At 46.7% G+C, this 144179-nt stretch overlaps 1 protein-coding gene and 6 pseudogenes across 1 annotated transcript; 6 read left to right on the top strand and 1 right to left on the bottom strand.

The window, feature by feature from the left end:
• Positions 1–27455: 27455 nt before the first annotated feature.
• PSMD2 (proteasome 26S subunit ubiquitin receptor, non-ATPase 2) lies at positions 27456–74671 on the bottom strand. The gene is made up of 21 exons (XM_069726948.1): positions 74483–74671; positions 67014–67070; positions 66683–66847; positions 65541–65662; positions 64045–64269; positions 63531–63689; positions 57872–58016; positions 57709–57769; positions 54941–55087; positions 54736–54842; positions 42200–42327; positions 40345–40432; positions 40027–40189; positions 39824–39925; positions 34772–34905; positions 31425–31508; positions 29029–29197; positions 28851–28945; positions 28526–28652; positions 28332–28450; positions 27456–27735 (listed from the first exon to the last, which is right to left on the bottom strand). The coding sequence occupies exons 1-21, from the start codon at positions 74588–74590 to the stop codon at positions 27553–27555; spliced, it is 2688 nt and encodes an 895-aa protein (XP_069583049.1). The 5' UTR covers positions 74591–74671; the 3' UTR covers positions 27456–27552.
• A 33605-nt stretch (positions 74672–108276) lies between these two features.
• Positions 108277–108454, top strand: LOC138640260 (U2 spliceosomal RNA; annotated as a pseudogene).
• Positions 108455–116193: 7739 nt separating this feature from the next.
• On the top strand, positions 116194–116402 carry LOC138640168 (U2 spliceosomal RNA; annotated as a pseudogene).
• A 2756-nt stretch (positions 116403–119158) lies between these two features.
• Positions 119159–119370, top strand: LOC138640202 (U2 spliceosomal RNA; annotated as a pseudogene).
• Positions 119371–120839: 1469 nt separating this feature from the next.
• On the top strand, positions 120840–121048 carry LOC138640179 (U2 spliceosomal RNA; annotated as a pseudogene).
• A 2291-nt stretch (positions 121049–123339) lies between these two features.
• On the top strand, positions 123340–123551 carry LOC138640144 (U2 spliceosomal RNA; annotated as a pseudogene).
• Positions 123552–139711: 16160 nt separating this feature from the next.
• LOC138640156 (U2 spliceosomal RNA) lies at positions 139712–139920 on the top strand (annotated as a pseudogene).
• Positions 139921–144179: the final 4259 nt, after the last annotated feature.

Below are 144179 nucleotides of genomic sequence, written 5' to 3' on the forward strand. Positions count from 1 at the left end.
GGATGTGTTATTACGTGGGCAGTGTTATATACTAAGTGGGCTGTGTTATATACTGCATGGGCTGTGTTATATACTACGTGGGCAGTGTTATATACTGCGTGGGCTGTGTTATATACTACCTGGGCAGTGTTATATACTGCCTGGGCAGTGTTAAATACTACGTGGGCAGTGTTATATACTACCTGTGCTGTGCTATATACTGCATGGGCAGTGTTATATACTACGTGGGCTGTGTTACATACTACGTGGGCTGTGTTATATACTGCGTGGGCAGTGTTATATACTACATGGGCAGTGTTATATACTGCGTGGGCTGTTATATACTGCATGGGCTGTGCTATATACTGCGTGGGCAGTGTTATATACTGCGTGGGCTGTGTTATATACTACGTGGGCAGTGTTATATACTACGTGGGCAGTGTTATATACTGCGTGGGCTGTGTTATATACTACGTGGGCTGTTATATATTACATGGGCTGTGTTATATACTACACGGCTGTGCTATATACTAAGTGGCCGCTATATACTACGTGGCTGTCTGTGTTATGTGGGCTGTTATATACTACGTGGCTCCTATATACTACATGGCTGTTATAGACTACATGGCTGCTAGATTTTACGTGGGCTGTGTTATATACTACATGGCTGTGCTATATACTACGTGGCTGTCTGTGTTACGTGGGCTGTGCTATATACTATGTGGCTGCTATATACATACATACATACATATTCTAGAATACCCGATGCTTTAGAATCGGGCCACCATCTAGTATATCCATAATTGTTCAAATCCCTCCTTGCACGTTGCACCTTTGCTATTTACACTTGGAAATGTGACCAATTATTGTTATGGCAATTTCTTCCTTTGCACAATGCACTTTGTAGGATACACAATATATTGTATTTGATTTTTATATATTTGATTTTTATACATTTATTCACATTATCCATTCCGTCCATATCACATATTACTGTAAACAGTGGTGACACAGTAAAGCACAACCATCTTATTTAGCCCAATAAAATCATTTTTATTAAACAATTGAAGACGTACACCATAAAAATAAAACAAAAACAAAAAACCAGGTATCTCAAATGTGAGGGACCAATGAACTACTCCGTTCATAAAACACAAAGCATATATTAATAGACAATAAGCTTAAACTTCCTCAGCTGGACTCCGGGATATGATAACCTTCTCAAGTATCATGTGGTATAAGCCAAAATCCACACTACCAATGGGGTATTACCCGCCCATGTCCGCTATATATAAAATATTATAGCCGCCGCTGTCATATTTACCTCCAATAACCAAGGTGTTTTATTCCTAATAGGATAAGTTACATAGTTTTGTTGCCCAGCGGCAGAAATAAAGCAAAATACTTACTGCTAAGTGTATGAAGGAGTGTCCGGTCCCTCTACCCCGACGCACGTTTCGTCCACACTTCTTCAGACGCCCCCTGAGACCTTAGATCATTAGCAGAACGGAGAGCACAGGTAGGGTAATCGACAGAAATGAGGGAGGAGATGTAGGGCAGTGAAGGACTGTAAAGAGCTTTGTGGGTCAGAATGATGAAGTTCATATTGTACTCTGTAGTGCAGTGTTACCCAAAATCCAGTCCTCAAGAGCCATTAATGTCATGTTTTCAGGATTTCACTACTATTGCACAGGTGATGTAATTATTCCCTGTCCAGGAGATGCCATTATCAACTGTGCAATACTAAAGAAATCCTGAAAACATGACCTGTTGGTGGTTCTCGAGGATCGAAGTTGGGAAACACTGCTGTAGTGGATTGGCAACCAGTGCAATTACTGACACAGGATAGAGGAATCAGTGTAGCAGCTGGACATAAATTTGATCCTGGCTGCTGCATCATTCATGATAGTTTAGAAAGGAAAGGGTTAAGGGTGAGGCTATGCTCATACAATGCGTTTTCCTCTGCTGGCAAAAAAACGCTCTCTTGGCAGTGAAGGAAATGCTTACAAAAAGCAGGTTTTGCTGCATTTTTTATTGTCTCCTGTGCATGGTGATAAAGTTTAGTGGCCCAAAAAACATGATGCAACTTCCTTACGTTTTTGCACCAAAAACACAGCAAAATCTGATACCTGCATTTTTTGCTGAGTTTTTGCAATTACTCGTTGCTTTCGATGGGTGAAAAAAAAATGCTGTAAAAACACTGAAGGAAGTGACATGCTACAGTTTTCAAAAAGGCAGCAGTTTTCCAATTCAGTCAGGAAAAAAAAACAAGTGTGTGCATGAGCTTTCTGAAATCTCATCGCTTTTGCTGGTACTGTAAAACACAGCTTAAAATTTGCATATAAAAGCAGCAAAACCGCAAGTTGTGAATATAGCTGAAGAACCGTAAGAATTTTTTGCTGTATAAAATGTAAGAAAAGAACAGATTTTTTTAGATCCTTTTGACGTCCAGATGACATGAGCAAGAGAGATTGGCTATAAAAGTTGAAGGAAAGATTATAATCAATAATTTCCCCAGAAAGCAGGTGTTATTAGGAGTTATGGTACAACCACCAAAAGAAATGGCAATTTCGGGTTTAGGTAGCTTAGTAAATAAGGCAAACACATGAGGTTCATTTTTGGACAGGCTCAGTTAGGCCGGTTTCACACGTCAGTGGCTCCGGTACGTGAGGTGACAGTTTCCTCACGTACCGGAGACACTGACTCACGTAGACACATTAAAATCAATGTGTCTCTGCACATGTCAGCGTGTTTTCATGGACCGTGTGTCCGTTTGGAAAACACGGAGACATGTCAGTGTTCGTGGGAGCGCACGGATCACACGGACCCATTAAAGTCAATGGGTCCGTGTAAAACACGTACCGCACACGGATGTTGTCCGTTTGCAGTCCGTGTGCCGTGCAGAAGACAGCGCTACTATAAGCGCTGCCCCCCCACGTGTGGTGCTGAAGCCCCATTCATCCCTTCTTCCCAGCAGCGTTTGCTGGAAATAAGAAATGAATAATCTTTTTTTATTTATTTTTGTTTTTAAAATAAAGTTGCTGGTAATCTGCCCCCTCCCACCCCCTGTGCACCCCCCCCTGGCATTAAAATACTTACCCAGCTCCCTCGGCGCTTACATCCTCTCAGCGTCGCTGCTTGTCCTGTATGAGCGGTCACGTGGTGCCGAACATTACAGTGATGACTATGCGGCTCCACCTCCCATAGGGGTGGAGCCGCATATTCATTACTGTAATAAGGAGTGATAGTAACCATTAGATTTAGCGGTTAGTAGATAAAGACTAATAAGGGAAATCTCTACAGTGTAAAGAGCGGAAACTGAATTGTAAATGGTTAAGAAGAGAGTGATCTAACAGGGGAGGGACCAAGAGTTCAAGGGGTTTAGTGATAAAGAGGAGGTTAGTGACAGGTCTGTAGTTAGCAGAGCAGCTCTGGTGAGGTTATTTTTTATTTATAGTAAATGGTTTATAGCAACATTTTTGAATGAGGAAACATACCAGAAGAAAGACAGTGGTTACTATTTTAGTTAGATGGATAGTGACAGCCGGGGAGCGTGATTGGAGGAGGTGAGAGGGAATAGAGTCACTGGTGCAGTTAGTAGGACAAGAAGAAGCGAGGAACATAGTAACATCTTCTTCCATGACCAGTTCAAAGACAGCAAGTGTATCTAAAGTGCGAGAGGGAATAGGATCCATGCTATTTGCGGATTGGGAAATAATTGATCTGTTAGATATGTTCTATTTTTTTCTTTGAAATAAATGGCCAGATTGTCAGCACTGAGGTTGGTGATGGGTGCCTGCAATTTGGGAATGAGGAGGGAGTAAAAAGTATGTCGTTTTGGATCGTTGGAAAATTAGGTTAGAATGGTGATAAATAAGACATGTTTCTGGTCCAGCAGGATGAACTGTGACAGGTTTCCTTAGTGATCTTTTCCGCCAGTAAGGTTTTACAATTCCTGCCTTGGGGACGTTGACGTTTTCTACAAGTCATCGTGAACAAAAAACATCACTCTTAAATTTATTGTAAAGTGGTTGTCCGGTCTAAAATGATAAGTCTGCAGTGACTGTGTAAAGAAAACTCCGTGAGCACTACAAGAGGTGCTAAGGTAGGTCCCCAAGCCGTACAGTAATATAAAAAATAAATTATATATATCTATATATACTAGATGGTGGCCCGATTCTAACGCATCGGGTATTCTAGAATATGTATGTCCACATAGTATATTGCACAGCCCACGTAGTATATTGCCCAGCCACGTAGTATATTGCCCAGCCACATAGTATATTGCCCAGCCATGTAGCATATTGCCCAGCCACGTAGTATATTGCCCAGCCACGTAGTATATTGCCCAGCTATGTATATTGCACAGCAACGTAGTATACAGCACAGACAGAGTATATTGCCCAGCCACGCAGTATATTGCCCAGCTACGTAGTATATCGCCCAGTCACGTAGTATACGGCACAGAGCCACGTAGTATATTGCCCACCCACATAGTATATTGGCCAGTCACGTAGTATAATGGCCAGTCACGTAGTATATTGCCCAGCCACGTAGTATATTGTCCAGACACGTATGTAACAGGTTAAAAAAAAGTTAAAATAAAAAATAAACATTTACTCACCTTCCGAGGGAGCTTTTGTAGTCCTGTCGCCAGTGTGTGGTGCAGGCGGCAGCTTCCGGTCCCAGGGTTGGATGAGCGCAGGACCTGTGATGACGTCGCGGTCACATGACCGTGATGTCATTCATGGAAGGTCCTTCTTGCATACCATCCTCGGCCCCGGAACCTGCCGCTTGCACTGCCGAGGAGAGGACGCGACGGCGGAGGGTGAGAATAACCTTTTTTTTTTTTATTATTATTATTTGTAACATTAGACATTTTTACTATTGATGCCGCATACGCATCATCAATAGTAAAAAGTTGGTCACACAGGGTTAATAGCTGCGTTAATGGAGTGCGTTACACCGCGGTTCATTAACGCTGGCATTAACCCTGTGTGAGGGCTGACTGGAGGGGAGTACGGAACGGGCACTGACTGCGGGAAGGAAAGAGCGGCCATTTTTCCGCCTGACTGTGCCGGTCGCTGATCGGTCGTGGCTGTTTTGCCGCAACCAATCAGCGACTTGGATTTCCATGACAGACAGAGACCGCGACCAATGAATATCCATGACAGACAGACAGACGGAAGTGACCCTTAGACAATTATATAGTAGAGAGATTTTATATATATATATATATATATATATATATATATATATATATATATACATATATATACACACACACACACACATACACACACTAGAAATAGGCCCGATGCTATTGCATTGGGAGTGCGGTGAAATAAACATCTGTGTATCCTTAGTGGTGCCAACAGGAGCAGTGGACATGTGTCACACCATTTGCGCTTTCCAACATACCGCTCATTGGCTCAGCCGGTGGGGGATTTGAATCCCGCGCTGCTCATTGACTCAGCCGCGTGGCTTTGGAGCAGCGCGGGATTCAAATCCCCCGCCGGCTGAGCCAATGAGCGGTGCTGCGCGGGATTTGAATCCCCCCGCCAAAGCCAGGGGCGGCTCAGCGGGGGATATGAATATCAGCTGCCATATCGGAATACCCATAACTTGGGTGTTCCAATATGGCGGTCGGCGTAGTTCCGAAGCGAGCAGCCGGGAGATGAGCGGCTAGTGCCGTTCATCTCTCGGCTGCGTCGCCGCAGACCTCCCTGCGGCAGGAGATGAGCTGCGGCTACCGTCAGGAAAGCGATGCCATTTTTGTCACTTCAGGCCGCGGTGGATTGTGGGATAGCGACACAATCGCTGGAAGTTGTGACAGAGCCGATTGGCAAATATATATATATATACATATATTAGGGGGCGCATTGGTAGTTATGGATAGATGTCAATATATGTCAGAAGTATGTAGACAGCTAAGTGATAATTCCATATACCTCAAACTACAAAAGGATCCCTCCAGTGACATAGGCCATCGCATTTTCCAAAAGTACTCCAGCACTATATCCAAAAACCTGTGAGTTTCTGACTAATAATAATCCAATTATCCCTGTATTTTACACGTTACCAAAAGTACATAAGAATCAATCTTATCATCTATTTCGATCTACCTAGAGAAAATATTCATACCGTTTATCCAGACGACTAAGTCATTTCTCTTGGATACTGGAGCTTTCATTAAAGGGAATATGTCACCCCAAAAATGGCCTATAAACTAAGGCCACTGGCATCAGGGGCTTATCTAGAGCATTCTGTAACGCTGTAGATAAGCCCCCGATGTATCCTGAAAGATAAGAAAAACAGGTTATATTATACTCATGCAGGGGCGGTCCCGCTGCGGTGGGCATCGCGGTCCGGGGCCTCTCATCTTCATACGAAGTCGTCCTCTTATTGTCTTCTTGCCACAGCCCCTGCACAGGCATATTGTCTGTCATGTTGAGGGCAGAGCAAAGTACTGCAGTGCGCAGGTGCCGGGAAAGGTCAGAGAGGCCCAGCGCCTGCGCACTGCAGTACTTTCCTCTGCTCTCAACAGGGCAGACAAAGTACGCATGCACAGGAGCCGCGGCAAGAAAACGACGTGATCGTATGAAGATGGGAGGCGCCGGACCCAGACCGTGATGTCCATCGGACCGCCCCTGGGTGCGTATAATATAACCTGTTTTTCTTATCTTTCAGGACATATCGGGGGCTTATTTACAGCACTACAGAAAGCTGTAGATAAGCCCCTGATGCCGGTAGCCATTTTTGGTGTTACAGATTCCCTTTAAAATCATTAAAGAGCTGGGTAAAATCATTAAAGAGCTGGGTAGAATCCCAAGGGAAGCAATTCTGGTATCCTTCGATGTGAAAGACCTTTACACGTCAATTCCGCATCGAGAAGGTACAAGATCTGCTCATTGCCTACTCACGGCCTCGGGGATGGACAGGGACCAAATTAATCTGTGTATGGACCTTCTCACTCTGATACTTACATCTAACTTTTTCTTGTTCCAGGATGACTTTTACCTTCAAACACGTGGCACCACCATGGGCTCCAATGTAGCGCCCCCATATGCAAATTCATATATGGCCGATTTTGAAGAAAGCATCATCTATAAGAGTTCTCTATATCAGAACAACGCTATACTCTGGAAACGGTATATCGACAATATTTTTTGCATATGAGGTGGCTCAGTGGAGTCCCTACTAACCTTCTTTGATTTTCTCACTTCAACATGGCCCGGTATTACATTCACAATATCTCACGACCCTAATCAGATGAATTTCTTGGATACTCTGGTCATCAAAAATGAAGAGGGCACCATATCTATGGAGCTGTACACTAAAACCACTGACCGTAATAGCCTCTTACATTTCAATAGCTTACACCCACCATCAAATGATCCATTCCCAAATCCCAATATCAGCGAGTAAGAGGAACAGTATCAGATGAGGGTCTTCGGGAACGACGTCTGAATTAGATGTCTACTAAATTTCTAGAGAGGGGCTATCCATCATCACCACTTAAGGAATCCAGGACATCCATAACCACAACCAGAATGGAGAACAGGGCCACCAAACGGCTCCTATTTGTGCAGCGTGAGGGCTCTGTGCTGGGGGGCGGCGGCGTATCTTTGTTCAGCATTGAGGCTTCGCTGGCATCTCCTCAAAGCCCCAGCAGCTCCATTGCTGCGATGTGGTGGCCTCGGGGAAAATGGCCACTGGGGGCGGCGCATGCTCAGATTCAGATGTCGTCTCCCGAGATCTCGGAGCAAGATCTGAATCTGAGCATGCGCCGCCCCCAGCGGCCATTTTCCCGGAGGCCCTGGCAGCTCCATTGCTGCAATGCGGTGGCTTTGAGGAAATGCCGGCAGAGCCCCAACGTTGCACAAAGATACGCCGCCGCCCCACAGAACAGAGCCCCACGCTGCACAAATAGGAGCCGCCTCCCCCAGCACAGAGAGCATCGCTGCCACAATGAAGTAATAGGGGGATACTCCACTTACACCTTCCCTGTAAGACACCCCCTCTCTTCATCATCGGGACCACTCCCCACCACCCACCATATGCACATTGGTCTGCACCCGCCTCAAAAGACGACCCCCGACTTTTAAGATGATTTTCAGGGGTTAAAAGGTCGTCTTATACACTGGAAAATACGGTATGTCTTGCTAAGTTATTATAGGACCTGCATTTTACGTGAAAACTATACTATAATGACCAATATTTTTGTATATACTTTTGTTGTTTCGTTTTTGAATGTCACTTACTATTTGTAGTCACTGATGATGGTCAAACATGACCGAAACGTTTCTTAAGCGTACTACAATAAATCATCACACCACTAAGTTGAGTGCAAGGTTTTATTATATTGCAGTCACTGTGTGACCGCAGACTTATGAATCCCCCAGCACACGAATTGTGTGCTGCGAGGATTCGCCGATTTCTGAGGCGTGCCAGGTGGTGCTGTATGTAATATGCATACTCCCGGCCACAGGCCGTCTAGTGAGCACAGCCTTGCTCCATACACTTGTATTGTGCATGGCCACACTCACTGGATCACTGCATCACTAGACGGGGAGCAGCCTTGGTCAATAAAAGTGTATGGAGCAAAGTCACACCCACTAGTCGGGTTCTGGCCGGGAGTATGTATATCGCATAAATATCTGCAGGTCCCAGCTCGGAAACTAGCAAATCCTCGCAGAGGATTACTCACTTTGCATTAGTTTACCCCCAAATCCTCCAAGGTTTGTATAGACCCAGATGAATTTCCTTCTTACAGGGATTTCCACATCACATTTCAGGTAAGCTGTAATATTCTTTATTAGATCCCTCTATGAGGATGGTCTAATGTGAAAAATAACCTTGAATGCTAAATACCAGGTAAATGCAATTTTAACTAACTAATTTTTGGATTGAAGGAAAAGTTTAGATAAAAAGTAGCCTCACCATTTTATGGAAGAGCCTGTTCATAAGCATTGTGCGCGTCAATCCAGACTGCTAAACAATAGTGACGAGCGAAAGTGCTGGGATAAGATGTCATCCGATCATGCTAGGGTGCCAACGGTGTCTTTGGCGTGCTTCAATAATATGTCTGAGTCCCTGCGGTTGTATGCTTTGTGGCTGTTAGACAATCCCCACATGTGTTGTAGCTATCCAACAGCCGCAAATCATGTAGCCGCGCGGGGACTAACATAATATATGAACAGGTAGAGGAGATGCTGAAACTCAAGGTGATACAAAAATCCCAGAGTGCCTGGGCCTTGCCTGTGGTTCTTGTCCCAAAAAAGGACCGTACTACCCGGTTCTGTGTAGACTACAGGAAAATGTACTGACTACATGTGAGGTCCAACCCAATGCCGAGGATAGATGAGCCATTAGAGCAGCTAGCTAAAGCATCATACCTTACCATCATGGACCCGAGTAGGGGATACCCCTGACCAGAGAAGCTCAGGAGAGGTCTTCCTTTATAACGCCATTCGGGCTGTTTGACTTTCTGGTGATGCCCTTTGGTATGAAGAATGCCCCTGCGACCTTCCAGAAGTTGGTCAATCACTTATTGGAAGGATGTGATGGTTTTGCCGTCGCTTATCTTGATGATATAGCCATCTTTAGTGATTCTTGGGAGCAACACCTCGTTCATCTTTCTCAGGTGTTGCAGAAGCTTAAAACTGCAGGTCTTACTGCTAAGCCAGGGAAGTGTCAGGTAGCCATGCGGGAAGTACAATACCTAGGACACAGGGTGGGGGGAGGACTGCTAAAACCTGAGCCAGGGAAGGTAGAAGCCATTACAGCCTGGGCCACCCCACGAACCAAGAAGCAGGTACTGTCTTTCCTGGGTACGGCAGGCTACTATAGGAGGTTTGTACCAAACTACAGTGCTCTGGCCAAACCGTTAACTGATCTGACCAGGAAGAGACTTCCTAAAATTGTCTCCTGGAGTCCTCAGTGTGAGGAATCATTTTCTGCCCTAAAGTCGGCGTTGGTTAGTTCACCCGTCCTGCAGCTTTCACTCGCCGGTTTGTAGTGCAGACAGATGCTAGCACCTATGGGCTAGGTGCAGTTCTCAGCCAGGTGAACCAACAAGGAGAGGAACACCCAATTCTGTACCTAAGCAGGAAACTCCTGCCCAGAGAAGTGGCTTATGCCACCATTGAAAAAGAAGGTTTGGCAATTGTGTGGGCTCAGCAGAAGCTGCAATCATACCTCTATGGGCGCAACTTCACCATGATCACAGATCATAACCCACTGAGTTGGCTCAACAGAGTAGTTGGGGACAATGGGAAATTGCTTAGATGGAGTTTGATACTTCAGCAATATGATTTCACAATTCAGCACAAGAAGGGAGTTGATCATGGCAATGCAGATGGCCTGTCTCCCCAAGATGGGGCAGAACCAGATATGTGCTTGGGAGATGACCTGTAAGTTAACCCCCATGCACGTTCATAAGGAGGGAGGTGTGGTAAAATATGTGTGTGTGTGTGTATATGTATATATATATATATATATGTGTGTGTAGGGCCATATGTCTAGGGTTATATGTGTGACTAGTGATAATGTAACATCTGTCCTGAAGGCAAGTCACACCTAGGTGTTAATAGGTTACTTCCTTGGGACTAGTCGAAATTCTGTCTCCATATCCCACCAGAAGGTCTGGCTAAGGCCAAGGACAATAGGATTTTTGGTTGCTTACCGTAAAATCTGTTTCTTGAAGCCTCCATTGGGGGACACAGGAACCATGGGTGTATGCTGCTGCCACTAGGAGGCTGACACTATGCAAATAAAAAAGTTAGCTCCTCCTCTGCAGTGTACACCCCACCGACTGGCATTATACTCTTCAGTTAGTGAGAAAGCAGTAGGAGAAAAGAACAAGGTTGAAAAACCATAACCACAAACTTGAGAACTGTAAACGTGAGAACAGTCATAGAACAGATAACAACAGAAACATTGGGAGGGAGCTGTGTCCCCCAATGGAGGCTTCAAGAAACAGATTTTACGGTAAGCAACCAAAAATCCTGTTTTCTTTATCACCTCTCATTGGGGGACACAGGAACCATGGGACATCCCAAAGCAGTCCCTAGGGCGGGAAAAACAGACTTCCATCAGGTCAGAGGACTCACCACTGCCGCCTGCAGGATCCTTCTGCCTAGGCCGGCGTCCACCGAAGCGTAGGTATGGACCCTGTAAAATTTGGCAAGCGTGTGGATGGAAGACCAAGTTGCCGCTTTGCAAAGCTGTAGGGCGGAAGCCCTGTGGTGCACCGCCCAGGAGGCGCCGACTGCCCGGGTAGAGTGAGCCTTAATCCCTAGGAGGGGGCACTCTGTTCTTGACCCCGTAAGCCTCCAAAATTGCCATTCTGATCCAGTGAGCAATAGTCGCTTTAGAAGCCGGTTGGCCTCTGCGCGTGCCATCAGGAATGACGAAAAAAGAATCCGTCTTCCGCAAAGTGGACGTTCTGTCCAGATAGATCCTCACTGCCCTGACGAGGTCCAGCTTGTTCAACGATCGCTCCAGAGGATGAGTCGGAGCTGGACAAAAGGAAGGTAGAACGATGTCCTCGTTGAGGTGGAAGGTGGAAACCACCTTAGGAAGAAAAGAAGGTGGGGGCCGGAAGACCACCTTGTCCTGGTGAATGACCAAAAACGGAGAATGGCAAGACAGGGCCGCCAACTCGGACACGCGGCGAATAGACGTGATGGCCACAAGAAAGGTCACCTTCCAAGATAAAACTGATAGAGGAATCTCCCTAAGAGGTTCAAAGGGGGAAACCCTCAGAACGTCCAGTACCAGGTTTAAGTCCCATGCGTCCACAGGGGCCCTGTACGGCGGGACAGCGTGGGCTACTCCTTGAAAGGTCTTAACCTGTGGCCGAGAGGCCAAGTTCTTCTGAAAGAGGATGGCAAGTGCAGAAACCTGGCCCTTTAGGGAGCTAAGAGCCGGCCAGAATCCAGTCCTGCCTGAAGGAAGGCCAAAAGAGAAGGCAGGGAAAAAACCATAGGCGGAACGCGGTTAGATTCGCACCAACGGAAGCCTTCCAGGTACGGTAGTAGATCCTGGAAGACGAAGGCTTCCGAGCCTGAATCATGGTGTGAATCACCCGGTCCGAAAGGCCGGATGCTCTTAGAACCGCGGTCTCAACAGCCACGCCGTTAAACTGAGCGACCGAGAATTCGGGTGGCAGATCGGACCCTGGGACAGCAGATCGGGCCTGTCTGGAAGGCGCCAGGGAGCGTCTGCGAGAAGGTTGACGAGCTCCGTGAACCAAGCTCTCCTGGGCCAATCCGGGGCGATCAGGATGACCGGCACCCCTTCCGCTTTGATCTTCAACAGTTTGGGAAGTAATGGAAGGGGTGGGAACAGGTAGGGCAGCTCGAACTGTGACCAAGGAATGGCCAGAGCATCGACGCCCACTGCGAGAGGATCGCGGGACCTGGAGACGAACTGCGGAACCTTCCTGTTGATTCGAGACGCCGTGAGATCCACGTCCGGAGTCCCCATCGAAGACAAATCTGATCGAAGACCTCCGGATGCAAGGACCATTCCCCTGCCGTGAGGCCCTCGCGGCTGAGGAAGTCGGCGGCCCAGTTGTCCACGCCGGGGATATGCACCGCGGATATCACCGAAACCGTTGCCTCTGCCCAAAGGAGGATCTTGGATACCTCGGCAAGGGCCAAGGAGCTCCGGGTCCCCCCCTGATGGTTGACATATGCCACAGCCGTGGCGTTGTCCGTCTGGATCCGGACTGGAAGGCCCCTGAGGATCCTTTCCCAGTGGCGGAGGGACACAAAGATGGCCCGAATTTCGAGGACATTGATTGGCAGAGATGCCTCCTGCGACGACCAACGGCCCTGAACCATCAGGTGGCGTAAAACCGCACCCCAGCCGATCAGGCTGGCGTCCGTTGTCACCACCTGCCAGTGAACTGGAAGGAAGGACCTGCCCTGGGAGATGAGAGGTGACGTCAGCCACCAGTTGAGGGACCGCTTGACCCGAGAAGAGAGTCTGATCGGCCGATCCAGGGAGAAGACAGACCTGTCCCACTGAGACAGAATGGCTTGCTGAAGGGGTGGCGAATGAAATTGGGCGAAGGGAATCGCTTCCAATGTAGCTACCATCCTCCCCAGAACCTTCATGGCCGAACGGAGGGAGGGAGGCCGAGGACCCTGGAGCAAGCGTATGTCCCGACAAAGAGTGGATCTCTTGTCTTTGGGAAGGAGGACTCTGGTCTGACGAGTGTCGAAAAGCATGCCCAGAAAGATGATGCGCTGAGAAGGAATAAGGCAGGACTTCTTCCGGTTGACCAGCCACCCGAAACGGGCTAAGGTGTCGAGAACAATGGACAGGCTTTCGTGAGCCTGAGCAAAGGACGGAGCCTTGATGAGGATGTCGTCGAGGTATGGAAATAGGACCAAGCCTCTGACTCTCAAGATGGCCATCAGCGCCGCCATGATCTTCGTGAACACCCTTGGCGCGGTTGCGAGACCGAACGGCAGGGCGACGAACTGAAAATGATCTTGTTGCACTGCAAAGCGCAGGAAACGGTGATGTCCGGGAAATATCGGGACATGGAGGTAGGCGTCCTGGATATCTATTGAGCATAGAAATTCCTGAGCCTCCATGGAAGCAATTACTGAACGAAGGGATTCCATCCTGAAGTGTCTCAGGCAAACTCTCCTGTTCAGCAATTTGAGGTCCAGAATGGGTCGAACCTTGCCGTCTTTTTTCGGTACCACAAAAAGGTTCGAGTAGAAACCCGTGAACCGTTCCTTTTCTGGGACGGGAACGATTACCCCAGATTTGAGCAGAGAAGCGATGGCTGCGAAGTAGCCCGGAACTAGAGCGGGATCTCTTGGGGGACGGGATTGGAAGAAACGATCCCGGGGTCGGGAAGCGAACTCTATCTTGTATCCCGAGGATACAACTTCCCTGACCCAAGCGTCCTCTACTGCGGAAATCCAGACGTCCCTGAAAAGAAGAAGACGGCCGCCCAATCTGGGAGTTGGGCTGGAGTCCTGCCGAGAGTCATGCGGAGGTGGATCTTCCAGTCCTGGGCCTGGAGGATCTACCCTGGGAGTAGCGAGGACGCCAGGACGGAGTGGGCCTAAAGGACACCGCCTTCTTCTCTTGACGTGCCTGTGGCCTCTGTTGCTGCTGGGAAAAGGAGTTTGACGCAGCGAAGCGACGAAAAGAGCAAAACTGCCGTCTAGGAGGAGGGCGACGAGGCTTAGCCTGGGGGAGAAGAGAACTTGTACCCCTGGTGGCGTCCTTAATGATTTGGTCCAGCTGGGAACCAAAGAGACGAGAGCCCTGGAAGGGCAGACTAGTGAGGGACTTTTTGGAAGACAAGTCCGCCTGCCAGGCCTTGAGCCAGCCGTCCGGCGGATGGCAACGGCATTGCTGGAAGCCTGAGCCGCACAAGACGCGACATCCAGGGAGGCGGAGACCAGGTAATCGCCAGCGTGGGAAACCTGGTTGGCAAGTTCCGCTAATTGCGCGGGAGGCGCCCTGTCCAGAATACCTCGCCGTAGATCCTTGGCCCATTTTGAGATGGATTTTGAGGCCCAAGTGGAAGCAAAGGCTGGACATAGAGCCGCTGAAGCCGCTTCAAAAGCCGATTTCGCAAAGGATTCTATAACTCTATCGTTAGAATCTTTCAGAGATGCTCCGCCGGACAGTGGAAGCACCGTGTTGGTGGACAGCCTGGAAACAGGGGGATCCACAGAGGGAGAGACCGTCCAATTGGCGGTAAGCTCTGGAGAAAAAGGATATAAAACCCAAAGGTGTTTTCCCCTCTGAAAACGTCTGGTCAGATTCTCTCTCTCTCTCTGGACAAGATTTCCTCGAATTCAGGATGAGGAGCGAAAAATTTAGAAGGTGGTTTGGCCCGTCTAAACGAAACCGCCTGATCTGCAGGTTCCGTAGAGGGATCCTTGATGCCACAGGTTTGGTTTATTGACCCAATGAGATTCTGGACCGTCTCCCTCATTGTGGCGATTTGGTTAGGATCCAGCTCCGAAATATCCTCCGAGGGCGCATCAGATAATGCCTCACCTGACTCAGGGGAGGAGGATCGGGACCGCAGGGGAGGGCCGTGTGGCGAGATGGAGCATGAAGAGGACTCAGACCAACGTTCTTGTCTGGACCTTTTGTGGCTTATCAAGGAGGGCTCGGGCGGCAGTTCCTGCGACCCGCTGGCCACTTCAGGGGTCTGCAGGGGTAACCGATCCAGCGCGGACACCAGGGTTTGAGACACCCGTGTTAAATCGGCCACGGATTGTGACAGAGAGGAGGCCCAGCCTGGGATGGGGGTATCACTCTCGGGCGGAGCAGCCGGGGGATCCTGGGCGGTGGGAATAATCGGGTTGCTGCAGGACTGACACAGCAGAGAGGACTGACCTGAGGGAAGTTTGCTGTTACAGGACGAACATGCAAAGTACTTGACTAAGGCAGAAGAAGTAGGGGGACGAGAGCGGCCCCCTTTAGAGGTAGACATTTTGAGAGGTCCCTGAAGAAAATGCCAGAGGGTTAGGGGACAGTGGGGCAGAGGGGGGTGTCAGTCTGCAGTGCAGCTACTCACGGACCCGGTCCTGGAAGATGTCCCACTTGTAGATGGAGTGCCCTGAGGAGCAGTATTCTGCGCAGATCGTGCTATGCCCACAGAAGATGCGAAGGTGCGGGCGCGCTGCGAGAGCTGGTGCTGCTGCAGCTACAAAGCGGTGCGCACACCAGAAGAGTGTCCCTGGAAGAAGGGGAGGTGTACCGGAATAGTGCGCCGCAAGAGATACAGGCGGCGCAGCAGCCTACCAGGCTAGGACCGGAAGTAGGCCCCGACCGAAGCCGGAGCCTAAATTAGGAGCCGGCGGCCGAGGAGAGGCCGCGGCGCCGGAAAGGTGCGCCAAAATAGTGCGCCGCAAAAGATACAGGCGGCGCAGCAGCCTAAGACAGTGCCGCTTTAAGAGTGTTGCAGTGAAAACCCCCTGCGGCGCCAGAACAGTGCGCCGCAGGAAGCGGTGTGCCCCATGAAATACCGCGGCGCAGAGCAGTGCGCCGCAGATAGCGGAACTTGAAGGTCTGTGGCCGAAGGTAAATCCGGGTCGTGCTGCGGGATCCGTGCAAGCGACGACCAGGTATATGGGAGCCCCTAGTAAGACCCCCTGAAATATCTGGGATGGTATGGGAAATACTTACCTCAAACATCCCACGCCGGTACTAACCTTAAAGGGGATGAAACGTCCGGGGAGCTGATGGACGTCATCGTCTCCGCAACCGACAGGCTCTGGTGGGCGAGTGGGTGGGTGACGGAGCCAGGACCGGACTTCTAAGCACGCTTGTGTGCTAAGGCTCTTGGTCCTGGAGAAGGATCTATGAGGATACGGGGTGGCAGTACACGCCGTACTCATAGTCCGTATTTTGGGATTACAGGTGTGACTGTTCACCCTGTATCCCTCCGGAAACCTGAAAGAAAAAACGACGCACATTGAGGTAGATAAGGGTCTAATGAAAGACCCGTGTCCACCTCCTACTGACACTAAGCTAAACTGAAGAGTATAATGCCAGTCGGTGGGGTGTACACTGCAGAGGAGGAGCTAACTTTTTTATTTGCATAGTGTCAGCCTCCTAGTGGCAGCAGCATACACCCATGTGTCCCCCAATGAGAGGCGATAAAGAAAAAGGAACACTTGACACCTCTGAGGTCTTGGAGGGGAGATGCTAAATTGCGGCCTGAGGTAATCTATCCCTGCGAACCTTTCCACAAGAGAAAATAATATATTAATAATAAAAATCTTTATTTTTATATAGCGCTAACATATTCCGCAGCGCTTTACATTTTGCACACATTAACATCACTGTCCCCGATGGGGCTCACAATCTAAATTCCCTATCAGTATGTCTTTGGAATGTGGGAGGAAACCGGAGTGCCCGGAGGAAACCCACGCAAACACGGAGAGAACATACAAACGCTTTGCAGATGTTGTCCTTGGTGGGGTTTGAACCCAGGACTCCAGCGCTGCAAGGCTGCAGTGCTAACCACTGTGCCACCATGCCGCAGTGGTTCATTTGGGGCGTGGCCGTGGCCTAATCAAACAGGCAGCAGTTATGATATTGGCCTGAGGGGCCGGTCTAGAAACCTGACCTCAGACCAAAGTTATAAATTTAGGTTGCAGACAGAGAATTGTGTTCACATGTGAGGGCAGCCTGAGAGACTGATGTGTTCCACCAACTCCATTCACCCCCCCCCTCAGGAAGCAGAAAGCAAACTACCAGTTAGATGATTTCTGTAAGTTTTCTCCTGTTTATTTCGACACTGTTTTGCATAAGTTGTATGTCTTTTTATTATCATATTTTTATACCTTTTTCTTATTGTAATCATTGAACTTTTTGCTATTAAAGTATAAAACTTTAACAAGTTGAACCTTGAATGTTCTAAAAGAATCCATAGCCTAAAGGTGTGTGAGCCTTATGAGTGATAGACATATTTTTATTAGTATTATTATTAGTCCGGGACTCATCGCCCGTGTATTCGATGAGTGGTGGCAGCGCGTATGAGCGGGTGTGTGGCCTGGGTCAGCGTGTGATTTATGCTCCCATTACAGCATAGGACATAGGTTGAATGCTGGACTGAGAGTGGGGAGATAGATTAACCCTTGCAGGCACAACCCCAAGTCACGTGTGAGAGCAGGCACGTGACGAATAAGTGACACCACGGAGTAGGGTAGCGTGACACTCGGATAACACCTTTTTATGAGCACGTTCGCTCATCACTAATGCCCAGCAGTGTGAAAAAACCGTGCAAAACAGAAGGATGAATTGACACATCCATGTTTAAAAAAAAAAAATCTTCAAGCTTTATTCAACTAGATTAAAATCCTCATGAAAATGGTAGACAAACACGGACACGTTTCGGGTGTTACTGCCCTTAGTTATAGGAGTGTAAGGCTAAGTTTCAACAGGGCGTATTGCTTGAGCTTTTGCTGCGGATTGGACGCTGCGGCGGCCCTGTGTATCTGGACATGCGGGGCGTCTTTACCGACCACAGCATGTCTATCTTGCTCCGTCTCCGCAAGATAAATAACCCGGTTTTTTAATAAGATGTGGTGATTCCGCATGTGTTCAATGAACACATCTGGAATCACCGTGCCTACAACAGGAGGCAGCGCTTTGGGCGGAGAAGGGTATCCGCTGCGTCCAAAGCACTGGGTTTACTGAACGTGGAAACATACCTTAACAGTGCCTAACTGTGATGAGGGAACAGCCGCCATCTTTGGACGGGCATACTAAAACAGATTGGCGTGACTCCATTTTGTCTCCTGGTCACAGGAGCGCTCCTGGCCCCCACCTTTTCTAATGAATAAAGTTCCTATTAGTATGCTAACGGGCTGAGCTCAGTGTAAACTGTAGACGGCATTTCAAAGCTCACTGAGGAAACCACGCCAGCAGGGGGGCTTGGAAATGCTTGGGGCGTAATTAAAACACGCATGCCAAGTGGCCACTGGATACACATCTATTATGGCAGCCCAGCCGAACCGTCTCCAACATGGAATTGTGAATTATGGACGCATCGTCCGAGGTACAGGCTCATAAAAAATATTCTCCTTACCCTAAAGAAATTGTGCATCCAACAGTGCGACCCCCGTGGCGGTGGGAGGTCTGAAACCTGAGATATAGAGATCAGCCTCCCACAGGGACCGAATGGGTCCAGGTTTGATCCCAGTACGACCGGCAGAACAAACCACAGGCGCTGGTACTGCCCGTGTGCTGATCCGATCATCCTGAGGGAGGTTATCCCATTTATTAGAAATTGGAATAAATCTTGCAGGGAGGCAGAGGGGGTGGAGATTGCTAAGCCCACCCAGCTGCAGGCAGGGGGGCTCAGCCAGGTATAAGAAGAAGCTGAGGTCACTGGGAGGCCCTCACTCCACAGAAGAAGACGATGATGATTTCTTAAGGAACAGGGTATGCCAGCCAGAGGGGGGAGCAAGCACAGGCTTTCTGGGGGCTGCCCGGCAACTAAGTTTTTGGACCTGCGGAATGCTATGCCCCCCCGGCTTCCACAAGCGACCTTCACCCTGGTAAATTGACCCCCAGCTTTATACTTTTAAGCCTTGTATTATTATTGTTATATTGTACTCTGACTGTAACTCTTGATATATTGTGATTGTATATTTCTTGTAATTATCTAGTGCGCCCTTAAGGCAATTAAATCATAAATTAATTTTGGGCTGATCCTTTTACTCTGATTGCGAATCCTAGAATACCCAGTGTGGGTAACAGGGCAGTCTCCCCGGCGGCCATTTGTCTCTAGGTGCAGTTCCTTTACTGACCTGAGAGACCAAGGGGGCGCCGGAGAGCTAGGCCTGTGTAGTGACGTCACGGATTGGTGACGTGGGAGGAAGGGGTAATCCTTCACAGTGGTGGCAGCGTACGTGGGATCAGAGTAATAGTGTGCGTGGGACCCCTACTCCCAGACACTAAAGACTACCAGTGGTAACTTTCACTGCTGGGGTCTTAAGGTCAGCCCAGCACTAGACGGTCAGAGTGTAGATATAATAAGTTGTGTGCAAGGTCAGGGTTACAGCTGTGTCAGTAACCAGAGGTTGCAAAGATGGCGGAGGGCACCAGGAGTGCAGTGAGGGCGCAGGCCAGTGCTATGGCCTATGAGGAGGTGGTGGTGGACGGTACTGTTCCAGGCGAGGGGGAGCTCAGCCCAGACTCCCCAAGGAGCCAGCCACCCGTGCTTAGTCCGGCAAGGGACTACCCACCACCTACCCGCCCCGGCCTGTCCACATCAGCGGCCCTTGTTGCAACGGCAGTGGCACGTCTCGAGGCGGGTAATAAAGACGCCTATATGAGACTCATGGCAGCTGCAGAGAAAGCAGCGGAGGCTGAGCGTGCAGAATGCCGTGAAGCAGAGGAGCGGGAGAGGGCAGAACGCCGCGAGGCAGCGGAGCGGGCAGAGAGCTGCTGAGCGGGCAGCGGAGCGCCAGCACCGACTGGAGATGGCTCAACGCGGGCTCCTGCTGGACGCCCCAGCACCACCAGAGTCCAGGGCTTCCAAAGTCCGGGCCGAGGACTTCCCTCTGCTTGAGAAGGCTGGAGACCTGGATTCCTTCTTGCTGGCCTTTGAAAGGACCTGCCTTCAACACCATCTGGCCCCGGATCAGTGGGCAAGATACCTGTCCCCCCGTTTGAGGGGTAAGTCCCTGGAGGTTTTGGGGGACTTGCCTGCCGGGGCGGAGCAGGACTACAGCAGCATCAAGCGGGCCCTGATCCAACACTACAACCTCACCCCAGAGTCTTACCGCAGGAAGTTCCGGAGCCTGCAGCGGGGCCCAAAGGACACCTGGACCGACCACATGCGGGCATTGAGAGCTGCAGAGCACTGGACCTCGGGTCTAGCGCTCACCACCCGCCAGGAGGTCCAGGAACTGTTCGTCACGGAGCAGTTCTTGTGGAACTGCCCAGAGGACCTCCAGCAGTTCCTCCGTGACCGGAAACCGAAGGGGGCTTCTGCTACAGCCGCCCTGGCAGACGAGTATGCCAATAACAGGGCACCTGAGCCGAAGAAGCCTGCCAGCAGCACCTGGAGAGGGGGTAAGCCCAATCCTGCCCCTGTTCCCCCAGCCCCCAGAGTGCAAGGGGTGTACCCCCCTGATGCCCTCTCCAGGCCAGACGCAGAACCCAGACGTTGTCATCACTGCAACCAGCTGGGACACTTCAAGGCTGCATGTCCCCAGCGTCTTAAGCCCCCATCCCTGTCCCCGGAACCGTCCACTGTTTTATGTGTGGGAGGGGGTGGTGGGAGGTCCCTGGACAATTACCAACCCGTCACTATCGGCCGCTCAGCGGTCATGGGACTGCGGGACACAGGCGTTGAACGAACCCTAGTAAGTCCTGAGGTGGTGTCCCCTCCAGACTTGGTGCCAGGAAGAACCCTGTCCTTCTCCGGAATTGGAGGCGTGGAACCGGCGCTGCCTGTCGCAAAGGTGTTTTTGGACTGGGGTGCCGGGAGGGGAATGCGGGAGGTGGGAGTAACGTCAAATATTCCTGCTAATGTATTACTTGGGACCGATTTGGGGCGGCTAGTGTCTCAGTATGTGGCCACTGAACCCCCAAGTTCGGCTCCCCAAGAATGTCATGACTCTACTGTGAATGTTGATGTGTTGAATGTGCCTCCAACAGTGGGGGAGGGAGTGGAACCTGAGGGTACTCCATACACTGACACCACACACACAGGGAGGACAGGTGAGGAGACTGTAGGGGAGAGCTCAGAGGCGGAGGGAGGGGCTGCTATGGGCAGTGTAGGGCCCCTAAGTGAATCCAGCCTGCTGAGTCTAGGGCCCCTGCAGGAAGAGGAACAGGCCATGGGGAGAGGAGGCGTCCCGGGAGAGGAGCCACCAGGTAAGACCCCAGGGCAGGAGTTCCCCACACCCGGGAGGTCAGGAGGGCAGGGAAGTCTGCCTGACCCGGCGACTTGGTCAGGAGTCGGGGGGAAGCAGGCGCTACCCGTGGGCACAGCGGTCGTGGCCGCTGTCACCAGGAGTGGGAGCGCCGGAGCCCAAGGAGCCTTGCAGAGGTCCGACGGCTTCCCCCTCTCTGACCAAGTGGCTGCCGAGTCAGACAGCAGCCAGATCCCGGGGAGCGGACGGTGGATGTGGCAGTGTCGTCCATTCTCGCCACATCGAGTCAGGGATTTCAGGCAGCGTTGGAAGCTGACACTAGCCTGAAAGCTCTTAAGGAGCAGGCGGCACAGCCTCCCGGGGAGTCAGACCGCGAGCGGGTGGTCGGGGACCAGGGACGGCTGTACCGTGTAACGGTCCAGCAGGGTTCACCGGAGGCGTGGCCCAGGGACCGACAGTTAGAGGCAGCCTCTGAGAGAGAGAGAGAAGGAGGAGGGGGCAGAGACAGCCTCAGAGAGAGAGGGGAGGGGGCAGACACAGCCTCAGAGAGAGGAGGGGGCAGACACAGCCTCAGAGAGAGAGGAGGGGGCAGAGACAGCCTCAGAGAGAGAAGGCGGAGGAGGCAGAGACAGCCTCAGAGAAAGAAGGAGGGGGCAGACAGCCTCAGAGAAAGAAGGAGGAGGGGGCAGAGACAGCCTCCGAGAAAGAAGGAGGGGGCAGAGACAGCCTCCGAGAAAGAAGGAGGAGGGGGCAGAGACAGCCTCAGAGAGAGAGAGGAGGGGGCGGAGACAGCCTCAGAGAGAGAGAGAGGAGGAGGCCGAGACAGCCTCAGAGAGAGACAGAGGAGGCCGAAACAGCCTCAGAGAGAGGAGGAGGCCGAGACAGCCTCAGAGAGAGACAGAGGAGGAGGCCGAGACAGCCTCAGAGAGGAGGCCGGGACAGCCTCAGAGAGAGAGAGGAGGGGGCAGAGACAGCCTCAGAGAAAGGAGGAGGGGGCAGAGACAGCCTCAGAGAGAGAGGAGGGGGCGGAGACAGCCTCAGAGAGAGACAGAGGAGGAGGCGGAGACAGCCTCAGAGAGAGACAGAGGAGGAGGCCGAGACAGCCTCAGAGAGAGAGAGGATGCCGAGACAGCCTCAGAGAGAGACAGGGGAGGAGACAGTCAGCCTCAGAGAGAGAGAGAGAGGAGGGACAGAGTCAGCCTCAGAGAGGAGGGGGCAGGGACAGCTTCAGAGAGAGAAGGAGGAGGGGGCAGAGACAGCCTCAGAGAGAGAGGAGGGACAGAGTCCGCCTCAGAGAGGAGGAGGCAGAGACAGGCTCAGGGAGAGAGAGAGGCAGAGACCATAGTAATGCTGATGGGTTGTCCCGGCCAGGAGAAGGTGTGGAAGGGCGCATGGGGGAACACAGGAATGTGATGCCCCTTAGCGCCCTCTAAAGCAGGGAGGTGTGATGAGGGAACAGCCGCCATCTTTGGACGGGCATACTAAAACAGATTGGCGTGACTCCATTTTGTCTCCTGGTCACAGGAGCGCTCCTGGCCCCCACCTTTTCTAATGAATAAAGTTCCTATTAGTATGCTAACGGGCTGAGCTCAGTGTAAACTGTAGACGGCATTTCAAAGCTCACTGAGGAAACCACGCCAGCAGGGGGTTTGGAAATGCTTGGGGCTTAATTAAAACACGCATGCCAAGTGGCCACTGGATACACATCTATTATGGCAGCCCAGCCGAACCGTCTCCAACATGGAATTGTGAATTATAGACGCATCGTCCGAGGTACAGGCTCATAAAAAATATTCTCCTTACCCTAAAGAAATTGTGCATCCAACAGTGCGACCCCCGTGGCGGTGGGAGGTCTGAAACCCGAGATATAGAGATCAGCCTCCCACAGGGACCGAATGGGTCCAGGTTTGATCCCAATACGACCGGCAGAACAAACCACAGGCGCTGGTACTGCCCGTGTGCTGATCCGATCATCCTGAGGGAGGTTATCCCATTTATTAGAAATTGGAATAAATCTTGCAGGGAGGCAGAGGGGGTGGAGATTGCTAAGCCCACCCAGCTGCAGGCAGGGGGGCTCAGCCAGGTATAAGAAGAAGCTGAGGTCACTGGGAGGCCCTCACTCCACAGAAGAAGACGATGATGATTTCTTAAGGAACAGGGTATGCCAGCCAGAGGGGGGAGCAATCACAGGCTTTCTGGGGGCTGCCCGGCAACTAAGTTTTTGGACCTGCGGAATGCTATGCCCCCCCGGCTTCCACAAGCGACCTTCACCCTGGTAAATTGACCCCCAGCTTTATACTTTTAAGCCTTGTATTATTATTGTTATATTGTACTCTGACTAACTCTTGATATATTGTGATTGTATATTTCTTGTAATTATCTAGTGCGCCCTTAAGGCAATTAAATCATAAATTAATTTTGGGCTGATCCTTTTACTCTGATTGCGAATCCTAGAATACCCAGTGTGGGTAACAGGGCAGTCTCCCCGGCGGCCATTTGTCTCTAGGTGCAGTTCCTTTACTGACCTGAGAGACCAAGGGGGCGCCGGAGAGCTGGGCCTGTGTAGTGACGTCACGGATTGGTGACGTGGGAGGAAGGGGTAATCCTTCACACTAACATAATGTCCCATCACAAACTACCAATCACATACGTCATGATTAAAGTGAATACAATGAAGGAGAAATAAAGATCAATGATGAAAATCACACACTAACAAATGCATTATTTAACAGCATCATTTACAATTGAATGTATAAATAAGCAAAACAACGAAATCTAATCAATGGAATAAAGCTTGAAGATTTTTTTTTTTTTTTTTTACACATGGATTTGTCAATCCATCCTTTTTTCTGCATTAATTGTATGTTTGATTTAGGCTGAGTATACACAGAGATTCTGTCCACAACAAAGTGTAATGCAAGTGACAAGAAATTCACCCAAAAAAACACTTCTTCAGACATCGCTTGTCACAGTCGCTCTACCCCAGGGATCACAACGACTCCATTCACTTGTATTACACTGCAAAGGTGAAGCACACGGCAATTTTTGGCCACGTGACCCATGTCAGAGTGAAATAACAGTGTAGAACGCCTTCAGACAGGCCCACCGTGTAACTAGGGCCGCAGTATTACCGCCAGTGCATAACTGGCCCAATTAACCATACCATGCGTCCTCTGAACCTGGAAGCCCCAGAATGTCACCCATTGACACTTTACTATGGGCTTCTCTCGGCACAAGTATATTTCAAAATCTGTAATATCCCACTCACTCAAGTTATGGGGCTCCTTAAAATACTCCTCTTCCCTTATCTATCCTTTACTTCCACTAGCACCTCTATGCAGAATTACCCAATCCCTCCAGGCACTGAATCCCCTCTAGCAGTCTGTGCATGGATCACAGCGGGTGTCTCTCAACTTCATCCCTTATTTAATTTCTTAAAGAAAAATTCCATCACCTCTCCAAAGAAGTGTTTGGATACGAGCAGCTCAAATGTTTTATCATCTCTCTGTTGAAGAATACAACTGCACCATACTCCTTTACCACATTTGAATAGAGAAGTCACACAAACCCTCACACCATCTCACTCCTCTATACTCACCTAAACCACACCATCCATAGGTATTACCTTACCGGGAGTCTGATATTGGCTTCACACTGATGGACACTAGACTCACATTTGGTCTTCTACTACAAGAGTCTTACTTAATACTCTGATTCTGGAAACAAACTATAAAGTAATGAGACTATTAAACTCCAGCCTGAGTAGCCAAAGCCATACTCAACTACTCCTCTGTGTTTCAGAGGCTGCCAATCTGTAGGCAACATGTATCATATAAGATGGCTTTGCCCCAAAGTATGTAGGTTCTGGATTACTGTGTACCATCTCATACTCTCAGTCACACAGTCTATAACCTAGAGAAAAAAACATTTGGGAGCCTTTATTAAAGCAAATCATCAACAAAACACCCTCTATACTATAATTTATTTCATTTTCCTTGCAAATAAAAATATTACTTCAGCTTGGAGAAAACCAGGACTTGAGACTTGATGGAAGCTATGAAATGGATCTTCAGGTATATGACTAATGACAAACTTTCAGCTATATTATCTGACAAGGTAGGTAAATTCGAGAAAATCTGGTCACCCTGGGCAGAATAAAGGAACCATACATACCCCCTTCGCCACACCAACTCTGCGCTTACAGACCTCTATAGATTCTGTTTTTCCTTACACATCTTTTAAAGTAGGCCTTGACTCCCCTCTGCTACACTCTTTATTGTCTCTTCTCCATTTTTATAATCACGACCGTGTATTTTGTTCATTTTGAGAAATCAGGCTTTTTAGCGGCAACATATACATGTATCATTTTTTTTTTTCTTTTACATGTAAAATAGTGGGGTCTTTTAAGGGTAAGCGGCCTGAAAATTGGTCATTAACTTTTAACCACTTCAGGCTCAGACAGTCGTAATTAGTTAAAAGTTGTTTTAAAAAACAAACAAACATATGCACAGCAAGTTGTTTTGCCATTGCTCTGCATATGTTAATTTTTTTATTTAGGTGGAATCTGCCTAAAAAAAACCCCATCATATGCACATACCGTAAGCGGGTTTCCCAGCATTAAGCTAATGAAGGAATAATGAAAGAATAGGCCATCAAATTCACCTATGTGGCTTTCTAAACCTTGAAACCTCTCCTGATCAGCTGTTTAAACTTAGATGGGAAAACAAGCACTACTGCTAAAAATACCACATGCAGGTCAGTAGTACGATATAACATTAAAGGGGTTGCAATGCTAACACGAACACACCATAACAGCAGGGGTGCCGAGGTTCCAACTGAAGCCGATCTGAAATTGAACGCCTATTTTAAAGGGACTGTCAGCAGACTGATGTAGGCAAAGAAGATGAATCCAACTTAGATCACTGGGTGCAGCCGTTCTTACACAATCAGAGCTTTTCGATTTAGCGATGAAGCAGTGCTGAAGAAGCTAAGCCCACCCACATAACCGCTAACCCCGCCCACACCAGGCTATCACTGTACATAGACATTGAGGTGCCTATCAGAGGAGGGGCTCACACCCAGCTAGTCACAGCAATGATAAACTACTGGTGCTAAAACAATCAATGTAAGTAAGCAAACAAAACCAGAGCTTGATAAGAAAGGCATCTATTTTTACCCCTACAGCAAATTATCTTCAGATTACATAGCAAAAACCTGCTGACAGATTCACTTTAACAATAGGTCATCATTAGTTACGCAAATTTATTCAAATTTGGTTGCCGAATCTGAATTTGCCATATTGGTACCCTATCTGTGCCGAATTTATGTTTGATGATCGGTTCCGGACATATTCGGTAATTTCTACTCCCATTGACTAATGACATTCGGCTGTGTTCGACAAATATTGCAAAAAAAGTAAATGAATTTTAAACTAACTATATTTGTTGGTAGGAGTCAAGCATGGGGACGTGATAAGGGTTCAGAACTATCTAAATACAATCCAATGTAGCATTCTATTTCTGGGTCTGAGGAAACTGCTAGCACAGCTTTAGATTCCACTGTACAATTAAACAACAACAAAAAAAAAAAATCATGAACTTTGTCTCACGACCCATAGACAAGGAATTCATTTTATTTTCTTTATCTGTAAATGAGTAACAGTTAGTATTAGGGGCCCAAACAGTTACTTCCTGTTTACATTAAAAAAAAGTCCCTTGTGCAATTGTTTTATAGAATATTTTGCTTCTTTCACTTGTCCTGTTTATAGAAGGAATAAAATAGAAGACACATATACATTATATTCAGTGGATTTGAAGGAGTGAATTTGCAAATCCAATAAACTCATTTAAAATAAAAAATATTATGAAAATACTAGAATGTTGACCAAATTGATCCAGCAATGCTGATTGCGCATTTGCAGAAACACTCCCTTCTATATTAGCCATGCCCAATGACCAGCAGTTTAGTAACCAAATGGATTTGCTTTTGTGCAATGAAAACCTAAAATTCCGTGAGTGTATTACATCAAAGCCTGTTGATCTGAAGATACAATATGCCGCTGGGAGGCATTATTAATCCAGAATGTGGGTTGTGAAATTATTTAATAAGATTTAGTAACAAAAAGAAAACACAACTAGTCCCACGACCCCACAACATTCCCTCCCGCCACGGTTTTCAAGCACTACATATCATAATTAGGGTTCTTTCGAAGGATGACAAATCCTTCAAGAATGGGCGTTACGGGCAGATACTCTTCTGTGGCCAGCTCTGCCCGCTCACCATGTGCCAACAACACAGGCGTTGTGTGTGTCTGGAATCCTGTGATTGTCTTGGGCTTGCCAGCCTGGCCAACAACATCCACAGCCTGAAGAAGGAAAAAAAGAGAAGACATTTGTATATAACCTAGAAGACCCAATTGTTGTCTGGAATAAAGAATTTATGACACAACTACCTAGCAAAATCCTAGGGCATAAAACAGGTATCTGATTTGTATAATTTCCGCAGTAAGCAAAGTGGTTTGTGAAGTTGGCTCAGAATGGGCCATCATTTGTGTGTGGTGTACGTCCATCAGGTGAGCTGCTAGCCTGCATGGTACACTACACACTGGTAAATAATAGAGATGAGCAAAAAGATATAAAACTACTATGGCACGTCATCAAGCTCAATCCTGGGCAGCAGCCAGATCAAGGCTGTGCTCACTTCTGCACTGCCAATCATCTGCCCGGGTATCCTTGGCACTTCAGTCACTTACTAGGCCTTGTAAGTGGCCTCTGCCACAGAGAACATGGAGGCTGGACCAGGGTACTGGTAAAAATATAGAAGTCTTATTTGTGTGCCACTTCAATACTAAAAGGCCAGCACCTACTGATTGCTAGCTGTGAGTACGGCTGTTTACCCGTATTTCACATTTTACACCTATTCACCTCCAGACTTTGGTTCCGGTATTTCTCTTTTTCTTACCTGTCCAACTCTGACAGAGACTGGAAGAGGCCGTAACTCCTCATCAAACGTCACCAACATTCGTGGCTGCATTGCAGCTACTAAACCATACAGTATATAATGCGACTTGCCCAACACAACTGTAGAAAAAGAACAGTAGGTAAAGGCCCACGTAGCAGGCAAAATCACACATAAATCAATAAACAGCTACTTACTGTTTCTAACATCCAAGAAGGACACAAGCACGGTTAATAAACCAGCCACTGCCACTTGACTCATGAGCTGCCGATCACTATGGTAGGGGCAAAGTGTGAGTGTCCCTTTCCCCAAATGAGTGAGTCCCTAGAAAGTACAGGAGCATTTACAGACAACACTGAAAACCAGCATCTCAGCCCATCACACAGTTTGACTAATCACATTTTTGCTATGTTCCCCCATAAGAGGTTAACCAGAGGCTGAAAGAGCTTGTAATAATGGAAATTCAAACATTAGTTCTGGTTTTAAAAAGGACTCAAACAGAGCTGTGCAACTATTATCTACCTGTGCCAGTCGCACCATGAACAGATTGTTGGGATCCTTGGCGTGATACTGGGCTAGCTGCCTCAGCATAGCAGCAAGGCGAGCATTGTTTGTGCCTATAGGAAAGAGGAAATAAGTCAACTTCTCTAGAGACCAAACAAATATACAGATCAAAAAGAAAACACTATACAATGCTTACCACTGCCCACCATGCCCATGGCAAAGATTGAATTGTAGGACACTTCAGGATCTGCATCATGGGAGAACTTGCTTAATGTGTCCAAGATATTCAACCTTGGATTGGAGACGGAGATGAGGGCCAAAGCCAGGGGGACCGCTCTGCGGAGCGTGGGCTCCCCATACCTGAGCTGCAGAAAGCAATTATAAAAAACAATTATAAAAAGTAAAAGGACTGATTGCAGTTAATAAAAGTAACCGAGAACTGCTCCTAATGGTCCCCGTCAACAATCGGTAGTGGCTGGTCGAACAATGGTTAGGGTGAAAGCCATCATTTCTGACACCCCCAACCACAGGTGCACTGCACTGTGTTCTCTCAGAGAGCTGCTGCAAGCCTCCTCCTCTGGTGGCTTGTCTCCTGGAGAACAAAATGACATGCTAGATCCTTATCTCCCCCAATATCTCTTGAAGAGAGTCCGAAGGTCCCAGATATTGGCAGGTTTGGCTGTCTAATGTGTGTGGGGGCCTGTACACCAAAGTTCTGTTTAAAGCCTATTTCATGTACATAATATCACCCCTTTGCAGGAGCACTGCATTTCTATGCTAGAGTCCATATGGTTATGCCCAAAAACTCCATGATCTAACAATTATTCGTAGATAAAATTGTGTAACTTCTCATTATAATCCAAAATTAAAAGGGCTTGTCAGCTAAAAATATTTTGATGAAATCAAGATCAGATCGGTCGGGGGCCAACACCCAGGACCTGCACCGATCAGCTGTTACGAGCAAAATGTAGATACATGGAACGGCAGCAGCCGATTTGAATAAAAACTGTTCTGCAGTACAATGAATCTCTATTCAAAGCTATGCTTTGTAGCTCTGATTTAAGTATGTATATCCAGCAGGGCTTGCAATAGTTGATTGGTGGGAGTGCCAGTTGATGGACATGCACTGATCTCACATTCTGACTGGACAACCCCTTAAAATGCTCATTGTAGCCCTGGAGTGGTGCTTCTAATCATAGGTCCCTGCACTTAGTCTCATTTTTAGCAGCTGCTGTCTTCAGCTCTTCCCAGTGCCCCTTCGGTCTTGCGCACCCATCTTCTGACCACAATTGCTGACTGACCAGAAGTCAGAGGTAACGGTCACAAGCTCTAAATGCAAGTCTATGAGACTCCTAGAACGAGGGCCTCAGACTTGCAATGAAAAGTGACATCTGGCTTGCTCCAGCAAACACTGGGGCAATCAGCAGGTCACAAACTGCTGGAGATTGACAGGAACTACACAGATTAAAAGATGAAGACGGCGACAGGTAAGTGCAGGGACCTTAGATTAGAAGCACCACTCCAGCACTGCAATTAAAAACAAACAGAAAAAAGCTGGAATGGTGCTTTAAACAGTCCCCCTCACAACCAATATCTGATCAAAAATCAATCGTAAAGAAAGTATGTAATCTCTGAACCCTCGCAACGCTACAGTAATCAATAAATAGATTAAAAGATCCAGAGTAAGTATCTGTCATTTGGATGGTTTTACTTAATGGCGATGACACAGAGGACAGAGTCCCTTTATGAGCATGTGTTTAGGTTTCCAAACATGCAGTGCATGGCCTGTTTGCAGGATTAGAGTCAGAGAACACAACTTAAACGGACTCTGTCCTCACATAACGACTTTTCAAAGCAGGTACAGGCACTCGGTGCATCATGGAGTGGACAAACATTTAGGGGCACCCTCCCACCTGCTCTTTTTCCCTTCTATCTCCACCCTTCTCTGGCCCTATGAAGCCAAACCTTTCAATCAAAGAAAAGGGAGGATGAAAAAGAGAGGGAACAATCAGTTAGAAAGCTGCGCGTAAATGTTTGGCCCGCCATGATGATAATTCTGTGCTGACAGAGTCCCTTTAACTTGTACACTCTGACTATAAACCTGAAAACAGGCCATGTGCCGCATGTAGAGGAAACCTAAGCACACGCTGATAACGGAGATGACAAAGAGGACACTCTATAGCAAGCAGCCCGTTCACAAACTTACAGTGGGAAACCGTGAGTAAGTGAAAATATTAAAATGACACATTCAGAAACAAGGTCTTTCGGAGGTGACAGTCCTTTTAATCAGCGAGCCACATGAAAAGAATTAAAAAAAAAGTCCATTAAAGTTTCAAATGCTTTAAACTAGGTTTGCTCTCCAACACTGGTTGTGCTATGGAGGCACCATTAATTTCAACAATCTTAGCAACTGCAAAGACATCTCATCTAACAAGATGACTCTTGGCCATTCACTGGTACAGCCGATTATCTATATAGATATAGAATACTGGGATGGGAACAGTAATCAAATACATACTGTCCACACTGAAAAAAAATGTTGAAACACAGTTTCCCAATAGGAGAGAATTAAAGCAAAATCATATTTCTTACCAAATGGCCAAAAGTGCGAAGGGCCATCTCTGATCCTATTTCTTCACCCATTGCAATGAGAGCAATGCCAAGGACGGCCACACCCTGTTAGGAGAGAAAATGCAGGTCTGATGTTCAGGTTACAAAATCGGCTAAAATAGAAGCTGAAATGGATCCATCCCATTGGATAGTTCTAGCGGTTTGGCTGCAACTATGTATAGACCATTGCCTTTGCAGACTTTTTTTCACATTTTTATTTCTACCAAGAACCGTTCCGGTCCAATGGGTGTCGCCATCCGGTGCTTCCTATCTTCATACGATGACGTCCTCTTCTTGTCTTCACGCTCCGGCGTACTCTGTCTGCCCTGTTGAGGGCAGAGCAAAGTACTGCAGTGCGCAGGCGCCGGGCCTCTCTGACCTTTCCCAGCGCCTGCGAACTGCAGTAGTTTGCTCTGCCCTCAACAGCGCAGACAAAGTACGCCTGAGAAGGAACGTGAAGACAAGAAGAGGACGTCATCATAAGAAGATTGGAGGCCCTGGACCGGACCGCGACACCCATCGGATCGGACCGCAGCGGGACCACCCCTGGGTGAGTAATCTAACCTCTTTTTCCTCATCTTTCAGGATACATTGGGGGCTTATCTACAGCATTCCAGAAAGCTGTAGAGAAGACCCTGATGCCGGTGGGCTTAGCGCACCTTCGATTTTGGGGGTCACAGGTTCCCTTTAAAGCCCCCGTCACACAAAGCGAGATCGCTAGCGAGATCGCTGCTGAGTCACAAGTTTTGTGACGCAACAGCGACCTCAGTAGCGATCTCGCTTTGTGTGACACATAGCAGCGACCAGGCCCCTGCTGTGAGATCGCTGGTCGTGTCGGAATGGCCTGGACCTTTTTTTGGTCATTGAGGTCCCGCTGGGTAGCACACATCGCTGTGTTTGACACCTTACCAACGACCTCATTGACAGGACGTCCCTCATTGAGGTATGAATTGTCATGAAATAGCTGCCGTGTGACATCGTTGTACAGGTCGCTACAGGTCACCGCATCGCTGCTGCGTCGTTGGGGAGATCTCACTGTTTGACATCTCACCAGCGACCACATAGCGACGCAGCAACGATCCCTGACAGGTCGTATCGTTGTCGGGATCGCTTTAGCATCGCTAAGTGTGACGGGGCCTTAACACAATGACATTACAGTGCATACACAAACACAGGTTTAGTGGGGGGAAATAAGTTCATGGGAGAACTTCTTTAAGTAGTAAAAAAAAAAAAAAGACCTTCAGAAGTATCCATTTATTTAAAAAAAAAAAACATTTTAAAAATATTGGTTTGTAACACCATATTCCAAGACTCATGATGTTTTTATTTTTCAATCAGAACTTTATACGGGATTGGTTTTTGTTTGTTTTTTTGCTTGGCGAGCTGACAGTTTTATTGATAACAATTCGAGTAATATATGATTTTATTGCATGTTAAGAAGGTGTGGTAACTAGTGATGAGCGAACATGCTGGAATAAGGTGTTATCCAAGCATGTTCATGTGCTAATACAGTATCTTAAGCGTGCTCGAATAATATGTTTGAGCCCTCGCACCTGAATATCTCACGACTGTTCAACAGCCACAACACATGCAGGGATAGCTTGTTGTCAGGCAATCTCTGCCTGTGTTGCGACTGTCGAACAGCCGGGAGACAAGCACATTCACTTATCACTAGTGGCAAAACACTGCAATTCTGGTGTTTAATCTTCTTTATTTTTATTGGGGGAAAAAGCGGGCAGTGATTTGAATTTCCCTTTTTAATATTTCATTATTTTTTAACTACTACTTTATTTTTTTGTCTCCTTAAGGGACTTGAATCGCTTATACCATGTACTGCAATAGAATAGCATTGCAGTATATAATGCATATCAGACTCCTCTGAAGCTCAGCCTGCACCAAGATGGCAGTGGCAGGGACCTTCAGCAAGCCCCTGGCCGGCATTAGTAATCCATCAATGCCCCGCAATTGTGTAGTGGGGGGCAACACAATTTAACTGCCGCTGTCAGAGACTGCAGAATCTAAGCGATTAACAGTAGTGATTAAAGCTCAGCTTCTGCCGTAGCTGTTCGAGGCATAGCCATCATCTACCTTTTGTGTAGGCAGCTCAGCTCCGCAGCCCCCTGCACACGCAGACACCAGCACTGACATACAGTTATGTCAATTTGCAATAATGTTGTTTGGTAGAACAAATCCAAAATCACTTGGACTGTACAAAAGGTCTAAAGGCCAGTTCACCTGGACCAACCAGTGACCTCTAATGGAGCAAATGTTTACCGATCAGTGGTCGTTAAATAGCCCATCTACACAGGCAGACCATGGTAAACTGTGTGCACTGAATGATTGGTAAGAAATTGTTTTTAGTGTGCATAGGCTGCCACTGTTTACACAGGATGATTCCCTTCAGAGGACAATGATCTCATGTGTTGCACAAAATACCATTAGAACCAATGAACGAGCTTTCACGAGTTTACACTGCAACAATATAGTGACAAGAGTGTTCCTTGGAATGCTTGTTCACGATAACTTGTAGGTGTAAGTGCAGCTGAAATCTTGCAAACATTTATGCCCAGCCCTAAAGGCCCCGTCACACATAGCAAGATCGCTAGCGAGATCGCTGCTGAGTCACAAGTTTTGTGACGCAACAGCGATCTCAGTAGCGATCTCGCTATGTGTGACACGTACCAGCGATCAGGCCCCTGCTGTGAGATCGCTGGTCGTGTCGGAATGGCCTGGGCCATTTTTTGATCGTTGAGGTCCCGCTGACATCGCTGAATCGGCGTGTGTGACGCCGATTCAGCGATGTCTTCGCTGGTAACCAGGGTAAACATCGGGTTACTAAGCGCAGGGCCCTGGTTACCATCGTTAAAGTAAAAAAAACAAACGCTACATACTTACCTACCGCTGTCTGTCCTCGGCGCTCTGCTTCTCTGCTCTGGCTGTGAGCACAGCGGCCGGAAAGCAGAGCGGTGACGTCACCGCTGTGCTCTGCTTTCCGGCTGCCCGCCGCTCACAGCCAGAGCAGAGAAGCCCAGCGCCGGGGACAGACAGCGGTAGGTAAGTATGTAGCGTTTGTTTTTTTACTTTAACGATGGTAACCAGGGTACCCTGGTTACCGGGGACCTCGGGATCGTTGGTCGCTGGAGAGCTGTCTGTGTGACAGCTCTCCAGCGACCAAACAGCGACGCTGCAGCGATCCGGATCGTTGTCGGTATCGCTGCAGCGTCGCTAAAGTGTGACGGTACCTTAAGACTATATGGCCAGATCATTAGGGCAATTAGCTGAACAATAATGGCTGTGTAAGTATGCCTCAGACCAGATTTTAGCCACACCTGGTGTGATCCCATGTCAGCAGCACTCTCCTTTTTTTCCTTTTTGTCTTTCTTCTCCTCTTCTTTCTCCTTCGAGTCATAGTGTTCACTGCAAATATGAAGAAGCTGCTGCACCTTCAGCACATTTCCAGAGCCTAGTAAAGAAATGTTGCAGTGGTTACTGCTGTAGTAAGACAACCAAAAACACCAATTCTTCCTACAATTAACTTAAAGTCCCATTTCAGCAGTTTCTTTTTGGTTTCTTGAATTTTCTCCATCCATTAGCTATCAGAATGCATACATTATAGTACTTAGCAGTTGCTGTCTTCTGCTTTTTTCAGTGCTCCTCTGGTCCTTTTCTTCATCATCAGACTGCAGCTTTGACTGACTGGCTCATCACAGCCGACCATTCATTGCTCTCAATATAAGTCTATGAGAGCCTGTTTCGGAGTCTCAGATTTGCAATGAGAAAGTGACTTCCTGTCACACAGACGACGTGGTAGTGAGCCTAGTAGTCACAGCTGCAAATACATAATCCAGGAGAGCACAGGAGCAGCACTGGAAACTGCAGAAACTTATCAGTAAGTATTTTCATATGCATTATTCATCTATAATAAATAGCCTAGTATATCATTTTTTTTACCTATATAGGTTAACAATTCACTGCCGAGAAATCTCTTAACCCCTTATCGACATCAGGAGTAATAGTACACCGATGTCCGTATCCCTCCCTTTGATGTGGGCTCCTGTGGTGAGCCCACATCTTTCCGGGGACATGTCAGCTGTTTTGAACAGCTGACATGTGCCCGCAATAGCCGCGGGTGGAATCGCGATCCACCCGTGGCTATTAACCAGTTAAATGCCGCTGTCAATCTGACAGCGGCATTTAAAATCGCTATTCCGGCCATTGGGCCAGAAATACGCACACCGGTGACCCGGGTCACCGGTGTGTTGGCATGACAACCTGAAGTCTCCTGGAGACCTCTATGGTTATCAGTGCCGGCTTACTGTGAGCGCCACTCAGTGGTCGGCGCTCATGGTAAGTCAGAAAATCTGCTATATAGAGGCGATTTGAACATCGCCTCTATGTAGCAGAGCCGATCGGGCTATGGCAGTTTCTAGTCTCCTATAGAGACTATTGAAGCATGCCAAAAGTAAAAATGTTTTTAAAAATATAAAAAAAATTAAAAAAATATAAAGGTTCAAATCACACCCTTTCGCCCCATTCAAAATAAAACAAAAATGAAAATCAAACATACACATTTGGTATCGCAGCGTTCAGAATCGCCTGATTTATAAAAAAAAAAAATAAAAAAAAGGATAAACCTGCTCACTAAACAGTGTGGCGAGAAAATAAGTCAAATGCCAAAAATAATTTTTTTTGGGTCGCCACAACAATAATGGGCGATCAAAAGATCGTATCTGCATTTTGCGAACCTAGCAAAAAAGCCAAACAAAAAACAAGTGGGGATTGCACTTTTTTTTGCAATTTCACCGTACTTGGAATCCCCCCCGCCCCCCCGTTTTCTAGTACATGATATGGTAAAACCCAATGGTGTCGTTCAAAAGAAAAACTCGTCCCACAAGAAACAAGCCCTCACATGGCCATATTGACAGAAAAATAAAAAAAGTTATGGCTCTGGGAAGAAGGGGAGCGAAAAAAACGAAAACCAAAAAAAAGCTCCAGGGGTTAAAATATTGTTATAATGGCGCCGGCTGTGTTTTTTTTTTTTTTAATACACAGCTCCAAATTCACAACGTCACAGACTGAAAGGAGAACACGTTGGTTATCTGCAGCTGTCACCAGAGGAAATAATGATGTACGGTATACAATGAATGGAATAACCACATAGCTAATGGTGACAGTCAACACATTATACTGGGATGCACAACCTGCGGTTCACAATGCCAAACTGTGTGGCTCCTGGCCATCTTTGGCACCCCTACATTGGGGATTCCTCTCACTTCAATACTTCAGAGAGGAAAAGATGGTTGTGCATGAGTATAGCTCTCCATTATAGTTTGTTAAAGGGGTGAACTCTTTACTACTAATGGGTATACCTTTGCTCATATATGACCCTATACGTTTCAAGAGACATCTTCAACTTTAAAGTGATTGTCCACAACTTTTATATCTATACCCTCAGGATAGATCAAGATCAGATCCATCGTAATCTGACACCCGGCACCCCCACTGATAAACTGTCCTCATGGCTGGCGGTGCCCAGCTGATAGCTGCAGAGCTGCACAGCACAGCTCTGTCAGCTGTATAGTGGGTACAGCACATCTGTCCCTATTCGACTGAAGAGGAGTGGAAGTATAGTACATGGATGCAGCCACTATGAAGTTGATGGAACTCTGCTGTTACGCTCCGCATCCAACAACACCCGATCAGCGCTGACACTGGGAATAGTTGTTCGGTGGGGGGTGCTGAGTGTTGCACCCCCACTGATGGGGAATTAATACAAAAATAGAGGACAACCCCTTTAAATACTGACACATGTTGAGGTTATTGAAAACCACAACTAGAACAATTCTTCCCTCAAATTTGACAACCCCTCACAGGAAGGCTCTCATAGCACTGTGAACACATCCATAGTTTAACATTGGTTCTTTGAAACCAAATTCATACAGCCAGTGAGTGAATGAAAAGTCCATAAGGACTAACAGTGTCTGGCTTCAAAAGCATTAATAATTTGTTCACAGTAACCTCATAGCATGCAGGGCCATGGAGTTGGTAAGCCAAACCTCAGACTCCTCAATTTCCCAGACTGACTCCCAAGCACTGCTGCACTACAGAGCATGTACATAAAGTACAGCACAGACTCATCTCAACTACAACTCCACAGCACTGCCTCACTACTGAGCATGTACATAAAGTACAGCACAGATTCATCTCAACTACAACTCCACAGCACTGCCTCACTACTGAGCATGTACATAAAGTACAGTACAGACTCATCTCAACTACAACTCCACAGCACTGCCTCACTACTGAGCATGTACATAAAGAACAGCACAGATTCATCTCAACTACAACTCCACAGCACTGCCTCACTACTGAGCATGTACATAAAGTACAGCACAGATTCATCTCAACTACAACTCCACAGCACTGCCTCACTACTGAGCATGTACATAAAGTACAGTACAGACTCATCTCAACTACAACTCCACAGCACTGCCTCACTACTGAGCATGTACATAAAGTACAGCACAGACTCATCTCAACTACAACTCCACAGCACTGCCTCACTACAGAGCATGTACATAAAGTACAGCACAGACTCATCTCAACTACAACTCCACAGCACTGCCTCACTACTGAGCATGTACATAAAGTACAGCACAGACTCATCTCAACTACAACTCCACAGCACTGCCTCACTACTGAGCATGTACATAAAGTACAGCACAGACTCATCTCAACTACAACTCCACAGCACTGCCTCACTACTGAGCATGTACATAAAGAACAGCACAGATTCATCTCAACTACAACTCCCCAGCACTGCCTCACTACTGAGCATGTACAAAAAGTACAGCACAGACTCATCTCAACTACAACTCCATAGCACTGCCTCACTACTGAGCATGTACATAAAGTGCAGCAGATTCATCTCAACTACAACTCCACAGCACTGCCTCACTACTGAGCATGTACATAAGGTGCAGCACAGATTCATCTCAACTACAACTCCACAGCACTGCCTCACTACTGAGCACGTACAAAAAGTACAGCACAGATTCATCTCAGCTACAACTCCCCAGCACTGCCTCACTACTGAGCATGTACATAAAGTGCAGCACAGATTCATCTCAACTACAACTCCATAGCACTGCCTCACTACTGATCATGTACATAAGGTGCAGCACAGATTCATCTCAACTACAACTCCACAGCACTGCCTCACTACTGAGCATGTACATAAAGTACAACACAGATTCATCTCAACTACAACTCCCCAGCACTGCCTCACTACTGAGCATGTACATAAAGAACAGCACAGATTCATCTCAACTACAACTCCCCAGCACTGCCTCACTACTGAGCATGTACAAAAAGTACAGCACAGACTCATCTCAACTACAACTCCATAGCACTGCCTCACTACTGAGCATGTACAAAAAGTACAGCACAGACTCATCTCAACTACAACTCCATAGCACTGCCTCACTACTGAGCATGTACATAAAGTGCAGCAGATTCATCTCAACTACAACTCCACAGCACTGCCTCACTACTGAGCACGTACAAAAAGTACAGCACAGATTCATCTCAGCTACAACTCCCCAGCACTGCCTCACTACTGAGCATGTACATAAAGTGCAGCACAGATTCATCTCAACTACAACTCCATAGCACTGCCTCACTACTGATCATGTACATAAGGTGCAGCACAGATTCATCTCAACTACAACTCCACAGCACTGCCTCACTACTGAGCATGTACATAAAGTGCAGCACAGATTCATCTCAACTAGAAGCAGAGATCCTGAGATCAGGGACAGGACATTAAGAGGACATTTCATAACTTTCCCAAATTATTATGAAAACATTTACAGCACATCATGCATTGTACTATGGTACCCAATGTATTATATATTTTAGGAGTTGGTCCATGATAGCAGGAAGAGTTTTTATCGGTCCACATTTATCTCTAGTAGTACCACTTAGTAGTAGAGTAATCGTCGCAGTAATAGTAGAGCGAGTCAGCCTCATTTATCAAAAATGTCTCAGGAAGATGGTCTTTGCTGCCCAGAGCCACCAGTCAAAGCTTAGCTTTTATTTCGTACACTGCTGAGAAAACCTGAAAGCGGCATTGATTGCTACAGGTAAGAAGGAAAAATCATATACCATCTAAAAATCCATACACTGGATATCTGAAGAGAGTGAAACAAAACCAACCAAAGTTGAAGGGGCACAGCACTCAGCTAAGAGTTTCTGTTCCATTGTTTTATTGATTGTTGGGAGTCTCAGTAGCTGGATTCCCCGCCAATATAACTTACGACTTGTCACTGATTTTATAAAGGTAACCTTCACAGCCCAGAAAAGTTACTCTTTGAACCTACCTGCATACGCACAGATATCCACAAGAGTATTGGCAAAGCTGCGGAATGGCTCAGAAACAACTTCCAAAGCAGCGAGAATTGCCTCGATGGCTTCACCTTTTCCTAAAGGAGAAACAAGAGAATGCGCTCAGAAACAGGTCACAGTCACCCCAACCAACATTCCTAGCTTTACAAATATGACCATAAATAAAATTATTGCTCACCTAGATGGTTCAGTCCCAAGCCAAGCGGAAGCCAGCGAGCAAACGTGTCCTTCAGTTCCTGCTCAGATTTCTCCATAATAGTCTGAAGGATTGTGGATGTCACATCCCCATTACATGATCCCACAGCAATCATGCCACAAGCCAGAGCGGTTACTCCAACCACCTATAACCGATCGAAATATGACAAAATTGTCTTGATACAGAATGAAAGAACTATGTCCATAACAAGACCAGAAAAATAAATCAACTTCGACCTCGGAGAATGCGAAGATGTCATTATCTGTGAGGACAGGGGTGTCTCGTCACACAATGTCTTACCTCCATACTGGACTTTGAATCCCCCATCACTGGAAGTAGAAGTGTCAGAACATCCTCACGATTGGAGCCAGCGTATGCCAGTCCTAACCTGAAAGTAAGGAACAAGAATTTTTAAATGGATAAAATATGCTTATATAAAATGCATGCGATTTCCACATCCTAATATTCCATGTAACTACTGCTCAAGAGCGGTTCTAGAGAAGGTCACACTTTCTGATGATTACATAAAAAGTACACGTCTGATCTCCATGTCACATAATACTTAATAATGGGATCACATAGTTCTGGGCTCTAATCTACACCACAGGGCTCTGATAACTTCTTTCCTTAACACAAGGGCTTTACACAGAAGTGTCTGGCAACACACTAAAGGTACCGTCACACTAGACGATATCGCTAGCGATCCGTGACGTTGCAGCGTCCTCGCTAGCGATATCGTCCAGTGTGACAGGCAGCAGCGATCAGGCCCCTGCTGGGAGATCGCTGGTCGGGGAAGAAAGTCCAGAACTTTATTTCGTCGCTGGACTCCCCGTAGACATCGCTGAATCGGCGTGTGTGACACCGATTCAGCGATGTCTTCACTGGTAACCAGGGTAAACATCGGGTAACTAAGCGCAGGGCCGCGGTTAGTAACCCGATGTTTACCCTGGTTACCATCCTAAAAGTAAAAAAACAAACAGTACATACTTACCTACAGCCGTCTGTCCTCCAGCGCTGTGCTCTGCTCTCCTCCTGTACTGGCTGTGAGCGTCGGTCAAGCCGGAAAGCAGAGCGGTGACGTCACCGCTCTGCTTTCTGGCTGCCCGGAGCTCACAGCCAGACCAGAGAAGCAGAGCGCCGAGGACAGACAGCGGTAGGTAAGTATGTAGCGTTTGTTTTTTTACTTTTTAGGATGGTAACCAGGGTAAACATCGGGTTACTAAGCGCGGCCCTGCGCTTAGAAACCCGATGTTTACCCTGGTTACCGGGGACCTCGGGATCGTTGGTCGCTGGAGAGCGGTCTGTGTGACAGCTCTCCAGCGACCAAACAGCGACGCTGCAGCGATCCGGATCGTTGTCGGTATCGCTGCAGCGTCGCTATGTGTGACAGTACCTTTACATGATCAGCCATAGGCTAATCCTATAGACCAGAGGTGTCAAACTGCATTCCTCGAGGGCCGCAAACAGGTCATGTTTTCAGGATTTCCTTGTACTACACAGGTGATAATTTAATCACCTGCACAGAATGATTCCAGCACCTTGTGCAATACAAGGAAAGCCTGAAAACATGACCTGTTTGCGGCCCTCGAGGAATGCAGTTTGACACCTCTGCTATAGACCATCCAGATAACACACAGGAGGCCACTGCTCTGCCTTCTGACCCTTAGGGTATGTGTCCACGTTCAGGATTGCATCAGGATTTGGTCAGGATTTTCCATCAGTTTTTGTAAGCCAAAACCAGGAGTGGAACAATTAGCGGAAAAGTATAATAGAAACATATGCACCACTTCTGTATTTATCACCCACTCCTGGTTTTGGCTTACAAAAACTGATGGAAAATCCGGACCAAATCCTGATGCAATCCTGAACGTGGACACATACCATTACGCCCACTGTACCCGCTTCAACGACATACACATTGGGCATCTGGACAACCTTTCATGCTTATGTTTAGGCAAGTCCTGCAATCAACAAGGAACAAACTCTGGAACCACGTTATTTTAGGATTCCCAGAGGTAGAACACAAGTTTCTAGCCTGGCTGGTTAACCCATCTTATTCCCAATAACTCACTTAAGCCTTCTACAAGACACAACACACACAATTCCACTAAAACTCAATCAGTTGCTAATACATAATACATGCTGTGTCACTCACCCAAAAATGGCACCAAGACGCATGGTGTTGCTATTATGGAGGACATAGTCTGAGAGAAGGGCCAAAGCTGGATCACATTCATTTCTCACCCCAGAGTTCACAATGCCACAGGCCAAGAGCGCTCCAGACTGCAGGGACGGAAAATGCCTCATGTCAGACACTAAATACAACATTGTAGGGAAAATGGATTAAATGGAGTCTGCCAGCCTAACAGTATAAACCAAGCACAGTGTTCCAATCGCAGCGGATTTGATAAATCTGCAGGGCAAAAACACTGCGTTTTTGCTGCAGATTTATCGCGGATTTACCACGGTTTTTCTGCGAATTTCACTGCGGTTTTCTATAGGAGCAGCTGTAAAACCGCTGCGGAATCCGCAGAAAGAAGTGACATGCTGCGGAATGTAAACCGCTGCGTTTCCGCGGGTTTTTTTTTGCAGCATGTGTACAGCGTTTTTTGTTTCCCATAGGTTTACATTGTAATGTAAACTCATGGGAAACTGCTGCGGACCCGCAGCTGCGGAAACGCTGCGGATCCGCAGCGTTTTCTGCATCGTGTGCACATACCCTAACACCGAAAGTGCCCCGATGTCCTACATTTAAGGGAAAAAAAAATGCATATTTCACTTCCTGGCTCAGCAACGCTCTGACCCTTGTGGTCCACTACTGGTCACGGCATAAACAAGCTGCGCTGGTCCAGGAGATAGTTACATTTTTTATATATTTATGCCGCAATCTGGGCAATTAATAAAGGGTTGTCCAGTAAGAAGTCTAATGCACCAAATCCATCAAACAGCGGGTGCCTGTGACAAATTTGGTACATCTTCAGTTGAACTTCTCCAGACTTTAACTTCATTTAAGCCTTTTATGTGCTTCTAAGCCGCCAAGGCAGCACAGGTCATCAGCATGGGATTAGCTAAAACCACCTTCCCACTGGGAGTATAAGGCTACTTTCACATTTGCGTTTTTCAGCTTCCGTCACAATCCGTCGTTTTTTGAGAATGCAGGATCCTGCAAAAAAATTGCAGGATCCTGCATTTTCCCATAGACTTGTATTAGCGACGGATTGTGACATATGGCCATCCGTCACGTCCGTCGTGCACTGGATGCGTCGTGTTTTGGCGGACCGTCGGCACGAAAAAACGTTCAAGGGAACGTTTTTTCATACGTCGGGTCCGCCATTTCCTACCGCGCTTGCGCGGCCGGAACTCCGCCCCCTCCTCCCCAAGACTTTACAATGGGCAGCGGATGCGTTGAAAAACTGCATCCGCTGCCCACGTTGTGTCAAGTTTTCACAACGTACGCCGGTACGTCGCAAGTGTGAAAGTAGCCTACAGTGGGGATCCACCATCAAAAACGGACAGGAAGCTGAAAATAAGAACGTATACTATATTCACCTCTTCAAATATCTGGTGTTCCCACGCCACATGCTCCCAGTGCCACTGCCTTCTGCTTATGCAACCTACCATGAAGTGCAATCTTTGCCACTTAAAAAGATACTGTCAGCAGGTTTTTGCTATATAATCTGAAGACAGCATGAGATAGAGGTTGAAACACAGAATTTAGGATGTCACTTGTTGTTTACTAACTGTGAAGGATTTATCACTAAGATTAACATTGCTGGACTAGTCCCGCAGCCAACCACCTCACTGTCTATGGACTTTGTACACAGAGAGCCTGGTGTGGGTGGGGTTAGCTGTGGTGTGGGCGGGGGTTCCCTGAAAAATGCACACAGGAAAATTCCCCACAGGAAAATTCCCCACACGGAAAATGGCCAATTAAAGCATCACAAAAGTTTCAGATCTATGATATTTCAGGTGCAAGGTGAGGATGTTCACATAATATGTGATCAACTTGTGATTTACAGTTGACCTAGTGCAAAACTGCAAAAATGATGATCTGTGGTTTGCAGCAGTCTGTCATTATCAGCAATAGATAGATCTAGTCTGCTCTCATCTCTCACTGATTCTGCCTTACTCCTCCCACCAGCCCAAAACAGCAGCACAGGCAGAACCAGCAGCAGTGTGATCCAGAGGAGCCATCACTGCTATCAGTGCTCGCAAAAGTATCACTGCTGCTGGCAGAGATAGTTGGTCCTGGAAGCCCAGAAGGCACAGCAGAAAGGTGAGATTCTGTCACTTGTACCACTTTGTGTTCTTGCTGAGAATGTATGATATGCTTTTGCAGTGGAGTCCGATGGGCCCCAGTGTGAAATTTGGCCCTTCCCCCCCCACACACACACGTTGGTCAGATGTATGGCCCCCTGTAGTGTTCTAAATTCTATAAAGATGTATGAATTGCCTCCCCCTTCATTATGTAGTAATGTCCCCCATACTGGTATATATGCCCATCATCCTGGTGAATATGTCTGCATCCTGGTATATATGTCCTAATGCTGGTATATATGGTCCCCATCCTAGTATGAATGGTCCACATGATCTCCATCCTGGTATTTATGCCCCCTTTCTGGTATATATGTCCCTATCCTGGTTTACATGGTCCCCAATCCTAGTGTATGTGTCCCCGTTCTGACCCTAATGCATAATTCAAAACAATAACATTCTACTCACCTTTCCTCTGCTCCCACGTCGCCCAGTGTCTTTTGTAGCCACCGCACAGCCCAGCAGCTGACATCGGAGTGTGCGCCATTTCATGCACTGCTCCCTGTGGCTGCACCTCTGATGTCAGCTCACAGCTAACGTGCCGGCAGCATGTATCGCAGTGCAGGGACCCCACGGGTCTCTGCAACATGATGCATGTCATCTGGATCTGCATCTTCAGTGAGGACGCAGATACAGCAGAAGCAGGCACCTGTACCCCGTTGCCTGGTTGTGGACTTGATGCCTGCGACCACAGTCATTACACATCTGTGTTTTTTTGTATTGGTGAACCAATAGTCTTATCTATCCCCATATTTGTTAATTTATTTTCAATAAAAGTGTATTTTGAGTTCATCTAAAGTATTCTATTTCTTCTTGTAGTGCTAACAATGGAGTTTTCAAAAAGCCAGAGAAACAACAAGGTTATGATTTACTTGGGGTTTGAATATCTTGAATTTCGTACTATCAACGCAGTGGTGACTTGGAGATGCCGACTGTACCGCTCTTCAAAGTGCCATTCAATTCTCAAAACAAAAGATGGCAACGTAGTTCAAGAACCAACAGAACATTGTCATGACTCCTGCCCTCAAAAAGCAGAAGCAAACGTTGCCAGAAGCAAAATGAAAGACATGAGAGCAGAAAGTGCTACTCCTCGCAACGTGATGGGAAAGGTGTTATCTGCATTGAGCAATGATGTATTGGCCCATATGCCAAAACAATCATCTCTTGCGAGAAGCCTGGTCTATCATAGAACAGATGATAATTTGCCTAACCCAAAAACTATACATTTTTGCATTCCTGAAAAGTATAGTCAACTGATACTTCATGATTCAGGAAAAGAAGATCGAAACAGAATTCTGGTTTTAGGAGATAAAGATCTTATGCTTGAACTGAACAAAGATACAATCTATGGAGATGGCACCTTTGATAAAGTGCCCAATATGTTTTACCAACTGTACACTTGGCATGCCAAGGTGGGTAACTCATATCCGCCATGTTTGTACATTTTACTACAAAGAAAGGACATGAACACGTATAAGAGAATGTTTGAAATAATGAAGCTATTGATTCCAAATCTGGCACCTCAAAAGGTTTTAGTGGATTTTGAGAAGGCTTGTATGACTGCAGTAAGGATTGCCTTTCCACATGCTGGTGTTAAAGGGTGTTATTTTCACCTTTGTCAGAGTCTCATTAGAAAAATAAAAAATGTTGGATTGAAAACAGAATATGAATCTAATATTAACATAAAAATGACACTGAAGTCTCTTGCTGCATTAGTCTTTGTGCCAATTGAAGGTGTGAGATGTGTTTTTGATAAGCTTGCTGCCACATTCCCAGATGAAGAATGCTATAATGAGGTGCTCACATACTTTTTTTCTACATATATTGAGGGTGCAGCTGGTAGAGATCCTCAGTTTCCTATAAGAATATGGAATCATCATGATGCAGCCCTGGAACAGTCACCAAAAACCACTAAAGGTACCGTCACACTAAGCGACGCTGCAGCGATACCGACAACGATGTCGATCGCTGCAGCGTCGCTGTTTGGTCGCTGGAGAGCTGTCACACAGACAGCTCTCCAGCGACCAACGATCCCGAGGTCCCCGGTAACCAGGGTAAACATCGGGTTACTAAGCGCAGGGCCGCGCTTAGTAACCTGATGTTTACCCTGGTTACCAGCGTAAACGTTAAAAAAACAAATACTACATACTTACCTTCAGCTGTCTGTCCTCCGGCGCTCTGCTTTCCTCTGCACGGTCAGCGCCGGTCAGCCGGAAAGCAGAGCGGTGACGTCACCGCTGTGCTTTCCGGCTGGCTGGCGCTGACACAGGATGCAGGAGGAGTGCAGAGAAGCATAGAGCCGGGGACAGACAGCTGAAGGTAAGTATGTAGTGTTTGTTTTTTTAACGTTTACGCTGGTAACCAGGGTAAACATCGGGTTACTAAGCGCGGTCCTGCGCTTAGTAACCCGATGTTTACCCTGGTTACCAGTGAAGACATCGCTGGATCGGCGTCACACACGCCGATCCAGCGATGTCAGCGGGAAGTCCAGCGACGAAATAAAGTTCTGGACTTTCCTCAGCGACCAACGATCTCCCAGCAGGGGCCTGATCGTTGGTCGCTGTCACACAACGATTTCCTTAACGATATCGTTGCTACGTCACAAAAACACCAAGGTTACTTACTGGTAGCCGGTTTTTCCGGAGCCCATGACAGCACACCTGAGAGAGGGATCATCATCCGCCCAGTCGGGACAGGAAACCTACCGAAACAAAAGGGCGGTACCTCTCCCTCGCTTCAGTTGGTTTTCAGAGCATGAGAGGCCTCCTTGGTTAGTACACATGGTAATCCATCACCACATTATAATAATAACAAAAAAACACCCAACTAAAAGTGCGCACCAAAGGGTGACAAAAGAAGGGAGGGAATATACAGGTGCTGTCATGGGCTCCGGAAAAACCAGCTACCAGTAAGTAACCTTGGTGTTTTCCCGTCTCCCATGACAGCACACCTGAGAGATTTTTGGAGAAAGGAACACCTTAGGGAGGGACCACCGCTTGCAGCACCCTTGTACCAAAGGTAAGGTCAGTTGAGGAGGATAGATCTAGCCGGTAGTGTCTAAAGAAGGTAGACGGTGAGGACCAGGTAGCGGCCTTACAGATTTGATCAATCGATACCTCTGCTTTTTCTGCCCAGGAAGTAGCCACGGCTCTGGTGGAGTGAGCCTTGATGCCTTCAGGGATCGGGGCACCATGAGAAGCATAGGATAAGGAAATGGCCTCCCTAATCCACCTAGCAATAGTACCCTTGGATACCCCATATCCCTTCCTGCTACCCAGGAAAGCTATAAATAGTGATTGATCCTTCCTCCACTGACTAGTCAGAGATATATACTGTAAAATAGCTCTTCTTACGTCAAGCGTATGAAATTTTTCTTCCCCTGGGTTCTTAGGATTATTACAGAAAGAGGGCAACACAATTTCTTGACTCCTATGGAATTTAAGAACTACTTTCGGCAGATATGCCGGATCCGGTCTGAGCACTACTCTGTCATCAAATATCTGTGTGTAAGGAGGGGAGATGGACAGGGTTTGCAAGTCACTCACCCTACGGGCTGATGTCAACGCTACCAGAAGTACTGTCTTAAGTGTAAGTATTTTTATTGATGACTCCTGCAAGGGTTCAAACGGAACACTAGTCAGAGCTTCTAACACCAGATTTAAATCCCATGGAGGAACCCTCTGAATTACCACTGGTCTAGACCTACTACACGATTTAATAAAGCGGGACACCCATCTATTGGAGGCCAGATTACAGTTATACAAGGCTCCTAATGCCGACACTTGTACCTTGAGCGTATTAGTTGCTAATCCCAACTGCAACCCCGCCTGTAAAAATTCTAAAATAGTACCCACAGGAGCTTTGTCCCTCAAAGGTTGCCCTGAAAAATCTAGAAACTTTTTCCATGTCCTGCCATATATCCTTGATGTAACTGGTTTTCTACTTTTCAACAAGGTGGAGACAAGCCCTGGTGAAAACCCCTGCCTACTCAGTAATGCCCTCTCAAATTCCAGGCTGCAAGATGGAAGCCCTTCACTTGAGAGTGGCATATTGGACCCTGAGTAAGCAGGTCCGGAATTTCTGGCAGGATCCATGGATCAGTCACTGACATTTGTCTCAGGAGGGAGAACCAAGGTCTTTTTGGCCAGAATGGAGCAATCAAAATTACTCTCGCCTGCTCCATTCTGATTTTTCTCACTACCGTCGGAATCATCGCTATTAGTGGAAACACATATGCGAGACTGAAATTCCATTGTATGTGGAGGGCATCTACTGCAAAGGGTTTTTCTCTTGGGTCTAGTGAACAGAAGTTCTCTACCTTCCTGTTGTTTAGGGTGGCAAACAAATCTATCACAGGTAGGCCCCAAGCCTGCACTATCTGTTGAAACACTCGGGGATTCAAAGACCACTCTCCTTGTTTCAGTGTTTTGCGACTTAGGAAGTCTGCTTTCGTATTCTCGACTCCCTTTATATGGAGAGCCGAGAAGGAGAGTAGGTGGCGCTCCGCTAGTTGTAGGAGGACAGATGCTGACTTCATCAGGGAAGGGGATCTCGTCCCCCCTTGGTGGTTGATATATGCGACTACAGCGCGATTGTCCGACATGACCCTCGTGTGATGACCCTGGAGGATGGGTAGGAAATGTTTCACAGCTTTTTCTACTGCCCATAACTCTCTTAGGTTTGACGCTTGTTGTGATTCTGATTGGGACCAAGATCCCTGAACTGAGAGAGTCCCCAAATGAGCTCCCCATCCTGAACCGCTTGCATCTGTGGTTATGATTTGATCTATCGGAGTTATCCACTGGACCCCTGATATCAAATGGTCTCTTACCGCCCACCATTTTAGGGAATCTGTTACCTCTAATGAAAGGCGTAGTTTCCCCTCTAAATGCCCTTTTAACCACCTCTGCGCTGACAGGACCTCCCATTGTAATTGTCTTAAATGGAACTGTGCCCATCTTACTGCCGGTATACATGAAGTCAGAGAACCCAATAGGGACATTGCCCTTCTCAATGTCATTACGGGGTGATGAATCGCTGACTCTACAAGATTTTGAATTTTGACCAGTTTGTTTTCTGGCAAAAGACAAAGCTGACGCCTGGAATCCAGGACTAAACCCAGAAAAGATTGCACTAGCTCCGGCGTCAACCTTGACTTTGCAAGATTTATTTTCCACCCCAACCGCTGTAGCGTTGATATGACTTGTTCTATTTGTGTTTGGCAATGTGTTGATGAGTTCCCTATTATGAGGAAGTCGTCCAGATACGGAACTATAACTACATTCTGAGAGCGGAGGAAGGCCATGACCTCTGACATTAATTTTGTAAAAATTCTCGGTGCTATTGATAGGCCGAATGGTAGGGCAGCATACCGATAGTGCCTGAGACAGCCCTGTACATAAACCGCCACCCTTAGGTATTTTTGGTGGTCTTGATGAATTGGGACGTGGTAATAGGCGTCCTTCAGGTCTATGGCTGCCATGAAGCAACCTGGGAATAAGAGTTTTATGGCCGTATTTACTGACTCCATTTTGAAGGAGCAGTTTACTATTGACCAATTTAGATTTTTTAAATTGATAATAGTTCTCAGGGACCCGTCTGGTTTTCGTATGAGAAAAAGAGGAGAGTAAAAACCTTTTCCCTGCTCTTCCCCCGGGACCTCCACAAGAACCCGTTTTGATACGAGCTCCAGTACCTCTGCCTCCAAGGCTAGCTGCTCCTCTGGAGTCTTTCTTTGGGGCATTAAAACAAAAGTTTGTCGCGGTGGAAAAACAAAATCTATTTAGAGAGAGTACAAAGGAGGGCAACAAAATTAATAAAGGGGATGGGAGAACTACAATACCCAGATAGATTAGCGAAATTAGGATTATTTAGTCTAGAAAAAAGACGACTGAGGGGCGATCTAATAACCATGTATAAGTATATAAGGGGACAATACAAATATCTCGCTGAGGATCTGTTTATACCAAGGAAGGTGACGGGCACAAGGGGGCATTCTTTGCGTCTGGAGGAGAGAAGGTTTTTTCACCAACATAGAAGAGGATTCTTTACTGTTAGGGCAGTGAGAATCTGGAATTGCTTGCCTGAGGAGGTGGTGATGGCGAACTCAGTCGAGGGGTTCAAGAGAGGCCTGGATGTCTTCCTGGAGCAGAACAATATTGTATCATACAATTATTAGGTTCTGTAGAAGGACGTAGATCTGGGTATTTATTATGATGGAATATAGGCTGAACTGGATGGACAAATGTCTTTTTTGGCCTTACTAACTATGTTACTATGTTACTATGTTACTATTCTTAGGCCGTGTTCGATGACCTTTAGAGTCCAATGACTGGGGGAGATGTCTACCCAGGCTGGGAGAAAAGATGAAAGCCTTCCCCCCACCTCTGGCCTGGCGTCATTGGGAGGGCTTTTTCGCCGATGTTGAGGGACCTTTAAACATGTATCCAGATCCCCTTCTGTCTCTGGAGTCCCAATTCCTTCTATCTCCCGGGGGCGGCCTCTACTAAATTTGCCCCTCCGAAAATAAGGCCTTCTAAAGTCCACAGGAAAACGAGGGAATCCCTTTTCCCTATCTCCTGCTTTCTCTAAAATGTCTTCCAATTTTTGACCGAAGAGGAAATGGCCGTCACATGGTATAGAACAAAGTCTATTTTTTGAAGGTAGATCCCCCGGGCATCCCTTCAACCAGAGAGCACGTCTAGCTGCATTGGATAAAATTGCAGCCCTAGCTGCCAGTCTTACAGAGTCTGCAGAGGAATCCGCTACGAAGGCAGCTGCACCTTTAGCCAAAGTTACATTGGTTAGAATTTCATCTCTCGGGGCTTTAGACTTCAGTTGCTCCTCTATCTGCTGCAGCCAGACAATAAGGGAGTGAGAGACACAGGTTCCTGCGATTGCTGGTTTCAAGCCCCCTGCGGTTGCTTCCCAGGTGTGTCTTAGGAACCCATCCGCTTTTTTATCTAAAGGATCCCTTAATACGCCAGAATCTTCTAAGGGAAGGGATAATTTTTTAGACGATCTAGCCACCGCACCATCGATTTTCGGAACCTTATCCCAAGTCTCTGAATCTTTATCCTCAAAGGGGTAACGTCTTTTAGAAGCCGAGGGAAGATTACCCGATTTTTCTGGTTTCCTCCACTCTTTTTCTATAAGGGCTTTTATTCTGGAATTGACTGGGAAGGTGCGTTTTCTCTTTTCCTCTAAACCCCCAAACATTATGTCCTCCAGGGATTTGGCCGCTTTCTCATCTTTAAGGCCCATTGAAGCTCTAACGGCTTTTACTAGCTTGTCCGTGTTCTCAGTAAGAAAGCACGGACGGCCCCCAACATCACTATCAGAAGAGGAGCCAGAGGACTTAGGAGAAGAGGAGCAGGGAGATAACGGTTCCTCCTGACCTTCCTCATCAGAAGGAGATACCTCAGAACCCGAAACTGGTTCAGGGTGCTTACCACCCTTTTTCTTAAGGGCTGCTTTAACAGAGTCTTGTACTTCGGCTCTGATTATTGCTCTAAGACTAGAGGCAAAGTCAGGGGTCTCTTCCTGGATAGTCTTTTGAATACAATCTATACAAAGACTTTTCTGCCACTGAACTGCCAATGGGACATTACAGAGGGCACATTCTTTATTCTTTGTCTTGGAACTAGCCTTCCTCGGCGCCTGCCAAGTAAACAGAAAATGTAGCCCATTACCACCAGGGTGACATTCACGTAGATCACTCACCACCCGCTGACCATAAAGGGTACCGGATTCCGAGGCGGACTGGGAGCACGGGGAACATTCCTCCTGGATGTCGAAGAGTCCTGAGACGTCCGACTAGGATGATTGCTGCTCCTTCCACTTGAGCGGCTATTCTTCTTAGGATGATGACGAGCAGATGTATCGCCTGATAAGGGCTCTTGCTGCTGTAATAGCTGCTGCTGCTCCATACCCTCCATCTCTGGAAACTGTATGGGAATGAGCAGCGATCTATTGCAGCCACCCCCTTAATAAGGGGTCGTTCCACAGCGCTCCCCGCCTCTTTCGGTAACAATTCTTGCTCCTCTCCCCCTCCAGAACACCGCCGGAGAGCTCACATAATTACCGGCGTTTCAATCCATGGGCGCCGCCATCTTGGATCCGGCGCGCCTCTCTGACGTCACGCAGGCACGCCCATACCCAGCGTGCTCTGCACTGAACGCCAGCCGCGCACCCGGAAGTCGCTCCAGCAGAGGGGGAGAGAGCGGCGTGGCAGCCGCAGAATGGCTCCAGAGATCCGGACTGCGCTGGACCGACGCCCGCACGTGCGCAAGAGCCCGAAGGATCTGCGGACGGCGCTACCAGCGTCCCGAAGGCCGACATACAGGCGTCCTGCCTGCTTTTCAAGTGCCGGGACGGGAGTGGGTAAGTGGATCTTCTATCAACGAAAAAATAAAAACAAAAAAGTACCGCCGTGATTCAGCACAAGGGTTCCCGTCAGGACAGGAAACCCAACTGAAGCGAGGGAGAGGTACCGCCCTTTTGTTTCGGTAGGTTTCCTGTCCCGACTGGGCGGATCCCTCTCTCAGGTGTGCTGTCATGGGAGACGGGAAAAGCAACGATATCGTTAACGATATCGTTATGTGTGACGGTACCTTAACTGTTGTGAGGGATTTCACAATGCACTTAATTCCATGTTCCACTGCAGTCATCCCAGCTTGTGGTTTCTCTTTGATGGATTGCAAAAGGACCTGGCTTGCCACAAATTAACACTGGCTAATGCAAAGGCGGGTTGCCTTGAGATAAGTATGAGGCGCTGTATCATATGGTGGCAACGTCTGTACAGGACTACCCCCAGGTTGAAGATAAACTAAAGTACTTAAGGAGAATAGCTAATTTGCAGAAAAATGGCTAATTTGCAGGTATGCAGCGATTGTTTACTAAACCGGAGTTATTATTGTTATTAGACCTCTTTAATAAACTGTTCCTGTTCAGGACTATCAGAAGGTGGCAAATTATTTCCAGGTGTACAATGATTGCTTAAAAAAAAAAAAAAAAAAAAAAAAAAAAAAAAAATCGAAGTTATTGTTGTTATTAGACCTCCTTAATAAACTGTTCTTAATAAACTTGTCGTTCATTTTCTGTGTGGGCAATTTTTGCCGACATTCTTCTGTGCTGCAGAGCATCTCGCCTATAATTCTATATTATTCTCCTGCCCTGCAGAGCATCTCACCTATAATTCTATATTATTCTCCTGATCTGCAGGGCATCTCGCCTATAATTCTATATTATTCTCCTGCCTTGCAGAGCATCTCACCTATAATTCTATATTATTCTCCTGAACTGCAGAGCATCTCGCCTATAATTCTATATTATTCTCCTGCCCTGCAGAGCATCTCACCTATAATTCTATACTGTTCTCCTGAACTGCAGAGCATCTCACCTATAATTCTATATTATTCTCCTGCCCTGCAGAGAATCTCACCTATAATTCTATATTATTCTCCTGATCTGCAGAGAATCTCGCCTATAATTCTATATTATTCTCCTGCCCTGCAGATCATCTCACCTATAATTCTATATTGTTCTCCTGAACTGCAGAGCATCTCACCTATAATTCTATATTATTCTCCTGCCCTACAGAGCATCTCACCTATAATTCTATATTATTCTCCTGCCCTGCAGAGCATCTCACCTATAATTCTATATTATCCTGCCCTGCAGAGCATCTCACCTTTAATTCTATATTATTCTCCTGATCTGCAGAGCATCTCACATATACCTGAATACTATCCCCCTGTCCTGCAGAGCATTTAGCCTATAGCTCTATGCTATTCTCTGTTCTGCAGAGCATCTCACCTATAACTCTCTACTGTTTTCCTGTGAGTATTCATGTCTGTGGCCACTTTTCACATATCATGTGAACCTTGCACCTGAAAAATCATAGATCTGAAACTTTGTGATGATGCAATTGGCAATTTTCCGTGTGGGGAATTTTCCGTGTGGGGAATTTTCCATGTGGGGAATTTTCCTGTGGGCAATTTTCCTGTGGGCAATTTTCTGGTCACCGTGGGCGGGGTTAGCCTCCTCAGCTCTGCTTCATTGCTAAATCGAAAAGCTCCGATTGTGTGAGAACGGCTGCACCCAGTAAACTAAGTGATGTTTTGGGTATTTTGTTGAATTCGGCTTCTCTTTGCCTACATCAGGCTGCTCTCAGATGAGGTAGCAAAAACCTGCTGACATATTCCATTTGAGTAAGAGTGCTATGGACATTGCTCTTAGGAAACCCGTTAGATAGGATGTTTGGATGCAGTAGCACCTACTAAATCCTGTCCTAATGTTAAACTGTATGCATAATGAATGATTTTTCTAACTGTACTTATAAAACCCAAATCAAAAATGCACAGCGTATCTTCTTACCTTAATGTAGTCCTCAGAAGAATACAAATACTTGTCTATCTGAGTAAGTCCCCCATCCACATCCCAAAGAAGGATCATTCCCAAAGAAGCAGCTGCACTCAGCATTCCTATTAACACAGAATTACACAAGTTGAGACCAGTGAGATCCTTACAGCACAATGTGCTGAACGTTACAGCAAGGACCTGCATCTTAGTCCTTTCTTACCATGATCTTTGTTCTTATATAGCCACTTGTTTCCATCATCGGTCAGCAGCTTGTCTTGCCCAAAGGCTGCATTAACAAATCCATTCACAAAGGAGGAAGCCAAATTCATCCTTGCTGAATCTACCTGCGATCCACTACCTCCAAATCCTGATGGATATATTATAAAAGGGATAAATAAATGGTGTGTTCACTTTCTGCTTAATAAAATAGGATTTGCCACCCGAATTCAGTGTATAATATGCATATATTGTTAGTTAGATCTCACAGACCTGATGAGGCTGTTGCACTTATTTTGAAAATGCATGCTATGGCTAATCTTAAAGGTAATCTGTCAGTAGGATCAACCCTTGTAATCCATCTATATAGGCACACAGATCATAGAAAGTTTTATAAAATGATCCCTTGAGATCTGAGATACAATGTCTTATTCCAGAGAAATCCATACTCTTAATCTGTGAATGAGCTGTTAAGATCTATGGGCCGTACAGTGATAAACCTGAGAATCTGCCTCCAGAGATTATTTTTAATGAAACAGGGCGTTACCAATGTGATACATGTAGATCAGACTATCAGCCATATGTCTCACACTGGAAATGACCCCTTTTATTTACAATTAGTTTTGGATGCAGATTCTTGGGGAAATCCGAGTCCGGCCCATAGATCTTAACAGCTAATTTACATATTAAGAAAACTGTGGATTTCTCTGGAATAATCTATCAAGATATCAAGGTATTTTATTCCACTTTCTATGACCTACATGCCCATATACAGGGTTTGAGGTTGGTCCTCCTGACAGAATTCCTTCAAAATGAGCACTTTACGAGTTAAGCTAAAGAAAGAAAGCTCAAGTACAGGTCCTTCTCAAAAAATTAGCATATAGTGTTAAATTTCATTATTTACCATAATGTAATGATTACAATTAAACTTTCATATATTATAGATTCATTATCCACCAACTGAAATTTGTCAGGTCTTTTATTGTTTTAATACTGATGATTTTGGCATACAACTCCTGATAACCCAAAAAACCTGTCTCAATAAATTAGCATATTTCACCCATCCAATCAAATAAAAGTGTTTTTTAATAACAAACAAAAAAACCAACAAATAATAATGTTCAGTTATGCACTCAATACTTGGTCGGGAATCCTTTGGCAGAAATGACTGCTTCAATGCGGCGTGGCATGGAGGCAATCAGCCTGTGACACTGCTGAGATGTTATGGAGGCCCAGGATGCTTCAATAGCGACCTTAAGCTCATCCAGAGTGTTGGGTCTTGCGTCTCTCAACTTTCTCTTCACAATATCCCACAGATTCTCTATGGGGTTCAGGTCAGGAGAGTTGGCAGGCCAATTGAGCACAGTAATACCATGGTCAGTAAACCATTTACCAGTGGTTTTGGCACTGTGAGCAGGTGCCAGGTCGTGCTGAAAAATGAAATCTTCATCTCCATAAAGCATTTCAGCCGATGGAAGCATGAAGTGCTCCAAAATCTCCTGATAGCTAGCTGCATTGACCCTGCCCTTGATGAAACACAGTGGACCAACACCAGCAGCTGACATGGCACCCCACACCATCACTGACTGTCGGTACTTGACACTGGACTTCAGGCATTTTGGCATTTCCTTCTCCCCAGTCTTCCTCCAGACTCTGGCACCTTGATTTCCGAATGACATGCAAAATTTGCTTTCATCAGAAAAAAGTACTTGGGACCACTTAGCAACAGTCCAGTGCTGCTTCTCTGTAGCCCAGGTCAGGCGCCTCTGCCGCTGTTTATGGTTCAAAAGTGGCTTTACCTGGGGAATGCGGCACCTGTAGCCCATTTCCTGCACACGCCTGTGCACGGTGGCTCTGGATGTTTCCACACCAGACTCAGTCCACTGCTTCCTCAGGTTCCCCAAGGTCTGGAATCGGTCCTTCTCCACAATCTTCCTCAGGGTCCGGTCTCCTCTTCTCGTTGTACAGCGTTTTCTGCCACATTGTTTCCTTCCAACAGACTTACCATTGAGGTGCCTTGATACAGCACTCTGGGAACAGCCTATTTGTTGAGAAATTTCTTTCTGGGTCTTACCCTCTTGCTTGAGGGTGTCAATGATGGCCTTCTTGACATCTGTCAGGTTGCTAGTCTTACCCATGATGGGGGTTTTGAGTAATGAACCAGGCAGGGAGTTTATAAAAGCCTCAGGTATCTTTTGCATGTGTTTAGAGTTAATTAGTTGATTCAGAAGATTAGGGTAATAGGTCGTTTAGAGAACCTTTTCTTGATATGCTAATTTATTGAGACAGGTTTTTTGGGTTATCAGGAGTTGTATGCCAAAATCATCAGTATTAAAACAATAAAAGACCTGACAAATTTCAGTTGGTGGATAATGAATCTATAATATATGAAAGTTTAATTGTAATCATTACATTATGGTAAATAATGAAATTTAACACTATATGCTAATTTTTTGAGAAGGACCTGTATACTCAAACTCCGTCCACCCAGCCTGACGGATAACTGTAACTTGTACTGATCAGTGTGAGATCTCAGCAGTAGGGTGATCTCTGAGGAGCAGTTAACCAGGATAGGTGGGCGAAGACAGAGTTTAGCCTGTCAAAAAGGATTCTACAGCCATTCTGAACTGGACAGTCATAGTAAAGACACCAGCCTGATATTAAGAGATCAAACAATGTCACATGATCACTGCAGCCAATCAAACATCTCCTTTAATATTGTATGTGAAACCAGGCAACCAATGTAATTAAAAATTACTTATTACAACTTACGGTTATTTTCCAGGTGGGTTTTGTAGATGTCATCTGGCACTTTGGGTTCCATAATATCAAGCTACAGAAGGAAAATTACACAAGCGTTGGGAGATGTACAAGCAGATTACAATATAAAGGAAGCTAGTGGGAGAAATAGCTATGGATAAATCCCATTACTCACCTCACGGGCCAGAGCGAGGAAGTTGCTATTAAGTTGGACATTGGACATGATTTCAGTTAAATCCTCATATTCTTCAACATCTTCATTCAGACTTAGGTAGACTCCGTGCCGGCCGAGCATGAAGGCCATCTGTTTCTGAATAACACTAAAGGTAAAGGTAACAGTGCACATTTACTAAGAAGAGAGACCTGTTACAGAAGGAAGAATTGCTATACAACTTGTTAAATCCTGGTGACATATTTAGCTGTCTGGGGGTACAGTCTGTATGTAAGCCATACAGCAATAAATAAGTCTGAATACTGTGAGATTTATACATCAGTGCAAAGAATATAAAGCAGCAGCACTGGGAAAATAACAGTGAGGGTGCTCATCTCACGGGACCCTCTTCATGCAGAAAATCGAGGAGATCAATGCAGCACTAATAAGAATCTTTATTTTTATATAGCTCTAACATATTCCGCAGCGCTTTACACTTTGCACACATTATCATCGCTGTCCCAGATGGGGCTCACAATCTAGAATCCCTATCAGTATGTCTTTGGAATGTGGGAGGAAACCAGAGTACCCGGAGGAAACCCACGCAAACACGGGGAGAACATACAAACTCCTTGCAGGTGTTGCCCTTGGTGGGATTTGAACCCAGGACTCCAGCGCTGCAATGCTAACCACTGAGCCACCGTGCTGCCCTTGCACTCCAAAAGATCAGCCTTTCTTAACAGACACAGGCTCACATTCATCAAGGGGTTAATGCTAGTATTTGCAGAAAACTAAGGGGCACTAAATGTATCACTATTTGCACCATGCGCACCAAACATTTTAAAACTAGGCAAGTAGCGTGGTCCACAATATTTATGCAGATTGACCCTCAATGGTATGTTCACAGTAGGCTTTTTTTTAAGTTAATCCTGCTCTCTTGGTAGGAAAGAAGCTGAAGAAAAAAAAAAAGCAGGTACAGGCTTAGTCCGGCTGCGAATTGGCCCCTCCCTACTCCACTCAGCGCCAGCGTGTCACCCCATCCCGGACCAACTTTTTACTATTGATGCTGCCTATGCAGCATCAATAGTAAAAGATATAATGTTAAAAATAATAATAAAAAAAAAAAAATAATGCTATTCTCACCTTCCGTCGCCTCCGCAGCTTTCCCGCTCCTCGCGATGCGACCGGCAGCTTCCGCTCCCAGAGACCGCTACGTCATCTGGGTAATTTCGCAATGCATCACTGGGAACAGAAGCTGCTGGCCGCATCGCGAGGAGCAGGACAGCTTCGGTGGACGACGGAAGGTGAGTATATAACTTTTTTTATTTTAATTCTTTTTTTCACAGTGATATGGTGCCCACACTGCTGTATACTACGTGGGCTGTATGTGTTATATACTACGTGGGGTGTGTTATATACTATGTGGCTCCTATATACTACATGCCTGTGCTATTATATACTACGTGGCTGCTATATACTACATCGCTGTGCTATATACTACGTGGCTGTGCTATATATTACGTGGCTGCTATATACTACGTGGCTGCTATACATTACGCTCGCTGTGCTATATACTACGTGGCGCGACCAATCAGCGGAATTTAACCTCCATTTAACCCCCACTCACAGCACGATGTACCGTATTTTTCGGACTATAAGACGCACCGGACTATAAGGCGCACCCAGGTTTTAGAGGTGGAAAATAGGGAAAAAAAATATTTGAAGCTAAAAAATGTGGTAAAATATTTAATAACATAAATGACATACTATTATATGTGGTGTTATTATATATAATAGTATGTTATTATGTTGGAAGCTGCGGGACCAGTGTGGTGTCTGTAAAGCACTATATGAAGATGCTGGAGGGTGAGTATAAGAATGGGGGCACAGGGCTTATATTTAAAGCACCACTCCAGCACTGCAAAATAACACTGGAGTGCTGCTTTAAAATCCCATGGGAGAACTATAACTCCCAGCATGTCCTGCAGATCCTATGACATGCTGGGAGTTATAGTTCACCAAAGGAGTGGCAGAGTGCTTTATTGTGTTTTGTAAAGACTAACCTCTTAAATGTGGCAGCCAGCCACACTGTGGTGAGGTTAAAGCTGGAGCGTCCCATGACTGCACCCAGAGCAGTCCCTCTTTCCTTTCCACAGCACAGATTATGAGGAAGCTGCAGATTCTAGTGGAGACTAGAGAGCCTGAAGGACCTGTGATGGTGTCAAGAAGAGGGAGGGCTCTGAGCTGCCATGTGATGCTCCAGCCCGCCCACTCATGACATCATCACAGGTCCTCCTGCACAGAACTCAGCGTCCAGCCCAGGCATGGCAGGCAGGTATGCAGCCATCTCCTCTCTCCCTTGGCCCCTGCTGCTGCCTCCTCTCCCCCAGACACACAGACCTGCCCAGCTGCTGCAGGAATCAGCGCTGGAGAAGCCATGTGTGTCCCTGCTTAAGCATTTGCTGCTCCGGCTCACTGCTCAGCTGATAGGTGGGCGGGGAGCCGCTAATGAATATTCACTGCACTTAATCATCGGGAGCACATGGTTTCTCCAGCGCTGATTCTGGGCAGCGGGGACATCCTGAAGTGGGATAACAGTGCGATCCCACTCACTGCTGCCCCCCTCCCCACATGCTACATCCTAGCATAAGACGCACCCACACTTTCCTCCCAAATTTGGAGGAAAAAAAGTGCGTCTTATGGTCGGAAAAATACCGTACATACATATTCTAGAATACCCGATGCTTTAGAATCGGGCCACCACCTAGTGTGTGTGTGTGTGTGTGTGTGTGTGTGTGTGTGTGTGTGTGTGTGTGTGTGTGTGTGTGTGTGTATCTATATATATCTATATATATATAGATATACATATATCTATATATATATATCTATATATATATATATATATATATATATCTATATCTATATATATATCTATATATATATCTATATATATATCTATATATATATCTATATATATATCTATATATATATATATATATATATATATATATATATATATATCTATATCTATATCTATATATATACACATATCTATATCTATATCTATATATATATATATATATATATCTCTATCTATCTATCTATAAAAGTAAAAAGGAACAGCACAGGAATACTGATCTTCGGGTGCAGAGCCCCCAGACAATCAGTCCATCGATCATCCAAGTTTTCATAAAGTTTCAAAAATGAGGCAGCACTCCATTATTCAGTATAAACACGTACAGGGTTTAATTTACCCACATGTTCAGGCAACGTTTCAGCTCACACTGAGCCTTTCTCAAGCCTATATATAAAAAAATCATCGACGGTCCACTTCCGTCTGTTTGTCTGTTGCGAAAATCACGCATTGCTGAATGGGCGCGACCAATCAGCGACAGGCACAGTCCAGCCGCGAATTGGCCCCTCCCTACTCCCCTCCAGTCAGCGGCCACATAGCGTTTTAGAAGTCCGTTAGACTACGTTACACTGCGGCATAACGCGACGCTCCGGTCCCAACAATGCATTGCGGCAACGACCCGTGATGACGTAGCGGTCTCGCGAGACTGCAAATCATCACGGGTTATTGTCGCAAGGCATTACTGGGAACGGAGCATCGCAAGGAGCATCGTTAAAGGCCTGAGCTGGATCCGGGGGCCGCCGGAAGGTGAGTATAAAACTATTTTTTATTTTAATTCTTTTTTCTTACGGTGTTTACTGAAGGGGTTAACTAGTGGGCCAGTTTTATAGGTCGGGCCGTTACGCAAGGCATTACTGGGAACGGAGCATCGCAAGGAGCATCGTTAAAGGCCTGAGCTGGATCCGGGGGCCGCCGGAAGGGGAGTATAAAACTATTTTTTATTTTAAATCTTTTTTTTTTTTAACAGGAATATGGTACCCACATTGCTATATACTATGTGGGCTGTGCTATATACTATGTGGGCTGTGCTATATGCTACGTGGGCTGTGACACTCTTTCACCCGGGACCCTCAAAAACCTGCAGCTGGCCCTGGCTTCACTGATTGGTGGCGGCCGCCCGCTAACAATCAGCGACAGGTGCAGTCCGGCGGCGAATTGGCGCGGGATTTGAACCACGCTTCGCTATTTGGTCGCACCCAGCCGAATCCTGTGTATTCATTGAATTATTCTGAAATCTTCATAAATAAACTACATACATATTCCAGAGTACCCGATGCATTAGAATCGGGCCACCATCTAATATAACTAGACTTCCTGCATGTCGGTAGTTTGTGTGTGGTGCTTGAAATTCCTTCATTTACTAAAGAAACATTCCTCCTCCCATCAAAGTTTTTATCCTCTTAATATACTGCAGTCATCATACTATATTGCACTGTGTACTTACAATTGCTCATTTTGCCTCTCTGCCCAGTTAATTCTTCTTTTCCCATTAGATTTATTACATCACTTGATTAAAAACTGACTAGCTGAATCCTTCTAAGCTAGAAACAGGAGGTCAATTTTCCCTGTATTAGTCTTGAGTTACTGCAAAAGTCAATGGCAGGGGTGAGAGGTGGAGCAGGTGGGTCAGGAGTTGAAGAGCGGAATGATAAATGCAGGGAAAAGAGACTTCCTATTTCTACATAGGCATAGACATTGATGCTGCGTATGCAGCATCAATAGTAAAACGATCTAATGTTAAAAATAATTAAAAAAAAAATAAAAAATCATTATGTACTCACCTTCCGCTGCCTTTCACGCTCCTCGCGACGCTCCGGTGACCGCTCCATGCAAGCGGCAGGTTCCGGTGGCAAGGATGGTATGCGACAAGGGCCTGCCATGACGTCACGGTCATGTGATCGCGACGTCATCACAGGTCTTGCGAGAAGGACGTTCCATGACGTCACGGTTATGTGACCGCGACGTCATCACAGGTCCTGCGCTCATACCAATCCTGTGACCGGAAGCTGTCGCGTGCACCGCACACAGGCGACAGGACTACAAGGGACCCTCAGGACTACAAGGGACCCTCAGGACTACAAGGGACCCTCAGGACTACAAGGGACCCTCAGGACTACAAGGGACCCTCAGGACTACAAGGGGCCCTCGGAAGGTGAGTATATGTAACTTTCTTTTTTATTTTTTAACCTGTTACATACGTGGCTGGGCAATATACTACGTGGGCTGTGCAATATACTACGTGGGCTGTGCAATGTACTACGTGGATATGCATATTCTAGAATACCCGATGCGATAGAATCGGGCCACCATCTAGTACAAGTCAAGTAGGCTCACAGTATGCCCAGAAGACACCCAGGCTTCTTTTTGACCTTTTCCCTGCATTATTGCTTCAGAACACGATAGCAGTTTCTTCATTGTTGAATGGGAAAAATACAAAAAACACGAAAACGGAAAATGCAAAACAAAACAATGAAGCAAGTAAAAGGAAACAAACAAACAGACACTTCAGGATAAAAATAAATAAATTAATTAAAAAAAGCAAATGCGTCCTGAACCGCCTTTCAACTGGAAAACTAGGTGGGATCACCCAAGTTTTAAAGGATTTTGCTTTCCTATTTTTAGACTGGCAAATAAGCTGCAGAAATCAGAAATTCATATAAAAAGATCAAAGGCAACTGATTGAGCAGAGGTAGCTCACTAAGACTGATCAAATAAAAATGTAGTGATAGATTTTGTATGAGCATTAAATTTTAAATAACTGATACTTACACATCCTTGCAGGAAGTGAAGATGTCTTCCACAAGCTCCATGTCATTGAGGATGAGAGCAAGGCGCAGCGCCTCTGGATAGCGATCAAACTTCCGGAAAAGAGAGAGCGCAGAACGCAAGAGAGAGGAGTTCTCAGGTTCAGGGACGTAACTCACACAACTGAATGGAAGAGAAAGACATTGTTAACCGCATGTGTACACAGTTTTGTTTTAGGAGGCACAATGTCTGCCCTTTGTCGTTTTCTTCCAAAGCGTAGGGGGAAGAAGTGTTCAAAGGAAATCTTTGAATGCACCCCAGTGATTTGCTTTGATTCCCAAGAAGCATGAAGACAGAGGTGTGAGCCACCACCAGCCGTGATGATGTTTGGGCAATTGACGAGACTTTTGTGTTGCTAACTAACAAGGCTGAAATACCTCCTGACGCCCAATATCTGAGAATTGGTGGTTTTAGATTACTGATTTTTATTTTTCAAAGAACGTTGAAGTTCTTAACATGGCTGGCATTAGAGACCCACCTGGTGAGATAGAGGCAAACTTTAGCATATGCGTTATCATCAATGTTCTTTTCCAACATGTCCATTTGCTCAATTTCCATGAGCAGGTCGCAGGCTTCATGCTCAGCATTGTGGGCCATATTGTATGGGACAATCTCCTTCACCAAGGTCAGCAGAGTGTCCCGCTGGGATTTATCGGATTCCTCCACTTCTTGCCATTCTTTTGCAACTTCCCCAGCCAAATGCCTATCGGAAAGAAAGATCATGGTAAGAGCTGAAGTTCACCAGTGAAATATCCACTATTCTATGATCGCTTTCTCACCTTCCAGTAAGACAAATTCTAGGGAGTCAGTAATATGGAGGGAGGGTTTTCTGCTATGTATTACCCTTCTATTGTATGCAGAAACAACTCAAATCATACTGGATGGATTCCCACACGAGAACCCCTGAAACGCGATCCCACTTCTGAGGAACCTCTAAATGGGACTTAAAGGGGTTGTCTAGTCTCAGAAGAAAAGTTTGCAGAATCATGACTGCATGTATCCAATTTGCATAATTTCCTTCACAGGCCGACTAGCCGCACCAATCTTCTTTAAAGATAAGAGAACTGAGAGAAGTAGGGTGATTGAAAGTATGTAAATCACACATGCCCTGCTTGGGGAATACAGAGGAATCATGACAGTGTGCACAAACTACAGTGTCAAGATTCAGCACAGAGTGACCGCAGACATTTGTTCTGATACTGGACAACCCCTTCAAGAAGGCCCAGGGCTCCTGGTTGGGAAATACTCTCTTAATAAGTACACGTCAGAACGAAGGCAAGAAATAAGTGAAGAAAAAGTAGCACCCAAACCTACTTCTTATGAAATGTCCCCAACATATGGATTAAGAGGGACGTACTGACACCATCAACATTTAAACAGATAGTTACATATTATTCTGTACATTCACTCACATGACCACCTCCCCCTGCTACATAGGCGCCAATATAGGCGACTTCTTTAACCTTTTATCGACCTGTGACGTACATTTTTGTCACAGGTCACGTGGGAGATGTATAGAGGTGGCAAGCCCACACCATACCAAGCAAATTCTGGGCGTGACTGGAGCTAGATCAAATCGCTACCGTTTAACCATTTAGTCACCAGTTTATCAAGAAGAGCGATAATTAAAGTGAGCGTTCACTCATGCACACGCCAACCCCCATTTGTCTCACACAATTGCACTGTGTTGCTGAAGGCCACCATGGCTGCCATCTTGGCGCTACTGTAAAATTAAGCCACAGGCAGGAGAGCATCATTTTCACTATATACTGCACAACTGTAGAATAACCAATAAAACTATCTGAGGTTCAAGTCACAAGAGGGGAATTAGAACTACATTAAAAAAAATAATGGTTCTTGAAAGAAAAGTATGAAGAAAAAAAAAAAAAAGGAAAATTTAAAAAGTCTACAGGATTTGAAAGGGTTGATCAAGTCAGTGAAGACAATGAATGAAACGGAGACTTTCTGCCTTACCTTACATACTCGTGTCCCCATGATGCCAGTTCTTCCTGAGATCCCAGGAGTCGGTACTTGAGGCATTCCCTTTCACCACTCATAGTCATCGCAAGAACGGAAATTATATCAGCAGCAAAATGCTGAAGGGGAAAAAAAATGAATCATTAACTAAATCACCACAGAGTTTACTGGAAAAATTGACATAAATCCATATTATGGAGGTTTATGTATTAACTCCAAATATCCTGAACCAGCACAACATCTATTAATCACAAACATGAACATTCAGATAAGGTGGTCCTGGAACATAAGGGAGCTGTACATATGCTCATTTAGGAAATACGGACATCACAGACCCATGTGAGCCAGAGTGGAGAGACGCTTTGCTACTCATTTTACATTTCCCCCATTATCCTCAGCTTCCCTTGGCTAAACTAGCTGTTTGTTGGGCGCCGCATGTCCTACTCCCATTTTCGAAAGCCCGCCTCGTGCAGCTGGACACATACTTCTCTTTTCATTGTACTTTAGCAGGCCAATTATCATTATGCCACACCACACAACTACATTATACTATGGGGCCGATTCACAAGGCTGACATAGCGCACATTGTCCTACACCCGTCTTGCAGGAGAACAAAGCACCAATTTCATTAAAGGGGTTGTCCAGGCTTGGGGCTAAAGTCTGCAGTCACTATGTGAATTCTCACAGCACACAAAGAATGCTGTCAGGACTCTCCAATGGTGGTGTCGGCATCAGGAGATCATGTGACAGAGCGCGATATGCATATTTCCGCCCATATGTGTCTGGCCTTGGTAAATTCACTTGTATTGAACCAGGCCGCGGATATCTCGCATGATGGGAAAACGTCAGAAGTTCCAACATTTTTTCACCACTCTGCACAGCACAAAAATCTGGCGATTTTTCGAAGGTTTTATGCACTTTTCTGGTGCCTCGGCCCCTTTGTCTTACAGGGAGCGGAACACGATACAATCATTTTCAAAATGTTTTGGTCATGAAACACGACAACTTCCAGAAGAGGATGGGGCTGAGAAGAGTGACTGCAGTTTGGGCAAGGCTTAGTAGGAAGAAAAAAAACAAGAAAAGAAGCTACTCACAGCCTAATTAATACAAGGGACTACGTCACAAAAAAAAAAAATCACCTTATTTTCTCCAGGTGTCATACTCTCATAAATCTCCTTAAGTTTTCCATAGTGTGGTCTTAAGAACTTCAGAGGTTTGGGAACAGAGGTCATGGAAGTGGTGGACGAGCGGATCTGCCTACGGAGTTCCTCCAGAGCCGGTTTGTACAGGGAGCTGTCCTTCTCCTAGAGAAAAAAAAATGTCCAGTATGAAAAATGAGAGCAGCCACATAATAGATTTACCTCGACATGTGCAGAGTCCAATAGGAAGGAAACTGCAGGAGATATATCATCTAGTGACATCTACCAAGACATGTTCCCCATCAGGAAGCAAAACCAGCAGGATACTGACCCCCAATCTCTCCACGAGCATTTCAAGCTCATCTTGTAGTTGCTTGTCTTCTTCAGACTGTGAAAACAAGAAGTAAATGAAGTGAGAAAGCCGCATTATTATTGTACTTCTGTGCAGACAACTGATGAGCGAATGTGCTTGGATAAGGTATTATCTGAGCATGCTCAGGTGCTAGTGCCTTCAGCGTGCTCAAAGAATATGTTCAAGTCCCCGCAGCTGCATGTCTCGTGGCTGTTTGGTAGACAATCCCTGCATATATTATATAATATGAACATATTATTCAAGCACACTGAACACACTCAGAACCTGAGAATGCCCCAATGACACCTCATCTGAGCATGTTTGCTCATCACTAGTGCAGACTCTTCTGCTGGAAACCTCCCACAAAATGGGAAGAAACTATGGAAGTGGATAAAAGAAAGAAAAAAAACAACTCGCTTTGGAAGCCGTAATTAACAATGACTTGCAGCTGGCGCGGTTTTCAAGTAAAGTCAGCACAAATGGCGTCCGTATATCAAAGGGCGACATACAGGACACTACTGAATAACTGGGGCAGATGAGTACATTGCTTGTTTATATATCTGTCAGTGCAGTATATACAGTGCATCTAAGTGCTACACAAGCTCATAAATGAGATAGCAATGGTCGCACTGAAGCTGCCGTACAAAACAACTGACCGCCCAGATGGCAGAAGAGTTTATACCTGGTGCCATTGACAGAGTTGATTACTTTTTTTTCTAAAGGCTCCTGCAATTCACCCTGGCATGTTGGATATCAGCTTCTAGTCCAACTCCAACCCATAAATGCTTGAAGTTGAACAATTTCCGTGTTTTGTTTGTCCACCCGCATTTGAAGATTGACCACAGCTTCTTAATGGGATTGAGATCTTGCGGATTCCCCGACCACGGACCCAAAACGTCAATATTTTGTTCACTGAGCCACTTAGCTATGTTCCCATGTCCAGTATTCATCAGTTAGAACAGATCCAGCAGCAATCCGTTGACAAAAATGTTGTGCAGATACAACTTTTTTTGTCCACCTAAAAAAAACAAACAAACTGATTTCAACTGGATTACCGGTAGTTTTTTTTTATTTTTTTATTTACACTGAAGTCTAAGAAATCGGATTAGTTAAATAACTATCCGGGTTTCTTGCATTTGAAAAGGATCCTTTTTTTTTATTTTATTTTTTTTTACTGGAAGCGGAAAAATAAATAATTATTGGAAACTGATCCAGTAAGTAAAAAACCAGATCCGTTCTAACTGATGATTACTGGACAAGTGAACATAGCTTTACTTATTATTTTGGCCTTGTGACATCTGGCTCCATCAAGCTGTAAATATAATTCATGGCCAAATTTCTCCCGGATAAGTGGGGGAAGTTCCTTTTGGAGGATGTTTCTTTATTCATGGCAATGTTCTAAGGTAAATTTGTGAGTGCACCCACTCCCATGGATGAGAGGCAACCACACACATGAATGGTCTCAGGATGCTTTACTGTTGGCATGACACAGGAGTCATGGTAACGCTCCGCTCATCTTCACCAATCATTCAGCCACGGCTTCATCCAGAATATAACTTTGCAGGGATTAGTCTGGAGATTACTGTGTAAAAGTCACTTTCTCTTATGGAGGCCTCTTCAGAATGTTTGGGACATATGGAAGAATCTGCCTTCCCAGTCGCTGTATACACAACAATGCTGTGTATTCATTAATATGAAGCACTTAGGCTACGTTCACACTAGCGTTCGGCTAGTGTGCGTCGCGCTAGCGTCGGGCGACGCAGCGGCGACGCACGCGTCATGCGCCCCTATGTTTAACATGGGGGACGCATGCGTTTTTGCTTGTTGCGTTTTCCGACACGTGCGTCTTTTTTGACGCTAGCGTCGGACCAAGAAAACGCAACAAGTTGCATTTTTCTTGCGTCGGATTTTCGTCAAAAAATGACGCACGCGTCGAAAAACGCAGCGTTTTTGCGTGCGTTTGCACGCGTTTTTCGGTGCGTTGTGCGTCACGTCGCCGACGCAGCGGCGCACAACGCTAGTGTGAACGTAGCCTTACAGTGCTTCCTCCTCCGGCCAAAAATGTCATGTGATCACTGAGTGTAGGAAGGGAGTGTGAGCTGCTGGGTCCTATCAGAACCTGTCAGCTCTGCTATGCAAGCATCAGTGCGAATTTCCCATATAAATATGGCTAATACATCAACCCCAGTTACAGGGAAAAATCAGCAATAATAATAGTAATAATTTTTATTTATATAGCGCCAACAAATTCCGCAGCACTTTACAATTAAGCGGGGATATGTACAGACAATAAATTCAGTACAAGTTAAGGCAATAAAAATAATCTATGTCGAATTGTCCCCAACGATCATTTAAGACTTTATGTGGGTGAACATTACGGGAAATAAATGAAAAATAAAGAGCAGGAAAATAAGTAAAAAGATACTGCCAATCCCTCCTTTGTAAAAAAAAATAAAAAAAAAAATAAAACCTCAGATATTTCAAAACAATTACTATGGAAAGAGGGACAAATTTATTTCAGTGGTTCTTTAAAGCTATAAAAAAAATAATATATTATAATATATTATATACGGTAAGGAAACACGGCACTCAGTAGATATGAGGGTTGGCGGTGCTCAAGTAGGGTGTCCACCCCGTATATTAAAGATGAATGAAACTTGGCACTCAATTTTTGAGAAGAAAAGCTTCTTAGTTTATTGATGCATCCAGACCAACAAAACCGCTAAACGTTTTCGGTCCACACCGGACCTTCGTCAGAGCGTTTCTTAGACATTGACTGGATGAGGAAGCTAATGAGCGTCAGCCAGAGCACGGGATATAGGAGCTGCAGTCTGCTGCAGGATCACAAAGGAAGGTGAAGCGCCAGAGGAGAGGCACAAAGCCTGGAGGGAGTAACGGCGCTGGATCCTGAGCGCTAGTAGTGCAGAGCAGAGAAGAGCGATATAATATATTATATATTTCAGAAACAGACTTGTATTTCCTTTATTTATTATGCATTCATTTGCATCAGTTTTATAGTGTATCAGTTGTGGGTTTTGTTTTTCATAACACGCAACATAAAAAGTAGCAAAGTACAAGATTGAGGTGTGAAACTCGCCTCCAGCTCCGCTGCCATCCCCACCCAAGGCAGGCACATGGGGGGGGGGGACACACACAATGAGCACAGGATAATGACAGAGCTGCTGAAGAGGGTCCTGGATAGACCAAACACTGAATGAAACCAACCCCCCACAGAGCACTGGGGGATATAAGAGGGGCGCAGTGTGGGGGATTCAAACTATGACATGGAGGGAGCGGAGGAAGGACACGATCAGTGTCTGCCATCACACTTACCAGATAAACCATTATTTCTTATTTTTAGGGACTCTATAGCGACGGGGTATGTTCCACAGGACTGGCGCATAGCAAATGTGGTGCCAATATTCAAAAAGGGCTCTAAAAGTGAACCTGGAAATTATAGGCCAGTAAGTCTAACCTCTATTGTTGGTAAAATATTTGAAGGGTTTCTGAGGGATGTTATTCTGGATTATCTCAATGAGAATAAAAGGTACCTTCACACTGAACGATATCGCTAGCGATCCGTGACGTTGCAGCATCCTGGCTAGCGATATCGTTCAGTGTGACAGGCAGCAGCGATCAGGATCCTGCTGTGATGTCGTTGGTCGCTGCAGAAAGTCCAGAACTTTATTTCGTCGCTGGACTCCCTGCAGACATCGCTGAATCGGCGTGTGTGACGCCGATTCAGCGATGTCTTCACTGGTAACCAGGGTAAACATCGGGTTACTAAGCGCAGGGCCGCGCTTAGTAACCCGATGTTTACCCTGGTTACCAGCGTAAAAGTAAAAAAAAAAAAAAAAACACTACATACTTACCTTCGCTGTCTGTCCCCGGCGCTGTGCTTCTCTGCACTGGCTGTGAGCGCCGGCCAGCCGGAAAGCACAGCGGTGACGTCACCGCTCTGCTTTCCGGCCGCTGTGCTCACAGTCAGTGCAGGAAAGCACAGCGCCGAGGACAGACAGCAGAAGGTAAGTATGTAGTGTTTGTTTTACTTTTACGATGGTAACCAGGGTAAACATCTGGTTACTAAGCGCGGCCCTGCACTTAGTAACCCGATGTTTACCCTGGTTACCGGCATCGTTGGTCGCCGGAGAACTGTCTGTGTGACAGCTCTACAGCGACGCTGCAGCGATCTACATTGTTGTCGGTATCGCTGCAGCGTCGCTTAGTGTGAAGGTACCTTAACCGTTTAACTCCATATCAGCATGAGTTTATGAGAAATCGCTCCTGGCAAACCAATCTAATCAGTTTTTATGAAGAGGTAAGCTATAGGCTGGACCACGGTGAGTCATTGGACGTGGTATATCTCGATTTTTCCAAAGCGTTTGATACCGTGCTGCACAAGAGGTTGGTACACAAAATGAGAATGCTTGGTCTGGGGGAAAATGTGTGTAAATGGGTTAGTAACTGGCTTAGTGATAGAAAGCAGAGGGTGGTTATAAATGGTATAGTCTCTAACTGGGTCGCTGTGACCAGTGGGGTACCGCAGGGGTCAGTATTGGGACCTGTTCTCTTCAACATATTCATTAATGATCTGGTAGAAGGTTTACACAGTAAAATATCGATATTTGCAGATGATACAAGAGAAGATAGTATTCTGCTACAGATGGATCTGGATAAGTTGGAAACTTGGGCTGAAAGGTGGCAGATGAGGTTTAACAATGATAAATGTAAGGTTATACACATGGGAAGAAGGAATCAATATCACCATTACACACTGAACGGGAAACCACTGGGTAAATCTGACAGGGAGAAGGACTAGGGGATCCTAGTTAATGATAAACTTACCTGGAGCAGCCAGTGCCAGGCAGCAGCTGCCAAGGCAAACAGGATCATGGGGTGCATTAAAAGAGGTCTGGATACACATGATGAGAGCATTATACTGCCTCTGTACAAATCCCTAGTTAGACCGCACATGGAGTACTGTGTCCAGTTTTGGGCACCGGTGCTCAGGAAGGATATAATGGAACTAGAGAGAGTACAAAGGAGGGCAACAAAATTAATAAAGGGGATGGGAGAACTACAATACCCAGATAGATTAGCGAAATTAGGATTATTTAGTCTAGAAAAAAGACGACTGAGGGGCGATCTAATAACCATGTATAAGTATATAAGGGGACAATACAAATATCTCGCTGAGGATCTGTTTATACCAAGGAAGGTGACGGGCACAAGGGGGCATTCTTTGCGCCTGGAGGAGAGAAGGTTTTTCCACCAACATAGAAGAGGATTCTTTACTGTTAGGGCAGTGAGAATCTGGAATTGCTTGCCTGAGGAGGTGGTGATGGCGAACTCAGTCGAGGGGTTCAAGAGAGGCCTGGATGTCTTCCTGGAGCAGAACAATATTGTATCATACAATTATTAGGTTCTGTAGAAGGACGTAGATCTGGGGATTTATTATGATGGAATATTGGCTGAACTGGATGGACAAATGTCTTTTTTCGGCCTTACTAAATATGTTACTATGTTACTTCTGCATGTATGACTCTGGCTTACACCTGGCCTTAGAGCAGATGATGGGGTCGGCTCCCCCCACAGAGCACTGGGGGATATAAGAGGGGTGCAGTGTGGGGGGTACGCACTATGACACGGAGGAAGGCCACGGTCAGTGTCTGCCATCACACTCCTGCATGTATGACTCCGGCTCCCCCCACAGAGCACTGGGGGATATAAGAGGGGCGCAGTGTGGGGGGTCCGCAGTATGACACGGATGGAGCGGAGGAAGGCCACGGTCAGTGTCTGCCATCACACTCCTGCATGTATGACTCCGGCTTACACCTGGCCTTAGAGCAGATGATGGGGCCGGCTCCAGCCACAGAGCACTGGGGGATATATAAGGGGCGCAGTGTGGGGGGTACGCACTTTGACACGGAGGAAGGCCACGGTCAGTGTCTGCCATGACACTCTGCATGTATGACTACGGCTTACACCTGGCCTTAGAGCAGATGATGGGACCGGCCCCAGCCACAGAGCACTGGGGGATATATAAGGGGCGCAGTGTGGGGGGTACGCACTATGACACAGAGGAAGGCCACGGTCAGTGTCTGCCATCACACTCCTGCATGTATGACTCCGGCTCCCCCCACAGAGCACTGGGGGATATAAGAGGGGCGCAGTGTGGGGGGTACGCACTATGACACAGAGGAATGCCACGGTCAGTGTCTACCATGGTCAGTGTCTGCCATCACACTCCTGCATGTATGACTACGGCTTACACCTGGCCTTAGTGCAGATTATGGGGCCGGCTCCAGCCACAGAGCACTGGGGGATATAAGAGGGGCGCAGTGTGGGGGGTACGCACTATGACACGGAGGAAGGTCACGGTCAGTGTCTGCCATCACACTCCTGCATGTATGACTACGGCTTACACCTGGCCTTAGAGCAGATGATGGGGCCGGCTCCAGCCACAGAGCACTGGGGGATATAAGAGGGGCGCAGTGAGGGGGGTCCGCACTATGACACGGATGGAGCGGAGGAAGGCCACGGTCAGTGTCTGCCATCACACTCCTGCATGTATGACTCCGGCTCCCCCCACAGAGCACTGGGGGATATAAGAGGGGCGTAGTGTGGGGGGTCCGCACTATGGCACGGAGGAAGGCCACGGTCAGTGTCTGCCATCACACTCCTGCATGCATTACTCCGGCTTACACCTGGCCTTAGAGCAGATGATGGGGCCGGCTCCCCCCACAGAGCACTGGGGGATAAAAGAAGGGCGCAGTGTGGGGGGTCCGCAGTATGACACGGAGGAAGGCCACGGTCAGTGTCTGCCATCACACTCCTGCATGTATGACTCCGGCTCCAGCCACAGAACACTGGGGGATATAAGAGGGGCGCAGTGTGGGGGGTCCGCAGTATGGCACGGAGGAAGGCCACGGTCGGTGTCTGCCACGGTCAGTGTCTGCCATCACACTCCTGCATGTATGTCCCTGGCTTACACCTGGCCTTAGAGCAGATGATGGGGCCGGCTCCCCCCACAGAGCACTGGGGGATATAAGAGGGGCGCAGTGTGGGGGGTCCGCAGTATGACACGGAGGAAGGCCACGGTCAGTGTCTGCCATCACACTCCTGCATGTAGGACCCTGGCTTACACCTGGCCTTAGAGCAGATGATGGGGCCGGCTTCCCCCACAGAACACTGGGGGATATAAGAGGGGCGCAGTGTGGGGGGTCCGCAGTATGGCACGGAGGAAGGCCACGGTCAGTGTCTGCCATCACACTCCTGCATGTATGACTCCGGCTCCCGCCACAGAGCCTGCACTACGTATAGGCACCGTGCACACACTGCAGCCTCCCTGGGAACCTGCCATGTCCGGCCCGGGTGACTCAGCTCTCCCCGGTGTAGGCCGCTGACTCTCCCACACCGTGACACAGCGCGTCCGCTCGTTCTCTCACCAGCTCCTGCTCCTCCTTCTTGTCCTTCACAGGGTCGCGCTGCTCGCCGGCGGCCTCCTTGCCCTTCCCGCTCGGGGTTGTCTGCTGACTCCGGCTCTGTTCCTCCATGTCCGCCGATGAGTCTCAGTTCAGAAGCACATAGACCGGCTGATGGACGCATGCGCGCACAGTACGTAACTAGACGTCAGACGTTCACGCAGGGAGAAGCGCTGCGACCTGGGGAGCTCCATTGTCCGAGTGCGGAGCATGCGCTGTCAGTCACGTGAGTTCCGCCATATTGGTACTCCACTGTACAGTTCCGTGTCCTCCATGTTGGTACTCCTCCAGTTGTGTGGCTATAGGGGCGTTATTTCCGTCCCCTGTGTGTTGGGCCGGTTATTGTGCAGTGGAGGCAGACACTGCTGCACACTCACCATTGCCTTTGCGCCTGGGTTTTGTTTTCACCCAATTCATTATTCTATTTGTGTGTTTTTTTCTATGTGTTTGCTGTTTTTTTTTGTTTCCCAACTTGTAGGTGGCGTTTAGCTATTCAGAATCTTTTCACCTGATTCAACTGTAACTTTTTTAAAAGTTGCAAATCTTGGTACCACTTCACCCACATCCAGGTGTATATTTGAGTCCGTTGGTATTTGGATCCAAATTTTACACCACTTTGCAAAAACGTACGACTTTTGGCACCACATGATGAGTCACAAAAACAGTTCCGAAAAAAAAATTCGGACTTTGCACCAAATTCATGAACCATCATTTTGAAGAATTTGGCTCTAAAAACCTTAACTCAATAATAAGCTTCCTTGTAAGCCACATGTAACCCGGGGACGTCTTCTTTACAATTTTTTTTGCAGCAAAATCACAGCTCCAGAATAGCCATGTGTGACAGCAAGCTGCAGGTAACTTGCTCAGATGTTTTTTATCACCCAACTTTTCTGAGAAATGCGTCACATCGACATATAGCCCTAGTCTTAGTCTGACATATTGATGGTTGGGTTATGCGCATGAACGGTCTGACCTACAATTGATCTGATACATTGTTACTGATCGTAAGGCCTCTTTCACACGTCAGTGTGTCCGTTACGTGTGGTGACAGCTTTCACATGTAGCGGGGATGTCACGGTGACCCGGCCCATGGCCCTATGAGGGGCACCCAATAAAAGGCAGTGTTTGGATGGATTGATAGTGTTCGTGACGCCACCTGTGGTATTCGGTCAGGGTGACCGATGCTGCTTAGGGGTCCACTGGGGTGATGTGATGGCAGCTAGATGGTATACCTTCCCACAGGTGAAGTATGTCCCCAGGGCTTCCCAGAGTGTAGATGGTGGATGGTGTGAGGCGCAGTGAATAACGAGGGCACAAAGGGTGCAGTCTCTTTACCTTTACTGAAGGCTTCAGCATCCACAGTCCAGGGTGCAGACCACGGGGTAGGCAGAGTCCGGCCGGTCCGATGGCAATTCCAGAGTCCCCTTATCCAGGTGGAAATCAGTAGCCTTCCCCTAGTGCACAGTAACAGTAGGTCCTTACTTGCATAAGCTCCAATAAGGTCCTCACTGTTATTACTCCTCTCACTGTTCCCCGTAGTCGGATAGAACAAAACACGTATGACCTGTGGCCTGAGGCTTTTTATAGGGACCCTAGAGACGCCCCGGCCTCCACAATTTGCCACTGTGCCTCCTGTTTATGATGGTCGGGCAGCCAATGTAGAATTAACTGTCCTGCCAGTCTCTGAAGTAAAGCATAGAGTATATTACTCCCTCGGTGTTCTGGCTACCGGTACTGCGCTTCAGAAGGAGGCAGCCTCTCACAGGACAGGACTCCTTCTGGTTTTCTTCTCGTGCTATGACTTAGTTTCTCACTCCCTACAATACAATTCTCTTTGTATCCTTTCTTAGGATGCTGCCGCACGTGGGGCAGGCGCAGCTCCGTGTACCCTCGTCCTCCTCAGACCGCAGTCTGGATCTGACTGGAGATCACTCCAGCCAGCTCGGCTTGGAGACCTTTCTGCCTCAGTCTCCAGCCAGGAACTCTCTAAGGCTAAGTTCACATTGCGTTATGGCAATCCGTTTAGCGCATACGCCAGCGGATTGCGCTAACGCAATGTCCCAAAAGGGATGCCCGATCTGCGCTAGCAGCGTTCGAGGTCCGTCCGAAACTAATGGGACATCGCTAGCGCATGCCGAAAATGGCATGGGTCAGCGATGCATTAGCGACCCGTTAGCACATTGCAGTCAATGGGTGCGCTAACGGACCCGTTACATAGCGTTAATTGCGACAATTGCACCATGTAACGGAGTCCGCTAGCGGACACCTATTAACGCAATCTGAACCTAGCCTAACTTTCCCTCCAACTACCAGTTTTACCCTAATGTAAGGAGTGGCCTAGTGGATAGAACCTTTGCTTCTCCTGGTGGCTGGAGTATGAAATGTGTTGTGTGTTTTGTGATACCTGGCAGGGTGAACTCCTTTGGTGCCAACAGACGTAACATCACTCCCCCTGGTGGAAGAATAACATTACTGCAACAACCAGGACTCTGGGGCGCTGCACCCATTCAAGTGAATGCGTTTGTGCACATGTCAGTGCATTTCCATGGACCATGTGTCCGTGGGCAAAACACGCTGACATTTCCATTTTTAAAGAACAGCACAGGCCGCAAAACGTCCCTCACACGTGCACACTGATGACATCTGTGTCTGATTAGTGTCTGATTAGTGTGACCAGTGGCTGGCAATCACCTGTACTGTACATGCTGTTCCAGGTTTCAAGGTGCTGAAGACCACTCACATCATCGTCCCCTTCTCGCGCTGCGATCAGCACTAACAGAGGAGAATGTTGAGAGTTGTATTCAGCTAATAACAGCAAGAGCAGGTGAAATTTATCCAGTCACCTTCCACGACAGCAGTATCGGAGGATGTCTCCCCACCCTAATAGGGGACAGGAAACAAAGAGGTTAAATACCCCTCCCCTTCCTGCAACAACCAGTATTTTTCCTGTCCCCTATGGGGCATGAAGAGGTTCTCTGATAGTGCTGCCGTGGCCGGCGATCGGGAGCACTGTTACCTTGTGGCCGGGCAGTCGATGTCGGGGGCTCTGCTCTCCTCCTCCTTCAGACTGCTCCCATCTCCATGTCCACCACGCGACTTGGGACCTTCACCCGGCCTACCCGCGCCTTTTTCGGGAGGCAAAGCAGGGCGGTGTAGTGCTCCGGGGTCCTCCTGCAGCTCCCCACCTGCTGGTGGCGCGCGCACACTAGAAGTGACGCGCACCCGAACGTCCGGTTTTCCTCGGCACCATACGCTGCAGCTCCCGCGCGCTCCGATCAGCGTCCCTGCCCCTAGGACATCCAGTGGCAGCCTGGACGGGTGTCTCTGCCCCCCCATGGACCCTAACGAGGAGGAGGAGCACCAAACTCGCTGGGAGCCTCGGTAAACTATTTATTCCTGGCTAGGGAAGCCTCCAGGTAAGACCTTCTGTCTGTGGCCCTCTGTAGTCCGGACCACTGACCATATGGACGGTGACAAACCCCTACACTCTGCTTCTGCAGAGCCCAGCGCTCACCCCCCTGCTGTAAGTAGTGAAATGATGTCGCTTGCTGTCCATTTAAAATTTAAGTGACTTAGTCCGACTTTCTCTCTCGTTTTAGGGAGACAAGGTCCCTGCCCCTAGGAAGGATAAGATGCCCAGCCGCAAGTGTGCTGCATGTGCGTCCAAGCTTCCCTCCACATATAAAAAGAAGCTCTGCCAACCATGCACAGACAATATTCTGCGTACTGAACAGCCCTCACTCATGGACAGCATCAGAACCCTCATCAGGCAGGAGGTTCAGTCCTCCATGGCGGCTTTTTCTCAGCCCCCGACACCGCAGCCTCCCCCTCCTAAGAAAAGGAAGATAGCCCCGGTAGTTTCTGATTGTGACTCAGGAGGAGTCCTCCCTCCTTATGTACCCGTGTGCCTTGTTATTTGCTCATGTTTAATGTATTTGTCTATATTTGCCCCGTATTCACATGTAAAGCGCCATGGAATAATTGGCGCTATAAAAATGTATAATAATAATAATACCTCGGGTTCAGAGGACATTTGGGAGAATGAGGGTTCTACTTCTGCTCCCAAATCAAACAATAAAAAATATCTTTTCTCCTCCGAGGATATGGAGGAGTTAGTGTCCATGATGAGGGGCACCATGGGGGTAGAAGAGGAGGTAGAGGGCCATTCTGTACAGGATGACATGTTTGGGGGTTTAAAACCTAAGTCTGTGAAGGGATTCCCCATACACGAAAATATTGAAAGCCTTATCCTCCATGAGTGGGGGCTTCCAGAAAAGGGGTTAAACGTCCCATCGGAGTTTAAGAACCATTTTCACCTTGAGGGAGACTGTTCTCTATTTGAAATGCCCAAAGTCGATGTTCAAGTGTCAAGGGTAACCAAAAAAACGGCCCTACCCTTTGAAGATTCCTCTCAGCTGAAAGATCCCATGGATCGTAAAACTGAGAGCTTATTGAGGAAATCTTGGGACACTTCAACTAATTTACTGAGATCTAACGGGGCCTCAACATGTGTAGCCAGATCCTTGTTTCTCTGGCTGCGTACCTTGGAGAATCACCTTGTACAAGGTACGTCTAGGGAAGAGATTCTTAATTCTCTCCCTCTGCTCCAGAAGGCAACTGGATTCCTCGCGGACGCCTCCGCAGAATCAGCACGAGTAGCCGCTAGATCAGCTGTCCTCACTAATTCAGCTAGAAGTGCTTTGTGGCTTAAATCCTGGGGAGGCGATATTACCTCAAAGTCTAAGCTATGTGGTATTCCTTTCCAGGGTCATTATGTATTTGGGCCAGTCCTGGACGAAATCTTGGACAAAGCCTCAGATAAGAAGAAAGTCCTTCCGGAACAAAAGAACCCTAGAAAGCATTTTTTTCGTTCCCCCCATGACCAAGCTCCCCAGCAAAATTACAGGGGTAAGGGCAAATCGGGACGGTGGAGTTACCCCAAGGGAGGGAAAGCCAGAAATATCCTGGTCCCCCAACCTCAACAGACCCCCGAGAAACAATGACTGCTCTCCGGTCGGAGGTCGACTCTCGGGATTCCTTTCCCAATGGCAGATGATCACCACGAACCAGTGGGTCCTGCGTACCATATGGGAAGGCCTAAGTTTGGAGTTTGAGAGTCCTCCTCCTCACCGTCTAACCATCACTTCTCTACAATCTCCAGGACTTCGGGAATCTCTGATGCCGGATATCTTAAACCTGCTTCAAATAATAAACAAAACACGGCACTCTGCTAGTTGGTGAGAGATGGTGCTCAAGTAGGGTCTCCGACCCGTCAGTCAATGTATACAATAAACTTGGCACTCAAAACGGTAGTAAGGTGAAGTTAATCAGCTTTATTGCAAGTCCCAGATACAGTTTCGACAGTTAAACGTTTTCGGTCCCACCGGACCTTCTTCAGAACAATTTCCAATTTATCTGATGCAAAATACCAACAAAGGCATATAGAACAATATTTTAGTTTCTGTCTGGTTACACAATATCACATATTAAGTGCAAAAATTAACAAAAGATATGTCTACAAAAGAAAGCAACAAAAAAAATAATAAAACAAGGGCAGAAAAATATCAAACAAATTTCAAAACCAAGTATATACAAAATATACGATAATTAAGCGGATGCTACCGCAGCCTACGATTAACTCCAAGGACTAAACATTTAATGGAGATCTGACTCAGAAAAATTGGATATAGTATACTATGCTATAAAGAGCCCCTATGAGAAAAGGATATATGTTCATAGGTGAGGGGTGGAGCTCCCACGTGGATCAGAAATGAAGTGACGATATTTATTCATCTTTATAGCCTGATAAACTTAGTGCATGGTATAACGTGCCTAGGGAGATAAAGCATATAGGGTGTTGAAATCTAAACACAGACTTAACCTATATATGGAAAATAGAACAAGAGTACCTGGTAGTGGTGCTAAATGGTATGAGGTAAGATTGAAGCTGTGGATTAAAGTGTGTAGTGAGGATGAAGAGCCATGATGAATGGTAAAAAATGAATAAAAATAAATAAAAAATGAAGTGTAAAATGAAAAATGAATCACCTGGTTAAGCTGGTTACAACGTGTGGAAGGAAAAATCACCTTCTTACGCGAAACTGTGGAGTAATGCTGTAAAAAGTAAAAAATTACCAGAGGGAGAATGTGAGTGGTGGTGAAAATAATGCAGCATGTGGGATAAATGTCCTTAAGAGAGGGTTGACAGGGGGCTTACCAATAAATGAGAAAACGAAAGGGCTCTAGGCGAACTAAGTCGCTAATGGAGTCTCCATTTTACACTTCATTTTTTATTTATTTTTATTCATTTTTTACCATTCATCATGGCTCTTCATCCTCACTACACACTTTAATCCACAGCTTCAATCTTACCTCATACCATTTAGCACCACTACCAGGTACTCTTGTTCTATTTTCCATATATAGGTTAAGTCTGTGTTTAGATTTCAACACCCTATATGCTTTATCTCCCTAGGCACGTTATACCATGCACTAAGTTTATCAGGCTATAAAGATGAATAAATATCGTCACTTCATTTCTGATCCACGTGGGAGCTCCACCCCTCACCTATGAACATATATCCTTTTCTCATAGGGGCTCTTTATAGCATAGTATACTATATCCAATTTTTCTGAGTCAGATCTCCATTAAATGTTTAGTCCTTGGAGTTAATCGTAGGCTGCGGTAGCATCCGCTTAATTATCGTATATTTTGTATATACTTGGTTTTGAAATTTGTTTGATATTTTTCTGCCCTTGTTTTATTATTTTTTTTGTTGCTTTCTTTTGTAGACATATCTTTTGTTAATTTTTGCACTTAATATGTGATATTGTGTAACCAGACAGAAACTAAAATATTGTTCTATATGCCTTTGTTGGTATTTTGCATCAGATAAATTGGAAATTGTTCTGAAGAAGGTCCGGTGGGACCGAAAACGTTTAACTGTCGAAACTGTATCTGGGACTTGCAATAAAGCTGATTAACTTCACCTTACTACCGTTTTGAGTGCCAAGTTTATTGTATACATTAAACCTGCTTCAAGCAGAGGTGATTTACCATGTACCACATCGGGAAATAGGAGAAGGTCACTATTCCCACCTCTTTCTGGTGAAAAAACCCTCCGGGAAACACCGTATCATCATAAACCTGAAACCTCTAAATCAGGTAATAAAATACCGAAGATTCAAAATGGAATCGATCAGATCAGCAATCCCGCTGATCGGTCAGGACTGGGTAATGGCGACGTTGGACCTGAGGGACACATACTACCATGTGCCGATACATCCAGACCACAGGAGGTTCCTCAGGTTCGTGGTTTCCCAAAACAAGCTGGTCAGCCATTACCAATTCAACGTTCTTCCATTCGGAGTCTCATCTGCTCCACGAGTCTTCACCAAGATCATGTCAGAAGCGGTAATCTTTATCCGTCAGCAGGGGATCTGTGTCATTCCATACCTGGACGACTTTCTCATCATCGCCCCATCTGCTTCGCGCCTCAATCAGGATGTGAAGAGGGTCCTCGAAATCCTAGGATCACTCGGGTGGATCCCGAATCTGGCAAAATCAGACCTCCGGCCTTCTCCACGGAAGAAATTCCTAGGAGTTCTTCTAGACTCAGAGAAGAGAATGTCCTTTCTACCCAAGGACTGTCAGACCGATCTTGTCCACAGGATCTCCGGGTTCAGAAACCAAAAAACCCCGACTCTAAGAGACTCTATGTCAATCCTGGGTTCATTAACATCATGCATCCAGGCAGTCTCCTGGGCCCAAGCCCATACGATAATACTCCAATCGCACATCCTGACGTACTCAAGATGACGCCAGATGGCTTTAACCAGGAAGATTCCCCTTCCCTCTCATGTGAGATCCTCCCTCTCATGGTGGCTGAACTCCCAAAACTTACATCGGGGAGTCAGCTGGGATCAGATTCCTCTCAGAGTACTCACAACAGACGCAAGTCAGAGAGGTTGGGGCGCCGTGATAGAAGGCTCCCACTTTCAGGGGTTGTGGCCCCCAGATGTAAGACAGAGTTCCTCAAATCTGAAGGAATTGAAAGCAGTGGCAGAGGCGCTAAAAGCCGCATCTGTCATCATCCAAGCTCACCATGTACGGGTGATGTCCGACAATATGACCACTGTGGCCTATCTCTGGCACCAAGGGGTCACAGGACAATCGAGCCTAAAGTTAACTGCTGGAATGATTTTTTCCTGGGCGGAAAATCACCTTCTGTCCATCTCTGCAGTACATATAAAGGGAGTGGACAATTCCCAGGTGGATTACCTCAGCAAGAGGGACATCCAAGTGACTGGTCTCTAAACCAGGATGTATTCCTTACCTTAGTCCAGAGGTGGGGATCTCCTGATGTGGACCTGTTCGCCAACAATCGGAATACAAAATCAAACACCTTCTTCTCCCTGACCCCCTCAAACTAGGCGCAGGGACGCTTTCTCCCACCCCTGGGAGTTTACCCTGGCATATGCCTTCCCGCCAATACCATTGCTACCCAGAACGTTACAGAAGATCCGGATAGATCAAGTTAGAACGATTCTGTTAGCCCCATTGTGGCCAGGGAGAAGCTGGTTCAGCGCATTAACAAGCATGTGTCTAGAAGGCCCAATTCTGCTTCCCCAGAGACGCGACCTTCTTCAACAGGGTCCCCTGACCCATCCGGGCCTACACAAGCTAAAGCTGACAGCCTGGTTACTGAAGCCGAGATCGTGAAAGCCAGAGGACTCTCGCAGGAAGTGTTCGAAACCCTACAAAAGAGTAGGAAGCCAATAACTAACGCCATTTATGGCAAAATATGGAAAAAGTTCTCGTCATGGTGTTCCCCAAACAGACCGGATCCTTTCAACCCAAATATTGCACAGATCCTTCAATTTCTCCAGAAAGGCTTGGAACTGGGGCTTTCACCTAGTACCTTAAAGGTTCAGGTGTCAGCTCTTGGGTCTTTCTTCGACCAGGATCTAGCAAACCACCAGTGGGTAAAACGATTCATAACATTGGCAACTAGAATCCGTCCGAGACTCCACGTCCACGCCCCTCCTTGAGACTTGAACCTGGTGTTAAAAGGTCTGACCGGGGACCCCTTTGAACCCCTATCAGCCTCCAGCTTAAAGATCCTGACCCTTAAATCCGTCTTCCTCGTAGCTATCACTACCACCAGGCGTATAGGGGAATTACAGGCCTTATCAATCCAGGAACCATTCCTGACCATAACCACGGATAGTATAATCCTTAAATTAGACCCTTCCTTTATGCCTAAGATAGTTTCAGATTTTCACAGAAATCAAGACATAATTTTACCCTCATTCTGTCCAAATCCCTCTAATCCAAAAGAGGAGGCCTTTCACACCCTGGACGTCCGCAGGTTGATCCTGTTCTACCTCCAACAGACAGAAAGTTGGAGGTTGGATCAAAACCTGTTCGTCCAGTGGTCAGGACTAAAGGTACCTTCACACTAAACGATGCTGCAGTGATCCAGACAACGATCCAGATCGCTGCAGCGTCGCTGTTTGGTCGCTGGAGAGCTGTCACACAGACAGCTCTCCAGCGACCAACGATGCCGGTAACCAGGGTAAACATCGGGTTACTAAGCGCAGGGCCGCGCTTAGTAACCCGATGTTTACCCTGGATACCATCCTAAAAGTAAAAAAAACAAACGCTTCATACTTACCTTCGGCTGTCTGTCCCCGGTGCTGTGCTTCTCTGTACTGGCTGTGAGCACAGCGGCCGGAAAGCAGAGCGGTGACGTCACCGCTCTGCTTTCCGGCTGCTGTGCTCACAGTGAGTGCAGGAAAGCACAGCGCCGGGGACAGACAGCGGTAGGTAAGTATGTAGTGTTTGTTTTTTTTACTTTTAGGATGGTATCCAGGGTAAACATCGGGTTACTAAGCGCGGCCCTGCGCTTAGTAACCCGATGTTTACCCTGGTTACCAGCGAAGACATCGCTGAATCGGTGTCACACACGCCGATTCAGCGATGTCAGCGGGAGAGCCAGTGACCAAAGAAAGTGCTGGCCCTCTAGCCCCAACCAACGACATCACAGAAGGATTCTGATCGCTGCTGCGTGTCACACTGAACGATATCGCTAGCGAGGACGCTGCAACGTCACGGATCGCTAGCAATATCGTTTAGTGTGAAGGTAACTTTAATAAGGGCAAGAAAGCTGCCAAAAGCACGATCGCTAATTGGATTAAGCAAGCCATTAGCCTTGCATACTCATCTCAGAAGCTTGCACCTCCAGCTTCACTAAAAGCCCACTCCACCCGTTCAGTCTCGACTTCCTGGGCAGAGTGTTGTGAATTCTGCTCTTGGGTTCCCTCCAGTGGTTGTTGGTGGGAATGCAGTTGTCTCTGACTCGCAGTCCTGGCCAGGTGTATCGGATGATTACAATTCTGACTGGGATATTTAGGTGTGCAGGATCCTTTAGCCCTTGCCAGTTGGCAATCTTTCTTTGGAAGTATTGGATCTCTGCCTGGCCTCTCCTGCTTAACTGCCAGTTCAGCAAAGATAAGTGTCTGTTTCTTTTTCTGAAGCACATATGCTGTGTGCTTATTTTCAGTGCTGTTCTTTTGTTTCTATTCGTCCAGCTTAGACTTTGTCAGTTGTTTTTCTCAGTCTGTTTGGATTCTCTGGAGTTGCAGATATACTCTCCACATCTTTAGTTAGATGGTGGAGTTTTGTATTTTCTGCTGTGGATATTTTTGTAGTATTTTTATGCTGACCGCTTAGTATCCTGTCCTGTCCTTTTCTATTTAGCTAGAATTGGCCTCATTTGCTAAGCCTGTTTTCTGCCTGCGTGTGTCTTTTCCTCTCCAACTCACAGTCATTATTTGTGGGGGGCTGCCTATCCTTTGGGGGTCTACTCTGAGGCAAGATAGTTTTCCTATTTCCATCGTTAGGGGTATTTAGTCCTCCGGCTGTGTCGAGGTGTCTAGGTTTTGTTAGGCACACCCCACGGCTACTTCTAGTTGCGGTGATAAGATCAGGGTTTGCGGTCAGTATAGTACCACTTACTCCAGTGAAGGTTTTCATGCTGCTCCAAGGCCACCTAATCATAACACTACAACTGGCCAATAATGAGTTAAATGCATCTCAGAAGAAGGGAAGAAAGGTCTTGAGCCATTTTTTTTTCTTCAGTCTACTTTGTCTACTCCTCCCTCTTAATCCCTAGGTGGCTGAAGAGCCTTGTGCTAGCATGAATGTTCAGGAATTAGCTTCTCGTGTAGACCAGCTTGCTGCTAGGGTACAGGGCATTTCTGATTACATTGTTCAGACTCCTGTTTTAGAACCGAAGATTCCTACTCCTGATTTGTTTTTTGGTGACAGGTCCAAATTTTTGAGTTTTAAAAACAACTGTAAACTGTTTTTTGCTTTGAGACCTCGATCCTCTGGTGATTCCATTCAACGGGTTAAAATCATCATCTCCCTGCTGCGTGGTGATCCACAGGATTGGGCATTTTCCCTGGAATCTGGGGATCCTGCTTTGCTTAATGTAGACTCCTTCTTTCAGGAGTTAGGATTACTATATGATGAACCTAATTCGGTGGATCAAGCTGAGAAGACCTTGTTGGCCCTGTCTCAGGGGCAAGAGGCGGCTGAATTGTATTGTCAGAAATTCAGAAAATGGTCTGTGTTGACTAAATGTAATAATGATGCTTTGGCGGCAATTTTCAGAAAGGGTCTTTCTGAATCCGTTAAAGATGTTATGGTGGGGTTACCCACACCCTCCAATCTGAGTGATTCTATGTCTCTGGCCATTCAGATTGACCGGCGCTTGCGGGAGCACAGAACTGTGCGCGCTGTGGCGTTATCCTCAGAGCAAATTCCTCAGCCTATGCAGTGTGATAGGATTCTGTCTAAAACAGAACGACAAGGTTTCAGACGTCTCAATAGGTTGTGTTATTATTGTGGCGACGCTTCCCATGTCATTTCTGTCTGCCCTAAGCGGACAAAGAGGATCGCCAGTTCATTTACCATCAGTACTGTACAACCTAAATTTCTGTTATCTGTGTCCTTGATCTGTTGATTGTCATCATTTTCTGTCATGGCGTTTTTGGATTCAGGTGCTGCCTTGAACTTGATGGACTTTGACTTTGCTAGGCGTTGTGGTTTTCCCTTGCAGCCTTTGCAGAACCCTATTCCTTTAAGGGGCATTGATGCTACACCCTTGGCTAAAAATAAGCCCCAGTTTTAGACACAGGTGACCATGCGCATGGCGCCAGCCCATCAGGAAGATTGTCGATTTCTGGTGTTGCATAATTTGCATGATGCTATCGTGCTGGGTTTTCCCTGGTTACAGGTACATAATCCTGTTTTGGATTGGAAGTCCATGTTTGTGACTAGTTGGGGTTGTCAGGGGGTTCATAATGATGTTCCTCTGATGTCTATCGCCCCTTCTCCCTCTTCTGAAATTCCGGAGTTTTTGTCTGATTTTAAGGATGTATTCGATGAGCCCAAGTCCAGTTTCCTTCCACCGCACAGGGACTGCGATTGTGCTATTGACTTGATTCCAGGCTGTAAGTTTCCTAAGGGCCGACTTTTCAACCTGTCTGTACCTGAACATGCCGCCATGCGGAGCTATATTAAGGAATCTTTGGAGAAAGGGCATATTCGGCCATCTTCTTCACCGTTGGGAGCGGGGTTCTTTTTTGTTGCTAAAAAAGATGGTTCCTTAAGACCCTGTATTGATTATCGCCTCTTGAATAAGATCACGGTCAAGTTTCAATATCCTTTACCTTTGCTTTCCGATTTGTTTGCTAGGATTAAGGGAGCTAGTTGGTTTACTAAGATTGACCTTCGGGGGGCTTATAATCTTGTTCGTATTAAACAGGGTGATGAATGGAAAACTGAGTTTAATACGCCCAAAGGCCATTTTGAATACCTTGTGATGCCATTCGGACTCTCTAATGCTCCATCTGTTTTTCAGTCCTTCATGCATGATATCTTCCGGGATTATCTTGATAAATTCTTGATTGTATATTTGGATGATATTTTGATTTTTTCCGATGATTGGGAGTCTCATGTGCAGCAGGTCAGTATGGTATTTCAGATCCTTCGTGACAATGCCTTGTTTGTGAAAGGGTCTAAGTGTCTTTTTGGGGTGCAGAAGGTTTCCTTTTTGGGCTTTATTTTTTCTCCCTCGTCTATAGAGATGGTTCCTGTTAAGGTTCAGGCCATTCATGATTGGATTCAGCCCACATCCGTGAAGAGCCTTCAGAAATTTTTGGGTTTTGCTAATTTTTATCGCCGTTTCATTGCTAATTTTTCCAGCGTGGTTAAACCCTTGACTGATTTGACGAAGAAGGTCGCTGATGTGGCGAATTGGTCCCCTGCCGCTGTCTCTGCCTTTCAGGAACTTAAACGTCGTTTTACTTCTGCTCCAGTGTTGCGTCAACCGGATGTTTCTCTTCCGTTTCAGGTTGAGGTTGACGCTTCTGAGATTGGGGCAGGGGCTGTTTTGTCTCAGAGGGATCCTGTTGGTTCCTTAATGAAACCGTGTGCCTTCTTTTCCCGTAAGTTTTCGCCTGCTGAACGCAATTATGATGTCGGCAATCGGGAGTTGTTGGCTATGAAGTGGGCGTTTGAGGAGTGGCGACATTGGCTTGAGGGAGCTAAGCACTGTATTGTGGTCTTGACCGATCATAAGAATCTGATTTACCTCGAGTCTGCCAAACGGTTGAATCCTAGACAGGCTCGATGGTCCTTGTTTTTTCTCGTTTTGATTTCGTGGTCTCGTACCTTCCGGGTTCTAAGAATATTAAGGCTGATACCCTCTCTAGGAGTTTTTTGGCCTGATTCTCCTGAGGTCTTGGAACCGGTCGGTATTCTGAAAGAAGGGGTGGTCCTTTCTGCCATTTCTCCTGATTTACGACTGGTTCTTCAGGAATTTCAGGCTGACAAACCTGACCGTTGTCCTGTGGGGAAACTGTTTGTTCCTGACAGATGGACTAGTAGAGTGATTTCTGAGGTTCACTGTTCCGTGTTGGCTGGTCATCCTGGCATTTTTGGTACCAGAGACTTGGTTGGTAGGTCCTTTTGGTGGCCTTCTTTGTCGCGTGATGTGCGTTCTTTTGTGCAGTCCTGTGGGACTAGTGCGCGGGCCAAGCCTTGTTGCTCCTATGCTAGTGGGTTGCTTTTGCCATTGCCGGTCCCTGAGAGGCCCTGGACGCATATTTCGATGGATTTTATTTCCGATCTTCCTGTTTCCCAGAGGATGTCGGTTATCTGGGTTGTTTGTGACCGATTCTCTAAGATGGTTCATTTGGTGCCTTTGCCTAAATTGCCTTCTTCTTCTGATTTGGTTCCGTTGTTTTTTCAGCATGTGGTCCGTTTGCATGGTATTCCGGAGAATATTGTGTCCGACAGAGGTTCCCAGTTTGTTTCTAGGTTTTGGCGGGCCTTTTGTGCCAAGCTGGGCATTGATTTGTCTTTTTCTTCTGCATTTCATCCTCAGACAAACGGCCAGACCGAGCGAACTAATCAGACTTTGGAGACTTATTTGAGATGCTTTGTGTCTGCTGATCAGGATGATTGGGTGGCTTTTTTGCCATTGGCCGAGTTTGCTCTTAATAATCGGGCTAGTTCGGCTACTTTGGTTTCGCCTTTCTTTTGTAATTTTGGTTTACATCCTCTTTTTTCTTCTGGGCAGATTGAGCCTTCTGACTGTCCTGGTGTGGATTCTGTGGTTGACAGGTTGCAACAGATTTGGGCTCATGTGGTGGACAATTTGGTGTTGTCTCAGGAGGAGGCTCAGCGTTTTGCTAACCGTCGTCGGTGTGTTGGTTCCCGGCTTAGGGTTGGGGATCTGGTTTGGTTGTCTTCCCGTCATGTTCCTATGAAGGTTTCTTCTCCTAAGTTTAAGCCTCGGTTTATTGGACCTTATAGGATTTCTGAGATTATTAATCTGGTGTCTTTTCGACTGGCGCTTCCGGCCTCTTTTGCTATCCATAATGTCTTCCATAGATCTTTGTTGCGGAAATATTTGGAGCCCGTTGTTCCCTCTGTTGATCCTCCGGCCCCTGTGTTGGTTGATGGGGAGTTGGAATGTGTTGTTGAGAAGTTTTTGGATTCCCATTTTTCGAGGCGGAAGCTTCAGTACCTGGTCAAATGGAAGGGTTATGGCCAGGAGGATAATTCTTGGGTTTTTGCCTCTGATGTCCATGCTGCTGATTTGGTCTGTGCCTTTCATCTGGCTCGTCCTGATCGTCCTGGGGGCCCTGGTGAGGGTTCGGTGACCCCTCCTCAAGGGGGGGGTACTGTTGTGAATTCTGCTCTTGGGTTCCCTCCAGTGGTTGTTGGTGGGAATGCAGTTGTCTCTGATTCGCAGTCCTGGCCAGGTGTATCGGATGATTACAATTCTGACTGGGATATTTAGGTGTGCAGGATCCTTTAGCCCTTGCCAGTTGGCAATGTTTCTTTGGAAGTATTGGATCTCTGCCTGGCCTCTCCTGCTTAACTGCCAGTTCAGCAAAGATAAGTGTCTGTTTCTTTTTCTGAAGCACATATGCTGTGTGCTTATTTTCAGTGCTGTTCTTTTGTTTCTATTTGTCCAGCTTAGACTGTGTCAGTTGTTTTTCTCAGTCTGGTCGGATTCTCTGGAGTTGCAGATATACTCTCCACATCTTTAGTTAGATGGTGGAGTTTTGTATTTTCTGCTGTGGATATTTTTGTAGTATTTTTATGCTGACCGCTTAGTATCCTGTCCTGTCCTTTTCTATTTAGCTAGAATTGGCCTCCTTTGCTAAGCCTGTTTTCTGCCTGCGTGTGTCTTTTCCTCTCCAACTCACAGTCATTATTTGTGGGGGGCTGCCTATCCTTTGGGGGTCTACTCTGAGGCAAGATAGTTTTCCTATTTCCATCGTTAGGGGTATTTAGTCCTCCGGCTGTGTCGAGGTGTCTAGGTTTTGTTAGGCACACCCCACGGCTACTTCTAGTTGCGGTGATAAGATCAGGGTTTGCGGTCAGTATAGTACCACTTACTCCAGTGAAGGTTTTCATGCTGCTCCAAGGCCACCTATTCATAACAGCAGAGAGGGGAAGCTCATCATCAGAGCAGATATGCAGAGCCGCCACCTGGTCGTCAGTCCATACATTCACCAGACACTATAGGCTCAAATTCAACAGGGACCTATCGTTTGGCAGACGCGTTCTACAAGCAGTTGTCCCTCCCTAAAGAAATTAGCGGTTGGTATCATTCCGATACTGCTGTCGTGGAAGGTGACTGGAGAAAATAGAATTAGTCTTACCGGTAATTCGGTTTCTAGGAACCTTCCACGACAGTACTAATTTCCCTCCCTATCTGATTTATTTATTAGATGATTCCTGCACTTAAATGGTAACTATACATGCTACTGTGTCCAGAAAAAACACTGGTGGTTGCAGGAAGGGGAGGGGTATTTAACCTCTTTGTTTCCTGTCCCCTATTAGGGCGGGGAGACATCCTCCGATACTGCTGTCGTGGAAGGTTCCTAGAAACCGAATTACCGGTAAGACTAATTCTATTTTCTCACGGTGAACTCAGTGACTTTTTCCCATGGTGCTGAGGTCGCCACAGTTAAGCCTGGCTGGGAACGCAGCCTCAGTGACCAGCGGTAACCACAATAATGTCACCCCTGCTTACTGAATCTGAGCTCGCAGCAACATATTCCTCAGTGGTTCTTAGCCTTGGCACGATCCAAGTTGAAAACTATTAATCCCAAAACATGGATTACAATGTGGGACAGAACGTCGGACAGGTGATGGATATTGTTATTTTTTATTTTTGTTTTATTACAGGAGACAAGGGATTCATGGAATGGGTGTTAGGTGAGTATAACTGTTTGTTATTTTCAAATAAAAAAAGAAAAGGGTGTTTCGTTTTTATTTAAAATAAAAGACTTTATTCTGGCTGTGTGTTTATTTACAATACAACTATAAGATTAGTAATAGTAATGGATGGGTGTCTTATAGACACCTCTCCATTACTAAGCCGTGGGTTTGATGTCATCAGACAATACAAAGATGGCTATGGTTATAACAGATAAAAATCCCTAGCTAATTGGTGCTAAAAAGAAATAATTTTCCAAACATCACAACGGTACAAATGATTTTATAGCATCTCATAGGACGTTGATAAATAAAGTTCAATGCCAATAAGGGAGAAAAACATAGAGAGACACAGGCAATCAAAGAGCTAAAATAAAAATAATCTTTATTATGCATTAGGCCGGGGTCACACTTGCGTGTGCAATGCGAGAAATTCAGAACTGGAGCACTCAGAACTGGAGCGTTCAGCTGCATAGAAATACATGCAGACGCACCAGTAGCGTAGCTACCGGGGGGCAGAGGGTGCGGGCGCCCCAGGCCCGGTGCTCAGGGGGCCCACCCGGAGCTATGCTACTGTAACTATCGGTGCGCGCAGCCTAAAGGGGTACTGTCTTATACTACCGGGTCTGCCTATAGGGGTGCTGTCTTATATTACAGGGTCTGCCTATAGGGGTGCTGCCTTATAGTACAGGGTCTGCCTATGGGGGTGCTGCCTTATAGTACAGGGTCTGCCTATGCGTTGCTGCCTTATAGTACAGGGTCTGCCTATGGAGTGCTGCCTTATACTACCGGGTCTGCCTATGGGGGTGCTGCCTTATACTACAGGGACTGCCTATAAGGGTGCTACCTTATACTACAGGGTCTGCCTTTAGGGGTGCTGCCTTATACTACAGGGTCTGCCTATAGGGGTGCTGCCTTATACTACAGGGTCTGCCTATAGAGGTGCTGCCTTATACTACAGGGTCTGCCTATAGAGGTGCTGCCTTATACTACAAGGTCTGCCTATAGGGGTGCTGCCTTATACTACAGGGTCTGCCTATGGGGTGCTGCCTTATAGTACAGGGTCTGCCTATGGAGTGCTGCCTTATACTACCAGGTCTGCCTATGGGGGTGCTGCCTTATACTACAGTGTCTGGATATGGGGAGGCTGCTGTAAACTACAGGGTCTGCCTATGGGGTGCTGCTTTATTCTACAGGTCTGCTTATGGGGGTGTTGTCTTATACTACATGGTCTGCCTATGGGGGTGCTGCTTTATACTACAGGGTCTGCCTGTATGGGGGCTGCTTTATTCTACAGGGTCTGCCTATAGGGGTGCTGCCTTGTACTACAGGGTCTGCCTATAGGGGTGCTGCCTTATACTACAGGGTCTGCCTATGGGGTGCTGCCTTATAGTGCAGGGTCTGCCTATGGAGTGCTGCCTTATACTACCAGGTCTGTCTATGGGGGTGCTGCCTTATACTACAGGGTCTGCCTATGGGGGTGCTGCCTTATACTACAGGGTCTGCCTATGGGGGTGCTGCCTTATACTACAGTGTCTGGATATGGGGAGGCTGCTGTAAACTACAGGGTCTGCCTATGGGGCGCTGCTTTATTCTACAGGTCTTCCTATGGGGCTGCTGTCTTATACTACATGGTCTGCCTATGGGGGTGCTGCTTTATACTACAGGGTCTGCCTGTATGGGGGCTGCCTTATTCTACAGGGTCTGCCTATGAGATGCTGCCTTATACTGCAGAGTCTGCCTACGGGTGCTGCCTTGTGCTATAGAGTCTGCCTATGGGAGTGCATTATACAATATAGAGTAGGTCTATGGGGAGTGCATTATACTACACTGCATGCAGAATTATTAGGCAAGTTGTTTTTTGGATCACATGATACTTTTTATACATGTTGTCCTACTCCAAGCTGTTCAGGCTTAAGAGCCAACTACCAATTAAGTAAATCAGGTGATGTGTATCTCTGTAATGAGGAGGGGTGTTGTCTAATGACATCAAAACCCTATATAAGGTGTGCTTAATTATTAGGCAAGTTCCTTTCCTTTGGCAAAATGGGTCAGAAGAGAGATTTGACGGGCTCTGAAAAGTCCAAAATTGTGAGATGTCTTGCAGAGGGAAGCAGCAGTCTTGAACTTGCAAAACTTTTTAAGCGTGATCACCGAACAATCAAGCGTTTCATTGCAAGTAGCCAACTTTCATTATTATGGGGGACTTCAACTACCCTGAAATAGATTGGGGAACAGAAACCTGCCGTTCCAGCAAAGGTAATCGGTTTTTGACAATTATGAGAGACAATTACCTTTCACAACTGGTTCAGGACTCAACAAGAAGGGGGGCACTGCTAGACCTAATATTAACCAACAGGCCAGACCGCATATCAAATATAAGGGTTGGGGGTCACTTGGGAAATAGCGATCACAAAATAATAAGTTTTCATGTATCCTTTAAAAAGATGTGTAGTAGAGGGGTTACAAGGACACTAAACTTCAGGAGGGCAAATTTCCAACGGATGAGAGCGGATCTTGGTGCAATTAACTGGGACGATATCCTGAGACAGAAAAATACACAAAGAAAATGGGAGACGTTTATTAGCATCCTGGATAGGACCTGTGCACAGTATATACCGTATGGGAATAAACATACTAGAAATAGGAGGAAACCAATATGGCTAAATAGAGCTGTAAGGGGCGCAATAAGTGACAAAAAGAAAGCATTTAGAGAATTAAAGGAAGTAGGTAGTGAGGAGGCATTAAATAAAAACTGAAAATTAAATAAATTCTGTAAAAAGCAAATCAAGGCAGCAAAGATTGAGACAGAGAGACTCATTGCCAGAGAGAGTAAAAATAATCCTAAAATCTTCTTTAGCTACATAAATAGTAAGAAACTAAAAAATGATAGTGTTGGCCCCCTTAAAAATAGTCTGGGTGAGATGGTGGATGAGGATGAGGAAAAAGCCAATATGCTAAATGACTTTTTTTCAACAGTATTTACACAAGAAAATCCCATGGCAGACAAAATGTCTAGTGATAAAAATTCCCAATTAAATGTCACCTGCTTAACCCAGCAGGAAGTGCGGCGGCGTCTAAAAATCACTAAAATTGACAAATCTCCGGGCCCGGATGGAATACACCCTCGAGTACTGCAGGAATTAAGTACAGTCATTGATAGACCATTATTTTTAATCTTTAAAGACTCCATAATAACAGGGTCTGTGCCACAGGACTGGCGTATAGCAAATGTGGTGCCAATATTCAAAAAGGGAACAAAAACTGAACTCGGAAATTATAGGCCAGTAAGCTTAACCTCTACTGTGGGTAAAATCCTGGAGGGCATTCTACGGGACGCTATACTGGAGTATCTGAAGAGGAATAACCTCATGACCCAGTATCAGCACGGGTTTACTAGGGACCGTTCATGTCAGACTAATTTGATCAGTTTCTATGAAGAGGTAAGTTCCGGATTGGACCAAGGGAACCCAGTGGATGTAGTGTATATGGACTTTTCAAAAGCTTTTGATACGGTGCCACACAAAAGGTTGATACATAAAATGAGAATAATGGGGATAGGGGAAAATATGTGCAAGTGGGTTGAGAGCTGGCTCAGGGATAGGAAACAAAGGGTGGTTATTAATGGAGCACACTCGGACTGGGTAGCGGTTAGCAGTGGGGTACCACAGGGGTCAGTATTGGGCCCTCTTCTTTTTAACATATTTATTAATGACCTTGTAGGGGGCATTCAGAGTAGAATTTCAATATTTGCAGATGACACTAAACTCTGCAGGGTAATCCATACAGAGGAGGACAATTTTATATTACAGGATGATTTATGTAAACTAGAAGCTTGGGCTGATAAATGGCAAATGAGCTTTAATGGGGATAAATGTAAGGTCATGCACTTGGGTAGAAGTAATAAGATGTATAATTATGTGCTTAATTCTAAAACTCTGGGCAAAACCATCAATGAAAAAGAACTGGGTGTATGGGTGGATGACAAACTTAAATTCAGTGGCCAGTGTCAGGCAGCTGCTACAAAGGCAAATAAAATAATGGGATGCATTAAAAGAGGCATAGATGCTCATGAGGAGAATATAATTTTACCTCTATACAAGTCACTAGTTCGACCACACTTAGAATACTGTGCACAGTTCTGGTCTCCGGTGTTTAAGAAAGACATAGCTGAACTGGAGCGAGTGCAGAGAAGAGCGACCAAGGTTATTAGAGGACTGGGGGGTCTGCAATACCAAGATAGGTTATTACACTTGGGGCTATTTAGTTTGGAAAAACGAAGGCTAAGGGGTGATCTTATGTTAATGTATAAATATATGAGGGGACAGTACAAAGACCTTTCTGATGATCTTTTTAATCATAGACCTGAAACAGGGACAAGGGGGCATCCTCTGCGGTTGGAGGAAAAAAGGTTTAAGCATAATAACAGACGCGGATTCTTTACTGTAAGAGCAGTGAGACTATGGAACTCTCTGCCGTATGATGTTGTAATGAGTGATTCATTACTTAAATTTAAGAGGGGACTGGATACCTTTCTGGAAAAGTATAATGTTACAGGGTATATACACTAGATTCCTTGATAGGGCGTTGATCCAGGGAACTAGTCTGATTGCCGTATGTGGAGTCGGGAAGGAATTTTTTTCTCCAATGTGGAGCTTACTCTTTACCACATGGGTTTTTTTTGCCTTCCTCTGGATCAACAGGTTAGGGCATGTTAGGTTAGGCTATGGGTTGAACTAGATGGACATATAGTCTTCCTTCAACCTTAATAACTATGTAACTATGTAACAGGGTTGCATGAAGCGTGTTGGGCAAAAAAGGCGCAAACTAACTGCCCATGAATTGAGGAAAATCAAGCGTGAAGCTGCCAAGATGCCATTTGCCACCAGTTGTGCCATATTTCAGAGCTGCAACGTTACTGGAGTAACAAAAAGCACAAGGTGTGCGATACTCAGGGATATGGCCAAGGTAAGGAAGGCTGAAAAATGACCACCTTTCAACAAGAAACATAAGATAAAATGTCAAGACTGGGCCAAGAAATATCTTTAGGGTATGTGCACACGATGCAGATTTAGTGCAGAACTGCAGCAGATTTTTCTGCAGCAGAAACGCTGCAGAACTGCACTGTGATTTACAGTACAATGTAAATCAATGTAAAAAAAAAAAAGCTGTGCAGATGGTGCAGAAAAATCTGCGCAGAAACGCTGCAGATTTCAAAGAAGTGCATGTCACTTCTTTTGTGCAGTTCTGCAGCGTTTCTGCACCCTCCATAATAGAAATCCATTGGTAAAAAACGCATCAAAAACGCACAAAAAACGCACCTGCGGATTCTGCCAGGAGATGCAGATTTTATGCAGAAAATTCTGCACCAAATCTGCATCGTGTGCACACAGCCTAAGGCTGTGTGCACACGTTGCGTTTTTTTCGGTTTTTTTGCGGTTTTTCTCGATAAAAACGCTATAAAACCGCAAAAGAACCGCATACAATAAGCATCCCATCATTTAGAATGAATTCCGCATGTTTTGTGCACATGATGCGTTTTTTTCTGCGAAAAAAACGCATCGCGGCAAAAAACGCAGCATGTTCATTAATTTTCCGTTTTTTTTTGCGGATTTCCCACTCCAAAATGCATTGGGAAGTGTCCGGAAAAAGTCGCGGCAAAAACGCGTCAAAACCGCGGCAAAATCGCGGCAAAAACGCATGCGGATTTCTTGCAGAAAATGTTTGGAATTCTCAGGAATTTTCTGCAAGAAATCCTGAACGTGTGCACATAGCCTAAGACTAACTTTTCAAAGGTTTTATGGACTGATGAAATGAGTGACTCTTGATGGACCAGAGCCTGGATCAGTAAAGGGCAGAGAGCTCCACTCCAACTCAGACACCAGCAAGGTGGAGGTGGGGTTCTGGTATGGGCTGGTATCAAAGATGAACTTGTGGGACCTTTTCGGGTTGAGGATGGAGTGAAGCTCAACTCCCAGACCTACTGCCAGTTTCTGTAAGACTTCTTCAAGCAGTGGTACAGGAAGAAGTCGGTATTGTTCAATAAAAACATGATTTTCATGCAGAATAATGCTCCATCAGATGCCTCCAACTACTCCACAGCGTGGCTTGCCAGTAAAGGTCTCAAAGAAGAAAAAATAATTACATGGCCCCCTTGTTCACCTGATCTGAACCCCATAGAGAACCTGTGGTCCCTCATAAAATGTGAGATCTACAGGGAGGGAAAACAGTTCACCTCTTGGAACAGTGTCTGGGAGGCTGTGGTGGCTGCTGCACGTAATGTTGATCATAAACAGATCAAGCAACTGACAGAATCTATGGATGGAAGGCTGTTAGTGTCATCATAAAGAAAGGTGGCTATATTGGTTACTAATTTTTTGGGGTTTTGTTTTTGCATGTTAGAAATGTTTATTTCTAAATTTTTGTTTACCTGGTGAAAATAAACAAGTGAGATGGGAATATATTTGGTTTTTATTAAGTTGCCTAATAATTCTGCACAGTAAGGCCGGCGTCACACTCAGCGTATGAAAATACGGTCCGTTATTTACGGCCGTAATACACAGAAATGTCCCCAAAATAGTGATCCATATGTCATCCGTAGGCAGGATGTGTCAGCGTATTTTGCGCATGTCATCCTCCGTACAGTTAGGTCCATATATATTTGGACAGAGACAACATTTTTCTAATTTTGGATGCACGAAAAGAAAAAACGGCAGCACTCACCGATCTTCTTGACAGGTACCTTTATTAGTTAAAAGTCTTCACGGCTCGGGGGTGAATAAACAAAAGAATGTGAAGGCAGAACGACGGCCGTTTCGCGCCGGTCTAGCGCTTCAACGGGTTCAGTGGAAGATCGGACGTGACGTCTGAAGTAGTCTGCACAAGCTGTGCTCCTCCCTACAGACTCACTCCGCCTATCCACGGTACAAACTTAATTAAAAACTTTAAAACCAAAATACAACAGTACTTATAGACACCGAACTGCATAACACTAGATGAAACATAGATATACAAATGCAAATCTGGCGTACTAAACTGCTAAACAAGTATAGTTAAACTACAAAGGATGACTCGTAACCACAGCTGACCATTATTACACTATTACAAAAGCGGAGGTGTGGACGAAGGTCCTATCTGATGCGTCATAATGTATCGCTATAACATCGCCGGCATTAGGTAACATTAATCCTACAATACAAACGCTAATGAGACTAGAGACATTATGTCATGCGGAATGTGAAAATTATTACTACAACGCCGCATGACAAAACCTCACGACCATATTCCAGGCTAATTTCGACTAGACATAAACTAGATAAGCTGTACGGCAACAAAAATAAAAGTGAATATAAAGAAAAATAAAAATAAATGTAAGAATAAACATGAAGGGGATGGGGGGATTTTTTTGGGGGAGTAGCGGGGGTGCAGATGACCAATCATAAAAATATAGACATGTCGATCTTATCATTAAGACCAGCAGGGCCCATGGCCCCTGTCCGCATGATCCATGTCGCCTCCCGCCTTAATAATAGATTATTATGGTCACCTCCTCTTGTGGGCAGTTTAACCTGCTCTATTCCAGCAAATGTCATGACCCCTGTTTGTCCCCCATGGATTTCTCTTATATGTTTAATTTTGGTTATAGACATTACCACAATGAATTTTAAACACAACAATTCAGATGCAGTTGAAGTTCAGAGTTTCAGATTTCATTTGAGGGTATCCACATTAAAATTGGATGAAGGGTTTAGGAGTTTCAGCTCCTTAACATGTGCCACCCTCTTTTTAAAGGGACCAATAGTAATTGGACAGATTCAATAATTTTAAATAAAATGTTCATTTTTAGTACTTGGTTGAAAATCCTTTGTTGGCAATGACAGCCTGAAGTATTGAACTCATGGCCATCACCAGATGTGTTTCCTCCCTTTAAATGCTCTGCCAGGCCTTCACTGTGGTGGTTTTCAGGTGCTGTTTGTTTGTGGGCCTTTCTGTCTGAAGTTTAGTCTGTAACAAGTGAAATGCATGCTCAATTGGGTTGAGATCAGGTGACTGACTTGGCCATTCAAGACTATTCTACTTCTTTGCTTTAATAAACTCCTGGGTTGCTTTGGCTTTATGTTTTGGGTCATTGTCCATCTGTAGTATGAAACAACAACCAATCAGTTTTGCTGCATTTGGCTGGATCTGAGCACAAAATATGTCTCTGAATACCTCAGACTTCATTCGGCTGCTTCTGTCCTGTGTCACATCATCAATAAACACTAGTGACCCAGTGCCACTGGCAGCCATGCATGCCCAAGCCATCACACTGCCTCCGCCGTGTTTTACAGATGATATGGTATGCTTTGGATCATGAGCTGTACCACGCCTTGGCAATACTTTTCTCTTTCCATCATTCTGGTAGAGGTTGATCTTGGTTTCATCTACATATCATGGCCTCCTGATGATCCGCTGGGGTGAAACGCGTTGAGGCGTACTGAACATCTTTTCTCTGATAAGTATCAATCCTCACTCCCTGTCATCATGATGTATGGGTATTAAGTGTGTCTACAGTTGTTTACTAAGACTGTTTTTTGTTGTTTTCACTACTGTGGGTCCTGCCTACAAGTGTAGTTAGGCAGCTGACCAGAAGCATATTCTGGGTATTTCTGTTTATCTGTAGGGAATCCTAGGGTCAGCCGCCGCGGAGTGGGGGCGCCATATCCGCTGACAAGTAGGGTGCCAACCTCCACTGTTAGGCAGGTCACTCAGTTATAGGTGACAGTGGTAGTGAGGTATTAGATTTTTTAAAAACACGAGCACTGTTTTGTTCACACCTTGTTGTCCTAGTCCGTGTACTTCACCCTGCCACATTCCAGCTCATATAGGTACACTTATCAGCATCTAAAGTGTACACACTATATACTGCCTGCTTGGCCTTGTCTATCTACTCTGGTTTGGCTGAGTATACAAGTGACACCTATATAGGATTCATTGTAGGAGTCACAGGGTCAGCCGACGGTGAGCGGGGGCGCCAATCTCGTTTTTATGTTTAGGGTGCCAACCTCCGCTGGTAGGTAGGTGCTGGTAATAGGCTTCGTTAGTAGGGTCTATCGTAGAGTGCACGGTTGTATGTGTCTTTGTACATCTGTTTGTAGTTGTTTCATGGTTTTATGGGTATATTTAATAAAATTTAATATTTTATCAGACTAATCATAGAAAAATTAAGGATTGCTTGTTTCATATCTTGGTTTCATCTGTCCAAAGAATGTTCTTCCAGAACTGTGCTGGCTTTTTTAGATGTTTTTTAGCAAAGTCCAGTCTAGCCTTTTTATTCTTTATGCTTATGAGTGGCTTGCACCGTGCAGTGAACCCTCTGTATTTACTTTCATGCAGTCTTCTCTTTATGGTAGATTTGAATATTGATACTCCTACCTCCTGGAGAGTGTTGTTCACTTGGTTGGCTGCTGTGAAGGGGTTTCTCTTCAGCATGGGGATTATTCTGCGATCATCCACCACTGTTGTCTTCCGTGGGGGCCCAAGTCTTTTTGCATTGATGAGTTCACCAGTGCTTTCTTTCTTTCTCAGGATGTACCAAACTGTAGATTCTGCCCCTCCTAATATTGTAGCAATTTCTAGGATGGGTTTTTTCTGTTTTCGCAGCTTAAGGATGGCTTGTTTCACCTGCATGGAGAGCTCCTTTGACCGCATGTTTACTTCACATCAAAACCTTCCAAATGCAAGCACCACACGTCAAATCAACTCCAGGCCTTTTATCTGCTTAATTGAGAATGACATAATGAAGGGATTGCCCACACCTGTCCATGAAATAGCCTTGGAGTCAATTGTCCAATTACTTTTGTTCCCTTTAAAAACAGGGTGGCACATGTTAAGGAGCTGAAACTCCTAAACCATTCATCCAATTTTAATGTGGATACCCTCAAATGAAAGCTGAAAGTCTGACCTTCAAATGCATCTGAATTGTTTTGTTTAAAATTCATTGTGGTAATGTCTATAACCAAAATTAGAAAAATGTTGTCTCTGTCCAAATATATATGGACCTAACTGTATGTAATCCGTATGGCATCCGTACTGCGAGATTTTCTCGCAGGCTTGCAAAACGGACATACAATGGATCCATGGGCTCAAACAATCGTAAAAACATATATACTGTCTATATATATATATACCAGTGAGACATATATATATATATATTTATGTATATATATATATATATATATATATATGAAATATTAATATATATATATATATATATATTAACTAGCTATTGAACCCGTTCTACGCCCGGGTGGCGAGCATTTATATTGGTATATGGTCTCCATCCTGGTATGTGCTGCTCCATCCTGCATCCCCATCCTGTCATGTGCTGCTCCATCCTGCGTCCCCATCCTGTCATGTGCTGGTCCATCCTGCACCCCCATCCTGTCATGTGCTGCTCCATCCTGCATCCCCATCCTGTCATGTGCTGCTCCATCCTGCGCCCCCATTCTGTCATGTGCTGCTCCATCCTGCATCCCCATCCTGTCATGTGCTGCTCCCATCCTGCGCCCCCGTTCTGTCATGTGCTGCTCCCATCCTGCGCCCCCGTTCTGTCATGTGCTGCTCCCATCCTGCGCCCCCGTTCTGTCATGTGCTGCTCCCATCCTGCGCCCCGTTCTGTCATGTGCTGCTCCCATCCTGCGCCCCCGTTCTGTCATGTGCTGGCCCATCCTGCGCCCCCGTTCTGTCATGTGCTGCTCCCATCCTGCGCCCCCGTTCTGTCATTTGCTGCTCCCATCCTGTCATGTGCTGCTCCCATCCTGCGCCCCCGTTCTGTCATGTGCTGCTGCCATCCTGCACCCCCGTTCTGTCATGTGCTGCTCCCATCCTGCGCCCCCGTTCTGTCATGTGCTGCTCCCATCCTGCGGCACCGTTCTTTAATTTGCTGCTCCCATCCATATGCCCCATACGCTGCTCCATAAGATGCTCCATAGTATATGCCCCGTATCAGGTGGCGTAAGTAACAAATAGCTGTGGCATGAAGTGCCACAGCCTCATGCCACAGCAATTTGTTACTTGCGCCACCTGATTCCTTTCCGCCGCCATTTTCTTGGTCCTCCTGCTGGCGGAATCGACGCCTGCGCAGTCCGCGCTTTCCGGCGCCATTTTCTTGAAGACACACTGCAGTGTGTCTTAAAGAAAATGGCGCCGGAAAGCGCGGACTGCGCAGGCGCCGATTCCGGCAGCAGGACCAAGAAAATGGCGGCGGAAAGGAATCAGGTGGCATAAATAACAAATTGCTGTGGCATGAAGTGCCACAGCTTTATGCCACAGCAATTTGTTACTTACGCCATTCCTTTCCACCAATTTTCTTCGTCCTCCTGCTGCCGGAATCGGCGCCTGCGCAGTCCGCGCTTTCCGGCGCCATTTTCTTGAAGACAAACCTGCAGTGTGTCTTCAAGAAAATGGCGCCGGCAGTGTGTCTTCAAGAAAATGGCGCCGGAAAGCACGGACTGCGCAGGCGCCGATTCCAGCAGCAGGACCAAGAAAATGGCGGCGGAAAGGAATCAGGTGGCGTAAATAACAAATTGCTGTGGCATGAAGTGTCACAGCTTCATGCCACAGCAATTTGTTACTTACGCCATTCCTTTCCGCCCATTTTCTTCGTCCTCCTGCTGCCAGAATCGGCACCTGCGCAGTCTGCGCTTTCCGGCGCCATTTTTTTGAAGACACACCTGCAGTGGAGCCGGAGTGTGTCTTCAAGAAAATTGCGCGGGAAAGCGCGGACTGTGCAGGCGCCGATTCCTGCTGCCGGAATCAGCGCCTGCGCAGTCCGCGCTTTCCGGCGCCATTTTCTTGAAGACACACCTGCAGTGTGTCTTCAAGAAAATGGCGCCGGGAAGCGCGGACTGCGCAGGCGCCGATTCCGGCAGCAGGAATCGGCGCCTGCGCAGTCCGCGCTTTCCGGCGCCATTTTCTTGAAGAAACACTCCGTCTCCTCTGCCTGTGACTAGTAAGTCAGAGGGCGGCGCTGGCACGCATTAAGCGCGTCATCGCGCCCTCTGAACTGTCACAGCAGAGGAGCCGGGAGACGGAGCCGCACGCAGCGCTGGAACGGGGAAAGGTGAATATACTTACCCTCCTGGCGGTCCCTGACTCTCCGGTGGAGATCGCGGTGTGCGTTCAGTGCTTACACATACCGCGATCTCCTGGGAGCGTCACTCTGTGGGGTATAGACTGCGCCGGCGCTTGCGCAGTCTATAAAGGCTTCGGACAGAGTGACGCTCCCAGCGTTATATTATAGATATTTCATACAGCGCTAGTTAGCAGAAAAGCCGGTAATTCAATTGCCGGCTTTTCCTATCTCCTTCTCAAACCCGACATGATAATCTGAGACATGGTTTACATACAGTAATCCATCTCATATCCCTTATTTTATTACATATTCCTCTTTAGCAATGTAAGAAGTGTATGTGTGCTAAATTTGGTGGCTCTAGCTATTAAATTAAAGGGTTAAATCACGGAAAAAATTGGCGTGGGCTCCCGCGCAATTTTCTCCGCCAGAGTGGGAAAGCCAGTGACTGAGGGCAGATATTAATAGCCTAAAGAGGGTCCATGGTTATTGGCCCCCCTTCCTGGCTAAAAACATCTGCCCCCAGCCACCCCAGAAGAGGCACATCTGGAAGATGCGCCTATTCTGGCACTCCACAGGTTTTCGTATGGATCCGGCTAAGGTCAGGGCGGTGTTGGAGTGGGATCGTCCTGAGGACCTTACGGCTTTACAGAGGTTTTTAGGTTTTGCAAATTTCTATCGCAAATTTATGAAAGACTTTTCAGTGGTAGCCAAACCATTGACAGACATGACCAAAAGAGGCACAGACTTCTCTGTATGCTCCAGTGCGGCCTGTAAGGCTTTTGAAACTTTGAAAAAGTGGTTTTCCACTGCATCCATATTAATACAGCCTGACATCACTCAGCCATTTGTGGTAGAGGTGGATGCCTCTGAGGTAGGGGTTGGAGCTGTATTGTCACAGGGGATTTCTCCGAGTAAGTGGCGTCCGTGTGTTTCCAATTTGGGCACTTGCAGAGCATGTGTGATAAGAACCTGGTTTGCCATAACTGCAAAAGAGAAGGCCATGCGGCGGCTCAGTGTCCGATGCCACGTGAATGTGACCGGTGTGGTAATATAGGGCACCTGTATAAGGACTGTCCATATGGTGGATCGTGGAGGCCAACTAGAGAGGAGGAGAGGCGGGAGGAGGAAGAAAAGAAACGCGAGGAGGAGTTTAGGCAGGAGGAGGGAAAAAAAGAGAGATGAGGAGGTCAAGAAACGGGAGGAGGAGAGGAAGCTGGAGGAAAGCAAGGCTTCTGCGCAACAAAGCGCTGCGGTAATTCCGCCCTCTATGGTTGAGAGACGGCGGGATAGATGGCAGGAGGATAAGGAGGCTGAGAGGAGGAGGGAGCAGCAGGAGGACAAGGAATTCTGGAGAGTCGCAAAGCGTGAAGAGCGTGCAATGGTTAATAAAAAATAAAAATAAAAAAAAGAGGCCCCAGTTACCAAAGCAGAGGAGATAAGCTTATTGATGGACTTTGATATTTCTGAGGCGGAGGAGATGGCTGAGTGTTTGATTCCTGATTCTGACCCAAGAAACATTGGTGTTTTTTCCTCACAAGAGGAGCCTGGAGGTCGAAAGTGTCCCAGGGAGGGTGGTGGGGAAATCCGTGACTTTGAGGTTCCTGAAGGAGGAGTGCCCAAGAGGAAGGTTGGGCAGAAGAAGACGCGTCTGGAGGAGTGTATGGAGGTCAGCGGCTCTGAAAGCTCTTTGGCGCAGATGGTGGAGGAGGACAGTAGCGATACTGCTTAGTTATGTGCTATTATTTCAGTAGCTAGGTGTTCTTGTATATAGCATTTGCCTTTAAAAATGTTTTTTGTTTTTTTTTATGTTTTTCATATAAGTTGTAAAATGTCCTGTTTGTAGGTTGTTTTTATTTTAGTTTCCGTGTATGTTATGGGTTTTGTAATCATATCACAAAATGTGAGGGTCTTTAAAAATAGGCCATTTTGGATTTTTTTGCAACTCAAAATGCAGGAATTTTTTGTTTGCAGGAGTGTGGGATTGTGGATGGTGTGAAGGGAAGTGAATGGCCTCATGGTGCATCTGTGTGGTCAGGGAGTGCCTGTAATAAAAATGATGGTGTGGGTTTTTTGGTGAAGGGAAATGATGTGAGTTTGTGTGACTATATGGTGATTGAGGTTGGGAGGTGTGTGTTGGCAAATTTTGAGTTTAGAAATGTTCGTTTTTGTGTTATTAATGTGTATGCGCCTGTGAAAAAACAGGAGCGTAAAGTTTTATTTGAAAAAAAATTAAGTTTTTTATTCCAGGAAGAGTGCCTGTTGTGATAGTGGGAGATATGAACTGTGATGTGGGAAGTGTGAATGTGGATGTGTCAGGGAAAGTGTTAATGGATATGGTGAGTGATTTTGGTTTAAAGGATATGCAGCATGCATGCAAGATAATTCCGTTGTTAAATACGTTTTTTTCTGACAGTGGGAGGGTGGCGTGTAGATTGGACTATTGTTTTGTTTCAAAAAATCTGATTCCTGTTGGTTATGCACAGGAGAGTGTGTTTTTTTCGGATCATGTGTGTATGAAGTGTGAATTGGATCTGCATGTTAATGAGGTGGCTGGGAAAGGTGTGTGGAAGTTGAATGTGAGTTTGCTGGAAGGAGGGGGTGTGAGAGAGGAGTATGAAAGACATTATGCAGAATGGTGTGGGTGCAGGAGTGATTTCAGAAGTGTGTATGAATGGTGGGATTGGGTTAAATGGAAAACCAAGAGTTTTAAAAAAAAAAAACTCAGGTACAAGTGTGCGGCTACAAAGAGAGAAAGGTTTGGTTTTTTTAAATGCAAGACTGAGTGTGTTGTATAAATTGAGGGCGGGAGGGATGGATGTGAGTGAAGATTTAGTGAAAGTGAAAAAAGTGAATGATTTTTTGTTAGAAAGACGAATACATGGAAGTTTGTGTATGTTGAGAGATTGTTTGTGGGACTGCATGAATCGTAAGAAGGGGGTGTATGTGTTGAGTTTGGATTTTGAGAAGGCGTATGATAAATTGTCGCATGGTTTTCTGTTTAGTGTGTTGGTGAAGATGGGTTTTCCTTCTGAGTATGTTGAGAGAGTGAGAAGTTTGTATAAGAACATTTATAGTTGTGTGTTGTTGAATGGAAATGTGGGGAGGAGAGTAAATGCATTTTCGGGTGTTCGGCAGGGGTGCCCTTTGTCCCCTATCGTATTTATTTGCGCAATTGAGCCTTTGTTATGTCTGTTAAGAAAAGATAAGGTGATTCGGGGTGTGCAAGTACCGGGGGGTGGGGGGAGAGAGTGGAAGATGAGTGGCTATATGGATGATGTGTGTGTGCTGTGTGATTCAGAGTGTTCAGTACGGCGTGTGGAGTTTTTGGTTTCTATTTTTTGTGGAGCATCTGCTTTTAAAGTGAATTGGGAGAAGAGTGAGTGTAAGAATTTTGGGGGGAGGAGTCTGAGCGATGATGCTGGAGTGAATGTGGTGAGTGGATCAATAAAGGTTTGGGGGTGAAATTTTCAGAGAAATTGGATGGAGAGGAAAGCTGGGTGGATGTGAGAAAGAGAGTGGAGCGTAAGTTAAATTTTTGGAGTTTGAGGGATCTTACGTTTTTTTGGTAAAATTTTAGTTATTAAGAGTGTTGTGTTACCTATTTTTTTTTTTGTATGTTGCGATGGTTTTTCCACCAAGCTACATGTGTATTAGAACAGAGGTGTCAAACTGCATTCCTCAAGGGCTGCAGACAGGTCATGTTTTCAGGATTTCCTTGTACTGCACAGGTGATAATTTAATCACCTACACACATAATGATTACAGCAAATTGTGCAAAGCTAAGGAAATCTTGAAAATATGCATGGTTTGCGGCCCTCGAGGAATGCAGTTTGACACCCTTGTATTAGAAGATTAAATAGGGTTTTGCTTGTTTTTTGGGGGGTTCATGTATGGATCGTGCAAGGAGAGAGATTGTTATGAAGAGTTTGGATAAGGGGGGACTGGGTTTCCCAAATTTGAATGTATTTTTGGGCGTAAATATTATGGTGTTTGTACTAGGTGTGATTAGGATGGATGGGAAGTATGCATGTATGTGCAGGTTTCTGTTTGGAAATTTCTTGTTTCGTTCGAAATGGCGTGAAAGAGATCTTAGGAGCCCAGTGGCTTTTGAGGTTCCTGTGTGGTATGTGTGGGTTTACAAATTTTTAGTGAAGTATGAACTGTGTGATGTGGATGTGAGATTGTTAGAGAAGAAGAGAGCTGTATATAAGATGATTGAGTGTAGAGAGATGGAATGTGACATTATTGTTGGACGAGCTCACAGGCTGTCCTTGCCAGATCTTAAAATGGTTAGAGGGGATGATGTGCAGAAAGTATGGAAGAAGGTACGTATGAATGGTATGACAAATAGGCAGAGTGAGATTGTATGGCAGTCATTGCATGGGCTGTTGCCGGTGAGGGAGTTTCTGAAAATCGGGGTTTAGTGAGGAGTGAGAAGTGTCCGAGGAGTGGATGTGGTGGGAGTGAGAGTGTGGTGCATTTGTTTTGGGATTGTCAGTATGCTAGAAGTGTGATTGCAGGTCTGGGTTGTTTGTGTAAGGAGCTGTGTGAGGTGAATCTGTTGTCTTTTGAGCTTTTTATATTTGGATTGGGTATGTGGGAAAAGGAGAGAGTATTGTGGTTGATGATGGCATGTATAAAAGAGGTATTGTGGGATGTGAGGAATATGTATGTGTTTAAAAGGAATGATATTGTGGTTAAAAATTGTATAAAAATTATTTTGGGAAAATTGTATTTTTGCTTTGTGTGTGATCAGAGGAGGAGAGGGGAGGTGGATGCAGAGGGAATTTGGAAGACTAAAAAGGTGTTTTTTTGGTTGTTTGGCTATGATTGATCGTCGTCGCCGCCACCCAAGATCAATTGTAGTATCTGTTCTTATCAGTTTAATATCTGATACGTCTCCTAATTGGAGACCGTATAGTAAATGGATTTTTAGGACAGGGAGATGGAAAAGAGCTTGCTCTGTCCACTCCACACATTAACCCGTGACATTGCTATTGGTCGATCCTTCGAAGGGATGACACCCCTTTTCTATACCTTAACTTTAGGTATTCTAACTCCCCCAAATAACGACAGACTCTGAGCTTGGATTATAAATGGCCACAGTGGCCTTTATTATAAACATACAACAAGAATAATAACGTAGGGAGGAGTCCTTGAAGCTCCAAACTGGTGGTCAACCATAACAGGGAGTGGACAGAAACAAACCATGTATTTACTCCCAGCCGTAACCATCCAGGCTCGGAAGCACCAAAATACCCCGAAGGGTTAACCATGTCCACTTTTAACCTGGGGATCCGGCCCACCGTTGCCAAGATCCCCCCCCGAACCACCAGACCCGAAAACCAAGTTTACACCCACTGAAGGATCCGTACCCCGACGGATCCCCCAGGCCAATTTATCACCAACTCCAAGGACCCCTCCCACCGCCTCAGGCCACCACGACCCAGCAATTACCCAAAAACGCAACAAAGCAAAACACGAAAAATTAGGGCGGGCGGGCGGGATCTTCTTGCTGCTCCAGAGCGGGAACTGGTAAGCCCCACCCCACCCCCTCCTTATAACCCCTGCCTCATGCATATACTCCCTCCTCCCCAAATTAACCCTTTCCTCTCCTAATTCTCCCTCCCAAACCCCTGTCATGACGGCCTGCACGTACGCCGTCTGCGGGGGGATGGGACGGCTCGCTCCGGCCTGCTCTTGACATTGCTATTGGTCGATCCTTCGAAGGGATGACACCCCTTTTCTATACCTTAACTTTAGGTATTCTAACTCCCCCAAATAACGACAGACTCTGAGCTTGGATTATAAATGGCCACAGTGGCCTTTATTATAAACATACAACAAGAATAATAACGTAGGGAGGAGTCCTTGAAGCTCCAAACTGGTGGTCAACCATAACAGGGAGTGGACAGAAACAAACCATGTATTTACTCCCAGCCGTAACCATCCAGGCTCGGAAGCACCAAAATACCCCGAAGGGTTAACCATGTCCACTTTTAACCTGGGGATCCGGCCCACCGTTGCCAAGATCCCCCCCCGAACCACCAGACCCGAAAACCAAGTTTACACCCACTGAAGGATCCGTACCCCGACGGATCCCCCAGGCCAATTTATCACCAACTCCAAGGACCCCTCCCACCGCCACAACGAGGGTATTTGAAAACCTTAAATACCCGAGACCCCACCACACTTCACCGCTATTGCCCTTTCAATACCGGTCTGTAGACCCAAAGCCCACAAGTCAGTGCCCACAGCGTTCAAGTGAACACCATCACCCAGGAGGAAATCCCCCCCACCCTGTTCCAGCTCCAGATGACGGACAAACAGACCTCCATTCTTCACCACAAACTTGGCGACCGTCCGATTAACCTTGATCCTGGCCTTGTTGACCTTGTCCGCCGATCTGGCGTGCCTCCAACACCTCCTCGGAACAATGTCCGACCATACAACCAACACATTCCCAAAGGACGCCCATAATCTGCGAAGGTCATGCTTTATATCTCGGATCAGTTCCCTACAAGGGCGAATCCCCAAATCGTTCCCTCCAACGTGCAAGACCAGAATGTCCGGGAATTTGTCTAAACGAGCATTGTTATGCACTTCCTTCAAAACCGCGTTCCAGCCCAATCCCCGAAAACCCAGCCATCTGACCACGGCCACCTCTTTGGAGAACCCGAGCTGCCGACCGTCCCTCCGAACGTCCGCCCGTCTCGCGCCCCAGTACACGTACGAGTGACCGACTATCCAGATCAACAGGGGATTGGAACCTGAAAATACATAACAACTAAAATCCACAACCGTACTACAAAAACAAACAACATAACAAAACACCCCAATCCTCCCTTTCATCCTTACTTAAGGTCTCACGTAACTCCTGTAACGCTTCGACTCCCATCTCCCAATCCGTTGCACCACTTCCGGTGCTAAACCACCCAACGCCGCCTCAGTCGCAGCCCCAATTCGGAAGGAGTGAGAGGCAAAACGGGAAGCATCCAAACCCAACTCCCCCAGGGCTCGTCTAAGCACTGCCACAAACTGAAACTTGGACAAAAAGGACCCATTTTCGTGACACAACAAAGGACCCTCTTTTGGGGGCTGAAAACAACTAAAAGCCTCCCAACAACTAACGGGACACATAAGCGAACCCACAACAGCGCCCAAAACCACACGTTTTCCTCTACCCTCCTGATCAGTCTTCGATCTACGCAACCAAAATTGTAACCCCCTTTCGGTAAGCACCACATCCCTGGCCCAAAGCCCCCCCTGCGCATAGGTGCTAGGCGACACGATCTCGCTCACCCGCAGCGCGCCAAAAAATGCCAAAGAAAATGCCAAACGAAACAGAGCCACCTCAAAGTCCGATGTGCAAATCTCACTGAGTTTTGCACCTACTCGTTCCAACAAGCTAAAGGAAATCGGGCGCCTTAGATCGCCCTTTCCCACCTTCCTTCTGACGCCCTTCATCGCCTGTCTCACTACAAACAACTTTGTTATATCCCGTAAACCTCTAAGCTGAAAACCAAACGCCAATGCCGACCGAATCCTCTCCACTTTTGATGCCGACCATCCGTCATCAGCACCCCGTCTCAACCACAATAACAGGGCCCCAACATAATCCTCACCCATGTTATCCACCCCACAAGACACCAACCAGGTCTCCCAATCACACCACACCGTCCGGTATGCTGCCCAAGTGCTGGGTGCCAAAGACGCCTGAATCAAAGGTCCTGCAGCCCGGATACCACGTTCCACAGTTCCTGAGGGCAGTCCCGACCCGTCTCCTCCGCCTCCGGAGCCAAAGCACGGAAACGCTCCCACTGAAACCGAGACAAAGAGTCAGCGATGGAGTTCTCCACACCGGGCACATGAATTGCCGAAACATGCGCATTGATAGACATGCAGAACAACACTAACTGACGCAACACCCGAATGACTGGGGGGGACGACGCCGTCAAACTGTTGATCACACAAACGACTGCCATGTTATCACAATTGAACCATACCCTGCGATTGCGCAAATCTTCTTTCCACAAATGAACAGCCACCAAAATAGGAAAAATCTCCAATAAGGTCACATTTTTTACCAGCCCGGAACCGAACCAGTCGTCTGGCCACCTTGAGGCACACCACCGCCCTCCAAAAAAGGCGCCAAAACCGATCCCACCTGACGCGTCCGTAAACAAATCCAAGTCATGGTTACCAACCACTTCCTCCATCAGAAGCGATCGGCCGTTGTACCGCGACAAAAAGCTGTCCCACACCTCCAGATCAGCTTTGTGCTCACTAGACAAGCGCACAAAATGATGGGGGGACTTCACCCCTGCTGTAGCACCTGCCAGCCTCCGAGAAAACACTCTCCCCATTGGGATAATTCTGCACGCAAAGTTCAACTTGCCAAGAAGAGACTGAACTTCCCGCAACGGCAACTTCTTCAAGCGACGCGCTCGAGCCACCTCGCTTCTCAAACCGAGCACCTTATCCTCGGGTAACCGAAACTCCCATGCGACTGAATCAATGACGATGCCCAGAAATGAAATACACGTACTGGGCCCCTCAGTTTTACCTGGCGCCAGCGGAACACCGAACCGCCCGGCCACCCAAATCATTGTTCGTAACGCCATTTCACAACAACCAGACTGAGCCGGCCCGATGCACAAAAAGTCATCCAAATAGTGGATGATGTCACCCAAACCAGACACATCCCGCACGACCCACTCCAAAAACGAACTAAAAGCCTCAAAATATGCGCAAGACAACGAACAACCCATCGGCAAACATCTGTCAACATAAAACCCTTGGTCCCAATAACAACCCAACAGTCTAACACTGTCCGGATGGACAGGCAGTAACCGAAACGCCGACTCGATATCTGTCTTGGCCAATAACGCACCCCTGCCGCATCTGCGCACCAAACGAGTAGCCTCATCAAAAGACGTATAAACCACAGAACCAAGCTCCGGATCTATACCATCATTCACAGACCGCCCTTTAGGGTAAGACAAATGATGAATTAGCCTAAACTTGTTAGGCTCCTTCTTAGGAACCACACCCAACGGAGAAATAACCAAATCTTCAATGGGTGGCGCGGGGAAAGGGCCAGACATCCTGCCCAACGCCACTTCCTTGCTCAACTTTTCCGACACGACCGCCGTGTGTAACATTGCCGACTTCAGATTCCTTACAACTTGCGGAATACTAAAAGTAGGTGCAGGTATTTGAAAACCATCCCGAAAGCCCAAAAACAACAACTCCGCTTTCGGCCTATCTGGAAACCTATCTAGAAAGGGGGCCATCACGTCCAGCCTCACTGGCGTCGCCCCCTTTTGAATTACCGTCTGGCTTAACCTTCTTTTTGAAGCACTTTGCTGCCCCATGGGAGGATCCACTGCAATGCGAGCACACGTGCTTGAATTTACAGGTGGCCCCAAATTTGCACTGGCCGTCATTAAACTGCCAGCACAAGCCGTGCTTCTGACTCGCTTGGCCAGACTGACTACCTGTTCCCGCACTACCTTGTGCTGCGGTCTGGCCGGCATTTCCGGCCCCCCCCTGAAAGGAGTGGCCAAACTTTGTGGGCGCCATCACCCGCAACCATAAACCAATGTCCTTCTGATCCCACCGGATCGACGGACGAACTGCCTTCCGCTGCCTAAATTGCTCATCGTACCAGAGCCAGGCCTGGCCCCCGTACGCTCTGTGCGCCTCCCCTATCGAATCCATATAACAAAAAAGCGCCGAACAATTTTCTGGCGCCTTTTCACCAACTACACTCGCTAAAATTGCAAACGCTTGCAACCAGTTCACAAACGTCTGCGGGATAAGGCGCCACCTCCTTTTTTCCTCGTCCTCCTTCTTACTGTCCTCCTTTTTGTTCTTATCTAAATTGAACTTTTCCAAAGGAAGAAGCGAAAAAATTTCCACATACTCATCTTTCCATATTTTCTCCCTTCCTTCTTCAAATGGGCCCCCAGCGGCCCCTCAAAACAGACGTAAACCTCCCCCCGAGCTTTGTCGTCTAAACGGATCCCGCCTTCCTTCTCCTTCTCAGTTTGTACCGACACCGACACCGGGACACTTGAACTGCTGGGTGCCAATGCACCCTCCCCAGATGCCCCGGCACACACATCTGTAGAACCAACCCACGCGGCCAACGGGGACGGCACCGACCTAACCTCACCCAACCTCGCGAGCAACTCCCGAACGCTCAACAATAATTCGCCAACCCCTTCGTTCCCCGAAACCGACCGAGTCCCCCCCTGCTCCCCCATAGCCCCTACCCCACTTGTCTGACTAGCCCCTACCCCCGGGAAATATAATCGTGTTGGAGACAAAACAGACATAGAATCTTGCTCACCAGGCTGCAGAGGAACTGCAGTCCCCCCAGCCGCAGGCGTCGTCTGTGTCCTGTTGTCCTCGGCTCCTGGTCCACTCTGCCCGCGAGGCTGCGTCTCACCCCGAGATGATGAACGAGAGGATGCGGCCCCGTCTCGGCCCGACGCTGAAGATCCCGATGCGGCCCGATAAGAAGGACTGCCCGGTACTGGCCCACCGCCCGATCCATGCCCCGGGGACGCCCGGCCCGTACTCCCTCTGGCTCCCCCTTGTGATCCGGCTGATGTACTTGGCGTCCTGGACGGGCCCGGCCGCACCGGGGACGAAGCGGTGCTGCCGACCGCTGTATGACCGGCTCTCCCTCGCCGACTCACTGTAGCAGCAGGAGCAGGACGCCCGGCCGCCGCCACGCTGCGGCGCCCCCCCGTGACATCGCTGGTAATCGGCGCTCTAGCGCGAGAAGGCCCCGCCCCCTGAGCTGATGAAGCGGGCCTCACTACCGCCGCAGGCCCCCTCGCCGCTTGTGCACACCTCCCGGACCGGGCCCTGCTGGGACGCTTACCGGCAGGCACACGGTCCGGAGGGTCGATGGAGGGGCTCCTTCGCCGTCGCTGCGGCCTAATCGGATCCGGGGACAGCCGTTGTGGGGGCCGCACGCGCCGGGAGCGCCGCTCACTGGTGGCCGCCGTCTGCGCTCCTCCGCTGCCGCTACCACCGCCGCTGCCGCCGCCCAGTATACCGGAGACCTGGGCCTCTAACCAGCCTGGAGGCTGGCTCTCCGCTGCCGCCCGCAGCTGCTGCAGGATCCCATCTATTCCGGACATGGCAGTCTGCTATCTTCTTGCTGCTCCAGAGCGGGAACTGGTAAGCCCCACCCCACCCCCTCCTTATAACCCCTGCCTCATGCATATACTCCCTCCTCCCCAAATTAACCCTTTCCTCTCCTAATTCTCCCTCCCAAACCCCTGTCATGACGGCCTGCACGTACGCCGTCTGCGGGGGGATGGGACGGCTCGCTCCGGCCTGCTCTTTATTGCGGTATCTCTGGGAACAGTGGACTCCATCTCTGATCCGGCTTCCAAATACAAATTGAATTGAAATCAGCACACGTTGTGTTTTAACCCATTATGTGAATTCTTTTCAGGGTCAAAGTTGCGCATTTCAAATGTCAAATGCATTTAGCTAGATTTAACTTGACCAATTGCAACATTTTGCGTGCGCATTGTTTGCACCTATGCATGTCAAGCATTGTATTGCGTTCAATATGAAATCTATCAATCAATCAATCAATCAATCAATCAATCAATCTCTCTTTACTGGTTGCAACCGGTGTGTGAAGATGTGGACACGTATTTGGCCTTTGTTACAGTGTTGCAAATATATCGTCTGCAAAGTTAGGCCCCTTGCTATCAGTACTTAGTGTTTTAATTTAAGTAACCCAGAAGTAGTTCTGCCGTACATACCACGTTTGTGACAGCATGATGTCTTTTGTAAAACATTGTCTCCCTCTTGGGGACCACTGACTTTTAGGGTATGTGCACACGTCAGGATTTCTTGCAGAAATTTTCCTGACGAAAACCAGACATTTCTGCCAGAAATCCGCATGCGTTTTTACCGCTATTTTGACGCGTTTTTGATGCGTTTTTTGTGCGTTTTTTCCCAAATGCATAGAATTGTGGGAAAAACGCAGAAAATCCGCAAAAATAATGAACATGCTAATTTTTTTTACCGCGCTGCGTTTTTTTCGCGGTAAAAAACGCATCCATGTGCACAAAACATGCAGAATGCATTCTAAATGATAGAATGCATAATGTATGCGTTTTTAATGAGTTTTTAAAACCTGAACATGTGCACATGGCCTTACATTTGGTGTATATGTATTTAAAGAAAGTAAACATTGTCTCTGTGCTGATCTTGAATACGCTGCCTATCTCCACCTGTGTGAGTATTCTAATGCTTTCTGGCAACCAGGTGCGCTGCCTGCATTAGATAGAATCTGCGCACGGAACCCTCACGTGTCACAATGGGCCCTTGGCCATGCTTCGGAACCCTCACGTGTCACAATGGGCCCTTGGCCATGCTCCGCAACCCTCGCGTGTAACAATGGGCTTGGAACCCTCACGTGTCACAATCGGCCCTTGGCCATGCTTCGGAACCCTCACGTGTCACAATGGGCCCTTGGCTATGCTCCGGGACACTCGCGTGTCACAATGGGCTTGGAAACCTCACGTGTCACAATGGGCCCTTGGCCATGCTCCGGAACCTTAACTTAATCTCCCCAAAGGGTATCAGTGTTAGGCCTTGGTGCGGCATAAGTGCAAGACAATTTCTGGTTATTGCTTCTTGGCCTTCTGGCTAGGATGAAGGATCAGTGTCAGGCCTCGGGGCGGCACAAATACAAAACCATTTCTGGTTATCGCCTTTTGGCTATGATTGATCGTCGTCGCCGCCGCCCAAGATCAATTGTAGTATCTGTTCTTATCAGTTTAATATCTGATACGTCTCCTAATTGGAGACCGTATAGTAAATGGATTTTTAGGACAGGGAGATGGAAAAAGAGCTTGCTCTGTCCACTCCACGCATTGACCCGTTATTGCGGTATCTCCGGGAACAGTGCACTCCTTCCCTGATCCGAATTCCAAATACAGATTGAATTGAAATCAGCACACGTTGTGTTTTAACCTATTATGTGAATTCTTTTCAGGGTCAAAGTTGCACATTTCAGATGCCAAATGCATTTTGCTAGATTTAACTTGACCAATTGCAACATCTTGCGCGCGCATTGTTTGCACCTATGCATGTCAAGCATTGTATTGCGTTCAATATGAAATCTATCAATCAATCAATCTCTCTTTACTGGTTGCAACCGGTGTGTGATGATGTAGACACGTATTTGGCCTTTGTTAGGGTATGTGCACACGTCAGGATTTTTTCCTGGCAAAATCCTGAGAATTCTGCCAGAAATCCGCGTGCTTTTTTCGCGCGGAATTTGCGCGTTTTTTGTGCGGAAATTTTGCGGATTTTTAGCGTTTTTTTATTTTATTTTCCGGAATGTCCTTTTTGATAGGAAATCCGCAGAAAATCCGGAAAAAGATAGAGCATGTCCAGATTTTTTGCGGTATGCGTTTTTTTTGCAGAAAAAACGCTAACATATGCACAAAAAATGCGGAATGCATTCTAAAAGATAGGATGCATAATGTTAGCGTTTTTTTACCAGATTTATAGCGTTTTTATGGCGAAATTCCGCAAAAAAAACGCTAAAAATCCTGACGTGTGCACATACCCTTACAGTGTTGCAAATATATCGTCTGCAAAGTTAGGCCCCTTGCTATCAGTACTTGGTGTTTTAATTTAAGTAACCCATAAGTAGTTCTGCCATACATACCACGTTTGTGACAGCATGATTTCTTTTGTAAAACATTGTCTCCCTCTTGGGGACCACTGACTTTTACATTTGGTGTATATGTATTTAAAGAAAGGAAACATTGTCTCTGTGCTGATCTTGAATACGCTGCCTATCTCCACCTGTGTGAGTATTCTAATGCTTTCTGGCAACCAGGTGCGCTGCCTGCATTAGATAGAATCTGCACGCGGAACCCTCACGTGTCGCAATGGGCCATTGGCCATGCTTCGGAACCCACACGTGTCACAATGGGCCCTTGGCCATGCTCCGGAACCCTCGCGTGTCACAATGGGCTTGGAACCCTCACTTGTCACAATGGGCCCTTGGCCATGCTCCGGAACCCTCACGTGTCACAATGGGCCCTTGGCCATGCTCCGGAACCCTCCCGTTTCACAATGGGCCCTTGGCCATGCTCCGGGACCCTCGCGTGTCACAATGGGCTTGGAACCCTCACGTGTCACAATGGGCCCTTGGCCATGCTCCGGAACTCTAACGTGTCACAATGGGTCCTTGGCTATGCTCTGGAACCCTCGCGTGTCACAATGGGCTTGGAACCCTCATGTGTCACAATGGGCCCTTGGCCTATAAAAAGCATTGCGGTGGCAGTCCTCTTCAGTCTGCTGCTGGAATAGCGGCGGGAAGCATGGTGATAGGTAGGCAGCAGAGTCTATACCCGGCATCAGGAGAGCTAAGGGAAGACAGCTGCTCTCTTGTTTGCTTTTTCAATTTGCCTCTCGCACACCTCCTCCTGACACTCAGTAAGTAGTGCACATTGGAACAAAGAGGGGGGAGGGTTACAATAGGTGGGGTTATGCAGATTAAAAACATAGTAACATAGTAACATAGTTAGTAAGGCCGAAAAAAGACATTTGTCCATCCAGTTCAGCCTATATTCCATCATAATAAATCCCCAGATCTACGTCCTTCTACAGAACCTAATAATTGTATGATACAATATTGTTCTGCTCCAGGAAGACATCCAGGCCTCTCTTGAACCCCTCGACTGATTTTGCCATCACCACCTCCTCAGGCAAGCAATTCCAGATTCTCACTGCCCTAACAGTAAAGAATCCTCTTCTATGTTGGTGGAAAAACCTTCTCTCCTCCAGACGCAAAGAATGCCCCCTTGTGCCCGTCACCTTCCTTGGTATAAACAGATCCTCAGCGAGATATTTGTATTGTCCCCTTATATACTTATACATGGTTATTAGATCGCCCCTCAGTCGTCTTTTTTCTAGACTAAATAATCCTAATTTCGCTAATCTATCTGGGTATTGTAGTTCTCCCATCCCCTTTATTAATTTTGTTGCCCTCCTTTGTACTCTCTCTAGTTCCATTATATCCTTCCTGAGCACCGGTGCCCAAAACTGGACACAGTACTCCATGTGCGGTCTAACTAGGGATTTGTACAGAGGCAGTATAATGCTCTCATCATGTGTATCCAGACCTCTTTTAATGCACCCCATGATCCTGTTTGCCTTGGCAGCTGCTGCCTGGCACTGGCTGCTCCAGGTAAGTTTATCATTAACTAGGATCCCCAAGTCCTTCTCCCTGTCAGATTTACCCAGTGGTTTCCCGTTCAGTGTGTAATGGTGATATTGATTCCTTCTTCCCATGTGTATAACCTTACATTTATCATTGTTAAACCTCATCTGCCACCTTTCAGCCCAAGTTTCCAACTTATCCAGATCCATCTGTAGCAGAATACTATCTTCTCTTGTGATAGTAAGATGATAGTAAAACGAGTGGCTCACAGCTTGAACATTCAGCAGATTTGTCATTGTGAAGGCGTCCGGTTTGCTAAAATGTCCTTTTCAGGGCAATCTTTTGATACATCTCCCCAACGGGTGTCAGTGATAGGTCTTGGTGCGGCACAAGTGCAAGACGATTTCTGGTTATTGCTTCTTGGCCTTCTGGCTAGGATGAAGGATCAGTGTGAGGCCTCGGGGCGGCACAAATACAAAACCATTTCTGGTTATCGCCTTTTGGCTATGATTGATCGTCGTCATCGCCGCTGCCCAAGATCAATTGTAGTATCTGTTCTTATCAGTTTAATATCTGCTACGTCTCCTAATTGGAGACCATATAGTAAATGGATTTTTAGGACAGGGAGATGGAAAAAGAGCTTGCTCTGTCCTCTCCATGCATTGACCCGTTATTGCGGTATCTCCGGGAACAGTGCATTCCTTCTCTGATCCAGCTTCCAAATACAGATTGAATTGAAATCAGCACACGTTGTGTTTTAACCCATTATGTGAATTCTTTTCAGGGTCAAAGTTGCACATTTCAGATGCCAAATGCATTTTGCTAGATTTAACTTGACCAATTGCAACATTTTGCGCACGCATTGTTTGCACAAATGCATGTCAAGCATTGTATTGCGTTCAATATGAAATCTATCAATCAATCAATCAATCAATCAATCTCTCTTTACTGGTTGCAACCGGTGTGTAAAGATGTGGACACGTATTTGGCCTTTGTTACAGTGTTGCAAATATATCGTATGCAAAGTTAGGCCCCTTGCTATCAGTACTTAGTGTTTTAATTTAAGTAACCCAGAAGTAGTTCTGCCATACATACCACGTTTGTGACAGCATGATTTCTTTTGTAAAACATTGTCTCCCTCTTGGGGACCACTGACTTTTACATTTGGTGTATATGTATTTAAAGAAAGGAAACATTGTCTCTGTGCTGATCTTGAATACGCTGCCTATCTCCACCTGTGTGAGTATTCTAATGCTTTCTGGCAACCAGGTGCGCTGCCTGCATTAGATAGAATCTGCACGCGGAACCCTCACGTGTCGCAATGGGCCATTGGCCATGCTTCGGAACCCACACGTGTCACAATGGGCCCTTGGCCATGCTCCGGAACCCTCGCGTGTCACAATGGGCTTGGAACCCTCACTTGTCACAATGGGCCCTTGGCCATGCTCCGGAACCCTCACGTGTCACAATGGGCCCTTGGCCATGCTCCGGAACCCTCCCGTTTCACAATGGGCCCTTGGCCATGCTCCGGGACCCTCGCGTGTCACAATGGGCTTGGAACACTCACGTGTCACAATGGGCCCTTGGCCATGCTCCGGAACTCTAACGTGTCACAATGGGTCCTTGGCTATGCTCTGGAACCCTCGCATGTCACAATGGGCTTGGAACCCTCATGTGTCACAATGGGCCTTTGGCCTATAAAAAGCAGTGCGGTGGTAGTCCTCTTCAGTCTGCTGCTGGAACAGCGGCGGGCAGCATGGTGATAGGTAGGCAGCAGAGTTTATACCCGGCATCAGGAGAGCTAAGGGAAGACAGTTGCTCTCTTGTTTGTTTTTTTCAATTTGCCTCTCGCACACCTCCTCCTGGCACTCAGTAAGTAGTGCACATTGGAACAAAGAGGGGGGAGGGTTACAATAGGTGGGGTTATGCAGATTAAAACGAGTGGCTCAGAGCTTGAACATACAGCAGATTTGTCATTATGAAGGCGTCCGGTTTGCTAAAATGTCCTCCTCAGGGCAATCTTTTGCTCCATCTCCCCAAAGGGTATCAGTGTTAGGCCTTGGTGCGGCACAAGTGCAAGACGATTTCTGGTTATTGCCTCTTGGCCTTCTGGCTAGGATGAATGATCAGCGTCAGGCCTCGGGGCGGCACAAGTACAAAACCAGTTCTGATTATCGCCTTTTGGCTATGATTGATCGTCGTCGCCGCCGCCCAAGATCAATTGTAGTATCTGTTCTTATCAGTGTAATATCTGATACGTCTCCTAATTGGAGACCATATAGTAAATGGATTTTTAGGACAGGGAGATGGAAAAAGAGCTTGCTCCGTCCTCTCCATGCATTGACCCGTTATTGCGGTATCTCCGGGAACAGTGCACTCCTTCTCTGATCCGGCTTCCAAAAACAGATTTCAGATGCCAAATGCATTTTGCTAGATTTATCTTGACCAATTGCAACATCTTGCGTGCGCATTGTTTGCACCTATGCATGTCAAGCATTGTATTGCGTTCAATATGAAATCTATCAATCAATCAATCAATCAATCTCTCTTTACTGGTTGCAACCGATGTGTGAAGATGTGGACATGTTTTTGGCCTTTGTTACAGTGTTGCAAATATATCGTCTGCAAAGTTAGGCCCCTTGCTATCAGTACTTAGTGTTTTAATTTAAGTAACACAGAAGTAGTTCTGCCATACATACCACATTTGTGACAGCATGATTTCTTTTGTAAAACATTGTCTCCCTCTTGGGGACCACTGACTTTTACTTTTGGTGTATATGTATTTAAAGAAAGGAAACATTGTCTCTGTGCTGATCTTGAATACGCTGCCTATCTCCACCTGTGTGAGTATTCTAATGCTTTCTGGCAACCAGATGCGCTGCCTGCATTAGATAGAATCTGCACGCGGAACCCTCACGTGTCACAATGGGCCATTGGCCATGCTTCGGAACCCTCACGTGTCACAATGGGCCCTTGGCCATGCTCCGGAACCCTCGCGTGTCACAATGGGCTTGTAACCCTCACGTGTCACAATGGGCCCTTGGCCATGCTCCGGAACCCTCTCGTGTCACAATGGGCCCTTGGCCAATGCTCCGGAACCCTCTCATGTCACAATGGGCCCTTGGCCATGCTCCGGAACCCTCACGTGTCACAATGGGCTTGGAACCCTCACGTGTCACAATGGGCCCTTGGCCATGCTCCGGAACCCTCACGTGTCACAATGGGCCCTTGGCCATGCTCCGGAACCCTCACGTGTCACAATGGGCCCTTGGCTATGCTCCAGAACCCTCAAGTGTCACAATGTGCTTGGAACCCTCACGTGTCACAATGGGCCCTTGGCCATGCTCTGGAACCCTCGCGTGTCACAATGGGCTTGGAACCCTCACATGTTACAATGGGCCCTTGGCCATGCTCCGGAACCCTCGCTTGTCACAATGGGCTTGGAACCCTCATGTGTCACAATGGGCCCTTGGCCATGCTCCGGAACCCTCACGTATCACAATGGGCCCTTGGCCATGCTCCGGAACCCTCGCGTGTCACAATGGGCTTGGAACCCTCACGTGTCACAATGGGCCCTTGACTATGCTCCGGAACCCTCACGTGCCACAATGGGCCCTTGGCTATGCTCCGGAACCCTCGCGTGCCACAATGGGCTTGTAACCCTCACGTGTCACAATGGGCCCTTGGCCATGCTCCAGAGCCCTCACGTGTCACAATGGGCCCTTTGCCATGCTCCGGAACCCTCACGTGTCACAATGGGCCCTTGGCCATGCTCCGGAACCCTCACGTGTCACAATGGGCCCTTGGCCATGCTCCGGGACCCTCGCGTGTCACAATGGGCCCTTGGCCATGCTCCGGGACCCTCGCGTGTCACAATGGGCTTGGAACCCTCACGTGTCACAATGGGCCCTTGGCCATGCTCCGGAACCCTCATGTGTCACAATGGGCCCTTGGCCATGCTCCGGAACCATTACGTGTCACAATGGGCCCTTGGCTATGCTCCAGAACCCTCAAGTGTCACAATGGGCTTGGAACCCTCACGTGTCACAATGGGCCCTTGGCCATGCTCTGGAACCCTCACGTGTCACAATGGGCTTGGAACCCTCACGTGTCACAATGGGCCCTTGGCTATGCTCCGAAACCCTCGCGTGTCACAATGGGCTTGGAACCCTCATGTGTCACAATGGGCCCTTGGCCTATAAAAAGCAGTGCGGTGGCAGTCCTCTTCAGTCTGCTGCTGGAACAGCGGCGGGCAGCATGGTGATAGGTAGGCAGCAGAGTCTATACCCGGCATCAGGAGAGTTAAGGGAAGACAGCTGCTCTCTTGTTTGTTTTTTCAATTTGCCTCTGCACACTTCCTCCTGGCACCCAGTAAGTAGTGCACATTGGAACAAAGAGGGGGGAGGGTTACAATAGGTGGGGTTATGCAGATTAAAAATGAGTGGCTCACAGCTTGAACATACAGCAGATCTGTCATTGTGAAGGCGTCCAGTTTGCTAAAATGTCCTCCTCAGGGCAATCTTTTGCTCCATCTCCCCAAAGGGTATCAGTGTTAGGCCTTGGTGCGGCACAAGTGCAAGACGATTTCTGGTTATTGCTTCTTGGCCTTCTGGCTAGGATGAAGGATCAGTGTCACGCCTCGGGGTGGCGCAAGTACAAAACCATTTCTGGTTATCGCCTTTTGGCTATGATTGATCGTCGTCGTCGCCGCCGCCCAAGATCAATTGTAGTATCTGTTCTTATCAGTTTAATATCTGATACGTCTCCTAATTGGAGACTATATAGTAAATGGATTTTTAGGACAGGGAGATGGAAAAAGAGCTTGCTCTGTCCACTCCACGCATTGACCCGTTATTGCGGTATCTCCGGGAACAGTGCACTCCTTCTCTGATCCGGCTTCCAAATACAGATTGAATTGAAATCAGCACACGTTGTGTTTTAACCCATTATGTGAATTCTTTTCAGGGTCAAAGTTGCACATTTCAGATGCCAAATGCATTTTGCTAGATTTAACTTGACCAATTGCAACATCTTGCGCGCGCATTGTTTGCACCTATGCATGTCAAGCATTGTATTGCGTTCAATATGAAATCAATCAATCAATCAATCTCTCTTTACTGGTTGCAACCGGTGTGTGAAGATGTGGACACGTATTTGGCCTTTGTTACAGTGTTGCAAATATATCGTCTGCAAAGTTAGGCCCCTTGCTATCAGTACTTAGTGTTTTAATTTAAGTAACCCAGAAGTAGTTCTGCCATACATACCACGTTTGTGACAGCATGATTTCTTTTGTAAAACATTGTCTCCCTCTTGGGGACCACTGACTTTTACATTTGGTGTATATGTATTTAAAGAAAGGAAACATTGTCTCTGTGCTGATCTTGAATGTGCTGCCTATCTCCACTTGTGTGAGTATTCTAATGCTTTCTGGCAACCAGGTGCGCTGCCTGCATTAGATAGAATCTGCGCGGAACCCTCACGTGTCACAATGGGCCCTTGGCCATGCTTCGGAACCCTCACGTGTCACAATGGGCCCTTGGCCATGCTCCAGAACCCTCGCGTGTCACAATGGGCTTGGAATCCTCACGTGTCACAATGGGCCCTTGGCCATGCTCTGGAACCCTAACGTGTCACAATGGGCCCTTGGCCATGCTCTGGAACCCTCGCATGTCACAATGGGCTTGGAACCCTCACGTGTCGCAATGGGCCATTGGCCATGCTCCGGAACCCTCACGTGTCACAATGGGCCCTTGGCCATGCTCCTGAACCCTCACGTGTCACAATGGGCCCTTGGCTATGCTCCGAAACCCTCGCGTGTCACAATGGGCTTGGAACCCTCATGTGTCACAATGGGCCCTTGGCCTATAAAAAGCAGTGCGGTGGCAGTCCTCTTCAGTCTGCTGCTGGAACAGCGGCGGGCAGCATGGTGATAGGTAGGCAGCAGAGTCTATACCCGGCATCAGGAGAGTTAAGGGAAGACAGCTGCTCTCTTGTTTGTTTTTTCAATTTGCCTCTGCACACTTCCTCCTGGCACCCAGTAAGTAGTGCACATTGGAACAAAGAGGGGGGAGGGTTACAATAGGTGGGGTTATGCAGATTAAAAATGAGTGGCTCACAGCTTGAACATACAGCAGATTTGTCATTGTGAAGGCGTCCAGTTTGCTAAAATGTCCTCCTCAGGGCAATCTTTTGCTCCATCTCCCCAAAGGGTATCAGTGTTAGGCCTTGGTGCGGCACAAGTGCAAGACGATTTCTGGTTATTGCTTCTCGGCCTTCTGGCTGCGATCCTGTGTCGCGGTCAGGGGGTGCGAGTGTTTCCTAGCAGCCTGCTGCTAATTTTCTTCTGCGGTATTCATATCGGCAGTAAAGACTGAAGATGTTTATCAAGAATACTATTCGTGTGGTTGTGGAAGTTGGTGCCAAAAACAACGTGGTGTACGTGGTTCGTGACCTGCTGGAGGGAAAGGCTGGAGCTCATCGGACTGACATTTTCAGTGTCAACGAATTTCATAACCAAGGTATATATGATGTTACCTTTGTGAGTGAGCCTTGTTGTTTAACCGTCTTTGAGTGGCTCAGAACTCATGATGGTGACCCATGCCTGGAGGGAGTGCGGGTGGAGCCTCTGTGTCACGATACTAGTGGATACAACTGGACACCAGTGGCTAGGTCAAAGAGACTGCAGACACATTGGTTTGAACAAGCAGAATTGTATTTGTGATCTGAATGCAATATAGCATGTAAGTCCAGATAAATGTTCAGTCAATCTGATAAACAGTAATAGCTGAGCTGATACTCTGCGACACAGCATGCAAAGTCACTGAGCAATGAGTGCACAAGAATGTCCAGCACTGACACAGTCTCTTGCAAAGCAGAGGAACACACAAGCTCGCTGGAGTTCTTACTTCACCGCAGGTGTGGTCAGTCAGAGGTTTCTGAAGTCAGGTGTCCAGCAATCACTTGGTCAGCAGGCAGGGATCCAGACGTAATAAATACCACAACCTCAGTGACATAATAGCTATGCCACACCTATACGGCTCAATTGAGCCAGGCTATCATAAACAACCTTGCTCAGAATAACATATTGTGTTTTCGGAGAAAAAAGAGCAATCAGGTATCACTTAAAACTCGACAAAATTTATTAATACCATTAAACTACAACATACAATAATACAAAAAATGGCAAGAGGAAGCACCATACGGGAAACACAGGGCTCCACACCAGATGCCTAGCCAAAAAATGCAAAGCAGGTAACATATATAGCATAAGGTGCAAGTGCAATGTCCATGCTGCATATAGGCAGCATCCCCATACGCCCCAAGAGTAATCACAGTATAAATATATCAAAGAGAAGCCATTGGGGGTGGAATGCTTACCAAGGGCCAGAGTGTGGAGGTCCAGGACCGAGTGTGCGTGCCCCGACGCGCGTTTCGCGGGTAAAACGCCCCGCTTTATCAAGGGGATCCAGACGTGCAGGTTGGCAGAGGACTCCGCCGTTAGGAAAGGACCAACAGGGATAGTAAGTCCAGGCTTGAGACTGCAGAGGAACAAGGTCCAAAACATAATACACAAGCAATGAAACAGAGCAGGTGCTGGCTTTATATACAACTTTGGCAGGAAGCAAGATGGCCGACGTGAAACATCAAGATCCATGTTAACTAAGGGCAAGTCTAAGGGCAAGAGAAACAGATTCCAGGACTAGATACTGACATTACTCCCATCTCAAGAACGGCCTCCGGACGACCCAAAACCAGGTTTGCCGGGGTACCTTTGATGGAACTGCTCAATCAGTCGGGAGGCGTTAATATTGTTCACAGGTTCCCAGGAATTCTCTGAAGAATAGCCTTGCCATTTAATCAGATACTCCAATCGATTTCTGTAGATTCTTGAATCCAGAATCCTCTCAACGATGAACTGCTCTTGACCATCCACAAGAACGGGATCGGGAGGAGGAGATGAACGTCCGGGAAAAGGATTTGGTACTACAGCCTTTAGTAGGGAAGTATGAAAGACAGGATGTATCTTCATTGTTCTTGGGAGTTTTAGGCGACAAGCAACAGCACCTACCAGACCACTGATCCTATAAGGACCGATGTACTTCTGTCCCAATTTAGGAGAAGGGATCTTCATCTTTAAATTCTTTGTAGATAACCAGACTAAATCTCCTACCTTAAATTTTGGTGTTGGTTTGCGAAATCTGTCAGCTGCATTCTTGTACCTATCTTGTGCGGAACCCAAAGTCTCTTTCAGAAGTTCAAGGTTCTGTTGAAGTGAAGAGATCCTGTCGGCAACTGCTGGTAAAGATGTATCTACCAGTAATCTGGGAAGAATGCTAGGGTGATATCCCAGGTTAGCGTAGAGTGGAGACTGCTTGGTGGAGGCACTCTGAGAGTTGTTATAAGAAAATTCAGCCAATGGGAGTAGCCTTACCCAATCATCTTGCAAATGGCAAACGTAGCAGCGAAGGTATTGCTCCAGTGTTTGATTGGTACGTTCTGTCTGCCCATTGGACTGTGGGTGGAAAGCAGAAGATAAGTTAACTTCTATGCCTAATGCCGAACAAAAGCTTCTCCAAAACTTTGAAGTAAATTGAACTCCACGGTCTGAAACAACTTCATCCGGAACCCCGTGCAGACGAAAGATGTTCTGGATAATTAGATCAGCAGTGTCCTTCGCAGAGGGTAAACCGGAACAAGGGATGAAATGGACCGCCTTGGTCAAGCGATCTACCACCACCAAAATTGTACTCTTTCCCTCGGAAAGGGGCAGTTCTACAATAAAGTCCATAGAAATGGATCCCCATGGGCGAGACGGCATCGGCAAAGGCTGTAACAGACCAGTAGGGGAGGCACGTGGGACCTTGAATTTGGCACATACCTCACAAGATGAAACATACTTCTGAACATCCTTCCGAAAACCTGGCCACCAGAAGAAGCGAGATAAGAATTCTTGAGTCTTCTGAATTCCTCTGTGCCCTGCAACCTTAGAGTCATGAACCATTTTCAACACTCTTAACCTCACGGCTTCAGGAATGTAGAGGCGCCGTTCCCGGGTCCAAACTCCATTCCTAAAAAGAAGGCTTACCTCATCAGATGGCTGAGACAGGAAAAGATCAGAATTGTAAGCTTCTTTGATGACCTGCAACAAATCTTGGTTATGAATGACACCTACAAAATTGCAATCAGAAAGTATGGTCTTAGGTGGAGCTTCTGGAACAGTGTCAGTAGAGTACATCCGGGATAGAGCATCTGCTTTTCCATTGCAAGAACCTGGTCTATAAGAGATTGTAAAATTGAATTGGTTAAGGAAAAGACTCCAACGGGCCTGCCGTGGGGTCAGGCATCTTGCTGACCTGATGAACTCAAGGTTGCGATGATCCGTGAGGACAACGATTGGCTGTGAAGCTCCTTGCAGAAGATGTCTCCACTCCTTGAAGGCGGCGATGATAGCCAGTAATTCTTTATTTCCTACATAATAGTTATTTTCGGCAGGAGACAGTCGCTTGGAAAGAAAAGCACAAGGATGAAGTAAATTCTTCTCACCTGTTCTTTGGGACAGTATAGCCCCGACGGCACAGTTTGAGGCATCTACTTCAATAATGAAGGCGAGTTCTGGGTCAGAATGGATCAGTACTGGTGCTGATGTGAACTTGGTCTTGAGCCGAGAGAATGCTTCTTGGGCTTGTGGGGACCAAATAAATGCTGTCTTCTTCTGTGTGAACCGAGTGATGAGCGAGACGATGTCAGAGAAGTTCTTGATGAAACGTCTGTAGAAGTTAGCAAATCCAATGAAACGTTGGACTTCCTTGACGTTCTTGGGAATTGGCCACTCCTGAATCGCCTTGATCTTGCTGTTATCCATACTCAGACCCTGTGGAGAAATTACATAACCTAAGAATTGGATCTCTGACTTGTGAAATTCGCACTTCCCCAGCTTGATGTACAGATGGTGTTCCCTCAAACGCTGCAAGACAGTCTTGACATGTTGCTGATGTTCCTCCATGGAGCTAGAAAAAAATCAGAATGTCATCCAAATAGATTACGACAAAAAGATCAAGAATGTCTCTAAAAATATCATTTACTAGGTGTTGGAAGGTTGCTGGGGCATTGCAAAGTCCAAATGGCATGACTAAATACTCAGTGTCCATATCGAGACCTAAATGCTGTTTTCCATTCGTCTCCAGGTCTTATCCAGACTAGATTGTATGCCCCGCGTAAGTCCAATTTTGAAAAGACCTTGGCCTGCCGAACTCTCTCGAGAAGCTCCGGAATTAATGGCAGGGGGTAGCGGTTCTTGATGGTCACCTTGTTAATTTCCCAGTAATCAACACAGGGTCTGAGAGATCCATCCTTCTTTTTAACGAAAAAGATGGGTGCACCGGCTGGAGAGGATGAGGGGCGTATGAACCCCTTAGACAGGTTCTCGTCGATATATTCCTTGAGAGTCTTGAGCTCAGGACCGGACAATGGATAAATATTTCCAAAAGGAATGGTAGCAGCAGGCAGAAGCTCGATTGGGCAGTCATAAGAGCGGTGTGGTGGCAATTTGTCTGCATTCTTTTTATCGCACACATCTGAAAATTCTTTATAAACTGTCGGTAAACTTAGGTCCGATGATGGGTCGCCCGGAGATGGATCAATCGAATTCCCAGAAGTTACCTCCTTAGCTGGGAAGCGCAATCTCTTTGTCTCCCAGTCAATGATGGGATTTTGAGCCTGCAACCAGGGTAAACCCAAGATAATAGGGAAATGTGGAGAGGAAATCAGAAGGAAGGGCAATTTCTCCTGGTGATCATCTCCCATGAGGACCTTCAGTGATTCAGTCTGCTGGTCTACTGGGCCCGAGGTCAAAGGAGATCCATCCACAGTCTCTATCAAAATTGAAGATACTCTTCTCTGTGATCGGATTCCATATTTCTTAGCAAAAGAAGTGTCCATGAAGTTACCGCTGGCCCCAGAGTCTATCATGGCGGAACTGTTCACCCAATGGGAGTCAATCCAGATCTTGATAGGGAGGTAACAATGTGAGTCTTTTTTTTTATTGACAGGGTATGAAACTGCAGAAGATAGAATAACAGCATTAATGGGTAATACCGTTTCGGAGGTTACAGAGTTCATATCTGAAAAGTCATAATCCGGAACAGTTGCTGCAATTTCGGGTGGCCCTAATTCGGAAGTCACAGAGTATGATTCAGAGAAGTCGCGTTCTACCACGGCTGCGGTTGTCCTGCGAGAACGACTGGGGCAGTTGATAATAAAATGTCCTGACTTCCCGCAGTAAAAACATAAATTCTCCTTGAAACGAAATTCCTTCCGTTCGTCACTTACTCGACTTCGTAGGGAATTTACCTGCATCGGCTCGGGTGCGGACTCCTGCGGACTCGAGTCTGGAATCTCCTTAGGAAGAAAAGGAAGAAGCGATTTATTGCTGCGGTTCATCTCAGTCCACCTTTCTAGTTTTCGTTCGGAGATGCGAGCGTCTAGGCGAATACAGTGATTGATGAAATCTCCTAGAGCAGTGGGAGCCTCCGCACGTGCAAGCTCGTCTTTGATAGAACTGGACAACCCCTTCTTAAATATTGAGTACTTTGCTGCACTATTCCAGGTGGTATCCTGAGCCCACCTTCTAAAGTCCATAGCATACTCAGTCACTGGGCGTTTACCCTGACGCAAATTCAGCAGGGCCGTCTCCGCTGTAAGACCACGGTTCGGATCGTCAAACATCTGCCCCATGGCGGCGATAAACATATTGAAGTCATTCAGACATGCATCCTGCGATTTTATCAGAGGGTTTGCCCAGCCAAGAGCCTTGTTAGTCAGCAACATGATAATAGTCAATACTTTGGATCGGTCCGTAGGAAACTGTGTGACATGTGCAGCAAAGTATAAACGACACTGGTTCAGAAACCCACGGTATTTGTCTCGGTCGCCACCAAACCTAAATGGCGGTAGTTTGGGGATGGCAGGAACAGAAGCCTGAGGTTGTGCCTCCAGAGCCGCAACTCGACCACGCAATTCCTGAAGGGTCTGACTGAGCACTTGTATATCATATTTAGTCTGCCCTTCTAGGCCTTCCATTCTGCTCTTCCATGTCTGCACTTCAGCGTGTACAGTGGCAGTGATATTATTTAGCTTCTTAACACGCACCTCTAAAGTCTCTGACCCAGCGGCATCCATTTTTTCAGGCTTGTGTATCCTGTCACGATACTAGTGGATACAACTGGACACCAGTGGCTAGGTCAAAGAGACTGCAGACACATTGGTTTGAACAAGCAGAATTGTATTTGTGATCTGAATGCAATATAGCATGTAAGTCCAGATAAATGTTCAGTCAATCTGATAAACAGTAATAGCAGAGCTGATACTCTGCGACACAGCATGCAAAGTCACTGAGCAATGAGTGCACAAGAATGTCCAGCACTGACACAGTCTCTTGCAAAGCAGAGGAACACACAAGCTCGCTGGAGTTCTTACTTCACCGCAGGTGTGGTCAGTCAGAGGTTTCTGAAATCAGGTGTCCAGCAATCACTTGGTCAGCAGGCAGGGATCCAGACGTGCAGGTTGGCAGAGGACTCCGCCGTTAGGGAAGGACCAACAGGGATAGTAAGTCCAGGCTTGAGACTGCAGAGGAACAAGGTCCAAAACATAATACACAAGCAATGAAACAGAGCAGGTGCTGGCTTTATATACAACTTTGGCAGGAAGCAAGATGGCCGACGTGAAACATCAAGATCCATGTTAACTAAGGGCAAGTCTAAGGGCAAGAGAAACAGATTCCAGGACTAGATACTGACACTCTGTTTGGGCTCATGGAAAAAGTTGTGACTGTTACTGTGTATAATCCTTATACTAAAGTAAGTCTGCTGGAGCAGTTCCTGGCTCGGTACTGCGAATATGTGAAGGGTGGAGAGAAACAAAGAAATTGTTTGGGCATCTTTAATTGCAAATATGTGTTTCGTGTGAAACTAAGGAAAGACCCAAGTTGTTTGGGAGGTTTCGCCCATCCCTCGGCGAACTTTTCAGTAGCAGGTCAAAGGGGCTTTCTGACATATGCAGGGCAGCCTCTGTACTGTAGGAAGTGTTTCCAATTTGGGCACTTACAGAACACCTGTGAGAAGAGCATGGTTTGCCGCAATTGTAAGCAAGAGGGCCATATGGCGGCTCAGTGTCCAATGCCTCGTGAGTGTGACCAGTGTGGTAATACAGGGCACCTGTATAAGGACTGTTCATATGGTGGGCCAAGGAGGCCAACTAGAGAGGAGGAGAGGCGGGAGGAGGAAGAAAAGAAACGTGAGGAGCGGAGGCAGGAGGAGGAGAAAAAGAGAGGAGGAGGTAAAGAAACGGGAGGAGGAGAGGAAGCGGGAGGAAAGCAAGGCTTCTGCGCAGCAAAGCGCTGAGGTAATTCCGCCCTCTATGATTGAGAGACGGCGGGATAGACGGCAGGAGGACAAGGAGGCTGAAAGGAGGAAGGAGGAGCTGGAGGACAAGTTATTTTGGAGAGCCGCAAAGCAGGAAGAGCATGCTATGGCTAATAAAAATAAGAAAAAAAAAGGAGGTCCCAGTTACCAAAGCAGAGGAGTTGGGTGTTTTGATGGATTTTGATACTTCTGGGGCGGAGGAGATGGCTGAATCTGTGATTCCTGAGTCTGACCCAAGAAACATTGGTGTTTTTTCCTCACAAGAGGAGCCTGGAGGTCCAGGGGCGGACACAGACAGCTTGGGGCCCCTGTGCAGGAAATGTGTCTGGGCCCCCCCTTCTTTAAAGGCGACAAAGCTATATATATATATATGCTTTGGATGCAGCACATGTCCGCTCGGTCCAAAGCGTTGCCAGCTTTTGTACAAGTGATGCTTCCGCATGACTGAGCGTCTCCGCAAGATAAATAGACATGCTACGGTCTAGAAAGATGTGCCGCATGTCCGTCTCTGCAGGGAAGCTGCGGGTGCCGCTGCATACATAGTGGACATTGGATTCCTTGAAATCTCATGCACTATTCTGTAACATCAGGACGCTGCGGACTGGATGCCGCGGATGTACACAGCGTCCAATCCGCAGAGTTTACTGACAGTGGAAATATACCCTTATATGTGTCTATGTATTGTACCTGTGTGTTTAATGCAACAGATACAGTATATGTGAAAAAGTCTTCACTGGGGGATGGGCTCAGGGGTCAGTCCCAGCCTGGATCTGATACTGCAGTGATGACTGGAGTCCCGTCAGAGAATAGACCCAGTGATTTAGTGACTGTGTTCCTGAGCTCTGAACTCTCTGGTCCCTGCTGTGTGTGGATGAAAATCCTGCACTGACCAGAGAACACAAAGCTCCGGGGGTCACAGTCAGTAAATCACTGCTTCTAGTCTCTGACTGCAGCCCCTGTCTCCCCTCTTTACTCTCTAAACAATCTGTCACATTCAGACCGTTCTTTACCTCCGGTTCAGGGGGTGATTGAGGTCCTGCACAGCTGCAGCTTCCTTCCAGGCATGTGTGCAGACGCCGTTCTGCACAGGCTGGAAGTGTGTGCAGGGAGAAGGTGCCAGACAGGACGAGCCGGGAGGAGGAGCAGCCGTGAAGAAGACCTCTGCGCACGGATCCTATCCTGAAGCTGCACGACGGCAGCTTCCTGTCTCGCACAGCCGCAGCGCGGAATGATGTCATTCAGCTGAGCCGCTGCTGTCTGTGCGAGAAAGGAAGCAGGAAGCATCCATTCCCTGCAGATCCGTTGCCATTTTCTCTTGCAGGCAGCGGAGCTGCAGGGATTGCTCCATGCCTGCTGCACATGAGGGCAATCTGCCCAGGGGGCCCCCGGAGCCTCGGGGCCGGATAGACTGGCCAGATTGCCCTCTATATTAGCCGCCCTGAGGGGTGAACCTAGCCTCTCTGCTGCCTGAGGCGAACGGAAAAATGGCGACCCCCCCCCACACAGTCCCTGCCTCACTGCCTGTGCACACACATCCCTCCACCGGACCCGGTAATCGCCGCTTGCAGTAGCATACCAGCAGAGGTGTATCTAGGGTTTCTGGCACCAGGGACAAGAATTCATTTTGGTGCCCCCCCTCCGCCAAGGACATATGCGATTTGTACACTTAGTCATGTGCCCACGAGCTCCTCTCCCTAATGCTCTCAATGTTCAGTGAAAAACTGAGAGAAGCAGAAGAGAAGCTCGATGTCACAGGACCATAAGTATGAAAGTCGCATATGAGTGAAGTGTCCATGTGACGACTACTGGAACCTGCAGAGCTGAATCCTGACATCGCAGCTTCTGAATTCTCGCAACGCATGCACTGCACACTACTAGGATTCTCCCTTGCCGGTGGACGGTCATGTCAGCACAAGCATGTGATTTGTATACTTCTGACCACATTCCGACTAGACGTGCCCGGCCTCGCTCAGTTCATTTTCAATGACGGAGGCTACACATGTCTAGTCAGCACATGACCGCATGTATGTAAATCACCAGCACAAGAGAATCCTGACAGCGTGCAGTGCGCACTGTGAGAAGTCAGAAGTCTGCAGTCACAAAGAATGACTGCAGACTCATCACAAACCTCGACATCCCCTTTAAATCTCCGAACATAAATAAAAACATGAGAATTAGTTAGTATCACAAATATCATTTACATCCAGGTACCTTATAGATGGCGTTGACTCTGGAGCCGTTCTTCTTTTCTTCATCTTGTCCAAACCCCATGATGAGTTTTCTCAGCCACAGCCGTCTCTGCAGACTTCCATCTTTTCTGCTCTTTTGCAGAAAGTCTCCACATGACGCCCTTAAAGATACAAGTGTCATTATAATGCTCCGGAATAAAAAATTGCCCCTCACTATATTGTCTGCACAAAATATGACCCCCACACTGTCCCTCTTATGGTATATGCTCTTCACACTGACCTCTCCTTTCTATAGCGGCCCCCTCTTCACACTGTCCTCTCACACTGTGTCCCCCCTATAGGGCCTAGTATTTATACTCCATATTTATACTCCATCCTCCCACCCTGTGTGCATGGCTCCCCCATCCTTCTCCCCTGCGTTTACAGCTCCCCCATCCTTCTCCCCTGCGTGCTGGGCTCCCCCATCCTTCTCCCCTGCGTTCACGGCTCCCCCATCCTTCTCCCCTGCGTTCACGGCTCCCCCATCCTTCTCCCCTGCGTGCTGGGCTCCCCCATCCTTCTCCCCTGCGTTCACGGCTCCCCCATCCTTCTCCCCTGCGTTCACGGCTCCCCCATCCTTCTCCCCTGCGTTCACGGCTCCCCCATCCTTCTCCCCTGCGTGCTGGGCTCCCCCATCCTTCTCGTTCACGGCTCCCCCATCCTTCTCCCCTGCGTTCACGGCTCCCCCATCCTTCTCCCCTGCGTTCACGGCTCCCCATCTTTCTCCCTTGCGTTCACGGCTCCCCCATCCTTCTCCCCTGCGTGCATGCCTCCCCTATCCTCCCACCCTGCGTGCATGACTCCCCCATCCTCCCCTGTGTGCATGGCTCCCCCATCCTTCTCCCCTGTGTGCATGGCTCCCCCATCCTTCTCCCCTGTGTGCATGGCTCCCCCATCCTTCTCCCCTGTGTGCATGGCTCCCCATCCTTTATCCCTGTCATACTTACCTCTCACCGCGCGGCACAGAACAGAACTTCCTGGCATCTCTTCTGCAGCGTCTTCCTTCCTGTCTTCAGCGGTCACATGATAGCGCTAATTAAGGTCATGAATATGCGCATATTCATGACCTTAAATGAGCGGTACCATGTGACCGCTGAAGACAGGACGCGCTGCCGGCGCTGAGACGCAGTTGCAGCTACCGCTGGAGGAAGGTGAGTATTACTTCTTCAGGGAGGGGGGGCGGGAAGGAGGGAGGGAGGAGGGGGGGCAGGCAGGAGGGGGGCGGGCACTTGACCCCGGAGTTTTATGGAAAAAAAAAGCAAAAAAAAAAAAAACCTAGCAGCGCAAATCCAGTAGTGTGCCGCCCTCTCTCTTCTGCCGCCTGAGCCAAAGGGCTCAAATAGTCAAATCGCCAAACCGTAGCAGCGTCCCTGGCCGCCCTGCAGGGGCCCCCCAGAGCCTCCGGGCCCCGATGCAGCTGCACCGGTTGAACCGGCGGTATGTCCGCCCATGTGGAGGTCGAAAGTGTCCCAGGGAGGGTGGTGGGGAAAGTTTTGACTTTGAGGTTCCAGAAGGAGGAGTGCCCCAGAGGAAGGCTGGGCAGAAGAAGACGCGTGTAGAGGAGTGTATGGAGGTCAGCAGCTCTGAAAGCTGCTCGGCGCAGATGGTGGAGGAGGACAGTGGCGACACTGCTTAGTTATGTGCTATTATTTCAGTAGCTAGGTGTTTTTGTATATAGCATTTGCCTTTAAAATGTTTTTTTGCTTTTTTATGTTTTTCATGTGAGTTGTTTAATGTCCTTTTTGTAGGTTGTTTTTTTTAGTATTTTTGTTTCTGTGTATGTTATGGGTTTTGTAATTATATCACAAAATGTGAGGGTCTTTAAAAACAGGTTGCGGCGGGCGGCCATTTTGGATTTTTTTGCAACGCAAAAAGCAGGAATTTTTTGTTTGCAGGAGTGTGGGATTGTGGATGATGTGAAGGGGAGTGAATGGCCTCATGGTGTGTCTGTGTGGTCAGGGAGTGCCTGTAATAAAAATGATGGTGTGGGTTTTTTGGTGAAGGGAAATTATGTGTGTTTGTGTGACTATATGGTGATTGAGGTTGGGAGGTGTGTGTTGGCTAATTTTGAGTTTAGAAATGTTTGTTTTTGTGTTATTAATGTATATGCGCCTGTGGAAAACAGGAGCGTAAAGTTTTATTTGAAAAAATTTAGTTTTTTATTCCAGGGAGAGTACCTGTTGTGATAGTGGGTGATATGAACTGTGATGTGGGAAGTGTGAATGTGGATGTGTCAGGGAAAGTGTTAATGGATATGGTGGGTGATTTTGGTTTAAAAGATATACAGCGTGCATGCAAGATAACTCCGTTGTTAAATACGTTTTTTTCTGATAGTGGGAGGGTGGCGTCAAGATTGGATTATTGTTTTGTTTTAAAAAAATCTGATTCCTGTTAGTTATGCACAGGAGAGTGTGGTTTTTTCGGATCATGTGTGTATGAAGTGTGAATTGGATTTGCATGTTAATGAGGTAGCTGGGAAAGGTGTGTGGAAGTTGAATGTGAGCTTGCTGGAAGGAGAGGGTGTGAGAGAGGAGTATGAAAGACATTATGCAGAATGGTGTGGGTGCAGGAGTGATTTCAGAAATGTGTGTGAATGGTGGGATTGGGTTAAATGGAAAACCAAGAGTTTTTTTTTAAACACTCGGGTACAAGTGTGCGGCTGCAAAGAGAGAAAGGTTTGTTTTTTTAAATGCAAGACTGAGTGTGTTGTATAAGTTGAGGGACGGAGGAATGGATGTGAGTGAAGATTTAGTGAAGGTGAAAAAAGAAGTAAATGATTTTTTGTTAGAAAGAAGGAGGAGTATTGTGTACAGGGCCAAGATAGAAAATTTTGTAGAAGAATGAGAAGTGTTCGCGTTTTTTCTTTAAAAAAGTTTTTGGGAAGAGACAGAGTATGAGTGTTTTGAATGGGATGGATGGAAATTAAGTTAGTGGTGCGGACTTGTGTGAGGAAGTGGCAAAGTTTTATGATGATTTGTATGCTGTGAAATGGAGGGATGAAGGTTTGGAGAGTGAGGTGCTGAGTGTTTTGGAAAATAGTTTGAATAGGATAGAAAGGGAAAGTTTGATGGGTGATGTGACGGATGAAGAAGTATGGAAGGTGGTGTGTAGCATGGCGTTGAATAAAACACCGGGGGAGGATGGTTTACCGGTGGAATTTTATCGTGTGATGTGGGATGTGATTGGGAAAGATTTTGTGGATGTATGTAAGTATATGTGGGCGAATGCAGAGGTGGCAAATGGTATGCGTGCAGGGGTGGTTGTGTTATTGCCAAAAAAAGGTGATTTGAAAAACCTAAAAAATTGGAGGCCGATCACATTGCTAAATTGTGATTATAAGATTTATGCGAAACTTTTGGCTAACAGGATGCGTGGCGTGGTTGGGAGTGTGGTGGGTGAGGAGCAATGTTGTGCGGTGCCTGGAAGACGAATACATGGAAGTTTGTGTATGTTGAGAGATTGTTTGTGGGACTGCATGAATCGTAAGAAGGGGGTGTATGTGTTGAGTTTGGATTTTGAGAAGGCGTATGATAGATTGGCACATGGTTTTTTGTTTAGTGTGTTGGTGAAGATGGGTTTTCCTTCTGAGTTAGTTGAGAGAGTGAGAAGTTTGTATAAGAACATTTATAGTTGTGTGTTGTTGAATGGAAATGTAGGGAGGAGAGTAAATGTATTTTCGGGTGTTCGGCAGGGGTGCCCTTTGTCCTCTATCGTATTTATTTGCGCAATTGAGCCTTTGTTATGTCTGTTAAGAAAAGATAAGGTGATTCGGGGTGTGCAAGTACCGGGGGGTGGGGGGAGAGAGTGGAAGATGAGTGGCTATATGGATGATGTGTGTGTGCTGTGTGATTCAGAGTGTTCAGTACGGCGTGTGAAGTTGTTGGTTTCTATTTTTTGTGGAGCATCTGCTTTTAAAGTGAATTGGGAGAAGAGTGAGTGTAAGAATTTTGGGGGGAGGAGTCTGAGCGATGATGCTGGAGTGAATGTGGTGAGTGGATCGATAAAGGTTTTGGGTGTGAAATTTTCAGAGAAATTGGATGGAGAGGAAAGCTGGGTGGATGTGAGGGAGAGGGTGGAGCGTAAGTTAAATTTTTGGAGTTTGAGGGATCTTACGTTTTTTGGTAAAATTTTAGTTATTAAGAGTGTTGTGTTACCTATTTTTTTGTATGTTGCGATGGTTTTTCCACCAAGCTACATGTGTATTAGAAGATTAAATAGGGTTTTGTTTGTCTTTTCTTGGGGTTCAAGTATGGAGCGTTCAAGGAGAGAGATTGTTATGAAGAGTTTGGATAAGGGGAGACTGGGTTTCCCAAATTTGAATGTATTTTTCGGCGTGAATATTATGGGGTTTGTACTAGGCGTGATTAGGATGGATGGGAAGAATGCATGTATGTGCAGGTTTTTGTTTGGAAATTTCTTGTTTCGTTTGAAATGGCGTGAAAGAGATCTTAGGAGCCCAGTGGCTTTTGAGGTTCCTGTGTGGTATGTGTGGGTTTACAGATTTTTAGTGAAGTATGAACTGTATGATGTGGATGTGAGATTGTTAGAAAAGAAGAAAGCTGTATATAAGATGATTGAGTGTAGAGAGGTGGAATGTGACATTATTGTTGGACGAGCTCATAGGTTGTCCTTGCCAGATCTTAAATTGGTAAGAGGGGATGATGTGCAGAAAGTATGGAAGAAGGTACGTATGAATGGTATGACAAATAGGCAGAGTGAGATTGTATGGCAGTCATTGCATGGGCTGTTACCAGTGAGGGAGTTTATGAAAAATCGGGGTTTAGTGAGGAGTGAGAAGTGTCCGAGGAGTGGATGTGTTGGGAGTGAGAGTGTGGTGCATTTGTTCTGGAATTGTCAGTATGCTAGAAGTGTGATTGCAGGTCTGGGTCTGTTGTGTAAGGAGCTGTGTGAGGTGAATCTGTTGTCTTTTGAGCTTTTTATGTTTGGATTGGGTATGTGTGGGGAAAAGGAGAGAGTATTGTGGTTCATGATGGCATGTATAAAAGAGGTATTGTGGGATGTGAGGAATATGTATGTGTTTAAAAAGAAGGATATTGAGGTTAAAAATTGTATAAGAATCATTTTGGGAAAATTGTATTTTTGCTTTGTGTGTGATCAGAGGAGGAGAGGGGAGGTGGATGCAGAGGGAATTTGGAAAACTAAAAAGTGGAAACATTTTGTTAATGTATCTTGAGGATGTTTTTGGTTGTTAACAATACATTTTGTTGTGTTTTCCAATGATGATGGGAACAGCGGTTACGTTGAGTATGTGGCACGCTGTTTTGGGAGTTGAGTTCCGTATAGTTGTGGTTACCTGACTGTGGAACTTCCCATCTGAGGAAAAAAAATAAATCAGTGTCAGGCCTCGGGGAGGCACAAATACAAAACCATTTCTGGTTATCGCCTTTTGGCTATGATTGATCGTCGTCATCGCCACCCAAGATCAATTGTAGTATCTGTTCTTATCAGTTTAATATCTGATACGTCTCCTAATTGGAGACTATATAGTAAATGGATTTTTAGGACAGGGAGATGGAAAAAGAGCTTGCTCTGTCCACTCCACGCATTGATCCGTTATTGCGGTATCTCCGGGAACAGTGCACTCCTTCTCTGATCCGGCTTCCAAATACAGATTGAATTGAAATCAGCACACGTTGTAACATAGTAACATAGTAACATAGTTAGTAAGGCCGAAAAAAGACATTTGTCCATCCAGTTCAGCCTATATTCCATCATAATAAATCCCCAGATCTACGACCTTCTACAGAACCTAATAATTGTATGATACAATATTGTTCTGCTCCAGGAAGACATCCAGGCCTCTCTTGAACCCCTCGACTGAGTTCGCCATCACCACCTCCTCAGGCAAGCAATTCCAGATTCTCACCGCCCTAACAGTAAAGAATCCTCTTCTATGTTGGTGAAAAAACCTTCTATCCTCCAGACGCAAAGAATGCCCCCTTGTGCCCGTCACCTTCCTTGGTATAAACAGATCCTCAGCGAGATATTTGTATTGTCCCCTTATATACTTATACATGGTTATTAGATCGCCCCTCAGTCGTCTTTTTTCTAGACTAAATAATCCTAATTTCGCTAATCTATCTGGGTATTGTAGTTCTCCCATCCCCTTTATTAATTTTGTTGCCCTCCTTTGTACTCGCTCTAGTTGTGTTTTAACCCATTATGTGAATTCTTTTCAGGGTCAAAGTTACACATTTCAGATGCCAAATGCATTTTGCTAGATTTAACTTCACCAATTGCAACATTTTGCGCGCGCATTGTTTGCACCTATGCATGTCAAGCATTGTATTGTGTTCAATATGAAATCTATCAATCAATCAATCTCTACTGGTTGCAACCGGTGTGTGAAGATGTGGACACATATTTGGCCTATGTTACAGTGTTGCAAATATATCGTCTGCAAAGTTAGGCCCCTTGCTATCAGTACTTAGTGTTTTAATTTAAGTAACCCAGAAGTAGTTCTGCCATACATACCACGTTTGTGACAGCATGATTTCTTTTGTAAAACATTGTCTCCCTCTTGGGGACCACTGACTTTTACATTTGGTGTATATGTATTTAAAGAAAGGAAACATTGTCTCTGTGCTGATCTTGAATACGCTGCCTATCTCCACCTGTGTGAGTATTCTAATGCTTTCTGGCAACCAGGTGCGCTGCCTGCATTAGATAGAATCTGCGCGCGGAACCCTCACATGTCACAATGGGCCCTTGGCCATGCTCCAGAACCCTCACGTGTCACAATGGGCCCTTGGCCATGCTCTGGAACCCTCACGTGTCACAATGAGCTTAGAACCCTCACGTGTCACAATGGGCCCAGGGCCATGCTCCGGAACCCTCACATGTCACAATGGGCCCTTGGCCATGCTCCGGAACCCTCGCGTGTCACAATGGGCTTGGAACCCTCATGTGTCACAATGGGCCCTTGGCCATGCTCCGGAACCCTCACGTGTCACAATGCGACCTTGGCCATGCTCTGGAACCCACGCATGTCACAATGGGCTTGGAACCCTCACGTGTCACAATGGGCCCTTGGCCTATAAAAAGCAGTGCGGTGGCAGTCCTCTTCAGTCTGCTGCTGGAACAGCGGCGGGCAGCATGGTGATAAGTAGGCAGCAGGGTCTATACCCAGCATCAGGAGAGCTAAGGGAAGACAGCTGCTCTCATGTTTGTTTTTTCAATTTCCCTCTCGCATACCTCCTCCTGGCACTCAGTAAGTAGTGCACCTTGGAACAAAGAGGGGGGAGGGTTACAATAGGTGGGGTTATGCAGATTAAAAATGAGTGGCTCACAGCTTGAACATAGAGCAGATCTGTCATTGTGAAGGCGTCCGGTTTGCTAAAGTGTCCTCCTCAGGGCAATCTTTTGCTCCATCTCCCCAAAGGGTATCAGTGTTAGGCCTTGGTGCGGCACAATTGCAAGACGATTTCTGGTTATGGCTTCTTGGCCTTCTGGCTAGGATGAAGGATCAGTGTCAGGCCTCGGGGCGGCACAAATACAAAACCATTTCTGGTTATCGCCTTTTGGCTATGATTGATTGTCGTCGCCGCCGCCCAAGATTAATTGTAGTATCTGTTCTTACCAGTTTAATTGTTGTGAATTCTGTGGCAGAGCTCCCTCCTGTGGTCACAAGTGGTACTGCGGCTTCTGAGTTTCCTTCCTCAGGTGATGTGGTGAAGTCGTTAGGTGCTGCTCTATTTAACTCCACCTAGTGCTTTGCTCCTGGCCTCCAGTCTATGTTCTAGTATTGGTCTTGCTTCCTTCTGGATCGTTCCTGTGGCCTGTCTGCTCTGCATAAGCTAAGTTTTGCTTGTGTTATTTTTGCTATTTTTTCTGTCCAGCTTGCTTAATTGTTTTTTTTCTGGCTTGCTGGAAGCTCTGGGACGCAGAGGGAGCACCTCCGTACCGTTAGTCGTGCGGAGGGTCTTTTTGCCCCCTCTGCGTGGTTGTTTGTAGGGTTTTGTGTTGACCGCAAAGTTATCTTTCCCATCTTCGCTCTGTTCAGTAAGTTGGGCCTCACTTTGCTAAATCTATTTCATCTCTGCGTTTGTATTTTCATCTCTACTCACAGTCATTATATGTGGGGGGCTGCCTTTTCCTTTGGGGTATTTCTCTGAGGCAAGGTAGGCTTATTTTTCTATCTTAGGCCTAGCTAGTTTCTCAGGCTGTGCCGAGTTGCATAGGGAGCGTTAGGCGCAATCCACGGCTGCCTCTAGTGTGGTTGGATAGGATTAGGGATTGCGGTCAACAGAGTTCCCACGTCTCAGAGCTCGTCCTTTGTCTTTTGGTTATTGTCAGGTCACTTTGTGTGCTCTGAACTTCAAGGTCGATTGTGGTTCTGAATTACCTAATCATAACAGTACTGGAGGCCCAAAGTACTAATGCTTCTCAATAGAGGGAAAAGAGAAGTTCTGAGACCATTTTTTTTTCTTTGCACTGTGTTTTGCCTTTTTTTTCCACTAGACATTTGGGTGGTTCAGGATACAGGTGTAGTGATGGACATTAAAGGTCTGTCTTCATGTGTGGATCATCTCACTGCAAGAGTACAAAATATTCAAGACTTTGTGGTTCAGAATTCTATGTTAGAACCAAGAATTCCTATTCCTGATTTTTTTTCTGGAGATAGAGCTAAATTTCTGAGTTTCAAAAATAATTGTAAACTGTTTCTGGCTTTGAAACCTCGCTCCTCTGGTGACCCAGTTCAACAAGTTAGGATCATTATTTTTTTATTACGTGGCGACCCTCAAGACTGGGCATTTTCCCTTGCGCCAGGAGATCCTGCATTATGTAATATTGATGCGTTTTTCCTGGCGCTCGGATTGCTGTACGATGAACCTAATTCGGTGGATCAGGCAGAGAAAAATTTGCTGGCTCTGTGTCAGGGTCAGGATGAGATAGAGATTTATTGTCAGAAGTTTAGAAAGTGGTCTGTGCTCACTCAATGGAATGAAGGTGCGCTGGCAGCTATTTTCAGAAAGGGTCTCTCTGAAGCCCTTAAGGATGTGATGGTGGGATTTCCCATGCCTGCTGGTCTGAATGAGTCTATGTCTTTGGCCATTCAGATCGGTCGACGCTTGCGTGAGCGTAAATCTGTGCACCATTTGGCGGTATTATCCGAGCATAAACCTGAGCCTATGCAGTGCGATAGGACTTTGACCAGAGTTGAACGGCAAGAACACAGACGTCAGAATGGGCTGTGTTTCTACTGTGGTGATTCCACTCATGCTATCTCCGATTGTCATAAGCGCACTAAGCGGTTCACTAGGTCTGCCACCATTGGTACGGTACAGTCAAAATTTCTTTTGTCCGTTACTTTGATCTGCTCTTTGTCATCTTATTCTGTCATGGCATTTGTGGATTCAGGCGCTGCCCTGAATTTGATGGACTTGGAGTATGCTAGGCGTTGTGGGTTTTTCTTGGAGCCCTTGCAGTGTCCTACTCCATTGAGAGGAATTGATGCTACGCCTTTGGCCAAGAATAAGCCTCAGTACTGGACCCAGCTGACCATGTGCATGGCTCCTGCACATCAGGAGGATATTCGCTTTCTGGTGTTGCATAATCTGCATGATGTGGTCGTGTTGGGGTTGCCATGGCTACAAGTCCATAACCCAGTATTAGATTGGAAATCAATGTCTGTGTCCAGCTGGGGTTGTCAGAGGGTACATGGTGATGTTCCATTTCTGTCTATTTCGTCATCCACCCCTTCTGAGGTCCCAGAGTTCTTGTCTGATTACCGGGATGTATTTGATGAGCCCAAGTCCAATGCCCTACCTCCGCATAGGGATTGTGATTGTGCTATCGATTTGATTCCTGGTAGTAAGTTTCCTAAAGGTCGACTGTTTAATTTAT

This window comes from Ranitomeya imitator, chromosome 5 (genome assembly GCF_032444005.1).
Source record: "Ranitomeya imitator isolate aRanImi1 chromosome 5, aRanImi1.pri, whole genome shotgun sequence".
Taxonomy (NCBI): domain Eukaryota; kingdom Metazoa; phylum Chordata; class Amphibia; order Anura; family Dendrobatidae; genus Ranitomeya; species Ranitomeya imitator.

Coding starts and splice junctions, on each gene's coding strand:
- PSMD2 (XM_069726948.1), bottom strand. CDS start 74,590: ATGGAGGAACAGAGCCGGAGTCAGCAGACAACCCCGAGCGGGAAGGGC. Junction 63,690..64,044: donor GTTTGCCTCTATCTCACCAG/GTGGGTCTCTAA, acceptor TCTTCCATTCAG/TTGTGTGAGTTACGTCCCTG. Junction 42,328..54,735: donor CTTCTGAGGACTACATTAAG/GTAAGAAGATAC, acceptor CCGTCCCTGCAG/TCTGGAGCGCTCTTGGCCTG.